At 38.0% G+C, this 107059-nt stretch overlaps 2 protein-coding genes across 4 annotated transcripts; one reads left to right on the top strand and one right to left on the bottom strand.

Annotated features, from left to right (window-relative positions):
- Positions 1-12203: 12203 nt before the first annotated feature.
- LOC100369664 (uncharacterized) lies at positions 12204-16369 on the bottom strand. Its single transcript, XM_006815952.3, has 2 exons — positions 14908-16369; positions 12204-14255 (listed from the first exon to the last, which is right to left on the bottom strand). The coding sequence occupies exons 1-2, from the start codon at positions 16367-16369 to the stop codon at positions 13666-13668; spliced, it is 2052 nt and encodes a 683-aa protein (XP_006816015.2). The 3' UTR covers positions 12204-13665.
- Positions 16370-24686: 8317 nt separating this feature from the next.
- On the top strand, positions 24687-105040 carry LOC102809995 (uncharacterized). Of its 3 annotated transcripts, XM_085495929.1 has the most exons (4): positions 24687-24840; positions 79389-79511; positions 102099-102221; positions 102327-105040. In XM_085495929.1, exons 1-4 carry the CDS (start codon positions 24777-24779, stop codon positions 102608-102610), a joined length of 594 nt encoding a protein of 197 aa, XP_085352055.1. In that variant the 5' UTR covers positions 24687-24776; the 3' UTR covers positions 102611-105040. The 3 variants fall into 3 exon arrangements, with proteins under 3 accessions (XP_085352055.1, XP_085352054.1, XP_006823065.1); XM_085495928.1 differs by lacking the exons at positions 102099-102221; positions 102327-105040 and adding an exon at positions 82738-85755; XM_006823002.3 differs by lacking the exons at positions 24687-24840; positions 79389-79511 and adding an exon at positions 87980-88277.
- The last annotated feature ends 2019 nt before the right edge of the window (positions 105041-107059 follow it).

Genomic DNA, 107059 nt, shown 5'->3' with positions numbered 1-107059 from the left:
ATGAATGCGATGTAGCGATTGATATCAGCAATGTTTCACTGAGAGCAAGTTCAATAATTCTCAATATTTACTGAGAGTTCGTTCATATTAAACTCACATTTTACATACACACTTCAACAGACTATCAAACACTAACCAGAAGAATAAAATGTAGATTAACAGTAATTATTCATAACATCGTAACTACACAACTTTGATAATACGCTGGATCGGCTGTACACAGTTTCCAAAGTATAAAATATACCATTACGGACGCCCGCATTCTACAAATATTCACAGCTATAATTATAGTAGCAATGGGATTATCTAACGCCGTAATTCATAACATTGTGACTACACGACGATTCATTTTTCCCGAGGTACCCGTCAAACCATCGAGGTCTATCTGCGTGAATATATTCAAGACGCTTTCGTTGACTTGGACGCACAGGCACTAAAACAAATTGGAATTCTCTAACAGGACAGGAATTTCGGCTTCCTGAACTTTGAATCAATTTATATTAATTTGTCAAACACAGACATTTGACAGTTACATTTTCTAGTTAAACCTGATGGTATTCGGACATTAAAAAAATCGTTTCCGGGTGACCTAATAACCTAAGCAAATTAGTGAAATCGGCGGAGCTCTTCTGACGATATAGTAGCCCCCCGGAGATAATTACACACAATGAATTATAGGACAATTGACAGTTTACGGTGTAATTGTGGACGAGGAAGCAAACCCAGGCACCTGCATAATTAAAAAAAAACACCTCTGAGTGGTCCTCTACTCAAAGGTAGCGGAACAATTTACCCTAATTGACGGCGTTATTGGGTCCATAAAAAGGAATATAAATCAAGCATCGCTGCTTAGACGCACTACTGCGGTTTTCTCTACGCAGCACTGTTTTTTAACAAGCTCATTGTGAAATGTGACCAAGTGTTCGCTGCCTGGCGATGGTGGAAGACTACGTTGAAGATTAACTTTCCGTGTTACAACTGAGTATATCGCAGCTAATACGTCTGCCTTAGTATTGTTAAGCGACTGTGAGGACTGGCGACAGTCAAACTATATTGAAGACTATCGTCACATCTATATGAAACGCCTGCCTTAGCGTGAAGCAACTGGTTAGTAACAGGTCCTTCAAACACATTACACTAAGCCGCATAGTTCTTCTACACATTTATTTTTTCGCATATTATGGATATGGTCCAAATGCTCGCAGTCTGTGCCAATTCTAAGTAGCTGAGTGATATAAAAGAGAGTCATGCCCTGGTATGTATCATTACCCCCCCCCCAATAAATGCGGTTAGTTTGACCATAACAAGTAAATTATCGTTTGTTTTATGCATTAACAGCACATACCAACTTGTTCTATAACTACGAGTTATTGTAATGGTATTCTACGTTCTTTTGTGTTCCGTAGACATCCATGCCCTGTCTGTTTATCAGATAGTCGTCGTTATGAATCTAGTTTATGTCTTGGTCCCAAGAACCCACGTGAGTTGGAATTATCTGCATTACTTGGCTTTAAATTATTCTTCTAGTCATATTATTTTATCCATCATTGTGGTTTGTAGTGTCCTATAATCTATACTGCATTTTTCACTGGAAGTCAATTCCGGCAGCACCACAAAACCCAGTTAACGTAAATGATCTTGTATATGGTTCCAGAGCTTTCAAATTCACGTTATTCACGAATGCATTAACGAATATATTGTTGGTTTCGAAAATAGTTTTCAATTATTTTATTCAAGTTAAACCTGTGACATCTTGACAATCATTATGCCGATTTTGTGTGTAAATTGTATAAGAACAATGACTACAGACTAAAATGCATTAACGCAGTGTGGTAATACACGGTATTGGACTTTTACAGCTTATATGGCGAAAGAAAAAAACATGGCTCCCTTTCCCATAGCAAATTTCGTGTAGAATTGTTGGCAGGAGCTAATAAATGCCTCACAAATATTAAAAATTTCCCAGGATACATGATACTGGGTTGTGATTTTTAGTCACCCCTTGCACCTGAAAGACCCCCACCACCACCATATTTCTAACTCGAATGACCTCAAATTAAGACTTCGCACGTATTGACACAAACGCCTATAAATGTATGAACAAAACAATAATTGATTGACCGTTATAACAAATAGGGTTAATCTTTATTACAAATAGGGATGTTATTACAAATAGAGTTAATTGCTATTGGAATAAAGTTGATTTATACATTTAAGGGTGACATATATGTAATTGTAAAATTAATTATTACAAATGTTCGCAATTCTTCTTGGAACAAATATTCTGATTGGTTGTTTTTCGCGTCAATGCGTGGCTTTGGCCAATCAAAAGCATCGTTACATAGTATCAGGGTGCACACAGTAAAATGAACTGTTTCCGGGTCATAGCTGTTTTCAACGAAGCAGACATCAACTTTATAGTTTGATCTATCAAAAATGTTATGACGCTGGACGCATCTCATACCTTGTCATTATAAATATTCACAAGTTGATTTTTCAATGTATTGTCGTCTATCCTAATAACTTTTTATGTAATGATATACGATACATTTACGATACATTCAGTCGATTTTTTTTATTGACCAGTACAAATTCCAATCGCGACCCTCCATCGCCATAACAACCTGGCCTATTTGGGTCAACTTAGTTATAAAACCAGCACTGATTGATCAATTTATTTCATGACCTTTACTCATGAATTATATAAACCATAACTCCTAAATACAAGCTCTGTTGTTATATTTTTGCGAGAGTGTTTAAGTAATATGGTGGGCGAGATTGGCAGCTTTGCGTCGTTCAATAACTTAATAAATAAACTCCTACGTCATCTTCGCTAATGTAAATTGAGCAGGATTGTTAATAGTTAGAATTGAAATACGGTTCATTCAATTAGTGTATGGTGAGTGACTCATCCATGCATAGAAAAATCATCTTGTATTGGTATGCTAATAAAACGTTTCTTCCAAGGGAAGACGGCCAACTGGTAGGAACTGTATGAAAAGTTTGAGCGGAGTACCAGCCAATCTTTCTAATTCATAATAAAACTAGATTTGACATCTTAGATTGCTGAACAGTAGACAAACACTAAGTAAAGAGGACTTGTGTGTTTGTGTTACCATTATCATATTCAGAACTATTAAAACATATTATTATATATCTGTCACCGTAACGCCATAAGTTACAGCGTGTCGTCATTTCGCGGTATTTTCATCTTAACACATTAGAAAAAATGCGAATTCCAAATTATGGAATGATTACCCGCGTAAGGAAAAGATGTAGACAGTAGTTCGCTACGCATCGACCTCCGCTGTTTCTATCATTTGTTTCACCATGTCTAATAACAGTATCTGCCATTGGTTCCAGTGAACATCGACGTGACCCTTTGCCTGAGCTGGATCATCATTACCACCCTTGAATAGAAACAATTTATCATAATCTAATCTGATTGTAACGAATTCTACTTAAAGATGGATCTACTCCAGTCTTGCGACCCGTCTATTGAGAAATTAACTCTTAGCTCAAGAAAAATACCACCATCAATAGCAAAATTCCATCACCTACGAGAACTTGTGTTGGCAAATAATCGGCTAAAGACTCTACCAAAAGTATTAGCTAAATTGCAAAACCTTAAGATATTGGATGTATCACACAATGCATTGACGAAGTTGCCGTCTGTTGTTTGTAACTGCCTAACATTACACGGTTTAAGCGTTGCAGACAATAAGCTGAAAACAATACCAGCAAATATTTCCAGATTGCAACAACTAAACCACATCGATGTTTCATACAACCGCATCAAGTCAATACCGTCAGAACTTTGGACATTAAGACAGCTTAAAGTGGTTAATATGAATAACAATTTAATCTCATCTATATCACCGAATATACGGAGACTATGTCAACTTTATTGGCTGGGACTAGCTAACAATGTCATCCAATCAATCCCTGATGAAATAGGTATGTTCACTATTTTATTGATAATTGTGAAATTATTTTAAAAAATCAGATCCGTGAATGAATGTTACATGCTTGGTTTCATACAAATCGCAGCACTAAATTCGGTAGTATATTGTCACTATACATATATACCATATAACATACATATATACTGTTTGTCTTCAAATGATTTAACTAGGAAACCTAGACAATCTTCGGTTTTTGAATCTGAGAAACAATCGTCTACATGGAGTACCACAAGGAATATACGATATTATAAGTTTGACAACGTTGTTTCTCGATGGAAACCCAATGTACACACAAACAAGACATTATCCAGGTAATATAAACATGATTAAATGTATAACAATAACAATTCCGTAAAATGTTTTACGGATTTGTCTCAATTATATTTTGGAATTTGAAGAGTTATGTACACTTTTAGCTATAATGAACATTTTCTTTCTGAAAGTGAAAAAGACCATAATCATTTTCATTTCAAATGAAATGCATCTCAACTCCTGGTCTTGCAAATGACAGCAAGATCACGGAATACCATATTAACAACGTTTTGAAAAACAAATTGCGATCACCTTATAATTTATCTTTATTGTCGAATTATTTAGAGAAAAAGACCGAGAAAGTAGTCATCGTGGAGTTAGACAATGAGGTAATGAGTAAATAGCTATATACACACGATATCAAGGTCTTTGAACGAAGTCATTCGATAGCACGTCTCTTGAAAATATATCATTTTAAATCGCCGGCCCCAAATACGTAATCGCCATTCATTCCTTTGATGCAAAAATATTCATCTTGTTTTACAGAAAACGGTGTCTTACAGTATCGGAAGAGGCTTTTCCCTTTCGGTTCCTCCTGGATCAGTTCAGAGTCCAATTCATCTGACTATTACAACATCACACGATAAGAGTTTGAAGAAAATATTGGGTGACTACGAAATGATTGAATCAGACATAATTGAAATATCACCTAATACATATGAGTTCATACAACCAGTAACACTAGGATTTAAATGTCAATCTATGAATTCGAAATCGCTCTGTATTAAGACAATCGATGGTAGGACGAAATGGAAAAATGTGTCTACAAAACAGGTGATTAGGATGCAATATTAGCGGATAGATAGAAATGTTGCTTCTACTTGTTCGTTGCAACGCAATATAGTAAAACAAAATTAATTCTATGTGTAAACATTTAACCTACAAAAATTGTCATGATGGCTTCTATTTCCGGCATATCACAATGTTATGAAACATTAGAGTGCCAGTGTTCCAGTTTGACGTATCACTACAATGTTCACAAGGTTTTATACTAAGAAGTATCCTAGACCCATTTATTTATTTATTATTTTTCAAATGGTTATTTTTTTAGACAACAGACGGTGTGTTAGCACAAATAAGTAAATGTGCCAAGTTTGTCGTGTTATCGACTCCCCGAGTGCAAAAGTGTAACGTTAATGATAGAGGTGGTAGAATTGTATCTGAAATTACAGAGGATGTAGTTATTGACTTTCCCCCAAATGCTGTAATGGATGACATGTGCCTGTCTATGACGGTAAGAAAGCATAGGGGAGTTTATATACTACATGTGAAGAATGTTACCCAACCAATCAATAGGCCAAACATAACTGAATTATTTGATCGTGTGCCTTCTACGTGATTTAAAACACAGATTTATTTTCGCAAACACGTGAAAAAACTCTTTATATTTACATTATCTCTTTCTATTTCCCCCCTCCATACACTGCTGTAGGTACATATTCCTGACCCAAGCTTAACGGTAACTCACGACTTATGTAAAGAAGACATTATATTCGGTCCAATTGTTCAAATAAATGAGAAGAATAAAGAAACGATACGCTTTGAGAAAGATGTAAAGTTCAGTCTTCCTGTGCCACCGTCAAAAAAACGTCAGTTCCAACCAAGAACTGTAATGGTGTTTTGTGATTCTGGTGATGGACATTGGAAATTGGTAACAAAACAAGACATGGTTTGCTCAGAGAAGACCACCGAATTCAACGTACGCCATTTTTCAGGGTAAGACATTAAGATTTTCAGTTAGCGCTGTCACACTCTGAGATTGAGATACAAGATGGAATGTACTAATACCAAATGAATTTACAACAGAATCTTAACAAAGGTTTCTGTAACATATTTTGACACATAAGCTTGAAAAGCATATTGAACCTGACATACTTTCAGAATGGATAAGGCTATGTAGTATGCCGCCTCATGTTATTGTGTCTGCTGAAAAAGTGGTTAATAATAATGTGTTTGTATGTAGGAGATAATATTATGAATTTTTATTCAAGAAACCTGGTTTCTCTGATGCATCTAGTAATTCTGTCCATGAACACGCTACATTCAGACATGATGAAAGTAAAGTAAAATAAATATTTGCTGAGAGAACGTCTTATATTGATATTCAAGCGTTTCCATGTCAGAAAAAATACGAAAAGTCATTGAGGCATATGTCTCTGGTTACTTTAACATCATTTGCCAAATCTACCTTCATGAATTTTCTACTTAGATATGCGTCAGGTGATAGTGGTAGGGCAGGATATGCTTAGTCTTGATATCAATTCCTGGTCTTACCTGTGAGATCCATATATCATTCATTTGTATATACCTTTATGTGAATTTTCAGAGACAGATAATTTCATTTCGTACAGCACATTAGTTTATGTAGCACTGTACACATTTTCCTGTGTATAACACTGCGATAAAAATTGTGAAATTCTTTCGTTTTTATGCAGAAAATACAATATTTTTAACAAGGGAAGTCATATTTATTAAAGTTATTGTTCATATATAGTTTGTAATTTTATTCAGCTTCTTTCAGTCATAACAAATAAAAAGCAAAAATATTGAGAATATGCAAATTATCTTTTTTTTGTAATATTCTTGTGTAACCGGTAATTGTGAAAATTATTTATGGGGCACAGGGAATACATTTCGTTATGAATTATTCTTGATATTTTCTTGTCAAAATATTGTTTTTTCATGTGTTGTTTTCTCACAAAAAAAGAAAGAATTTCACAAATTCAAAAACGGAAAGTCTTTATCGTAGTGTTGTTTGTGCATAAACATACTTTGTATGTTGTTGGTGGTATAGAAGGTATATAAAGTTATTACACTGAACTGCCATGATATATGGGTAATTATATATACCAGTATACTCAATATTGCACAATTCACTCCATGTATGCACTCGCCTGTGTCAATATATATCAATATATGTATACCCACCTTTGGCCGGGGGGTTATTGCTTGAATATATACAATAATTTACTATTCACAGATACACCTCGATATCAATGCCTCGGGGATCATCCATTCCGAAACGGCAAATAAGAAAAATAATAAACAAAATTTTAAGAATGTTAAACGTGTTTGAAGTACAGCTCATTCTTATGCAAAAGAAAGATAACCCGAGGATGTTAGTCCTCAGTATAGTGAAAGTAGATGAACTTGACAGGAAGCTCAACAAGTTAAAGGAACTTGGATATAATAACAGCGGACTACCATACAGCAAAGAGTTTGAGATGGTGAATGGAGATAAGATATTGGTTGACGTTGATGAGGGATTTAAGATTAAGTCAGCAGACACACTCACATTTACTGAAAATGGATTAAATGATTATGAACTAATAGTAAGTCATAGAAATAGCAGAGTTCAATGTAGCGTGATTGGTCAATTGGCATGTACATATGAAGGAAAGAAACAACAACAGGAAAGAACTGAATGTTGTGGCGTTAGTATTTCTATGGGCGAGACGCGGACTATGAAGTTATCATTCTGCCTTCCACAGGTTCGTCACATCATATCAATTATGGGTATTATAACGCCAATTATGTGCTGTAATATTACGAATTACATACGAATCATAGAATCAAGAATCAAACATTCCCCGACACTCACACTTTACTAATTAATTTCATTACGTTTGTTTATTCACTATAGAATGCATGGGTAGCATCGAGCACAAGTGATGGTGAGTTTTTTTGCAATGACGGTTCTCGTAACGGTTCAAAAGTGATCAATTGTGTATTATTTTTTGTAATCAAACAAACCATTACATTTTTCTGCATTTATTCTTAATTATTCTTACATCCACATATTAAGTGTACTAGATTAATTAAAAGTGTTCATACCTTGTAGGTTTCATTCAATATTCAATATTTCTGCACTTAATGAATAGTTTATGTTTTTCATGTTTCCATAAAAGTTGAACCAATGGTCCCTTTGTTGCACATGAATCCACGAGACACCGACACTGATGACAATGTATTCGGAGAGGCAGGTATGGTATATATTATTTATGTTCTGGACAATATCTTCTTTATCATTTGTCGCGAAGAAGAATACTTGGCTCCCTGGTTTGTTTTATCAATATCAACTTTTGTCTAATTTTGACAGGTGTGGAGCCAAGGAATACTGACGAATCAGGTTGGTTAAATACTCACATTTTTTTCTATGTTATTGCAAATACATATGTAATTAACGAGTTTTAATTTTATGTGTGAAAAGGGGGGCGATTTGTAAATTGCAATATCATTTATTTCATTTTGTAATGCATTATAGTTGTGCAGGGCAGATAAATTGGAAAATTGTTCGAATTGATTTTTTTGTCGGATGTGGGTTGTTCCCTTAATTATTTATAGCTTAATGTACGTTTCCCCTTTCAGCAGTGCCCAACATGTTTGATGATGTAGAACCAAGAAATAATATTAATGAATGTTTACAACCAGGTTTGTATTCATTACTTATATTTATTACTATTCTGTTTTAAAATACGTATGTGATTATGGTTTTATTGAATACATTGCATACTATTGAATATATTTTCTTCCGTTATTTGCAATTTATATCTGTTTTAACAGACCCACATTCGTCCCACGAATACCTGCATACCATAAATGGATTAATAATCGGCAGTCAAGAAGATCAGGATCTCACTGAGTCAGCTGGTATTGTTTTATATTATTCGTAATAGTATATATTTTATATATAGTATATTTAGTATATTATAGCCATTCACTTCCAAAGATAATTGTTAACCAATGCCATGTTATTTCTTGCAGTGTGTGCTCAGACAAACTGCATATATATATCACGACTAGTATTTTAACGTGGGAATGAGTTGTTTACTTATTTTAATAATCCCCCGACATTACGAAATCACCAGCAAAGTTGTGATCGGTATTCTGTTCACATATGTAATAGTACGCTTATTCAGAAAGATAACGTTAAGCTGCATCGGAAACGCGAACATCACACAAATAAACCGCATTGATGTTCATATATATTACTCTTATAATGGTTGATGATAAATAAATTGCTCTTTATATTTGGATTGACGTGATTATTTTAATAACATATCTTCATCCATCTTCACAAACAACGAACAACTAAAATAATTTACTTTGTATTTATTTATTCAAATTTCATTCCAATAAAGTTAAATAAATATGTTTACAATTGGCTAATGTTTCTATTTTTTCTCTAGGTTTGACAGCATCAACAGATTTAGTATCCAGAGAACTTCCTCTCCGTGAATGGAAGAGGTTCGGTCGTCTGAGACTTGGCTTGAATGACATAGAGTTGGATGATATTGCCCGTGATTACTGTGATAGTGTACAAGAGCAGAAATACCAAATGCTTTACCTTTGGACGCGACAGGTCGGAAAGGATGCGACCGTTTGTAGACTATATTCTTATCTACAAGAACATAAACTGCGCAGTGCTGCTGAAAAGTTGAAACAGTTTGCTACTGCAAAACACTAAAGAATTTAAAGTATGTTTACAGAGATAATTTGCCATAGTCTTGAGTTTGACTATTGTGGGCTTTTATAATAGCCAAAATAATTTCACAATTGCGATGTTTGTGTGCCTCATGGTCATATATTAAATCGGGGGAGTCTTCACCTGCGCATGCGTCAGATGGCAATAGCATTTCATTGTTTAAAACAAGCGCATACCCATTAGCTTTTGCGTTTTTAGCGTGTGTTGTTACCGTCGCTTAGAACTCAATTCCCGTGCGTGCGCAGGTGACGACCATCCCGCTTTAAAGAAAACGAAAATGCATTAAATAATTAATAACTGGCTCGCGATTAATAATTCGCCATAACCAGATTTATAAATTATGGTGAAATGTGATCACAGTATTCGCACAGGCAGTAGTGAATCACTGACTTCAAATTTTATCACTAATTTAAAAAAATGATTTACACAGATGACTTGTGATGTCACCAATTCAAATCAAACCACATAAGTGGCAGTGGCACTCCTAATTCAAATCCACAAGGTAGAGGTATCACTAATTCAAATCTAATCACACAGGTATAGAGTGATATCATTGATTCACATCAATTGACATTGGTGGTAGTGATAACACTATTTCAGTTCAATTCACATAGCTGGCAGTCGATCACCAAAATCAAATAGTGGCGACACGGGTTGACGTGATAACACTAATTTAAACCATTTCATAGTGGTGGTGGTGGTGGCGTTATCAGTAATTCAAATCAATTGACACAGGTGGTACTGACTTAAGATGATTATATATATTGCCAAATTATGGTTCGCATGAAATTTTGGTAAATATATCTAATAATAATTTAATCTATTTTGGGTTATTGTTATACTTTATTTACAAAAAAAATACATACAAAATTAAGTAATTAAATCCTACTGTGTATTTTTGTCATAACGAACTTAAAACTATGAACATTTGTTTTTTGAATGTATATTATATATAGAATAAAGGAAGTTGAGTGTAAGTGAATAAAAAAAAACTTTATGGAATTATTACTGTCCTGTAAAAAAAAATATCAGCCTGAAAGCTACAAAGCAAGGCAGAACAGGATGTGTCATCATCTTAAAAATAGGCGTCTGCATTGTCATTTGTAAGACAATTAAATAAACAACTTTTTAACCAGGAATATGTGAAATGTGTAATTGGTTCACACAGAATTATGAAAACAAATTATTGCTCAACACGAATTTGTGATACAAATAAAGCAGGATAATGTTGAAGTTATTAATATCATTGGTTTCACGTACTGAATAAATAAAACATATGCAACTACTGTTTTATTAGTGAAAAATATGTCTATAGATATTTAGAACAGTGAATTTTGCCACAATCACATTTCGAGCTGATAAAAAAAGCATGTTGCATTGTATTTACACGTAATGCCAATGAATGTGCACCAATGAAGCAATAATCTTGGCTGGCTGTGTACTAATGAAGCAATAACATTGACTGCACGTGCAATGATTGAGCAATAACCTTGGCTGGCTGTGCACTGATGGAGCAATAACATAGTCTAGCTATGTACTGATGGAGCGAAGAACTTGACTGGCTGTGCACTAAAAGGGCATTAATTCACAGGGCGTGTACTAATGGTGTAATAAGTTTGGCTGCATGTGCACCAATGAAACAATAACCTTGGCTAGCCGTGCACTAATGTGGCAATAACCTTGGCTAGCTGTGCACAGATCGAGCACTAACTTCGGCCGTCTGTGCACCAATGGAACAATAACGATGACTGTATGTGCACCAATGGAGCAATGACCTTGAATGGCTGTGCATTGATAAAGCAATAACTTTATCTGGCCGCTCACTGATGGGGCAATAACATTGACTACATGTGCACTAATAGAGCAATAACTTTGTCTGGCTGTGTCCCGAAAGAGCAATGACATTGACTTGGTGTGCACAGGTGGAGCAATAATCTTGGCTGGCTTAGCCGCTGATGGAGCAATAACCTTAGACGACTGTGCACTGATTACTCATAGTTAAGAGCTCCTCCCCAGATGTTGAAAAAGTTGGTTCGTCTACAACATTAAACTCACCAGGTTGAGACTCTAACAACTGGACTCTACTAAGGTTCTGGACTATAAAAGGTATCAGAAAGGTCATTTCAATGTAAAGTAGTTTTCATTGAATTATTCATGGAAAAGGCAAAAGCCGGTGGAATACATCATATGTATGTAGGTAGGTAAATTAACGCATGTTCAGCGCTGTGTACTGATGATGTAACTTATTGCCGAATCTTTCAATTTTTATCTTTTTTTGTGTCTGTGGGCTTACAGATATAAACCCACTCTTGTTTGTGGTGTTTTTAATACAAACTCGATGTGCTCTGATGGGAATGCAATGTACAAGTCTTCTGTACAAGATTTCTATAATGCGTGGAAGGATTTATCATTTGGTAATATACACAATAAAGCCAGGTAAGTTTTTACAAGTTTATATATTTGTAGTTTATTTCGGAAAAGGAGTTAATGCACATTGTTGAAGTGACATAAAATGAAATTACAAACAAAAACTTTTTTCAAATTCAGCTTACATACTGATAACACATTGCTCCTCGATTCCTGTGCCCTACACTGTTTACAGATACCTCAGAAATGGAAACAGTCATAATTACAGACTAGCTTCGGTATTATCAGTTTAGTAGTGACGTTAAGACACAATCCTGTGTTTATCTCTTCCCAATTCATTGATTCCAGTTTATAGTCCCATTGATAAAAGTAATCTAATCTTAGTGCTATATAAAATGATTTTTATTCCAATGACTTGTATAAAACATTATAATCTAATCTACAATTAAATGCGCCCATGTTCGCCGTAAAAGTAAAATTTGACAAAATTATTTGAAATTATATCATCAATTATATCATTCCATATCATGGGATAATATGAAATTTTGAGCACTTGTTTATTTCAATTCACTGTGGATTTGAATATTTGTTTGCATTTCAGAACAGTGTCTTTCTCTACTAATGTCAAAATTACGTATACGGGTTAAGGCAGTGACTTTCAAATCAACCAGTGTGTTGTAGGGTAGGGGTTCATCATCTGGAATATAGTAAAATCACTTAAAAAACTAATTTTAATTGTTTGACAACTACAAGTTGAACGTACTTATTATATGTTAATGCCATTTGAATACCGCTAAGCAAAGAGACCAAAATGAGATGGAAATTACGACAATTTGAATTGTTTCACTGCTTTCCATAAAGAAATAATTATTTCTTTATACCTAAAAATTTGTTTACGTAACATAGGATGAAAAAAGTCGTATAAAATTCTTCTAGTATTTTAAAAACATGTCTAAAAATAACATTTAGTTAAGTGAATTTTCAGTGTGGTAATAACAGAATGACATAATGCCATGGCCTCGTTCCGACGTTTGCGGGGTGTGAATTACGAGTGATATGGTGTATACTTGATCGTGGTTGGGTCAACAATATATTCAGTTTTTGTGAATTTTTGAAAGTCAGACTTGTACATGTACTCGCACGTTAAAACACGTATCCACAGCTATGGTAAGATCAGACCCGTAACAAATTGTAGCAGTCTTGATTCTGATTGGTTCATAGAGTTATGAGCTATGAGTAGGGAGTGGAAATCCTTAAAATGACGCCTGCTATCGTGATTTGTGATAGTTCACCTTGCGCTAAACATGTAATAAAGACGATTTAATTGAATAAAACACAATAGCATATTTGAAATTCAGGAACGAACTGAATCACAATTAAATAATATTGAATCAATAATAGGAATGAATATCACAGTTATAATTAGGGAAATCATAGTGGACTAGTCTCCTTCTCATCCAGAAACTTCCGTATTTTCTGTCACAGTGGTGTTCCACTACCTTTGACAATGTTGTACATACTTTGACATATCATGCATTATTTAAACCATACTTTGCTACGAAGAGTATAGGTGGGGGCAGGAACTGTAGTATAAATCATATCGACCACCATATTTGATACAGCCTCGTTAACTCTCGTCATCATGTCCAGTAAATGTTCCTCGTCACTATACTGTTCCATGACGTCAACCAGTTTGCTGATATAAAAGCTGCCGTTGTTTTCGTCACGGTAGGATACATATCCAGGTACGGTACTATAGCCTAATAGGAAGTCAGCCTCGCTCGGGATCAAAGATCTGATTTCATCGTCACCATCTGTCTCGACACCGGTCATGTTAGTCGTTCCCTGACACGCTTGAATGAAAAACAGTTTAGGTTTCCCCGCCAAAGTTGGACACCATGGCGATGTGAACAGTTTGGTCAGCTCTTTTATCTCGACATCCCGGTTATCTATACCATAGACTTTACCCAGTGCGCCATGGGATAGAATACAAACAACCAGACAGTCAAACCTCTTGTGGCTTTCTTTACTGAATGCCTTCAACACCAATGTCATTTCCTCTGCTCCTAAGTTTGTATATTCGTGAACGCGAAAATGTAGGTTCGTGAACAGATGATACAGCCGTTCTGAAAAAGTACCAAAACGTCAACATTTAAAAAAATGTTCAGTATTGTTAATGCATATGTTAAAACGAGGGAGTCGTCACTTGCGCATGCGTCAGATGGCCATAGCGTGTCATTGTTTACAAACAAGCGTCTACCCATGACCCTTTGCGTCTTGTGTGTGTGTGTTGTTATCGTCGCTTGGAACTGGATTCCCGCGCGTGTGCAGGTGACGACCCTTCCGCTTTAATTCTGCCACAACAATATCATATTGTTGGGAATGTGTCTTTTTGAGTTTTCTTAAATTCAAGATGGGGGCCAATCCACATGGGGAGACGTAAAACAATTATAAAACAATATTACACTTGGTACATACGTGCTGCAAGCCAAATTTAAGATCAAGGTGTTTAAAACGCGAGATTCGTCAGCTGCGCACGCCAGGGAATTGAGTCCTAAGCGACGATAACAACACACGCTAAAAACGCATTGGGTTCTATCAGTATACAAAATTTTAGATCAGGCCAAGGGGTGATAATAGGGCCCACCCCTATTGATATGTATAGCTTATTGCCAACGTTCTCGTCGTCACATAAACTGCATATGTCAAGATTATTACTCGTGATCATACATAATTGAATTCTGTAATTGAGATTATCATCTAAATAATGTAGCATACCTGCATCAACATCTGATCCTTTCCTTTCACGACCTGGTTCCATAAATTTCACATTATTGATGATTATTGCTTCACCACGTGGTCGACGGTTCATAACATAACTATCACCTTGACTTGTGCTTCTTTTAGTTCTGGTGGGTGGGTTAGTTACATCCTGCATGGTCGCTGTATTCAGCTCACGCTGATGTGCTTGGACTTCAGGCCTTTGTGGCTGGACTTCTTCTGTAGGTGGGTCCTCAAACGGGAACGCGTCAACATCTTGCTGTAGCTTTGGATCCCCATCAAGGTCTACCCGATGCCGTTCATGGTCCGATCCCTTGGCGTCCGACTGATGCTCATCCACTTTTAAATTTGACAAATCTTGCAAAGATCGTTGTTGTTTTTCATTCTGTGAGTAGTATCTTTGTACATCGCTGAGGCAGTTTTCTTTTTGACATATATTCTGTGGTGGTACCTTAAGTTGATTGTTTTGCAAAACCAGTTTTCGCAGTTTCCAAGTGCATAACTGGTGCGGGAATTGTTCAATGTTATTGTTGCTGGCACGTAAAATTACCAACTGTTCACAGTTACGTAACGATTCTGGCAAAGCAGAAAGTTGATTGTAGGACACATTTAATTCGGTCAGTGACTGTAACATTGACATATTTGCAGGTAAATGGGTCAGTTTATTGTTCTCCAGGTTCAGTACTTTCAGAGATGTGAATTTCAGGACAACTATCGGCAGCTCAGTGAACAAATTTCGCGCCAAATACAAATGCTTTACTTGTGTCAGTACTTTCATGTTGGTTGGGAACGTTGTCAAATAGTTTTGGTTCAGCAATACTGTCTCGACTTGTCTGTACTTGGGATTCATCCATATTTCATCCGGAACCTTTGTTATACGCTGGTTTTCTTTATCGTAGATACCTTCTGTTAGTTCTTCTTCTTCTTGGTGTTGGTATCGATATGACGAACTGATGTTTTCACAGTAAGACCTCGATGAAGTTGTCTGTTTGTCGGAGTAGGTATGGGTGGATGGCTCAAGAGGGAAACCGATATTCTCGCAGTATGATGTCGACGATGGTGTCTGTTTGTCGGAGTATGTGTGGATTGGTTCACGAGAAGAACTGAAACTGTCAGAATAACACTTCGGTAAAGTTGTTTGTTTGGCGGCGTTTGCTAACGTTGTTGGAGTCGTTGGATGAGGGTAGCTCAGACTGTCGGTTAATGAAGTTGGGTACTTGTAGTAAGGCGTCGAACAGAATGGACTTTTCGTATTACCGGCTGCGTTTGCATATGGGTTAGGATAACTTGACATATTGTTTGTATCCACGTGGTCGAGCTGAAGAAAAACAAACTTTGTATAATTAATTTTCTCAGTACAATTGACATTAGTACAAAATACAAAATAATATGTATTCATAGAAAACATCCATATCACGAGTTGGTCTGATAGCACCAGAAAAACGCGGAGTTTCAGCATTTCTGGGTTAATTATTGAGACATCCAATTTAGATCTATAACATGCACTTAAAAAGATTCCTAGTTTTGGATTCAATGCAAAGTTACTTGAGGGTTAACAATTTGAAATCAAAGAGGTTGGGTGATATATTTTTATTTTCCTGGTATGTGTTTTTTTTCAACATGATGTATATTGTAGTTGTAAAGTTTCACAGCAATCAGTAAGGGCATTGCAGCGTTTATGTCATTTGAATAGCTTTCATAATACAAAATGTCCGTTAGTCGGCTATTTTGATTCTGATCTGAAAACAATAATGACGTACAAGAAGGTCATGTTATGTTCAATGTATGTGCAACGTTTGAAAATCTGCTGTCAATGTATAACCAGAATTTGTGATTAAAATTGATTTTAGTGCATTTCTAAAATAAAAATGGCCGCTATTCGACCATCTTGAATTGGATTATTAAACAAATGCATGTACATATGTGTTTCGTGGTGTGTGATTTGTATATCAAGTTTGAGCAAAATCAGTCGAGGAAAATCAGGGCTATGTCCCTGGAATAGCATTCATCAGGGAAGAATGGCAACCAGACGGTCATTTTGAATTCAATCTGATAAACACAATCCTATAATTTAAGTTCCTATAATGTCCAATGTAAGTACACGTTTTGAATGAATTTCATCTATACATGACCGTGATTCAGTTACGGAACGGTTCCGGCAAAAATGCTTAATTTTCATAGTTTTTTAAACAATAAAATTACCATCATTTGGCTCACATGAATATGGACTTCAAACGAATACACCTAATGTTAAACTGCTCTATAAGATACACATGTGCAGGTGATATATAAAATGTTGTTTTCTATTTTAATGTTGTTTTTGTAATGCCCATGTATTACATCAGACGCATAATAAACTAGAAGGTATTGCCACCATGCTATCATGATGTCCTGTTAGTATCTATTCAAATGCTAAAGTGAAAAAAAAAATATTGTATATATCACTGAATTAGCATATATGCGGTTACATGGCGCCCTCTGATTTCCAAACTAGTATTTATTGTATGCGTGAAAAACTAAAACGTTATATAAATGTATATATTCTACTGACAGATTGTTAATTTAAATGTAAAGGCTGCAGTTGATGAATTGACACCACGCAAAATAACAATTTCTATATGAAACAATTTATTTTTTAAATAAAATCAATGACATCAATGCTTTGACAATCTATAGGCTACTCGAGGGGTGATCGAATGCTGTGACCGAGGGAACCAGTTCACCGGTAACTGGAGCGTGAAGCTCGCAACTCGAATGTATGATCAGTTGAAGTAAACAACTATTTAAGGGTTAATTTGTTTATGCACGATTCACTATTCATAGCTGTATTGAATGGAATGTCGGAAGCTCGAGGCGTCTTCAACAGTTTAAAGGGCGGCAATCGTCGTGCCGCGTCCTGTGCGATATGGGACTCATAGCGACGTATACAACGCGTGTGAAATACATTGTTTATTTACATGAAATTCGAACACGCGCTGCTCGACGACCACCGCGATTTAATGCCAGGCGCGCAATGCACTTTATAATAATTATTTTTCACCGCAGGTTTGAGTTGCCTTATGTAGACTGTCTCAGTCTGGTGAACATGCTCATACAAGTAAGTGCATCACCATGACATCTATTCGTGGTAATAGCGATGCTATTGAATGGGAAGACAAAGAAATCAGTATCTCTAGTGGACTTTGAAATAAAGAAGAAGAAAAAATGTGGAAAAAGAATTTTGTAAAATTCTGTTCTGGAGGATCTTGGAGTTTTTCGAACTAATAAAAACGATGACATATAGCCTCGTACAAGTACAATCTGCGTTTGCTTTTATCAACGAGTTAGGGTACACTATCCCGTGTTATAGGACTATTATGTTAATTTACAGTGACATGTGTTACGTCATAGAGGGCGCTATATGAGACATGAAATAGAGACGGCAGGGTTGAATTAGAGTTATGGGTGAGGGGCTCTAAGGAAGTCTTACCCAACGGCCATTGTTCATACCCAATGGTTTTGCTCCATTTCGAACTGGCAATTCTAATGCATGGAATTTTCTTACTAGTTACTAATACTACAGTATGACTTGTAGTCTGGTTCCCTGCCCCATTTCAACGCTGAGGGCGGTTTTAGAAAAGAGTCAGGTACGGGGTATTACATCCAAGGCGGTTATTGGTAGTTACGTACGGAACATCTGATTCGTCACTGAGACAATTCAACATGGCGGCTTTCTTTGAGCCCTCAGCGGTGAAAACTTGGGCAGGGAACCAGACTTCAGGGCTCATACCACTAATTGAATTTCCATAGACGACAATGTTAACATATGACGAGATTGCTATATGAAAATGACGAAGAAAGTTGAAAATATGGCTCAAAAATGGGAAATCAACATGCCAGTAATCAACCATATGAAAAAAACTAACATGTTGGCCAGCTCAAACTCTTGCAAATCTCAGGTAAACAAGACACACCTACTGTATTTGGATTGCACCAAGAGAAATCACTGGAAAAACACCAAGATTAGAACATCCATTAACACACAGAATAAACCCACAGGTACACAGCCGCTAAGTAGTAAACAAAAGACCACATGTTGGTCTCACCTCTGACCCAGGTGATTACGCCCTCAAACAGGGAGCACCTGAGAAAAATAATATTTAAAAAATTTCATTGGTTCTTGCTGGGCATTTAAATTGACTACGAGCAGCCATTGGTTAATTAGTGGCATGAGACCTATATGACTTGACGCAATGATCCCGGGACCCGCCGTAGGCGGCAGTATTTTCATGCGAGGTCAATTTTGGATCACCAGGTCATTCCTAAACGCGTAATTAGGACTGAGACGAGAATCAATTTTGGGTGCCAGAAATCAACCAAAGACGCTTATTTTGGTATAATTTGCGCTGTCAAGACAAAGTTCAGGTTAATAAAATAAGATTGGCGACGTTTTCCCAGGAGAAAAAAGTGAATTATTTGTTGAAAAAAGTGGAGAAAAATTGATACTCAAAAATCGTGACGTCGACTCTACGCACATGCAATGCAGCGTCATGGAAATTGTCTACAGTACACGTACACGCATCTTTCGATGACGTAGATTATTTTGCTAGTCAGCCCAGGACGCCGTAAAGACATTGTACTATAAATAGAAGGCAAGAGCTCTTGCCCTTTTCCACAAATTTTAATATATTCTTAACAATTTACCTATAAAACTCTGCACACCATGCTATGATCATTCAGTGTTTTGAACTAAACGGATTTATTGGCACATGATGTCATGAGTCAGGGAATCTAATGGCCAAAAATAAATCACCAAATTCTGCATCGTACATAAATGATGACAGCGATTTACTAGGCCTATGGCCTGTGAACTCGCATGATTTGTGTATTGTGCACATGCACGGTGCGACTAGTAAAAATTACCTAACCTACCGGTCCTTCACGGCCACAGTTGTCACGATGCATCTCAATAAAATAGCATCTAAAACCAAAATAAGGCCGATATGTGTAAATACTTGTACACAAATAGTCTGGTCTATGCAGCCAGCAATAATGAAATTGCAAGAATGGCATTGGCAAAATGATGACCTCCGATGTAGCCATGTCTAGGACATGGATATGATTTATAGTCTTTGCCCATTAATGTAATGTTATAGTGTCTATGAAGTATGTCATCATGATTAATCATGTGTGACCAAGCCATTGATTATTCGGCACGGGCTACCACACATTGTATAATATTGAGCAAAAAGTCATGCAAAAAATTGTATTTCATTCACCACATTGGCATGGCTGGCTGTACCCATTCTTACTTTTTCATGACCATTGTTTGGCTCACTACAATTTCTTGTGATTTAGGCGCATTTTTGTCACATGCAAGAAACAGCAAAAGCTGCAATGTGTACATCAAAAATGCTCTTATCATGCTTGTGATGTTGCTATTGTAGATAAATGGCCACAGCAGGAATGTACATAACTGTCATGTATTAGGCAGTAACTGATAGGGGCCAATTCCTTGTGCTGATGTCCACATACACATGTACATCAGTGAAAGTTTTGCTGTCACCAGCTGCAATTCTTGAAATGGTGCCATCGATCAACAGTTCATGCCACTCACCTCAACCTTAAACAATGACATGTGTTGTCATTTGTTAATAAGGCCAAATTTTATTTTTATGGAAATGAGTTACCTTTTTCTAAAATGTACACAAGTTGATATTAATATCATCATGTAAAAAACAATTGTTTAAAATGATTGTATTTGATATAGACTGAACATGTTGGGGAAAAAATAAATCTAAAATAATAAAATCCCTGCCTAACTACCCAATAGTTTTTACGCTAATACTGGAAACACCAAATTTGTTTTTCATTGGCCTCACAATGGTTTGAGATCTTTTTAACATGGTCCACATAAATAATGAGGGATAAACTGGGATTCTGTACAAACAGGTCCATGCATTTACATTCTATGTTTCTGGTTTGATGTTGACTCATTTACAGCCCTGTCATTGGTGATACCAGGATTTTACTCCTTATAGCATGTGTGTGGGCTGTCGTATGCAAACCAACAATGATGTCTTTGCACATGGTCAATTCACTTCGATTATATGTCAGATGGCACATTGCCATGCGATAAATTCATTATTTTTACGAATTCTATCAGTCTGATGGGATTGATATCATCAATGATATTTCTATGAAGTACAATTACATTTCATATAGTCTCTTTGGACCTACTTTAATTCCGATTCATTCTGAATGGACAGTTCCATGAACATACAATAGCCTAAAAGTAAGGGGGTATATTTGTACAACACCCTGTAACTTTGCATGATATGGGTCTATAATACTGTCTTGTAAACAGTTAACTACTGGTTTTGTACAGTTTATTGTTGCTTCATATATACAGACAACAAGATATAATATTTTCGGCAATATGACTACTACCAAATTGGTTGCGGTGGTGATACCTATCATTTTGGTCTTCCATCAACACTCGTGCGCTTTTGCACCATGAGTCGTTTCATGCACATCATACCAGATTTAATCATGACACTCTGTTGACAACACTAATTTACCTCATTATAATGTAAATGTGCATAACCTGTGTTTATTTTCAATGAGAGGATGCTTGAATGCACAGTAGTGCTTTCAGCCTCTACTCGCCAGTTATTTACAATGTGCCTCAAGATTTAATTATGGAAAGTCCAATCATTTCCAAAGCATTATCTATTTCAACAATGTTCTTCCTATTGAACATTTCTCTACTCAACACCTTACTCAAATCATTCATTACCTTTATATAATCCTCACCACTTACTTGTTTTTTATTTTCTTCCAGGCGAGATAATTCAACCAGCACCTGTACCTCCTACTGGTTAAACTTGACAATTATTTTTACTTTATTCTTACTCGAATGTTTTTTGTAAAATTGTTGTTTATTGTTGGTTAAAATAAAAACTTTATTATTTCCTTGTTCATTACAGACGATTATTTTATTCACACTATTTTTACCTGGTTGTCTTCCAACTAGTCTGCTAGTGATGATCGAGTGGTGGGTGGGTCACAGTCAAGTACAAATAAGCCATTCACTGCCAAAGAACAAATATAATCATTCTTTCCGATCAAGTACTTTAACCTCCCCCTCTTGATTCAAATGACGTAACCAAAAGACTTAAAAAATCACCTACTTCGTATAACACACAACACCATATTCACATAATTGTTCGTACACGTATACATTGTCACAGCAAAATCAATTCCATAAATTTACCAATGGCTCAAGCAAATCATTTGCCCATATTAACTATAGCCTCTTGTAAGCCATCTAATACTTGTGGCTTGTGTTTCAATTACATAAGGTTAGTCCAAAAATGTCAGCTTCTATTATTTGAACACTCTGGAAAAACACAATCCCATTATCAAGGTCACGTTTATATTGCGCTGGTCCCGCTAACTCTGGATCTCAAAATTATGACAGGCGTGTAAGTAAACAATTATTTTGTTTTTCAATTATATCATTATACATGTACTATCACTACATTGATATCACAGTATCAATTTACCGTGATGAAAATCCGCCTTGAATACTAGTATACACAGTGCACTTAATACGACGAAACTCACCTTGAATTGATCTTGAGACGCCCGCAAAGGTCACAGCAAACAGCACGCAATTTTATTCACGTCCAAGTAGGATATAAACTGAATGTTATACCGGATTTTACCACTTTACTTTCGTACTCAAAAATTACGTTCATTCATATATTTGCTAACGCAGACTGCAGAGATTTTTGGCTGAGAAAACAGGCAGCGCCCATCAAGATTTGTTGAAAAGTCGTATTTACATGTGAAAGAAATTCCACGTAGGTCATCTATTTTAGATCTTTCCCGCGAAACCGAACGCCGTAGGTGAACAGAAAATTGAAGGTTAATGAAGGGCGCCCCCAAACAAGCAGATAAAGAAATATTTGTTTACTTTTGGCATTTCCCCGACATGAACTTCGTCTTTGTTGGTATTTTGTTTTTTGTATAATTATGAAACAACAATTACCGAAGTGATACCAAATGAGTGAAAATGTGGTATGTAATGTGGTATAATGGCACTGATTTTTTGTTCGTACATCTAGACACAATATTTGCATATGCAAATTATGCCACTAATAACGTTATTCAGATGACAAATACAGCCATGCAATTATTCCATTTCCCCGAAGTTTGTTTTTCAACTCCATTCGCAAACACATTGTTTTGTTTTGTATTTTGTTTCTAAATTGCCATTCGTTTTGTGTTTTATTTTGAATGTTTAAGAACATATTATATTTTTCTAAAATTTTGACAACAAATCCTAAAAGCCTCTAGCGCCCATACTTTTATCTTTAAAGGACCGTGGTCGTCGCGCCGCGTCCTGTTCGATATGAGACTCATAGCGACGTATACAACGCGTGTAAAATACATTGTTTGTTTACATAAAATTCGAACACGCGCTGCGCGACGACCACTACCCTTTAAAATTATTTTTTGGTCATGTCTTATTAATGTATTCCAAAGTACACTTATTAGTTAAAATGTGTACATGGACGTTTCTCTCACCTTCTCTATCGTAGTTTTGTTAAACGTGATATATTTCCTATTCCAATGTTTGAAAATACGTGTTGTACGTGCTTGGGTTAACAACGTGCGCCCTCATCGCTGAGGTTAGAACTTCTTTTGTTCAACGAGGATATGACCCTGATACGGAGTGTCTGGGCTTTTATTTGCCCAAACATCTGATATCATACCCTGCGTGGAACGGGTAAATCAAAAACATATTTGTCCAAAAAAACGCTATAAATAATATAGTCATCGGCAATCATGCTTGCAATTCGTTCAGTTTTTCAGTTTATGATTTTCAAAAGCAGATGAGACATTTTCTAATTTTCTTTTAATCTATTATTTCCCAAATCAGTCTTTATTGCCCATAAACATCGCACATTTAAATTAAAATGTATTTTCCTGTGAAAAAAACTATCTATAATATATAGCTCTCCGGTACAACTATCATTGTACTCTTCAGTGCTACATAGAATTCATTTCTTGATTGTTAAATATCTTGTTTTTTCATCAGGTTTGTGATCAAGTCATGTTGATCATAGTATTTCTTACTTGATTACTCCTGCCTTAGAGTTCTAAGGATTTCATTACATCCTCAAACTGAGTACGTTTCACCAGAACAATTTATTTGGTTTAGATATCATTTGCCATGGCGTTTTGCACACACATCTGAATATCTCCAGTTTCAAATTATGACGTTACTCCGATATTTCACTGATTACGGAAGAGTTATTTGGGTTAGCTTAGATTAAATCTTATATCTTTGTTTTGGATGTCTGGGACGAGGTTGTAATTCACTACTTGAATCTGATTGGATTGTCGCTCCATTTTATTTTGAACAAACACCGAGGCAAATCGGTCAACAACAAGATCGCCACCATTATTTGAAAGTGGGATGTTTAACTCACGCCATCAGGGAATATTGAATAGTACTTACTACGTGGATGCATGTGTGTGAAATTATGAATCACAGTGCATCGCATTGTTTAAATTAAATCACGTTTTTGAAGCAAAAACATCATTATTATTATAAAAGTATTCCTATAAAAAGCTCCAATAATTTGAACCCGTGCTCATTGATCGTATAAGGCTCAAAGGAAAGCTCTTCAAATCTAGCGAAAGCGTCTTGTCACTGACGGATTCATTTTAACCACCTTAGAGGGTATAATATATATACCCCCTAAGTATCAGGTAATTCGATGGTGATTAAAGTGTACCTATGCGGTCAGTTTATATCAGTTTATTGTTTTTCAATATGAAAGTATGTATGTGTACATGACGGCGTCCTTACCATGGATGAATTACCTGCCAGTCTCATCGTCCTAGTCTTACTAGTGGTAACATTGAACGAAACAGGTGAGGAAACTAACTCTTCGATTAACTGATTTTATAATCATTTCTATCTTGACGCGAATGGTGTATTAAATAATATTATCGACGACTGTTGTATTCAAAGTTTGCATATGTGGTGAGCTGTACCGTGATATGGCTGGATGAATATCTCCGCGGGAGAGGGAAGGGTAGGTCACACATTGCAGGCAGATGATTTGTGTGTACATGATACCAACTAACAAACGCGCGATTATTTCTCAGAAAAATGTGTGCATACAACTTGAGCTTCCGCTTTTTTCTCTTCTCAGGATGTAACAATTACCCCCTCCCCAATACTGGTTCATCCCTTAGTTTTTAAATTATAAAGTGTATTATGTAAACCACCGAGTACTGTTTTGTATACCAAATAGTAGGTTATCGCTACTCGAGCTGAGCTGCAGTTAAAAAGCTGACTGAAGTGGTTTAGCTACAACTTCACGATAACAGCTCATCTCGCCAATAATGCCTTTCACTGAATTCTATTGGCAGTCTTTTACAGGCGAGTAATTCTAGTCTTCCCACGTACATACGTACCTTCACTTCTACAATTTGAAACAAGTCACAATGTGTTATCGCTACCAGCCTGATAACGTATGTAGATGTTTACTACTGCTTCCGTTGCGTCGTTTTAGCACCGCGTTAGTTTAATATTGATTAGCTTAGCGTAGTGTTTGTATCACATTGCATTAGCTTAGCGTCGTGTTTGTTTCACGTTGTATTAGCTTTGCGTCATGTTTGTTTCACGTTGTATTAGCTTAGCGTCGTGTTTGTTTCACGTTGTATTAGCTTAGCGTCGTGTTTGTTTCACGTTGCATTAGCTTTGCGTCGTGTTTGTTTCACGTTGCATTAGCTTAGCGTCGTGTTTGTTTCACGTTGCAATAGCTTAGCGTCGTGTTTGTTTCACGTTGCATTAGCTTAGCGTCGTGTTTGTTTCACGTTGCATTAGCTTAGCGTCGTGTTTGTTTCACGTTGTATTAGCTTAGCGTCGTGTTTGTTTCACGTTGCATTAGCTTTGCGTCATGTTTGTTTCACGTTGCATTAGCTTAGCGTCGTGTTTGTTTCACGTTGCATTAGCTTAGCGTCGTGTTTGTTTCACGTTGCATTAGCTTTGCGTCGTGTTTGTTTCACGTTGCATTAGCTTTGCGTCGTGTTTGTTTCACGTTGCATTAGCTTTGCGTCATGTTTGTTTCACGTTGCATTAGCTTAGCGTCGTGTTTGTTTCACGTTGCATTAGCTTAGCGTCGTGTTTGTTTCACGTTGCATTAGCTTTGCGTCGTGTTTGTTTCACGTTGCATTAGCTTAGCGTCGTGTTTGTTTCACGTTGAATTAGCTTAGCGTCATGTTTGTTTCACGTTGCAATAGCTTAGCGTCGTGTTTGTTTCACGTTGAATTAGCTTACCGTCGTGTTTGTTTCACGTTGCATTAGCTTAGCGTCGTGTTTGTTTCACGTTGTATTAGCTTAGCGTCGTGTTTGTTTCACGTTGCATTAGCTTAGCGTAGTGTTTGTATCACATTGCATTAGCTTAGCGTCGCGTTTGTTTCACGTTGTATTAGCTTAGCGTCGCGTTTGTATCACGTTGCATTAGCTTAGCGTCGTGTTTGTTTCACGTTGCATTAGCTTAGCGTCGTGTTTGTATCACATTGCATTAGCTTAGCGTCGTGTTTGTTTTACGTTGCATTAGCTTAGCGTCGTGTTTGTTTCACGTTGCATTAGCTTAGCGTCGTGTTTGTTTCACGTTGCATTAGCTTTGCGTCGTGTTTGTTTCGCGTTGTATTAGCTTAGCGTCGCGTTTGTTTCACGTTGCATTAGCTTAGCGTCGTGTTTGTTTCACGTTGCATTAGCTTAGCGTCGTGTTTGTTTCACGTTGCATTAGCTTAGCGTAGTGTTTGTATCACATTGCATTAGCTTAGCGTCGTGTTTGTTTTACGTTGCATTAGCTTAGCGTTATGTTTGTTTCACGTTGCATTAGCTTAGCGTCGTGTTTGTTTCACGTTGCATTAGCTTAGCGTCGTGTTTGTTTCACGTTGCATTAGCTTAGCGTCGTGTTTGTTTCACGTTGCATTAGCTTCGCGTCGTGTTTGTTTCACGTTGTATTAGCTTAGCGTCGTGTTTGTTTCACGTTGTATTAGCTTAGCGTCGTGTTTGTTTCACGTTGCATTAGCTTAGCGTCGTGTTTGTTTCACGTTGCATTAGCTTAGCGTCGTGTTTGTTTCACGTTGCATTAGCTTAGCGTCGCGTTTGTTTCACGTTGCAATAGCTTAGCGTCGTGTTTGTTTCACGTTGCATTAGCTTAGCGTCGTGTTTGTTTCACGTTGCATTAGCTTAGCGTCGTGTTTGTTTCACGTTGCATTAGCTTAGCGTCGCGTTTGTTTCACGTTGCATTAGCTTAGCGTCGTGTTTGTTTCACGTTGCATTAGCTTAGCGTCGTGTTTGTTTCACGTTGCATTAGCTTAGCGTCGCGTTTGTTTCACGTTGCATTAGCTTAGCATCATGTTTGTTTCACGTTGCATTAGCTTAGCGTCGTGTTTGTTTCACGTTGCAATAGCTTAGCGTCGTGTTTGTTTCACGTTGCATTAGCTTAGCGTCGTGTTTGTTTCACGTTGCATTAGCTTAGCGTCGCGTTTGTTTCACGTTGCATTAGCTTAGCGTCGTGTTTGTTTCACGTTGCATTAGCTTAGCGTCGTGTTTGTTTCACGTTGCATTAGCTTAGCGTCGCGTTTGTTTCACGTTGCATTAGCTTAGCATCATGTTTGTTTCACGTTGCATTAGCTTTGCGTCGTGTTTGTTTCACGTTGTATTAGCTTAGCGTCGTGTTTGTTTCACGTTGTATTAGCTTACCGTCGTGTTTGTTTCACGTTGCATTAGCTTAGCGTCGTGTTTGTTTCACGTTGCATTAGCTTAGCGTCGTGTTTGTTTCACGTTGCATTAGCTTAGCGTTATGTTTGTTTCACGTTGCATTAGCTTAGCGTCGTGTTTGTTTCACGTTGCATTAGCTTAGCGTCGTGTTTGTTTCACGTTGCATTACCTTAGCGTCGTGTTTGTTTCACGTTGCATTAGCTTAGCGTAGTGTTTGTATCACATTGCATTAGCTTAGCGTCGTGTTTGTTTTACGTTGCATTAGCTTAGCGTTATGTTTGTTTCACGTTGCATTAGCTTAGCGTCGTGTTTGTTTCACGTTGCATTAGCTTAGCGTCGTGTTTGTTTCACGTTGCATTAGCTTAGCGTCGTGTTTGTTTCACGTTGTATTAGCTTAGCGTCGCGTTTGTTTCACGTTGTATTAGCTTAGCGTCGTGTTTGTATCACATTGCATTAGCTTAGCGTCGCGTTTGTTTCACGTTGTATTAGCTTAGCGTCGCGTTTGTATCACGTTGCATTAGCTTAGCGTCGTGTTTGTTTCACGTTGCATTAGCTTAGCGTCGTGTTTGTTTCACATTGCATTAGCTTAGCGTCGTGTTTGTTTCACATTGCATTAGCTTTGCGTCATGTTTGTTTCACATTGCATTAGCTTAGCGTCGTGTTTGTTTCACGTTGCATTAGCTTCGCGTCGTGTTTGTTTCACGTTGCATTAGCTTTGCGTCATGTTTGTTTCACGTTGCATTAGCTTAGCGTCGTGTTTGTTTCACGTTGCATTAGCTTAGCGTCGTGTTTGTTTCACGTTGCAATAGCTTAGCGTCGTGTTTGTTTCACGTTGCATTAGCTTAGCGTCGTGTTTGTTTCACGTTGCATTAGCTTAGCGTCGTGTTTGTTTCACGTTGCATTAGCTTTGCGTCATGTTTGTTTCACGTTGCATTAGCTTTGCGTCGTGTTTGTTTCACGTTGCATTAGCTTAGCGTCGTGTTTGTTTCACGTTGCATTAGCTTAGCGTCGCGTTTGTTTCACGTTGCAATAGCTTAGCGTCGTGTTTGTTTCACGTTGCATTAGCTTAGCGTCGTGTTTGTTTCACGTTGCATTAGCTTAGCGTCGTGTTTGTTTCACGTTGCATTAGCTTAGCGTCGCGTTTGTTTCACGTTGCATTAGCTTAGCGTCGTGTTTGTTTCACGTTGCATTAGCTTAGCGTCGTGTTTGTTTCACGTTGCATTAGCTTAGCGTCGCGTTTGTTTCACGTTGCATTAGCTTAGCATCATGTTTGTTTCACGTTGCATTAGCTTAGCGTCGTGTTTGTTTCACGTTGCAATAGCTTAGCGTCGTGTTTGTTTCACGTTGCATTAGCTTAGCGTCGTGTTTGTTTCACGTTGCATTAGCTTAGCGTCGCGTTTGTTTCACGTTGCATTAGCTTAGCGTCGTGTTTGTTTCACGTTGCATTAGCTTAGCGTCGTGTTTGTTTCACGTTGCATTAGCTTAGCGTCGCGTTTGTTTCACGTTGCATTAGCTTAGCATCATGTTTGTTTCACGTTGCATTAGCTTTGCGTCGTGTTTGTTTCACGTTGTATTAGCTTAGCGTCGTGTTTGTTTCACGTTGTATTAGCTTACCGTCGTGTTTGTTTCACGTTGCATTAGCTTAGCGTCGTGTTTGTTTCACGTTGCATTAGCTTAGCGTCGTGTTTGTTTCACGTTGCATTAGCTTAGCGTTATGTTTGTTTCACGTTGCATTAGCTTAGCGTCGTGTTTGTTTCACGTTGCATTAGCTTAGCGTCGTGTTTGTTTCACGTTGCATTACCTTAGCGTCGTGTTTGTTTCACGTTGCATTAGCTTAGCGTAGTGTTTGTATCACATTGCATTAGCTTAGCGTCGTGTTTGTTTTACGTTGCATTAGCTTAGCGTTATGTTTGTTTCACGTTGCATTAGCTTAGCGTCGTGTTTGTTTCACGTTGCATTAGCTTAGCGTCGTGTTTGTTTCACGTTGCATTAGCTTAGCGTCGTGTTTGTTTCACGTTGTATTAGCTTAGCGTCGCGTTTGTTTCACGTTGTATTAGCTTAGCGTCGTGTTTGTATCACATTGCATTAGCTTAGCGTCGCGTTTGTTTCACGTTGTATTAGCTTAGCGTCGCGTTTGTATCACGTTGCATTAGCTTAGCGTCGTGTTTGTTTCACGTTGCATTAGCTTAGCGTCGTGTTTGTTTCACATTGCATTAGCTTAGCGTCGTGTTTGTTTCACATTGCATTAGCTTTGCGTCATGTTTGTTTCACATTGCATTAGCTTAGCGTCGTGTTTGTTTCACGTTGCATTAGCTTCGCGTCGTGTTTGTTTCACGTTGCATTAGCTTTGCGTCATGTTTGTTTCACGTTGCATTAGCTTAGCGTCGTGTTTGTTTCACGTTGCATTAGCTTAGCGTCGTGTTTGTTTCACGTTGCAATAGCTTAGCGTCGTGTTTGTTTCACGTTGCATTAGCTTAGCGTCGTGTTTGTTTCACGTTGCATTAGCTTAGCGTCGTGTTTGTTTCACGTTGCATTAGCTTTGCGTCATGTTTGTTTCACGTTGCATTAGCTTTGCGTCGTGTTTGTTTCACGTTGCATTAGCTTAGCGTCGTGTTTGTTTCACGTTGCATTAGCTTAGCGTCGTGTTTGTTTCACGTTGCATTAGCTTAGCGTCGTGTTTGTTTCACACCGTATTAGCTTAGCGTCGTGTTTGTTTCACGTTGCATTAGCTTAGCGTCGTGTTTGTTTCACGTTGCATTAGCTTAGCGTCGTGTTTGTTTCACGTTGCATTAGCTTAGCGTCGTGTTTGTTTCACGTTGCATTAGCTTAGCGTCGTGTTTGTTTCACGTTGTATTAGCTTTGCGTCATGTTTGTTTCACGTTGCATTAGCTTAGCGTCGTGTTTGTTTCACGTTGCATTAGCTTAGCGTCGTGTTTGTTTCACGTTGTATTAGCTTTGCGTCATGTTTGTTTCACGTTGCATTAGCTTAGCGTCGTGTTTGTTTCACGTTGCAATAGCTTAGCGTCGTGTTTGTTTCACGTTGCAATAGCTTAGCGTCGTGTTTGTTTCACGTTGCATTAGCTTAGCGTCGTGTTTGTTTCACGTTGCATTAGCTTAGCGTCGCGTTTGTTTCACGTTGTATTAGCTTAGCGTCGTGTTTGTTTCACGTTGCATTAGCTTAGCGTCGTGTTTGTTTCACGTTGCATTAGCTTAGCGTCGTGTTTGTTTCACGTTGCATTAGCTTAGCGTCGTGTGTGTTTCACGTTGCATTAGCTTAGCGTCGTGTTTGTTTCACGTTGCATTAGCTTAGCGTCGTGTTTGTTTCACGTTGCATTAGCTTAGCGTCGCGTTTGTTTCACGTTGCATTAGCTTAGCGTCGTGTTTGTTTCACGTTGCAATAGCTTAGCGTTATGTTTGTTTCACGTTGTATTAGCTTAGCGTCGTGTTTGTTTCACGTTGCATTAGCTTAGCCTCGTGTTTGTTTCACGTTGCATTAGCTTAGCGTCGTGTTTGTTTCACGTTGTATTAGCTTAGCGTTATGTTTGTTTCACGTTGCATTAGCTTAGCGTCGTGTTTGTTTCACGTTGCATTAGCTTAGCGTTATGTTTGTTTCACGTTGCATTAGCTTAGCGTCGTGTTTGTTTCACGTTGCATTAGCTTAGCGTCGTGTTTGTTTCACGTTGCATTAGCTTAGCGTCGTGTTTGTTTCACGTTGCATTAGCTTAGCGTCGCGTTTGTTTCACGTTGCAATAGCTTAGCGTCGTGTTTGTTTCACGTTGCATTAGCTTAGCGTTATGTTTGTTTCACGTTGCATTAGCTTAGCGTCGTGTTTGTTTCACGTTGCATTAGCTTAGCGTTATGTTTGTTTCACGTTGCATTAGCTTTGCGTCGTGTTTGTTTCACGTTGTATTAGCTTAGCGTCGCGTTTGTTTCACGTTGTATTAGCTTAGCGTCGTGTTTGTTTCACGTTGCATTAGCTTAGCGTCGTGTTTGTTTCACGTTGCATTAGCTTAGCGTTATGTTTGTTTCACGTTGCATTAGCTTAGCGTCGTGTTTGTTTCACGTTGCATTAGCTTAGCGTCGTGTTTGTTTTACGTTGCATTAGCTTAGCGTCGTGTGTGTTTCACGTTGCATTAGCTTAGCGTCGCGTTTGTTTCACGTTGCATTAGCTTAGCGTCGTGTTTGTTTCACGTTGCAATAGCTTAGCGTCGTGTTTGTTTCACGTTGCATTAGCTTAGCGTCGTGTTTGTTTCACGTTGCATTAGCTTAGCGTCGTGTTTGTTTCACGTTGTATTAGCTTAGCGTCGTGTTTGTTTCACGTTGCATTAGCTTAGCGTCGTGTTTGTTTCACGTTGCATTAGCTTAGCGTCGTGTTTGTTTCACGTTGCATTAGCTTAGCGTCGTGTTTGTTTCACGTTGCATTAGCTTTGCGTCATGTTTGTTTCACGTTGTATTAGCTTAGCGTCGTGTTTGTATCACGTTGCATTAGCTTAGCGTCGTGTTTGTTTCACGTTGCATTAGCTTAGCGTCGTGTTTGTTTCACGTTGCATTAGCTTAGCGTTATGTTTGTTTCACGTTGCATTAGCTTAGCGTCGTGTTTGTTTCACGTTGCATTAGCTTAGCGTCGTGTTTGTTTCACGTTGCATTAGCTTAGCGTCGTGTTTGTTTCACGTTGCATTAGCTTAGCGTCGTGTTTGTTTCACGTTGCATTAGCTTAGCGTCGTGTTTGTTTCACGTTGAATTAGCTTAGCGTCGTGTTTGTTTCACGTTGCATTAGCTTAGCGTCGTGTTTGTTTCACGTTGCATTAGCTTAGCGTCGTGTTTGTTTCACGTTGAATTAGCTTAGCGTCGTGTTTGTTTCACGTTGCATTAGCTTAGCGTCGTGTTTGTTTCACGTTGCATTAGCTTAGCTTCGTGTTTGTTTCACGTTGCATTAGCTTAGCGTCGTGTTTGTTTCACGTTGCATTAGCTTAGCGTTATGTTTGTTTCACGTTGCATTAGCTTAGCGTCGTGTTTGTTTCACGTTGCATTAGCTTAGCGTCGTGTTTGTTTCACGTTGCATTAGCTTAGCGTCGTGTTTGTTTCACGTTGCATTAGCTTAGCGTCGTGTTTGTTTCACGTTGCATTAGCTTAGCGTCGTGTTTGTTTCACGTTGAATTAGCTTAGCGTCGTGTTTGTTTCACGTTGCATTAGCTTAGCGTCGTGTTTGTTTCACGTTGAATTAGCTTAGCGTCGTGTTTGTTTCACGTTGCATTAGCTTAGCGTCGTGTTTGTTTCACGTTGCATTAGCTTAGCGTCGTGTTTGTTTCACGTTGAATTAGCTTAGCGTCGTGTTTGTTTCACGTTGCATTAGCTTAGCGTCGTGTTTGTTTCACGTTGCATTAGCTTAGCTTCGTATTTGTTTCACGTTGTATTAGCTTAGCGTTATGTTTGTTTCACGTTGCATTAGCTTAGCGTCGTGTTTGTTTCACGTTGAATTAGCTTAGCGTCGTGTTTGTTTCACGCTGTATTAACTGAGCGTCGTGTTTGTTTCACGCTGTATTAACTGAGCGTCGTGTTTGTTTACTTTCATTAGATTAGCGTCGTGTTTGTTTCACGTTGCATTGGCTTAGCGTCGTGTTTGTTTCACGTTGAATTAGCTTAGCGTCGTGTTTGTTTCACGCTGTATTAACTTAGCGTCGTGTTTGTTTACGTTCATTAGATTAGCGTCGTGTTTGTTTCACGCTGTATTAACTTAGCGTCGTGTTTGTTTCACGTTGAATTAGCTTAGCGTCGTGTTTGTTTCACGTTGCATTAGCTTAGCGTTATGTTTGTTTCACGCTGCATTAGCTTAGCGTCGTGTTTGTTTCACGTTGAATTAGCTTAGCGTCGTGTTTGTTGCACGTTGCATTAGCTTAGCCGTAGTGTTTGTTTTACGCTCCATTAGCTTAGCGTCGTGTTTGTTTCGCGTTGCATTAGCTTAGCGTCGTGTTTGTTTCGCGTTGCATTAGCTTAGCCTCGTGTTTGTTTCACATTGCATTAGCTTAGCGTCGTGTTTGTTTTACGTTGCATTAGCTTAGCGTCGTGTTTGTTTCACGTTGCATTAGCTTAGCGTCGTGTTTGTTTCACGTTGCATTAGCTTAGCGTCGTGTTTGTTTCACGTTGCATTAGCTTAGCGTCGTGTTTGTTTCACGTTGCATTAGCTTAGCGTCGTGTTTGTTTCACGTTGCATTAGCTTAGCGTCGTGTTTGTTTCACGTTGCATTAGCTTAGCGTCGTGTTTGTTTCACGTTGTATTAGCTTAGCGTTATGTTTGTTTCACGTTGCATTAGCTTAGCGTCGTGTTTGTTTCACGTTGTATTAGCTTAGCGTTATGTTTGTTTCACGTTGCATTAGCTTAGCGTCGTGTTTGTTTCACGTTGCATTAGCTTAGCGTCGTGTTTGTTTCACGTTGCATTAGCTTAGCGTCGTGTTTGTTTCACGTTGCATTAGCTTAGCGTCGTGTTTGTTTCACGTTGCATTAGCTTAGCGTCGTGTTTGTTTCACGTTGCATTAGCTTAGCGTTATGTTTGTTTCACGTTGCATTAGCTTAGCGTCGTGTTTGTTTCACGTTGCATTAGCTTAGCGTCGTGTTTGTTTCACGTTGCATTAGCTTAGCGTCGTGTGTGTTTCACGTTGCATTAGCTTAGCGTCGCGTTTGTTTCACGTTGCATTAGCTTTGCGTCGTGTTTGTTTCACGTTGCATTAGCTTTGCGTCGTGTTTGTTTCACGTTGCATTAGCTTAGCGTCGTGTTTGTTTCACGTTGCATTAGCTTAGCGTCGTGTGTGTTTCACGTTGCATTAGCTTAGCGTCGCGTTTGTTTCACGTTGCATTAGCTTTGCGTCGTGTTTGTTTCACGTTGCATTAGCTTAGCGTTATGTTTGTTTCACGTTGCATTAGCTTAGCGTCGTGTTTGTTTCACGTTGTATTAGCTTAGCGTCGTGTTTGTTTCACGTTGCATTAGCTTAGCGTTATGTTTGTTTCACGTTGCATTAGCTTAGCGTCGTGTTTGTTTCACGTTGCATTAGCTTAGCGTCGTGTTTGTTTCACGTTGCATTAGCTTAGCGTCGTGTTTGTTTCACGTTGCATTAGCTTAGCGTCGTGTTTGTTTCACGTTGCATTAGCTTAGCGTCGTGTTTGTATCACGTTGCATTAGCTTAGCGTTATGTTTGTTTCACGTTGCATTAGCTTAGCGTCGTGTTTGTTTCACGTTGCATTAGCTTAGCGTCGTGTTTGTTTCACGTTGCATTAGCTTAGCGTCGTGTTTGTTTCACGTTGCAATAGCTTAGCGTCGTGTTTGTTTCACGTTGCATTAGCTTAGCGTTATGTTTGTTTCACGTTGCATTAGCTTAGCGTCGTGTTTGTTTCACGTTGCATTAGCTTAGCGTCGTGTTTGTTTCACGTTGCATTAGCTAAACGTCATGTTTGTTTCACGTTGCATTAGCTTAGCGTCGTGTTTGTTTCACGTTGCATTAGCTTAGCGTTATGTTTGTTTCACGTTGCATTAGCTTAGCGTCGCGTTTGTTTCACGTTGCATTAGCTTAGCGTCGCGTTTGTTTCACGTTGCATTAGCTTAGCGTCGTGTTTGTTTCACGTTGCAATAGCTTTGCGTTATGTTTGTTTCACGTTGCATTAGCTTAGCGTCGTGTTTGTTTCACGTTGCAATAGCTTTGCGTTATGTTTGTTTCACGTTGCATTAGCTTAGCGTCGTGTTTGTTTCACGTTGCATTAGCTTAGCGTCGTGTTTGTTTCACGTTGCATTAGCTTAGCGTCGTGTTTGTTTCACGTTGCATTAGCTTAGCGTCGTGTTTGTTTCACGTTGCATTAGCTTAGCGTCGCGTTTGTTTCACGTTGCATTAGCTTAGCGTCGTGTTTGTTTTACGTTGCATTAGCTTAGCGTCGTGTTTGTTTCACGTTGCATTAGCTTAGCGTTATGTTTGTTTCACGTTGCATTAGCTTAGCGTCGTGTTTGTTTCACGTTGCATTAGCTTAGCGTCGTGTTTGTTTCACGTTGCATTAGCTTAGCGTTATGTTTGTTTCACGTTGCATTAGCTTAGCGTCGCGTTTGTTTCACGTTGCATTAGCTTAGCGTCGCGTTTGTTTCACGTTGCATTAGCTTAGCGTCGTGTTTGTTTCACGTTGCATTAGCTTAGCGTCGCGTTTGTTTCACGTTGCATTAGCTTAGTGTCGTGTTTGTTTCACGTTGCATTAGCTTAGCGTCGTGTTTGTTTCACGTTGCATTAGCTTAGCGTCATGTTTGTTTCACGTTGCATTAGCTTAGCGTCGCGTTTGTTTCACGTTGCATTAGCTTAGTGTCGTGTTTGTTTCACGTTGCATTAGCTTAGCGTCGTGTTTGTTTCACGTTGCATTAGCTTAGCATCATGTTTGTTTCACGTTGCATTAGCTTTGCGTCGTGTTTGTTTCACGTTGTATTAGCTTAGCGTCGTGTTTGTTTCACGTTGTATTAGCTTACCGTCGTGTTTGTTTCACGTTGCATTAGCTTAGCGTCGTGTTTGTTTCACGTTGCATTAGCTTAGCGTCGTGTTTGTTTCACGTTGCATTAGCTTAGCGTTATGTTTGTTTCACGTTGCATTAGCTTAGCGTCGTGTTTGTTTCACGTTGCATTAGCTTAGCGTCGTGTTTGTTTCACGTTGCATTACCTTAGCGTCGTGTTTGTTTCACGTTGCATTAGCTTAGCGTAGTGTTTGTATCACATTGCATTAGCTTAGCGTCGTGTTTGTTTTACGTTGCATTAGCTTAGCGTTATGTTTGTTTCACGTTGCATTAGCTTAGCGTCGTGTTTGTTTCACGTTGCATTAGCTTAGCGTCGTGTTTGTTTCACGTTGCATTAGCTTAGCGTCGTGTTTGTTTCACGTTGTATTAGCTTAGCGTCGCGTTTGTTTCACGTTGTATTAGCTTAGCGTCGTGTTTGTATCACATTGCATTAGCTTAGCGTCGCGTTTGTTTCACGTTGTATTAGCTTAGCGTCGCGTTTGTATCACGTTGCATTAGCTTAGCGTCGTGTTTGTTTCACGTTGCATTAGCTTAGCGTCGTGTTTGTTTCACGTTGCATTAGCTTAGCGTAGTGTTTGTATCACATTGCATTAGCTTAGCGTCGTGTTTGTTTCACGTTGCATTAGCTTCGCGTCATGTTTGTTTCACGTTGCATTAGCTTTGCGTCATGTTTGTTTCACGTTGCATTAGCTTAGCGTCGTGTTTGTTTCACGTTGCATTAGCTTAGCGTCGTGTTTGTTTCACGTTGCAATAGCTTAGCGTCGTGTTTGTTTCACGTTGCATTAGCTTAGCGTCGTGTTTGTTTCACGTTGCATTAGCTTAGCGTCGTGTTTGTTTCACGTTGCATTAGCTTTGCGTCATGTTTGTTTCACGTTGCATTAGCTTTGCGTCGTGTTTGTTTCACGTTGCATTAGCTTAGCGTCGTGTTTGTTTCACGTTGCATTAGCTTAGCGTCGTGTTTGTTTCACGTTGCATTAGCTTAGCGTCGTGTTTGTTTCACACCGTATTAGCTTAGCGTCGTGTTTGTTTCACGTTGCATTAGCTTAGCGTCGTGTTTGTTTCACGTTGCATTAGCTTAGCGTCGTGTTTGTTTCACGTTGCATTAGCTTAGCGTCGTGTTTGTTTCACGTTGCATTAGCTTAGCGTCGTGTTTGTTTCACGTTGTATTAGCTTTGCGTCATGTTTGTTTCACGTTGCATTAGCTTAGCGTCGTGTTTGTTTCACGTTGCATTAGCTTAGCGTCGTGTTTGTTTCACGTTGTATTAGCTTTGCGTCATGTTTGTTTCACGTTGCATTAGCTTAGCGTCGTGTTTGTTTCACGTTGCAATAGCTTAGCGTCGTGTTTGTTTCACGTTGCAATAGCTTAGCGTCGTGTTTGTTTCACGTTGCATTAGCTTAGCGTCGTGTTTGTTTCACGTTGCATTAGCTTAGCGTCGCGTTTGTTTCACGTTGTATTAGCTTAGCGTCGTGTTTGTTTCACGTTGCATTAGCTTAGCGTCGTGTTTGTTTCACGTTGCATTAGCTTAGCGTCGTGTTTGTTTCACGTTGCATTAGCTTAGCGTCGTGTGTGTTTCACGTTGCATTAGCTTAGCGTCGTGTTTGTTTCACGTTGCATTAGCTTAGCGTCGTGTTTGTTTCACGTTGCATTAGCTTAGCGTCGCGTTTGTTTCACGTTGCATTAGCTTAGCGTCGTGTTTGTTTCACGTTGCAATAGCTTAGCGTTATGTTTGTTTCACGTTGTATTAGCTTAGCGTCGTGTTTGTTTCACGTTGCATTAGCTTAGCGTCGTGTTTGTTTCACGTTGCATTAGCTTAGCGTCGTGTTTGTTTCACGTTGTATTAGCTTAGCGTTATGTTTGTTTCACGTTGCATTAGCTTAGCGTCGTGTTTGTTTCACGTTGCATTAGCTTAGCGTTATGTTTGTTTCACGTTGCATTAGCTTAGCGTCGTGTTTGTTTCACGTTGCATTAGCTTAGCGTCGTGTTTGTTTCACGTTGCATTAGCTTAGCGTCGTGTTTGTTTCACGTTGCATTAGCTTAGCGTCGCGTTTGTTTCACGTTGCAATAGCTTAGCGTCGTGTTTGTTTCACGTTGCATTAGCTTAGCGTTATGTTTGTTTCACGTTGCATTAGCTTAGCGTCGTGTTTGTTTCACGTTGCATTAGCTTAGCGTTATGTTTGTTTCACGTTGCATTAGCTTTGCGTCGTGTTTGTTTCACGTTGTATTAGCTTAGCGTCGCGTTTGTTTCACGTTGTATTAGCTTAGCGTCGTGTTTGTTTCACGTTGCATTAGCTTAGCGTCGTGTTTGTTTCACGTTGCATTAGCTTAGCGTTATGTTTGTTTCACGTTGCATTAGCTTAGCGTCGTGTTTGTTTCACGTTGCATTAGCTTAGCGTCGTGTTTGTTTTACGTTGCATTAGCTTAGCGTCGTGTGTGTTTCACGTTGCATTAGCTTAGCGTCGCGTTTGTTTCACGTTGCATTAGCTTAGCGTCGTGTTTGTTTCACGTTGCAATAGCTTAGCGTCGTGTTTGTTTCACGTTGCATTAGCTTAGCGTCGTGTTTGTTTCACGTTGCATTAGCTTAGCGTCGTGTTTGTTTCACGTTGTATTAGCTTAGCGTCGTGTTTGTTTCACGTTGCATTAGCTTAGCGTCGTGTTTGTTTCACGTTGCATTAGCTTAGCGTCGTGTTTGTTTCACGTTGCATTAGCTTAGCGTCGTGTTTGTTTCACGTTGCATTAGCTTTGCGTCATGTTTGTTTCACGTTGTATTAGCTTAGCGTCGTGTTTGTATCACGTTGCATTAGCTTAGCGTCGTGTTTGTTTCACGTTGCATTAGCTTAGCGTCGTGTTTGTTTCACGTTGCATTAGCTTAGCGTTATGTTTGTTTCACGTTGCATTAGCTTAGCGTCGTGTTTGTTTCACGTTGCATTAGCTTAGCGTCGTGTTTGTTTCACGTTGCATTAGCTTAGCGTCGTGTTTGTTTCACGTTGCATTAGCTTAGCGTCGTGTTTGTTTCACGTTGCATTAGCTTAGCGTCGTGTTTGTTTCACGTTGAATTAGCTTAGCGTCGTGTTTGTTTCACGTTGCATTAGCTTAGCGTCGTGTTTGTTTCACGTTGCATTAGCTTAGCGTCGTGTTTGTTTCACGTTGAATTAGCTTAGCGTCGTGTTTGTTTCACGTTGCATTAGCTTAGCGTCGTGTTTGTTTCACGTTGCATTGGCTTAGCGTCGTGTTTGTTTCACGTTGAATTAGCTTAGCGTCGTGTTTGTTTCACGCTGTATTAACTGAGCGTCGTGTTTGTTTCACGCTGTATTAACTGAGCGTCGTGTTTGTTTACGTTCATTAGATTAGCGTCGTGTTTGTTTCACGTTGCATTGGCTTAGCGTCGTGTTTGTTTCACGTTGAATTAGCTTAGCGTCGTGTTTGTTTCACGCTGTATTAACTTAGCGTCGTGTTTGTTTACGTTCATTAGATTAGCGTCGTGTTTGTTTCACGCTGTATTAACTTAGCGTCGTGTTTGTTTCACGTTGAATTAGCTTAGCGTCGTGTTTGTTTCACGTTGCATTAGCTTAGCGTTATGTTTGTTTCACGCTGCATTAGCTTAGCGTCGTGTTTGTTTCACGTTGAATTAGCTTAGCGTCGTGTTTGTTGCACGTTGCATTAGCTTAGCCGTAGTGTTTGTTTTACGCTCCATTAGCTTAGCGTCGTGTTTGTTTCGCGTTGCATTAGCTTAGCGTCGTGTTTGTTTCGCGTTGCATTAGCTTAGCCTCGTGTTTGTTTCACATTGCATTAGCTTAGCGTCGTGTTTGTTTTACGTTGCATTAGCTTAGCGTCGTGTTTGTTTCACGTTGCATTAGCTTAGCGTCGTGTTTGTTTCACGTTGCATTAGCTTAGCGTCGTGTTTGTTTCACGTTGCATTAGCTTAGCGTCGTGTTTGTTTCACGTTGCATTAGCTTAGCGTCGTGTTTGTTTCACGTTGCATTAGCTTAGCGTCGTGTTTGTTTCACGTTGCATTAGCTTAGCGTCGTGTTTGTTTCACGTTGTATTAGCTTAGCGTTATGTTTGTTTCACGTTGCATTAGCTTAGCGTCGTGTTTGTTTCACGTTGCATTAGCTTAGCGTCGTGTTTGTTTCACGTTGCATTAGCTTAGCGTCGTGTTTGTTTCACGTTGCATTAGCTTAGCGTCGTGTTTGTTTCACGTTGCATTAGCTTAGCGTCGTGTTTGTTTCACGTTGCATTAGCTTAGCGTTATGTTTGTTTCACGTTGCATTAGCTTAGCGTCGTGTTTGTTTCACGTTGCATTAGCTTAGCGTCGTGTTTGTTTCACGTTGCATTAGCTTAGCGTCGTGTGTGTTTCACGTTGCATTAGCTTAGCGTCGCGTTTGTTTCACGTTGCATTAGCTTTGCGTCGTGTTTGTTTCACGTTGCATTAGCTTTGCGTCGTGTTTGTTTCACGTTGCATTAGCTTAGCGTCGTGTTTGTTTCACGTTGCATTAGCTTAGCGTCGTGTGTGTTTCACGTTGCATTAGCTTAGCGTCGCGTTTGTTTCACGTTGCATTAGCTTTGCGTCGTGTTTGTTTCACGTTGCATTAGCTTAGCGTTATGTTTGTTTCACGTTGCATTAGCTTAGCGTCGTGTTTGTTTCACGTTGTATTAGCTTAGCGTCGTGTTTGTTTCACGTTGCATTAGCTTAGCGTTATGTTTGTTTCACGTTGCATTAGCTTAGCGTCGTGTTTGTTTCACGTTGCATTAGCTTAGCGTCGTGTTTGTTTCACGTTGCATTAGCTTAGCGTCGTGTTTGTTTCACGTTGCATTAGCTTAGCGTCGTGTTTGTTTCACGTTGCATTAGCTTAGCGTCGTGTTTGTATCACGTTGCATTAGCTTAGCGTTATGTTTGTTTCACGTTGCATTAGCTTAGCGTCGTGTTTGTTTCACGTTGCATTAGCTTAGCGTCGTGTTTGTTTCACGTTGCATTAGCTTAGCGTCGTGTTTGTTTCACGTTGCAATAGCTTAGCGTCGTGTTTGTTTCACGTTGCATTAGCTTAGCGTTATGTTTGTTTCACGTTGCATTAGCTTAGCGTCGTGTTTGTTTCACGTTGCATTAGCTTAGCGTCGTGTTTGTTTCACGTTGCATTAGCTTAGCGTCATGTTTGTTTCACGTTGCATTAGCTTAGCGTCGTGTTTGTTTCACGTTGCATTAGCTTAGCGTTATGTTTGTTTCACGTTGCATTAGCTTAGCGTCGCGTTTGTTTCACGTTGCATTAGCTTAGCGTCGCGTTTGTTTCACGTTGCATTAGCTTAGCGTCGTGTTTGTTTCACGTTGCAATAGCTTTGCGTTATGTTTGTTTCACGTTGCATTAGCTTAGCGTCGTGTTTGTTTCACGTTGCAATAGCTTTGCGTTATGTTTGTTTCACGTTGCATTAGCTTAGCGTCGTGTTTGTTTCACGTTGCATTAGCTTAGCGTCGTGTTTGTTTCACGTTGCATTAGCTTAGCGTCGTGTTTGTTTCACGTTGCATTAGCTTAGCGTCGTGTTTGTTTCACGTTGCATTAGCTTAGCGTCGCGTTTGTTTCACGTTGCATTAGCTTAGCGTCGTGTTTGTTTTACGTTGCATTAGCTTAGCGTCGTGTTCGTTTCACGTTGCATTAGCTTAGCGTTATGTTTGTTTCACGTTGCATTAGCTTAGCGTCGTGTTTGTTTCACGTTGCATTAGCTTAGCGTCGTGTTTGTTTCACGTTGCATTAGCTTAGCGTTATGTTTGTTTCACGTTGCATTAGCTTAGCGTCGCGTTTGTTTCACGTTGCATTAGCTTAGCGTCGCGTTTGTTTCACGTTGCATTAGCTTAGCGTCGTGTTTGTTTCACGTTGCATTAGCTTAGCGTCGCGTTTGTTTCACGTTGCATTAGCTTAGTGTCGTGTTTGTTTCACGTTGCATTAGCTTAGCGTCGTGTTTGTTTCACGTTGCATTAGCTTTGCGTCGTGTTTGTTTCACGTTGCATTAGCTTTGCGTCGTGTTTGTTTCACATTGCATTAGCTTAGCGTCATGTTTGTTTCACGTTGCATTAGCTTAGCGTCGTGTTTGTTTCACGTTGCATTAGCTTAGCGTCGTGTTTGTTTCACGTTGCATTAGCTTAGCGTTATGTTTGTTTCACGTTGCATTAGCTTTGCGTCGTGTTTGTTTCACATTGCATTAGCTTAGCGTCATGTTTGTTTCACGTTGCATTAGCTTAGCGTCGTGTTTGTTTCACGTTGCATTAGCTTAGCGTCGTGTTTGTTTCACGTTGCATTAGCTTTGCGTCGTGTTTGTTTCACATTGCATTAGCTTAGCGTCATGTTTGTTTCACGTTGCATTAGCTTAGCGTCGTGTTTGTTTCACGTTGCATTAGCTTAGCGTCGTGTTTGTTTCACGTTGCATTAGCTTAGCGTTATGTTTGTTTCACGTTGCATTAGCTTAGCGTCGTGTTTGTTTCACGTTGCATTAGCTTAGCGTCGTGTTTGTTTCACGTTGCATTAGCTTAGCGTCGTGTTTGTTTCACGTTGCATTAGCTTAGCGTCGTGTTTGTTTCACGTTGCATTAGCTTTGCGTCGTGTTTGTTTCACGTTGTATTAGCTTAGCGTCGTGTTTGTTTCACGTTGCATTAGCTTAGCGTCGTGTTTGTTTCACGTTGCATTAGCTTAGCGTCGTGTTTGTTTCACGTTGCATTAGCTTAGCGTCGTGTTTGTTTCACGTTGCATTAGCTTTGCGTCGTGTTTGTTTCACATTGCATTAGCTTAGCGTCGTGTTTGTTTCACGTTGCATTAGCTTAGCGTCGTGTTTGTTTCACGTTGCATTAGCTTAGCGTCGTGTTTGTTTCACGTTGCATTAGCTTAGCGTCGTGTTTGTTTCACGTTGTATTAGCTTAGCGTCGTGTTTGTTTCACGTTGCATTAGCTTAGCGTCGTGTTTGTTTCACGTTGCATTAGCTTTGCGTCGTGTTTGTTTCACGTTGCATTAGCTTAGCGTCGTGTTTGTTTCACGTTGTATTAGCTTAGCGTCATGTTTGTTTCACGTTGCATTAGCTTTGCGTCGTGTTTGTATCACGTTGCATTAGCTTAGCGTAGTGTTTGTTTCACATTGCATTAGCTTAGCTCCGTGTTTGTTTCACGTTGCAATAGCTTAGCGTCGTGTTTGTTTCACGTTGCATTAGCTTAGCGTCGTGTTTGTTTCACGTTGCATTAGCTTAGCGTCGTGTTTGTTTCACGTTGCATTAGCTTAGCGTAGTGTTTGTTTCACATTGCATTAGCTTAGCTCCGTGTTTGTTTCACGTTGCATTAGCTTTGCGTCGTGTTTGTTTCACGTTGCATTAGCTTAGCGTCGTGTTTGTTTCACGTTGCATTAGCTTAGCGTCGTGTTTGTTTCACGTTGAATTGGCTTAGCCTCGTATTTGTTTCATGTTGCATTAGCTTAGCGTCGCGTTTGTTTCACGTTGCATTAGCTTAGCTTCGTGTTTGTTTCACGTTGCATTAGCTTAGCGTCGTGTTTGTTTCACGTTGCATTAGCTTAGCGTCGTGTTTGTTTCACGTTGCATTAGCTTAGCGTCATGTTTGTTTCACGTTGCATTAGCTTAGCGTCGTGTTTGTTTCACGTTGCATTAGCTTAGCGTCGTGTTTGTTTCACGTTGCATTAGCTTAGCGTCGTGTTTGTTTCACGTTGCATTAGCTTAGCGTCGTGTTTGTTTCACGTTGCATTAGCTTAGCGTCGTGTTTGTTTCACGTTGCATTAGCTTTGCGTCGTGTTTGTTTCACGTTGCATTAGCTTAGCGTCGTGTTTGTTTCACGTTGCATTAGCTTAGCGTCGTGTTTGTTTCACGTTGCATTAGCTTTGCGTCGTGTTTGTTTCACGTTGCATTAGCTTAGCGTCGTGTTTGTTTCACGTTGCATTAGCTTAGCGTCGTGTTTGTTTCACGTTGCATTAGCTTAGCGTCGTGTTTGTTTCACGTTGCATTAGCTTAGCGTCGTGTTTGTTTCACGTTGCATTAGCTTAGCGTCGTGTTTGTTTCACGTTGCAATAGCTTAGCGTCGCGTTTGTTTCACGTTGCATTAGCTTAGCGTCGTGTTTGTTTCACGTTGCATTAGCTTAGCGTCGCGTTTGTTTCACATTGCATTAGCTTAGCGTCGTATTTGTTTCACGTTGCATTAGCTTAGCGTTATGTTTGTTTCACGTTGCATTAGCTTAGCGTTATGTTTGTTTCACGTTGCATTAGCTTAGCGTCGCGTTTGTTTCACATTGCATTAGCTTAGCGTCGTATTTGTTTCACGTTGCATTAGCTTAGCGTTATGTTTGTTTCACATTGCATTAGCTTAGCGTCGTGTTTGTTTCACGTTGTATTAGCTTAGCGTCGTGTTTGTTTCACGTTGCATTAGCTTAGCGTCGCGTTTGTTTCACATTGCATTAGCTTAGCGTCGTATTTGTTTCACGTTGCATTAGCTTAGCGTTATGTTTGTTTCACATTGCATTAGCTTAGCGTCGTGTTTGTTTTACGTTGCATTACCTTAGCGTCGTGTTTGTTTCACGTTGCATTAGCTTTGCGTCGTGTTTGTTTCACGTTGCATTAGCTTAGCGTCGTGTTTGTTTCACGTTGCATTAGCTTAGCGTTATGTTTGTTTCACGTTGCATTAGCTTAGCGTCGTGTTTGTTTCACGTTGCATTAGCTTAGCGTCGTGTTTGTTTCACGTTGCATTAGCTTAGCGTCGTGTTTGTTTCACGTTGCATTAGCTTAGCGTCGTGTTTGTTTCACGTTGCATTAGCTTAGCGTCGTGTTTGTTTCACGTTGCATTAGCTTAGCGTCGTGTTTGTTTCACGTTGCATTAGCTTAGCGTCGTGTTTGTTTCACGTTGCATTAGCTTAGCGTCGTGTTTGTTTCACGTTGCATTAGCTTAGCGTAGTGTTTGTTTCACATTGCATTAGCTTAGCGTCGTATTTGTTTTACGTTGTATTAGCTTACCGTCGTGTTTGTTTCACGTTGCATTAGCTTAGCGTCGTGTTTGTTTCACGTTGCATTAGCTTAGCGTAGTGTTTGTTTCACATTGCATTAGCTTAGCGTCGTATTTGTTTCACGTTGCATTAGCTTAGCGTCGTGTTTGTTTCACGTTGCATTAGCTTAGCGTCGTGTTTGTTTCACGTTGCATTAGCTTAGCGTCATGTTTGTTTCACGTTGCATTAGCTTAGCGTCGTGTTTGTTTCACGTTGCATTAGCTTAGCGTCGTGTTTGTTTCACGTTGCATTAGCTTAGCTTCGTGTTTGTTTCACGTTGCATTAGCTTAGCGTCGTGTTTGTTTCACGTTGCATTAGCTTAGCGTCGTGTTTGTTTCACGTTGCATTAGCTTAGCGTCGTGTTTGTTTCACGTTGCATTAGCTTAGCGTCGTGTTTGTTTCACGTTGCATTAGCTTAGCGTCGTGTTTGTTTCACGTTGCATTAGCTTAGCGTCGTGTTTGTTTCACGTTGCATTAGCTTAGCGTCGTGTTTGTTTCACGTTGCATTAGCTTAGCGTCGTGTTTGTTTCACGTTGCATTAGCTTAGCGTCGTGTTTGTTTCACGTTGTATTAGCTTAGCGTCGTGTTTGTTTCACGTTGTATTAGCTTAGCGTCGCGTTTGTTTCACGTTGCATTAGCTTAGCGTCGTGTTTGTTTCACGTTGCATTAGCTTAGCGTCGTGTTTGTTTCACGTTGCATTAGCTTAGCGTCGTGTTTGTTTCACGTTGCATTAGCTTAGCGTCGTGTTTGTTTCACGTTGCATTAGCTTTGCATCATGTTTGTTTCACGTTGCATTAGCTTAGCGTCGTGTTTGTTTCACGTTGTATTAGCTTAGCGTCGTGTTTGTTTCACACCGTATTAGCTTAGCGTCGTGTTTGTTTCACGTTGTATTAGCTTAGCGTCGTGTTTGTTTCACGTTGCATTAGCTTAGCGTCGTGTTTGTTTCACGTTGTATTAGCTTAGCGTTATGTTTGTTTCACGTTGCATTAGCTTAGCGTCGTGTTTGTTTCACGTTGCAATAGCTTTGCGTCATGTTTGTTTCACGTTGCATTAGCTTAGCGTCATGTTTGTTTCACGTTGCAATAGCTTAGCGTCGTGTTTGTTTCACGTTGCATTAGCTTAGCGTCGTGTTTGTTTCACGTTGCATTAGCTTAGCGTCGTGTTTGTTTCACGTTGCATTAGCTTAGCGTCGTGTTTGTTTCACGTTGCATTAGCTTAGCGTAGTGTTTGTTTCACGTTGCATTAGCTTAGCGTCGTGTTTGTTTCACGTTGCATTAGCTTTGCGTCATGTTTGTTTCACGTTGCATTAGCTTAGCGTCGTGTTTGTTTCACGTTGCATTAGCTTAGCGTTATGTTTGTTTCACGTTGCATTAGCTTACCGTCGTGTTTGTTTCACGTTGCATTAGCTTAGCGTCGTGTTTGTTTCACGTTGCATTAGCTTAGCGTCGTGTTTGTTTCACGTTGTATTAGCTTAGCGTTATGTTTGTTTCACGTTGCATTAGCTTACCGTCGTGTTTGTTTCACGTTGCATTAGCTTAGCGTCGTGTTTGTTTCACGTTGCATTAGCTTAGCGTCGCGTTTGTTTCACGTTGCATTAGCTTTGCGTCGTGTTTGTTTCACGTTGCATTAGCTTAGCGTCGTGTTTGTTTCACGTTGCATTAGCTTAGCTTCGTGTTTGTTTCACGTTGCATTAGCTTTGCGTCATGTTTGTTTCACGTTGCATTAGCTTAGCGTCGTGTTTGTTTCACGTTGCATTAGCTTAGCGTCGTGTTTGTTTCACGTTGCATTAGCTTTGCGTCGTGTTTGTTTCACGTTGCATTAGCTTAGCGTCGTGTTTGTTTCACGTTGCATTAGCTTAGCTTCGTGTTTGTTTCACGTTGCATTAGCTTTGCGTCATGTTTGTTTCACGTTGCATTAGCTTACCGTCGTGTTTGTTTCACGTTGCATTAGCTTAGCGTCGTGTTTGTTTCACGTTGCAATAGCTTAGCGTCGTGTTTGTTTCACGTTGCATTAGCTTAGCGTCGTGTTTGTTTCACGTTGCATTAGCTTAGCGTCGTGTTTGTTTCACGTTGCATTAGCTTAGCGTCGCGTTTGTTTCACGTTGCATTAGCTTAGCGTTATGTTTGTTTCACGTTGCATTAGCTTTGCGTCGTGTTTGTTTCACGTTGCATTAGCTTAGCGTCGTGTTTGTTTCACGTTGCATTAGCTTAGCGTCGTGTTTGTTTCACGTTGTATTAGCTTACCGTCGTGTTTGTTTCACGTTGTATTAGCTTAGCGTCGTGTTTGTTTCACGTTGCATTAGCTTAGCGTCGTGTTTGTTTCACGTTGTATTAGCTTACCGTCGTGTTTGTTTCACGTTGCATTAGCTTAGCGTCGTGTTTGTTTCACGTTGCATTAGCTTAGCGTCGTGTTTGTTTCACGTTGCATTAGCTTAGCGTCGCGTTTGTTTCACGTTGTATTAGCTTTGCGTCGTGTTTGTTTCACGTTGCATTAGCTTAGCGTCGTGTTTGTTTCACGCTGTATTAACTGAGCGTCGTGTTTGTTTCACGTTGTATTAGCTTAGCGTCGTGTTTGTTTCACGTTGCATTAGCTTAGCGTCGTGTTTGTTTCACGCTGTATTAACTGAGCGTCGTGTTTGTTTCACGTTGTATTAGCTTAGCGTCGTGTTTGTTTCACATTGCATTAGCTTTGCGTCGTGTTTGTTTCACGTTGCATTAGCTTAGCGTCGTGTTTGTTTCACGCTGTATTAACTGAGCGTCGTGTTTGTTTCACGTTGTATTAGCTTAGCGTCGTGTTTGTTTCACATTGCATTAGCTTTGCGTCATGTTTGTTTCACGTTGCATTAGCTTAGCGTCGTGTTTGTTTCACGTTGCATTAGCTTAGCGTCGTGTTTGTTTCACGTTGCATTAGCTTAGCGTCGTGTTTGTTTCACGTTGCATTACCTTAGCGTCGTGTTAGTCCCATTTGGTATTAGCTTAGCGTCGTGTTTGTTTCACGTTGCATTAGCTTTGCGTCGTGTTTGTTTCACGTTGCATTAGCTTAGCGTCGCGTTTGTTTCACGTTGCATTAGCTTAGCGTCGTGTTTGTTTCACGTTGCATTACCTTAGCGTCGTGTTAGTCCCATTTGGTATTAGCTTAGCGTCGTGTTTGTTTCACGTTGCATTAGCTTAGCGTCGTATTTGTTTCACACCGCATTAGCTTAGCGTTATGTTTGTTTCACGTTGCATTAGCTTAGCGTCGTGTTTGTTTCACGTTGCATTAGCTTAGCGTCGTGTTTGTTTCACATTGCATTAGCTTAGCTTCGTGTTTGTTTCACATTGCATTAGCTTAGCGTCGTGTTTGTTTCACGTTGCATTAGCTTAGCGTCGTGTTTGTTTCACGTTGCATTAGCTTACCGTCGTGTTTGTTTCACGTTGCATTAGCTTAGCGTCGTGTTTGTTTCACGTTGTATTAGCTTACCGTCGTGTTTGTTTCACGTTGTATTAGCTTAGCGTCGTGTTTGTTTCACGTTGCATTAGCTTAGCGTCGTGTTTGTTTCACGTTGTATTAGCTTACCGTCGTGTTTGTTTCACGTTGCATTAGCTTAGCGTCGTGTTTGTTTCACGTTGCATTAGCTTAGCGTCGTGTTTGTTTCACGTTGCATTGGCTTAGCGTCATGTTTGTTTCACGTTGCATTAGCTTAGCGTTATGTTTGTTTCACGTTGCATTAGCTTAGCGTCGTGTTTGTTTCACGTTGCATTAGCTTAGCGTCGTGTTTGTTTCACGTTGCATTAGCTTAGCGTCGCGTTTGTTTCACGTTGCATTAGCTTAGCGTCGTGTTTGTTTCACGTTGCATTAGCTTAGCGTTATGTTTGTTTCACGTTGCATTAGCTTAGCGTCGTGTTTGTTTCACGTTGCATTAGCTTAGCGTCGTGTTTGTTTCACGTTGCATTACCTTAGCGTCGTGTTAGTCCCATTTGGTATTAGCTTAGCGTCGTATTTGTTTCACACCGCATTAGCTTAGCGTCGTGTTTGTTGCACGTTGCATTAGCTTAGCGTCGTGTTTGTTTCACATTGCATTAGCTTAGCGTCGTGTTTGTTTCACGTTGCATTAGCTTAGCGTCGTGTTTGTTTCACGTTGCATTAGCTTAGCGTCGTGTTTGTTTCACGTTGCATTAGCTTAGCGTCGTATTTGTTTTACGTTGCATTAGCTTAGCGTCGTGTTTGTTTCACGTTGTATTAGCTTTGCGTCGTGTTTGTTTCACGTTGCATTAGCTTAGCGTCGTGTTTGTTTCACGTTGCATTAGCTTAGCGTCGTGTTTGTTTCACGTTGCAATAGCTTAGCGTCGTGTTTGTTTCACGTTGCATTAGCTTAGCGTCGCGTTTGTTTCACGTTGCATTAGCTTAGCGTTATGTTTGTTTCACGTTGCATTAGCTTAGCGTCGTGTTTGTTTCGCGTTGTATTAGCTTAGCGTCGTGTTTGTTTCACGTTGCATTAGCTTAGCGTCGTGTTTGTTTCACGTTGCAATAGCTTTGCGTCATGTTTGTTTCACGTTGCATTAGCTTAGCGTCGTGTTTGTTTCGCGTTGTATTAGCTTAGCGTCGTGTTTGTTTCACGTTGCATTAGCTTAGCGTCGTGTTTGTTTCACGTTGCATTAGCTTAGCGTCGTGTGTGTTTCACGTTGCATTAGCTTAGCGTAGTGTTTGTATCACATTGCATTAGCTTAGCGTCGTGTTTGTTTCACGTTGCATTAGCTTAGCGTCGTGTTTGTTTCACGTTGCATTAGCTTAGCGTCGTGTTTGTTTCACGTTGCATTAGCTTAGCGTCGTGTTTGTTTCACGTTGCATTAGCTTAGCGTCGTGTTTGTTTCACGTTGCATTAGCTTAGCGTCGTGTTTGTTTCACATTGCATTAGCTTAGCGTCGTGTTTGTTTCACGTTGCATTAGCTTAGCGTCGTGTTTGTTTTACATTGCATTACCTTAGCGTCGTGTTAGTCCCATTTGGTATTAGCTTAGCGTCGTATTTGTTTCACACCGCATTAGCTTTGCGTCGTGTTTGTTTCACGTTGCATTAGCTTAGCGTCGTATTTGTTTCACGTTGCATTAGCTTAGCGTCGTGTTTGTTTCACGTTGCATTAGCTTAGCGTCGTGTTTGTTTCACGTTGTATTAGCTTAGCGTCGTGTTTGTTTCACGTTGCATTAGCTTAGCGTCGTGTTTGTTTCACGTTGCATTAGCTTAGCGTCGTGTTTGTTTCACGTTGCAATAGCTTAGCGTCGTGTTTGTTTCACGTTGCATTAGCTTTGCGTCGTGTTTGTTTCACGTTGCATTAGCTTAGCGTCGTGTTTGTTTCACGTTGCATTAGCTTAGCGTCGTGTTTGTTTCACGTTGCATTAGCTTTGCGTCGTGTTTGTATCACATTGCATTAGCTTAGCGTCGTGTTTGTTTCACGTTGCAATAGCTTTGCGTCATGTTTGTTTCACGTTGTATTAGCTTACCGTCGTGTTTGTTTCACGTTGCATTAGCTTAGCGTCGTGTTTGTTTCACGTTGCAATAGCTTAGCGTCGTGTTTGTTTCACGTTGCATTAGCTTAGCGTCGTGTTTGTTTCACGTTGCATTAGCTTAGCGTCGTGTTTGTTTCACGTTGCAATAGCTTAGCGTCGCGTTTGTTTCACGTTGCATTAGCTTAGCGTCGTGTTTGTTTCACGTTGCATTAGCTTAGCGTCGTGTTTGTTTCACGTTGCATTAGCTTAGCGTTATGTTTGTTTCACGTTGCATTAGCTTAGCGTCGTGTTTGTTTCACGTTGCATTAGCTTAGCGTCGTGTTTGTTTCACGTTGCATTAGCTTAGCGTCGTGTTTGTTTCACGCTGTATTAACTGAGCGTCGTGTTTGTTTCACGTTGTATTAGCTTAGCGTCGCGTTTGTTTCACGTTGTATTAGCTTTGCGTCGTGTTTGTTTCACGTTGCATTAGCTTAGCGTCGTGTTTGTTTCACGCTGTATTAACTGAGCGTCGTGTTTGTTTCACGTTGTATTAGCTTAGCGTCGTGTTTGTTTCACGTTGCATTAGCTTAGCGTCGTGTTTGTTTCACGCTGTATTAACTGAGCGTCGTGTTTGTTTCACGTTGTATTAGCTTAGCGTCGTGTTTGTTTCACATTGCATTAGCTTTGCGTCGTGTTTGTTTCACGTTGCATTAGCTTAGCGTCGTGTTTGTTTCACGCTGTATTAACTGAGCGTCGTGTTTGTTTCACGTTGTATTAGCTTAGCGTCGTGTTTGTTTCACATTGCATTAGCTTTGCGTCATGTTTGTTTCACGTTGCATTAGCTTAGCGTCGTGTTTGTTTCACGTTGCATTAGCTTAGCGTCGTGTTTGTTTCACGTTGCATTAGCTTAGCGTCGTGTTTGTTTCACGTTGCATTACCTTAGCGTCGTGTTAGTCCCATTTGGTATTAGCTTAGCGTCGTGTTTGTTTCACGTTGCATTAGCTTTGCGTCGTGTTTGTTTCACGTTGCATTAGCTTAGCGTCGCGTTTGTTTCACGTTGCATTAGCTTAGCGTCGTGTTTGTTTCACGTTGCATTACCTTAGCGTCGTGTTAGTCCCATTTGGTATTAGCTTAGCGTCGTGTTTGTTTCACGTTGCATTAGCTTAGCGTCGTATTTGTTTCACACCGCATTAGCTTAGCGTTATGTTTGTTTCACGTTGCATTAGCTTAGCGTCGTGTTTGTTTCACGTTGCATTAGCTTAGCGTCGTGTTTGTTTCACATTGCATTAGCTTAGCTTCGTGTTTGTTTCACATTGCATTAGCTTAGCGTCGTGTTTGTTTCACGTTGCATTAGCTTAGCGTCGTGTTTGTTTCACGTTGCATTAGCTTACCGTCGTGTTTGTTTCACGTTGCATTAGCTTAGCGTCGTGTTTGTTTCACGTTGTATTAGCTTACCGTCGTGTTTGTTTCACGTTGTATTAGCTTAGCGTCGTGTTTGTTTCACGTTGCATTAGCTTAGCGTCGTGTTTGTTTCACGTTGTATTAGCTTACCGTCGTGTTTGTTTCACGTTGCATTAGCTTAGCGTCGTGTTTGTTTCACGTTGCATTAGCTTAGCGTCGTGTTTGTTTCACGTTGCATTGGCTTAGCGTCATGTTTGTTTCACGTTGCATTAGCTTAGCGTTATGTTTGTTTCACGTTGCATTAGCTTAGCGTCGTGTTTGTTTCACGTTGCATTAGCTTAGCGTCGTGTTTGTTTCACGTTGCATTAGCTTAGCGTCGCGTTTGTTTCACGTTGCATTAGCTTAGCGTCGTGTTTGTTTCACGTTGCATTAGCTTAGCGTTATGTTTGTTTCAAGTTGCATTAGCTTAGCGTCGTGTTTGTTTCACGTTGCATTAGCTTAGCGTCGTGTTTGTTTCACGTTGCATTACCTTAGCGTCGTGTTAGTCCCATTTGGTATTAGCTTAGCGTCGTATTTGTTTCACACCGCATTAGCTTAGCGTCGTGTTTGTTGCACGTTGCATTAGCTTAGCGTCGTGTTTGTTTCACATTGCATTAGCTTAGCGTCGTGTTTGTTTCACGTTGCATTAGCTTAGCGTCGTGTTTGTTTCACGTTGCATTAGCTTAGCGTCGTGTTTGTTTCACGTTGCATTAGCTTAGCGTCGTATTTGTTTTACGTTGCATTAGCTTAGCGTCGTGTTTGTTTCACGTTGTATTAGCTTTGCGTCGTGTTTGTTTCACGTTGCATTAGCTTAGCGTCGTGTTTGTTTCACGTTGCATTAGCTTAGCGTCGTGTTTGTTTCACGTTGCAATAGCTTAGCGTCGTGTTTGTTTCACGTTGCATTAGCTTAGCGTCGCGTTTGTTTCACGTTGCATTAGCTTAGCGTTATGTTTGTTTCACGTTGCATTAGCTTAGCGTCGTGTTTGTTTCGCGTTGTATTAGCTTAGCGTCGTGTTTGTTTCACGTTGCATTAGCTTAGCGTCGTGTTTGTTTCACGTTGCAATAGCTTTGCGTCATGTTTGTTTCACGTTGCATTAGCTTAGCGTCGTGTTTGTTTCGCGTTGTATTAGCTTAGCGTCGTGTTTGTTTCACGTTGCATTAGCTTAGCGTCGTGTTTGTTTCACGTTGCATTAGCTTAGCGTCGTGTGTGTTTCACGTTGCATTAGCTTAGCGTAGTGTTTGTATCACATTGCATTAGCTTAGCGTCGTGTTTGTTTCACGTTGCATTAGCTTAGCGTCGTGTTTGTTTCACGTTGCATTAGCTTAGCGTCGTGTTTGTTTCACGTTGCATTAGCTTAGCGTCGTGTTTGTTTCACGTTGCATTAGCTTAGCGTCGTGTTTGTTTCACGTTGCATTAGCTTAGCGTCGTGTTTGTTTCACATTGCATTAGCTTAGCGTCGTGTTTGTTTCACGTTGCATTAGCTTAGCGTCGTGTTTGTTTTACGTTGCATTACCTTAGCGTCGTGTTAGTCCCATTTGGTATTAGCTTAGCGTCGTATTTGTTTCACACCGCATTAGCTTTGCGTCGTGTTTGTTTCACGTTGCATTAGCTTAGCGTCGTATTTGTTTCACGTTGCATTAGCTTAGCGTCGTGTTTGTTTCACGTTGCATTAGCTTAGCGTCGTGTTTGTTTCACGTTGTATTAGCTTAGCGTCGTGTTTGTTTCACGTTGCATTAGCTTAGCGTCGTGTTTGTTTCACGTTGCATTAGCTTAGCGTCGTGTTTGTTTCACGTTGCAATAGCTTAGCGTCGTGTTTGTTTCACGTTGCATTAGCTTTGCGTCGTGTTTGTTTCACGTTGCATTAGCTTAGCGTCGTGTTTGTTTCACGTTGCATTAGCTTAGCGTCGTGTTTGTTTCACGTTGCATTAGCTTTGCGTCGTGTTTGTATCACATTGCATTAGCTTAGCGTCGTGTTTGTTTCACGTTGCAATAGCTTTGCGTCATGTTTGTTTCACGTTGTATTAGCTTACCGTCGTGTTTGTTTCACGTTGCATTAGCTTAGCGTCGTGTTTGTTTCACGTTGCAATAGCTTAGCGTCGTGTTTGTTTCACGTTGCATTAGCTTAGCGTCGTGTTTGTTTCACGTTGCATTAGCTTAGCGTCGTGTTTGTTTCACGTTGCAATAGCTTAGCGTCGCGTTTGTTTCACGTTGCATTAGCTTAGCGTCGTGTTTGTTTCACGTTGCATTAGCTTAGCGTCGTGTTTGTTTCACGTTGCATTAGCTTAGCGTTATGTTTGTTTCACGTTGCATTAGCTTAGCGTTATGTTTGTTTCACGTTGCATTAGCTTAGCGTCGTGTTTGTTTCACGTTGCATTAGCTTAGCGTCGTGTTTGTTTCACGTTGCATTAGCTTTGCGTCGTGTTTGTTTCACGTTGCATTAGCTTAGCGTCGTGTTTGTTTCACGTTGCATTAGCTTAGCGTTATGTTTGTTTCACGTTGCATTAGCTTTGCGTCGTGTTTGTTTCACGTTGCATTAGCTTAGCGTCGCGTTTGTTTCACGTTGCATTAGCTTTGCGTCGTGTTTGTTTCACGTTGCATTAGCTTAGCGTCGTGTTTGTTTCACGTTGCATTAGCTTTGCGTCGTGTTTGTTTCACGTTGCATTAGCTTAGCGTCGCGTTTGTTTCACGTTGCATTAGCTTTGCGTCGTGTTTGTTTCACGTTGCATTAGCTTAGCGTCGTGTTTGTTTCACGTTGTATTAGCTTAGCGTCATGTTTGTTTCACGTTGCATTAGCTTAGCGTCGTGTTTGTTTCACGTTGCATTGGCTTAGCGTTATGTTTGTTTCACGTTGCATTAGCTTAGCGTCGTGTGTGTTTCACGTTGCATTAGCTTAGCGTCGTGTTTGTTTCACGTTGCATTAGCTTAGCGTCGTGTTTGTTTCACGTTGCATTAGCTTAGCGTCGTGTTTGTTTCACGTTGTATTAGCTTAGCGTCGTGTTTGTTTCACGTTGCATTAGCTTAGCGTCGTGTTTGTTTCACGTTGCATTAGCTTAGCGTCGTGTTTGTTTCACGTTGCATTAGCTTAGCGTCGTGTTTGTTTCACGTTGCATTAGCTTAGCGTCGTGTTTGTTTCACGTTGCATTAGCTTAGCGTCGTGTTTGTTTCACGTTGCATTAGCTTCGCGTCGTGTTTGTTTCACGTTGCATTAGCTTAGCGTCGTGTTTGTTTCACGTTGCATTAGCTTAGCGTTATGTTTGTTTCACGTTGCATTAGCTTAGCGTCGTGTTTGTTTCACGTTGCATTAGCTTAGCGTCGTGTTTGTTTCACGTTGTATTAGCTTAGCGTCGTGTTTGTTTCACGTTGCATTAGCTTAGCGTCGTGTTTGTTTCACGTTGCATTAGCTTAGCGTCGTGTTTGTTTCACGTTGCATTAGCTTAGCGTCGTGTTTGTTTCACGTTGCATTAGCTTAGCGTCGTGTTTGTTTCACGTTGTATTAGCTTAGCGTCGTGTTTGTTTCACGTTGCATTAGCTTAGCGTCGTGTTTGTTTCACGTTGCATTAGCTTAGCGTCGTGTTTGTTTCACGTTGCATTAGCTTAGCGTCGTGTTTGTTTCACGTTGTATTAGCTTAGCGTCGTGTTTGTTTCACGTTGCATTAGCTTAGCGTCGTGTTTGTTTCACGTTGCATTAGCTTAGCGTCGTGTTTGTTTCACGTTGCATTACCTTAGCGTCGTGTTTGTTTCACGTTGCATTAGCTTAGCGCCGTGTTAGTCCCATTTGGTATTAGCTGAGTTGTATTAGCGACATGTATTTTTCATTTTCTATTAATAGCGGTGTGCTAGTTTCATCTTGTACTAACTTAGTGCCATGTAAGTCTATTAGATTAGTGATGTGATAGTTTTATGTTGTTATTAGCTTAGAACCGTGTCAATTTCACTTTGTATTAGCTTATTCGACTTGTAAGTTTCAGTTTGTATTAGATTAGCGGTGTGCTAGGTTTATGTTAGATTAGCTCAGCGCCGTGCAGGTTTCACTTTGTCTTAGCTTATTATTTTCACGTTGTATTAGATTAACGCCGGTTCCTTGTTGCGTGTGCTGAGCGCCGTGTTAGTTTCACATTGAGCAGATTTCGCTCGGTGATTGTCGTGAGTATTTTAAAAATATGGTGAGCACTATGATCTCAGGTCACAGTCCAGTGGGAAAACAAAGCGGTCTCGGGAAGTAGGCGTTTGTCAAACGTACAAGTACTATGTAACGCAAATAAGAGAGGGCAAACTGCCTTGCTGATTTCAAATGGTCTTTACAGAAAGTGAACAAAGTCAATCTTTGCAATCGGCAATGCGTTCTTACATCCCACTCAATCATATTCAACCTGTTTCAAATGACAGAATTTCAATTAATTCGATTTAGAAGGGCAATGCACGAAACGCGGTTCGTGTATATCATAAACAATGAGACTTAGTCAGCAAGGACGTTAACCCTTTTTTTATTCAGTTATTCCTTTTACTACGTCGAGTAGAAAGTGTCAATGCATTATTCAATTTATCTCAATCGCTGACTTTTAGGTAAAAATATTCGACGTAATAGACAGAAGCACTGGGATACAATTGTTTGCTTTGTTTTCCAACCAGCATTATTATATGTGCCAACAGCACATTCCCACGACCCCCTCTGACAAATATACCGAGAGGGGAAATATGACCGATCCCTCCGATCTTCTGTTGGTTCGTCTTTGTCTTCCTGGCTTAGATCATCGCTACAACGCATAAAAATACAAGTTTGGTTGGAAAATCGTACGCGCAAAAGTCTGCAATACGGTTTCAATTAATTAACAGTGGTGGAATGGCGATTCCTACTGATATTGATATGGATATTGATATGATTATAAAATTACTGCGCATAGTTAGATCAATAAATCTGAAATGACAAAATAAATGCGCGTTTAATGAATTACGTGTTGGTGCTGATAAAATTATACTCACAACATCTTTCATTATATAGAAATGTGAATATACTTCATATATAGATGAGTGTACAATGTCGTAACCACATTCCTTCTATCTCTATAGAGGGACTCACTGTGCTATAACTTTCGATCCGTACCTGTATTCACCATGCACCATGCCCATGGCATGTATAGCGTTTATTTGCAAGATATTCAATACCCACAATGCTAATCATCGACTTGTTACTCGATTACTTAGTAATGTATTGTTTCAACGAGACGATGATCGATGATCGCGTAACTAAAATAACAACTAAAGTATCGGATGTTATGGATACGGCCTGTGTGTAAGAATATTAAATCCTTTATTCGTGAATTGGAAGTAAAAAACATGGAATAAACAGCTATGGCCTAGAAACACATTTCGTAGTCACCCCCCTCAAATCGATGCGCGTGCACTTTCATTTTTTTCTCTATTTTTAAATAGTCATTCAACTTGTACTTTTATTTTTTTTTCTAAAATGTTGACTAAAACAATTTAGTGCTCCCACCTTCTTATTATACTTAGCGTGCCAGCGTAACCCTAATGTAAGTCAGTTATAAAACGCCCTATCTGCAATCACCCGATAAGGTCACAAAATTCTAATTTTCCTAGACGAACAATATTTCGAATTGAAGACAGGTCATATATATTGCCATAACACCGTTAAGTAGACAGGGAGGTTTATTTTATTTGCTGTAAGTAACAAAACGTGTTTGATGCAACGTAATGGAATAGAATCACCGCCCGAACTGATTAACATCTGAAAATGATGTCATGCACCTGCGTCCAAGCAATGGCATTGTGATGCAAAAACGTCACCAGTTAATTCAAGGGCATCTAATACGAGATCCGTCTTCCTGATACGACACAGTGCGTCGTACGTTATATATAATAACGTTTATGTACAGGAACACAATCTAAGTCGAATACAACTTCTGACCTATGACCCAGTTGTTCATCGGGACACCATGCTAGCAAATTTGTATTTGAGAAGGCACATAATGTTAAATCACATAAGACTGAAAAACAGTCAAATTATCTTTGAGTATATCTTTTTATAGCTATCTATGGAGTGAAACATCGTGGATGATTACTGTACCTGTTTATTAGTCCATTGAACAGAAAAATACAGTCAAAATTGGAACGAAAATAAGCTGTTTATCGATAGTATTTTACAAAGCTATTTAATTTTATTAACATTGCATTTCAGATTCTATTTTGTTCAATAATTGTTTTAATCTTACCATAAAAGCACATGTTTAGTGTATTATCACGTGCTCAGCTCTTAAACAGTAATACTTTGACAACATTAAGCCGACCGTCTAACAAAATGCGACCGAAGTTTTTTGTGTGAATAAAGCCCTTGCATACACATACCTAATTATCCAAAGGACATTTGCCCGGGGGGCAGTTGAAACAGAATTCGTCTTCCAAATCAGGAGCCAATTAGCGATGGACTTACAGTTTTGTTAACGGTTGGCTTAATCAATGATGGTGCGATCCGACCGGTTTATTTGGCTGTGAAAGATTGGTATTTGAAGCAAACTGAAAAACGCGTTTGTCAACTTGTCTCTTTACTAGTATTTAGTTTTAAGCCGTATTCAATATGGCTTCCACATATAGTAAATAAGGCTAAATTAATCGCATTTATTTTATTAATATTTGTACGCCAGCTGACTGTGGTCTGATTGAGATTTGTGTATTGTTTATCGTGTAATGTACAGTTGACGTGTAACATATGTTATACATACACAAACACATTATACGAGAACATATCAATATAAGATAGAGGAGTTGTGTAAGTATGTACATATGGTTTAGTGATTAATCTAGAAAGTTTTAAGTATGTCAATTGTGTGCAGCTTGGAAATAAAAAGACATGGAAATAAATGAATGGTGGGAAATCAATTCAACAGAGAAAATGCAGTATATTAGTATCTAGGCAAGTTTGCATAATTATTGGTATCTACGCAAATTTGCATAATTATTCCATGAATTCTTGCAATTGATTTTCCAAATTATCAGTTAATAGGTTACAAAATATAAAATACTGCTAGCATAAGCGTTACGTCGCGACCTGGCCACCAGAATGCCAACTGATGACACAATGTATCGATTTAGTACATACTAATTAATATTCAAATTACATAATTTGGAGGTTCTAGTATGCATGATTTTTGTTCAATTACGTCATCGAGATGCTCATTTAAATTTAAGGTTAGTTGGCAACACGCCAAAATCAACCACATACACGAATTTGCTTTAAATTAATCCACTGTATTTATTTCGCAATACGTCGAATCACAGATTTACCTGCCATTGGCGGATTTGAAAAACACATCATCACGTGACACTACAGGTAAATATAATCAGCACACACTGGGTGTGATAAAATAAAAGTTAACCCGACAATCATCAGGATATTTTTTCGACTCTTAATGAAATATACTATCTGTAGTTCTGTACAGCGATATACAGCTCGATACTTCCTAGTTAAAAACAAATCTGCATTTCGACATACAGTATTTGCGGTTTACGCTCGTGTGACCTCCTCCGACTCTCAGTACTCTGAGCTTGGCTCGATAATTTGCCAAGGTTGTGATAACAATCAAGCACACTCTCCAGAGGATTGAATACCATTTACAGACCGTATTCAGAAATTAATTGTAATGTAAAAACCTTGCCCACGATTGGGACGTTGGGAATTCTATCCAAACCAGATTTCTTTGTTTGAAAAGGTCTGTGACCGCAACTCATAAAAAATATATATTGCTACATGAAAGCAAGCTAGGTACCCCTTAGATGTGACACCGTAGGATATATTATATTATATTATATTATATCAATATCCGTATTAGGGCATTGTGTGACGTCATTTTTGTTGTAGGCGATTATAACCTTACTGCGTTACGTGTGCCTATATACGCGCTATATACGGATGTAATCGAACCAAGCCACTTCCGTAAGTCAATCATTCAACGTAGTGGAATCACAGGCATATGGCTTTTTTTCAAGTAAAGTCATTTGACAGTTTACGCTAAATCTCGTTAGTATACAAGACAGGCGACGTGTCTGTTCACGCATTCCTTGCATGGGTAGATTGGGAAGTGTTTATTGTGTATTATAAAGATAATATTGATCGATATTTAGGAAACTAACCGTGATGATAAGTTCCTTTTATATTTTTAAACCATAAATATGCAAATTATCTAGTGAGCCAAAATCCAAAATTATTTTACTGATAAATTTTCTGAATCTTGAATTCTTGTCACTTCTATCGAGCAATCAATGCTAGTTTGACGGCTGAAGTACTACCCCCGACTACAAGACGCCTTGTTTGTTCTACAAATGCTTCAATCCATCCAAGCCTTCAACACTCCATGCCGCTATTATCCTATCCCTGCATTCTATATACGACAGGGTGACATGGCCTTATTTGGAAGCTATGTTTTGAGTACTGTAAAATGGTTCATTAAGGCTGGTTTTTAATTTTGCATATTTCGCTGACTGGAAAATGCGCTAAATTAAAACCCAGTGAATATTTTAAATTGAGCATAGAACACATTATCTAAATGATAAAACCGTGAATTTAAAATCCAATGAATATGCCTGAAATAGTAAACCAGTGAAAATTAGTCATTTTACAGTATTTATAACTGCCCATTACGAACAATATGGCCGACTTACTTGCTCTTTCCTGTAGAACCACATCTCTACAATTTAAAAAACAAACATGTTATGTTTGTTTTATCGAAGCACTCTCAAGTCACATTTCTGTCTATTGAACTCTTGTCATCTTGTAGCCATAGCAGCTCCTTTATGGTATAACCCATTTGATTGGAGCAATGATAATGTACGATACATTTACGAACTTCTAATATTGATGCATATACAGGTCTTGGCACCACAAAAAGCGATGTTTTACGACGATGGGGCATTATTAATAAGTAGAAATAACCAACATATCCAATGGAATCACTAGTCCTGCAATGTATTACAATAAGATACAGTACTTCATATGTTATGTTACTTGCACATTAAGCGTAAATCGTTGTTCACGATTGTTAACTTAGCTAAGAGCGAAATACAATATAGAGTACTGTCATACATTATTCCATAATGCAATGCCTGGGTTGGTTGACACGTACTCTTTGCAATATAGGCCGAGTACGCCGAATACAATAGTTTTGTCAATATTGTGTATCTGTATCTGTGCTACTACAAGACACTACGCGACATAGTACATTAAATACAACATAAACACATACACTTGAACTTGATTCTACTGAAAGTTCAGAGAATACATTCGCCTGGAGCGATTTCGATAGTTATATTCTTAAATACTGACTAATTTACATTTAATAATGTCTTGCTTTCATTGCTTGGATAATGTAATGATCTAATTATGACTATGCGTGTTCTATATATCATACAGGTATATGTGCCAACTAAGATCACATGTTTACCCACATGCTTACTGCAATGAATGGGGCACACGGGGCTACTCAAGTCAAGTAGTTGAACGTAGCTAGTTTGTCAACACTTCAATATCTATTTTTTGACTTTATGAGGGATTTTACAGAACGGATATTACAACACAATAGTTCAGTTTTGTCAGGTGGTCAATATCAGATGAAATGTACTTAAATTTTCTATGTGTTGTATGCCACACACAAGGCGTTGACTGTTTGTCTTACTGGGTGTGAACGCAAAACACGTCGATGAACTATTATCCTGGAAACAATTCACTCGACAGTGAAATATGGGATTCCAAATTTGTAATTAGTTGTTTTTCGGTTGATCTGAGTAAGAAATAAAAAAATAAGCAACGGAATTTGTGAAATTGTGAAGAAGTTGTGTTTATTATAATTATATATAGACCAGTGAGGAGCGTGTGTACTTACAGTGGCGTATTCCCATGATCGTAAGTTCAAATCTCTTGTCAGTGTGTTTATTTATTCGTAATATAACAAAAACGATGTATGACTAATGTGTATTTTGCAGGCAATACTATTATAAGCCACGTGACAATGTATATAATTATGTCATTTGTTAAAATTAAATATATAAAATCTAATACTCGACTGTTAAATAAAACATGTATCTAATTTCTTCACTTGAGTGTTGATTGAAAAATACACAACTCTGTAATACACACTGCTTTCTGTATGCGTGATCAATTTGGTTTGTAGTCTATTGTTGTTTAATTGAGTTCGAATTTCACAATATATACTATGTATCTTTTTCAAATAATTGTAAACAAATGAAATTTTCATCTGCAACACAAATAATATTTTTAGCAATACTATATTCAAATATTCGTTCGTGGTATATGTTCAAGTCTGGCTCGTTTAATCACTACTTCATGCAAAGAACATCGAAGGGAGAACGTTAGACATTTTTCTTGCTGTGGGCATAGTCAAGAAAATCGCCATCATTAAAGTTTTAAAGATGGTTGAGTCGAAACCAAGTGTGAAAAACCTTGTCTTAATTTGTGTGTTGCTAAAAATAAAAAGTTAAAACAGGAGGATTTGAAGGTTTGGCTGACTAACTGGGAGACCTTAGAAGAGGAAACCTGGTGATTGTAACCGAACTGGGCATCACCATGGTGTGCCTCGGGTGAGATTGTCAAAGAATATCCCTTTAGTCAAACTTTGAAGCAAAACATCCCTTAGGCCACTAGTATGTTAGTTCCTTGAGCTAGTCCCCGAGCAAAGTCGGAGTAAGAATATGTTGGGTCAAATTCTTTGTTTTGCCATGAAGCTGTATTATATATAGACAGGGATATAATCTCAGTAATTGAACATTCAAGGCAATGGTGAGATGTCAATTTTCTAATTTCATTCAGCATTAACTATGAGAGCACCATGTGTTCTCATGGAAACGGGCCTCTGTAGTATGTCTGCATGGGTAATGTGGCATGACCAGAACAGAATAGCCGTTAAGTCCATTCAGTGCCTGTCAGTGTAACACAACTGAGTCTTGCCAACCGAACATGATTGGAGCAAGATGGCAATGAGTTGCAACATGAATACAGCATGGCTTTCATTAGACTGCTGACGTTAGGCAAGCAGATCTGTAGACAGCTAACCACTGATTGAACTGTAGGCTCACTATGAAATAAGGGAACCCATATAATCACTCCCAATGAGACTAATAAGGTGGTTGCTGATCGAAGTATACTGATGAAGGTGTCACTCTGGGATAGATCCAGAACATTAGCTACACTGAAAAGTCTTGCATAGAATATCAAAAATGGTCTTAGATAACGTGTTGTTAGAGCTGTATGCTTGACACTCGGTGCTTCTGCTGCATCTAATTCACAAGTCATGCAGTTACAGTTACTACAATGATGTTGCATGCCTTGGGCTGGGATGAGCTTTCTCGGTCGTTTTTTCTGTTTTGAAGATTTGAAATGTTCTAACACTTATATAGCGATAGCATTTCAATACACTCTGTTTTATTTTCTTAATTTGGAGCTGAATTAAATCCGGCGATAAATTCTGACATTAACTAGTTGCCTGAGCCATAGGCCCAGCCGTAATCCAAAATTTACTAGTATCGGGTCTCTCAAACTGAAATGCTGTCCAGGCTGTACGACTCAAAGTCAAAGTCATCGCCGATGACATGCCAAGTTAGCTTATATGAACTAAACGAAATGTTATGACAAAGCTGACAAATAACGCCAATGTTTATGTTTACAATAGTTACCAGTCGTGTTTTCAAGATTATTTGTGAAACAATAACAATTGGAATTTCTCTAAACAAAACTTACATGGGAAGGTAAATGTACACTTTAAGCGAGTTTACAATTACAAACCTTACTGTTGGGAGTATAATCTTGTAAAACGTCACGAGGCCGAAGATTTATTAATGTTAAAGCGGGAGGGGGGGGGGAGTCGGCACCTGCGCATTCGTCAGATGGCCATAGCGTGTCATTGTTTACGAACAAGCGTCTACCCATGAACCTTTCCGTCTTTAGCGTGTGTTGTTATCGTCGCTTGGGACTCAATTCCCGCGCGTGCTCAGGTGACGGCCCTCCCGCTTTAACACACGAGGAAGCGAGGTAAAGTGTAAATGTTGCTGCACGTTACGTCTCATTTAATTCACGGGAAAGGACGTACGACCTGAACAGTTGGTCATGTGACCAAGTGTGGATGTGTATGTTCAAATGCTAAAGGTGATTTAGTATTGATATTCACCACCAACAACAGCACCATCTCTATCTATCTCGCTATAACGTCAATCACGAAACCATTGAATGTATCAATGGCGTGCGTCACAATGACGTCATTTATCTCCGGTTCTCTAATTTACATGATTCTTAAAATTGTTATATTAACAACACAGTTTACTCTTTTTTCAATTTAATGTTATTAATTACGTAATATTTCATTCATCAAGCCAGAAAATATGTCCATTACATTAATAACAGTTCCTATAAGCATTGTTTAAACTGACACAATCGTCATATGTGAAATATAATCATGGATCAGCTTCTATTTCACTTAATAATTGCAGCATATGCAATTAATATATTTTCGATAGTTTTGCCCAAAAAATCATAGTTCTGTCAAACTAGCACCATGACAATGTGGTTGATTTAAAAATTCTGTCACAACTGTGATTTTCAAATCAATTAGAAAAAAACGGCCTGCTGAGCACGGACAGTTATAATGCTGAATTCGTCTGAAACATGATTGCATGGTATCATCAGGAAGTCACAATTTTATTTGTTTCTTAGCGAAGATATGACAGTTCGAGGCGAACAACCATATGCAATCTTTATACGGTTATTTTTAGGTTAAATAGTGTGCTTTGTTTCTAGCTTCCATTTTGCTGCATTATCTCACCGGTTATCATTGATCAGAATAGATGAACCGTTGATGCATTATAATGGTTTCAGAATTAGGACAATTTTACGGGCTGTTATTTCGGTAAATGGTTTATACAGAATAAAGCGATGCTATGAGTAATACTAAGTAGTTGACAGATTAAATACAACATGTAGACAGGGACTTCCTGCAGCGAACATGAACAACACTTAACATACTATAACTATCATATTTCCATGACAACCTGAAATGTAGTATTAGCTGGATCCGTTTCGAACAAATTATCATAATTACGCACTGGGAATTGTCACGTGATTAAATAATTCAATTTATACAGTTATATTTGACGTAAATATTTCTGTAATATATTCTTTTTTTTCCGTGAAATCTGCAGTTCACGTGGAGGATTTGATGATATGCTTTTTCCGCACATATATCAAATGTCTTCGAAGCAAGTATGTCGCATAGATCAACGCAATCATAGATGCCTTCTTTGGGGATGCTGGAGAGATATTCGATAATATAAATTCTTAGTCTGAATATATGACAATCGGTACTTATCTCCCGCCAAATATGTTAATATGGAGGTCTTATATCTGCAACCAATTACAGTCGCCTACCATTTATAGCCTCTGAGTATTCTGTGAATTAAAATCGTGTGTTTAAATTCTAATAAATCAAAACCCGATCTCTATTTGTGCTATTGTAATATTAAAATAGCTCAATGTTTTCAATCACCTCGTGTCATCTCGTATAGTTCATGAAAATCGGTAAAATAATCTATCTCCCGCATGTTTAAATGAACAATAAAAATAAATAATTGTGAACACGTGTTTTGTCAGTAATAATACATCAGCAGTGCTGAGTTATTGTGTGTACAGTGTATCTGTATTGATAATATTGGATTATCAGTATAACACATCGGCATACATTGGATCAGACATAATAATTAACGAGCACTACATCAATTCATTTTTTTTCTACAGATTTTGGTCACATCATTTATTCAGCTGTTACTTTCTGTACTTTATTCATTTACTCGTACGACTATTCAAATAAAGCCACGTTTAACAATATTTTAGTTGGCAAACAAGGAATGCTGAGTTGAAAGCCATTAAGTTCAATAAGAATGGCAGTGACACTAATGTTCTAATGAGCTTGGTATTGATTTATTCAAGGCTGAAATTTTAGCAATGTTGGTAAAAATTCAAAATGAAAAAAATAAATATTTATTTGGTAGAATCTAGACTAAATATAAACCAATTAAACTGTCACCTACCACTAATGACTGTGTACGCTTTGTAATGAATATACATTATTTGATGTATGGGGGAACATTTGAAAGACAGACAGCTGATATTAAATTTAATGTATACATTATTAACGATAATGACTTTCATATTCAGTTGAAACATATGTGTCATTTCATAAATAACCTAGGGTGACACATGAGGACAGGGGAGTATGAACATGTCTCAATTAGTACTGTCTATGTATGTTATAAATAATATTGAATGTGGTATACGTCTTCATTGATATATTCTTATATGAAGAATATCGAAAAAAATCGAATACTCAACCTAATTATATTGATAACAGCAGGAAATCATTACCCTAGTATTCAGGAGACGATAAATTACGTTGTCATTCGCGATGCCTCATGGTGTGGTATGTGTATTTATACAGAACCACTCATCAATCGTCGCATTACATACGTCTGACTTTTTGAAAAGTTTATGCAATATTAAAACACTTACCTTGTTAATCTCATTAAGGGAACAATGTTGTTTAGTCTATGTCCAGAGACTTAAATGCTTTCGGCTGTAGCGTAAAATCCTGCGATAAAAAAAGTTGATAGGTGCAGATGGATTAAATTAAACTAAAAATTTTTATATTTTTCCCTAACTGTGAAGTAACTAGACGCAATAGTTTTAAGAGTAACACTGAATCACGCAGTGGTCGAGTCGTTAACGTGATTACATTAATCAGTTCAGGACGCATAGAAGAGAAAAACAGTTTGCATTTGTTTGTCGAATGGTCTAGTACTAGATCAGATTTTACTGTAGGATCAAACGGGTTTATGGTATAATACATGGTGCACGAACAATAATATTGTAGCTATTTAAAAATTACACATTTTGTCACTATGTTGAGGTGTCGTAATCGTATTTTCCTAATGCAAAAATCCCCATCATACATCTCTCATATATGCATTTACACTACCGCTTCCCTGACTAGTCGAACGTTTTGAGAAATATGCACCATACTGCACCGAATAACACGATATTTCAATACTATAAAAAAAGTATACGAGAGAAATGTCGTTGTCATGGCGATCAATATCACGATTTTGCTAACGTGAACGTGACAGTTATTCTCTCAATTTAATTAATATGCATACATGTGAGGCTGGCACTGACATGTATTGATGTTCCCTATTGAATTGTCAATATAATTAACCGATAATACTTTCCCCCACAAGGGCATATTGGGTGGTATATCAGATATAACCACGGGGGAAAACAGTATCGAACATAGCATATTGGGTGAATCCAATACCACACCGTGGCCATTTATTTATAACAAACGCTATGCAATTGGTGAGGACCCTGGGCGTCATCACTGAATGCTGACTATATGACGTCATCACGCACGAGTATTTCACAACCACTTTAAACATTGGAATATACTCGATATATTCTTGACATACATATTTGTATTTAGCTCTTTCGTATTGAACAGTTTCACCCTCATTATTTTTACCATCAAGTTAAAATGAATTGTATTATTATAATACAAAGACGTATATTGTCGCGTCACGTTACGCTGCGCCGACGTCAATAATGCGATACCTGTGTTTGTCGCATTAACATTACAGCATAATATATCATTATACATCTGTCATCGTAAAGCCATAAGTTACAGCGTGCCGTAATTTTGCGGTATTTTACGAGGTATTTTCATCCTACCATATTAGGAAATTCGAATTCCAAATATGGAATGATTGCCCGCGTAAGCGTCCTCTAATAATAAAAACAAGCATGGCTGCCACCAGGGTTTGACCGGACTCCACACAAAGATGTTCGCTTATTCTCTTCTAAACTTTTTTGATTTCAGCATTCCCATGATGTATCCTTGGAAGGACAAAAATGTAAAATAATAAGGTTATTACGAGGATATCTCAAAGTATGCACGAAGACAGTATAACCTCATATTATTTCTACTACATTTCCGTGAACTACAATAAACTCAACGCACATTTTGTTCTCTATATTGTTCCCCTCGGTGTCTATCGCCAGTAGACAGGTCAGTTCTTTTGTCATTAGGCATCCACTGATGTTTAAAAGAAACCTACCTACGTGTCTCTAAAATCAGATGCTGATCAGAGTGTTCAATTCAATTACAGATCATGGAAATAAGAAGATATTCTAAATTGATTGTTCCAATCGTTTCCGTAATCTGACCCGTATATCGCACCACAATTTCCTTTGATTACGGCGTTATACGTCGAAACATCGTGGAGCCACCTTTATATGCTCACACTGATAGAGCCAATAAAGCCGTCTTCTCGTCCAATACGGAGATTATAATTGGTATAATTTAAATGTTATCGTTACTCTGACATACTTGTCCTAGTTTACGTGATATACATACTAAAAAATTGCGAAATAGAATATGTATTATCTTCGGCGATCAAGCTAAAAAAACATAAATCATGGCGATGTCAGGAGCGACATGGTTTATGAATTACTTGGTCATGTCGTGCTAATGGGTCTTGAACTCGTACGCAATGATGCGATGCTCGGTGCTTACAAATGTGTTAGTTGCCGATCATAAGCTATAACATGAATTGCAGGATCACTTTTTCTCGACTTGAAGAAAAAGCTAGATAATCCAGGTGAATTTCCAATTTATTTTACGAAAAGTTGTTTTTCTTCAATCTACGCTTTAGTGGACTCGTTTATACATAGATATTTGATATGAATCCAATGACTACTTCATCGGAAGTCACACCCTCTTTGAGGCAATTTTTCGTGAAACTGAATTATACGCGACACTTGAATACCATAGCCTAGTCGCGACACTTGTAAAGCATGGTCACTTTGCGGCACATTTCGTAAACCTTGTAACGTAACAATGCTCTCAATCATGAACCTTAATGTTACAAATTTTGTTGCCGGTTTTGTTTGGAAAGCTGATCAAAACATGGTGATAATTGTATCCAAAATGTATATGACATCATCTTACTAACTTGTACAGGTTATGTAATCGCGAGTGATATATTATTCTTTGTATTGTGTTGTCAATTACAAGGGAAGCCACTCACGTACTGTGAAAGAGTTAATTATTCACTGGGTTTTAGTTTTGTATATTTCGCTGACTGGAAAATTCGCTAAATTAAAACCCAGTGAATACGTGAAATGTAACATAGAACACATTATCTAAATGATAAAACCGTGAAATTGAAACACACTGAATATGCCTGAAATGCTAAATCAGTGAAATTTAAACCCAGTGAAAATTAGTCATTTTACAGTATTTACTGAGACCCGTGCAGTAACTTGTCCGTATATTTGTAAAGTTTTAAACTACATTTTTGAGTATGCATATTCCCTACCATGTTATCAAGCACTACACAGTGCAAATCGTGATACATCTGTGAGTTTATACTTAGCAAGTATTGAAAATAAACGCCGTGTAAACGAGGTGAATTCATACGACATAATATTATTATTGCCACCAGGGACAGCGAGTACGCATGAATGGACGTTTTATTTCTATTTTCTGTTTCCACGATAATCGCAGACACGCGTGGTACAACCCATTAAGGCGGCGTTCTTTATGGCAAAAAAAAAGGAGATGGGAATTATATAATGTACGGAAACAAGTTTACGGAATGTAATATAATAGCTTAAGTGTTTTTCCACACGTATATTTTATACTGCTATGGACTCACTACTATCACGTTATTCCTGCTGTTCACTTCAATGTATATCCCGTGAAATGAGTGAGGCGTTATTTCTTTCCTTCAGTTATTGCTGATTCAGATTACTATGAAAGCAATACGTTATGTTCTTAGATTTTATTGTAATCGCGACATAGGTATTTTAATAAATGAATTTTTAACCACATAAAAATCACCGAATCACACCGAATATAGCTCTAAACACAATTGAAATGACAAAGTGACCATACACAAGGCAATATCGCATAGAATGCAATGTGAAAACTAAGGGTCGAGTAATTCCCATTTTGTTCATCACGTGATGGGAGAGCGTAGAAAATTATTACACATAACGCACACTATTATGGGAATATAGCACATACATTCACCAGTGAAAAGCCGACAGAAAGAGAGAGACTTAGCCTCTCAAGCTGGCGATATATTTGATTTTTCCCAGGGCCCCTGGTAAGTTGTCATCTTGTACGATAATCCCTGAAGTTCGCGTGACAATAGATATCGCTTTCTGTGGACCTGGACTCAAAGCCCCGCGGCCATTTTTTTTCGCTTGCAAGTGATTTACGCTACAGTGTCGCTATATAGCGCTTATGCTATGCTTTCAGTGTCTACATTTCGGCGATGGCCATTACAAATTGACACTAATGACACAGAAGATGTTTATTAAAAATAAAAATCGCAGACAAAAATGAATAGTGAGAGCTATTACCCGTTAATGTATTATGATTTGGCTGGTATTATGATGTATCAACTAATTGACCAACGAAACGCACATATTACGAATTGTTTTGAGGACGACATTGAAACTGGTTATAATCATGTGGTAATCGCAGTACTTAGAATACACGTATCTATTGATTGCATCACAGTGACGTCATACACGAGAATTAGTGTACGGCGGATGGTACAATATTCTACAATACCGTTCATTTTCATCAAATTAAGAAGTGTTGATTGTAAATACTAGTACACGACATTCTGCTCGTATCGTACACAGTATATTTTGAATTCACATATATACAATTCTGGATTTCTGTAGACATATTTCAGATGACACCAACTTCGTATTAGTTATATTTCCAGTGAAAAGTTGCTGTAATAGTTATTCGAAACATGTACCATTTCATAGTCATGTTTCATGGGAGCAATAATGTTCGCCCAGTGTCACTTGTTATACTGTAAAATACTTTATTTTAGCTGGAATTATTTTTCGCTGAATATACTTTTTGGGCGTTTTGTTTGGAATTTAGTTTCACTAATTTTTGATGAGTTGAATGTAGGAATATTAAAATATAGGAAAAAGATATATTCGCTGGATTTTATTTCACTGAATCATTCCTCCAGCGAAAATCAATTCCATGCGGAAAATAAGTATTCTACAGTAGTTTTGAAAACTGCAGTTGTAGTATTGACATTTTTATCGAATCTAATTGATAGCCTTCTCTGTCATCTCGGTGTACTTATTACCAAACGCTTCAGCGTGGTATTAAGAGTTTGTTTTTACCAAACGCTTCAGCGTGGTATTAAGAGTTTGTTTTCAGGGGTGGGTGATACCAAGGTGGGAAATGGATGCACATATGGGGTTAATTCCTTGAATTGCAATATAGAGGGTTCAGGCTGAAATACAATATATAGTGTTTTCATGTTTCGTCTGATATTTCTGTGGTATTCTGCTGCTGTAAGTAATGCACGATTTGTTCCGAAATTCAGTATATTGTGTGTATTCCAGGGTTATTCGTTTTTTGCTGAAAACACCCCTATTTTTTAGTGGCAGAGTTTGAATAGTCTCACTCCCACTGGGAAATCTGCATTGTTGCTTGAATGTGAGTTAATTAAACACATTTTCCAGACCGGCGAAAGAGTATGCAACAGCCAATTTTAACAGCCTGTCACGTGATTTTAGTCTGAATGTCAACATGAACAGGCTAGTCCATTTTACGCAGGAGTAATTGGGAGTAGAATATGTGAGGGATAGTATCAACAGAGATGTGTATAGTGAAAAGTAATATCTATCCTTCATTTACATCTCTGAGCATTTCTGTTTTAGTATATTGGTTTGAAAATGTTGGACTTGCATGATTTGCAATGTGTTTTTTTAATGGGACTCCCCTATTGATCGAATCCCGGGTTTGAACGAGAACGGCACACCACGTGATTCGTTTGAATACAATGCTGATGGCAAACATGCCGTGTTACTGCGGTACTCCACTGACGGGATGACTTACTGCATGCTACAACTTCGCTTGTGATGTTGCTTGTTAGCCATGGATTACATGAATCTTGATTACCAGTCAAATGTTGCTCATTTGACGTTGGTAATCTTTATTTGGAACTGAGTAACTTCCTGGTACTTCGTACTATGATAAAAATCAGTCAACATACATCAAGTTCTCACAATCGTAGTATTCCATGTGATGTACACCTAATATGCCAAAAATGTTGCTGAACGATTTGAACTGAATAAAAATAGCAGACGAAAATTTGTTTACAAAATAAAAATACTTCGGTTGCCAATGAAAACCGGTAAAAAACAAGCAATATGTTTTCGGCTGTTATCATGGAAGGGACATGAACGTGAAGCTAACGTCTGTTTATAACTAAAACCGGGCACCTGATACGAGGTTTGCAAAATAACATGGCAGTCATTAGAAGTCACTTTATTTTATTGTTAGGACGTATTCAACCGTTAAATGTATAATTTCCAATCGTTTTGCGATAGTATTTTCTAGATTGGAAGCAGCATTTACATTTTATTCAAAGTTCAAAGCTGCGTTGGGATTCCGTTGACAGTGGTAACAATGTCGGCGCCGGTGATCTCTTACCAGTGCGCAACGTAGCCAAAATAAAAGGCATGATCATTTGGGCACTGCTATTACAAGACTTTGGCTGTTGCCATGGTAGCGGTGGGTCAGGATTGTTTTTCCAATTAGTGATGGTACGACCTGCCTGTCAAGTATGAACCGTGACAAAATCAGCCAAGCCAAAAAAAAATCACAGAAGAGTTAAAAAGCCATTCCTGCTGAACAGTTACTTTAACTTCGGGGTCAACTTTCTCATTAATGAAAAAAGATATCAAAAATTCAAATAGTAACTTTTTGCCCACACTCCAGCCGAGGACAATGAGCTATGTCTGAGGTGTTGTATCACAGGGAGTTGGACAAACTTGTGTATTTTAATAAATTATTGAATAATAAAATGTTATATAACTTTTCTTTGACCCCCCTCCCCTTCCTGGTATCTATTTCAAGTATTTTTGTCAGGTTCAAATCGTTCACCAGCATTTTTGGCATGTTAGATGTACATCACATAGAATACTAGGATTGGGAGAACTTAATGTTTGTTGACCACCTGGAATCTGAGTTTTATAAATCTTGAAGGGCTCTCGGAAGATCCACCCGCTGCCTGGACCCGCAGTAAAATCTCCGATTAATATGGAGCCGCAACCATCAACATCGATATACCATGAGGTTTCTGCTGGCGACGTTGCGGCGTTACTCAGTTCCAAATAAAGATTACCAACGCCAAATTAGCAAAATTTAACCGGTAACCAAGACTCAGTCTATCCACGACAAGCAAGCAACATCACAAACGAGGTTGTAGTGTGCAGCTCACGAGTCAGCGACGACCGATTTCAACGAAAGTCATTCCGTCAGTGGAGTACCGCAGTTGCACGGCATGTTTGCCAATGTACAGATCTGTGGAGGAACTTTTAACTTCAACATCAACCGTGTATCGTAGTCGCCCAGTTTAAGTTCTGGTTCTGTCGTGGTCCCAACTAAAGGGCGACAGTCGTCGTGTCGCGTCCTGTTCGATATGGGACTCACAGCGACGTATACAACGCGTGTAAAATACATTGTTTATTTACATGAAATTCGAACACACGCTGTGCTACGACCACCGCGCTTAAACATCCACGAGTTATTTATTCGGACAATGACTTAAATTAGACGTCTGATTATTTTATTTTCACACGTACAGCGACACGCGTTCTACACTGACAAGCGTTGCTAGGTCGCAGCACTGTCTTGGAGCATATTAATGGGCAATTGGGTTCCCCGATCTAAATTTCTATCCCGGTTTGTTGCACGTTCTTTTTTTAATATGAAATAATCAAATATGGGACATGTGTATAATAACAGAACCCCACACCCTCCCCGTGGCTTCGCTCGTGAAAGTACGGCAGCAGGATACACCGCATCACTCGTGAAAATAACTTCCATACGCAATGAAAGCCACGGGGAGGGTATCTGTCATAATACTTCATTATCACTGAAAACATTTTTCCCCTGAAATAAATTCCAGTGAATATGCCATTTCCCTCATACTATATTGAGACACAGCGCAGTGAAAAATAGATTCACATGTAATGCTTGAAAACATGTCAGCAAAAATAAATTAAGTGAAATTCTACGTGACTTCATAATAGTTGGAAATGAACACATTACACCCGACCCTACCACTCCATATACAATGTAAACTACACCCCAAAACATCCTTTCACCCACAGTTACTACCGTGTTTCACCAGTGTATTCTATTTGACGTCAGAAGAAATTGAAATAAACAAATTAATTATAATTTCAGCCTCTAGTTGACCACTGATTAAATAAACTACCTCGTCTTTATGTCAACTTGCAGTTATTCGTTGCCTACATCAGTGACTTCAAAATATATGTTTCAATCCCAGGAATTTCACTCGCTGTTAATTGCATGGGAGTGGCAGTCTTTAATGAATTTCTATTGTCATGTCAATTTCTTGCGATTACTCGGAAAATGAACCACATACCGCCTAGGTGCTGTGACCAAATCCTGGTATAAGCACCGGTTAGGCAGTCTTGAACTATGCATGTGAAGCCAGCTGTGGGGTATATCCAATCCTATCGATCTTTCATTGTTTGGTAACTATTTGCTGCAAATGCAACAAAAATCAATATAAAAATATTACCCACACAGCATTCTACAGGTTACTTGTCTTATACTAGTATTACTTTTACATTTTCAGTAAAACTGAAATAGCATGATACAAATTCAAAATCCAGAATCATTTTGATTTTGTGGAAAGGAAGTATGTTTTTCTGTTTATTTTGACCTTGAATTTGGCAGGGATGTTCGTAGTCTCTTGCAGTCGAAATAAATGAGACCGGCATGTCTACTGGTTTTTAACTTAGCCAGTCTAACATATGTGACTGTCAAATTGATTCCAACACTTTCAGTATATGAACACGCGTTGCATCATGGAAAGATGTCGACACAGTAGACATTTGCTAAAAAACACAAAACAGTTTATACAGGTCCAGCATATTTATGATTATGGATTTCAAGGCGAAACAAATATTATGTATTATGACCGCATGTCAATTGCCCTGCATCTTTGCAAATCCTTCCCCAAAAAACAAGGTCAATTTAATACTGCAGATCGCCACCGAATCAACATACTGCAGGACGTTTAACGCGATTCTTGAGGCAATACACGAGGCAACGCGATGACTTGAACGGCTACACGAGGCAACTGACTGTGGTGACGGGCGACCGACATGACGGTCATTCAGAAATGACGTTGACAGACCTGTCTTGGCGACAGTGTTATATCATACATAAGAGGAAGTTGGTTTGGTAAGACATGCGTTGCTTGGTGCATTGCTCATGAATCACCACTGTTAAACTTGTCTTTAAAAAACAAGATCGATCGATTTATTTGCCATGAGTGATCGATTCCATTATTAGTCATCGAAACCTTGGTTGACAGGATGTCAATGATCGTGGCAATGATAATGGAAAGTATTTTCTTCATTGCCATATTATGCGTGGTATCCATGGTAACGATCCAGTACGGGTGGTTAATACATATTATGTTCGTTTTTTTGAAATAATCCATGAATGATGGATAAAAAGTGTGTTTAAATCTAGCTCGGTGGGGGAACTACTCGCACCGGCCACAAAAGACGACATAAAAAAAATCTTGGCTATGAAAAAGAACAAATTTTAGGCACATTTTGTGATTATTTTTTTTTTTTGATGGGAAAGTGGTATTAACCATACACATATAATGAAACTGTGTTTAATATTTTAGCAATGAATGTATACACAATTGTGGATGAAAAGTAAATCGGCAACCTGATTCATCTGGTTTCGGTCTTAGTTCAAGAAATTTGTTTCAATTTGGAATACTAAGCGACTGTTTGATATTCTGATGACATTTGATTCTCGGGCAATAGAGAGTAATGTTATCACAAAGTTACAGAGTCCATTGACATCCGCCATGCTTCCGTGGATATGACGCTCGTAACTCAACACGTATTGTTTCTCGTTATTTTCTGTGTCTACATATTCAATAAACTACGTCGATCGTTGAGTGATACTTGATACACGATTACAGTGTTTATACCTAGACAACAGTTCCGGACACCAGGTCGATAAACTGCCCGTCGTGTACAATTTCTTAATAATGTATTTAACATTTAAACTGATGTTTTCGTTTGTTCAATACGGTCTTGTTTTAAAACACAGGAACAATACTTACCGACGTACGAAAACGTTGGATTCATTCCAATAACTACATAGTTTGAAATTGTATATATCCGAAAGTTGTTGGTGGACGTATATTATTACATCGTGATTCATTGGTTTGCTACACAATACAATACTCCATTCTTAAGTCATGCTGCATATTAACCATATACAAATAAATATGTTACATACGGGTATATTTAACCTTTGACCATTCATCAGAATATGTTTCAAGTGATATCTTCTTTACAGAAGATTATTTATGTTTGATTACCATCGCAATCTTTTTTAACCGAATTTCTATATTCGACGTCAATAATATTATATTTATAAATATAAAAAAAAATATATGTAAATACATCTGAAGTTGGCAGCGAAAAATATGGAATTATTATACTTTGTGTAAAATCATCGTCGAATCGCACGGTTTCGCAAGCTCGATGTAATCATACTCTCTGATGGCCGAATAAAATAACATTTGCTAGCGAAGATGGTGTAAAATGTGAGACATTGATTTATTTGTAATTCTACAATACACATTTAGTTTTGAATTATTCTGATTCATTGCCGAATCTTATATTCATTGGATTGAAAATAGTATCAGACTATTGTCTAGAACAATAACTATATAATTTAACAACGCAATACGATGGTCGGGTAGAAAATCCATGAATAAATGCAAAACAAATTACCTCCGGCGTGGTTCATCTCCGAACATCGGACGTGATTTCATTACAATTCGACAATAAAATGAATTGAAATAGGCCGCGAGATCAGAGCGTGCTTACAAATGCATGACATACGCCTCTCTCTCTCTCTCTCTCTCTCTCTCTATCTAAACACCCTCTACGCGTGCTCCTCAGGTCTCCTGTATCTGCAGTGTCGACACGGGTTGTCTTTGTTGTCATGGGAAGTGCATGCAGACATATCAATGGAAAATGGAATAACCGATGGCAAATTCGATGTCTGGCGACATGAGAAATTGATGCCGATAGAATCAATGACAATAGTTCAAAATGACATTTCTTAGAAACAAGAAATTTGTATTATCGTATTACTGCATTTTGTTTTTCTCGCTTTATCGTTCAACTGAAAAAAATAATCAAAATTTCTGAATAAATAATATACGAGCAATATATTTTAGTTGAAAATTGTTATCTCGCTGTTTGTGTTAGATCCGCTCTATTGATTTCAGGGTTAGTGCTTGGTCTGTTCTGGCAGTTACAAATTCCGCTGAGATTCATGAAGCCTTCAAGCACAGATACCCAGTACACTGAGTGTAGCAACCACTCAAACACAATTACCACATCCCTAGTATACGACCGTAGTAACCACTCAAACACAATTACCACATACCCAGTATACTGACCGTAGCAACCACTTAAACACAATTACCTCATACCCAGTATACTGACCGTAGCAACAACTCGAACACAAGTGCCACATCCCCAGTATACGACCGTAGCAACCACTCAAACACAATTACCACATCTCCAGTATACGACCGTAGCAACCACTCAAACACAATTACCACATCTCCAGTATACGACCGTCGTAGGAGATATTAATGTGCATGTGACCCAGAGTTAGTTGGGAACCAGAATTATGTATTTAATATGGGACTTTTTTGGCCTGAAATAAAGGATTAATAATAATAATTAATAATAATTGTATGACTTGGTAGAAGTGTGTACAAATCTTTTGCTGGGCATGCAGTCGCTGGGCTGGCGTGACTTGTTAGCTTGTGTATATATCTGGTAGCGTCACTTATGTGTTGGCTTCGAATACAAACACAACGTTCAGCACTATCAGTGAGGTTTGATTGACAAACCTCATTCACGGTGCTGAACGTCACCTACATAAAACGTAAATTGCAATTTACCGCACTGTGATGACGCATTTGTTGTTGAATACGGAAAAAGGGACCGAAGCATGCACACTGAGTACAAAATATTCTAATGACCTTTAACGAGGCCATGACGTAGACATAACTCATGAATATTATTTGAAAGTGCTATTATTAATAGAAAGCATTTATTATGAAACGCCGGAATCACATATATTCGGTCCTGACTCCCACTCTATTGTGGTTATTTGAAGACTGTAAACGCTTTCTGTCATACTAAAACGATCACCAAATTTACCAACTGTTTATGGCCTTTACACTCAAGTCTGAATGAGCGTAGGCAAGCCTAAATAGGTTTCGATTGTATACAGCGCCACCAGTGGCAGTTTCCGGCTCCTTGCGTCCAGTGTTGACATTGAGTGGTGAGCATGTCTGCTATAAAGGGAATGCGTTATGTCATCATTTGCTTCCAGTCCCTAAATATGTCATTTCGTGCTTGACATGTCTGTCATGACTAGTATATGAATGAAACTTGAAATTTCGTAGTACATGAAATAATGACCCTAAATGATTCAGTTTTTCATGTGTAATTGTAACGCATGTTAAGGTTATATGTCACATAAACTTGTTTCCCATAATACAGTTCGTCACTGTATGTCACTTTGTGGGATCGCGGTGACCAATATCAGCTGTTTTCTACGTGTAACACAATCCGATCATTGCATACGCCCTCAACGTTCAAGTACAACACTATCACCACATTGTCCCAAATGTCTAATATGATGTGTGTGGTAATTCGCAATTTGACGTGTCATTTGAATTCGACGAATAAGTAAGAAGCAAACTATATTGACGCCTGGCACAAAAAACAATCATTTTTGTATGTCTGAAATTTAATATCAGATAACTTAACTTGCCACATGTCTTTTTGGAAAAAGTATCCAGAAAGTGTGATATAAGTTAGTCATGCTCCTTATAAATTACGTGATCATGGTTACATCACAGGATACTCCTAAACAAACAACAGAAATCGTTATGCCGAACACTGGAGGGCGATGTGCATTACCTGGAGATATGACTGTTCTCTATTTTCTTCCACAGTGGCGGCTTTACAGTGTTATGCATGCCCGCCAACTGAAGACTATAACAACTGCAGTACTCCACAAAACATTGAAAGATGCCAAATTGGTGATGACAATTGTTTCACGCAAACACTGTATACTGGTAAGTTTCTATTTCTAAAAACAATGCCCTTACTGTCATATTTAAAGGACGGTGGTCGTCACGCCGCGTCCTGATCATAGCGACGTTCACAACGCGTGTAAAATACATAGTTTGTTTACATGAAATTCTAACACGCGCTGCGCGACGATCACCGGTCTTTGAAATGCAACTGACTTTCAGTGGGTTTAAAAGGCGGTGGTTCTCGCTCCGCGTCCTGTTCGATATGGGACTCATAGCGACCGTGACGTGCGCGTTTATTTAGATGAAATTCGAAGACGCGCTACGCCACCCTCAAAGCTCATTTATGCTTTATTTATGATATGCTTTTAAAACTTGTTTTTCATATTTTAAAAGATGTTATGCATATGGATGTTATTCAATACATCCATGCATTTCCGTGATGGCTAATTAATTATATGTAACATCACGGGACAAATGGATTTTGTGAGGGCGTAGCCCGAAAAAAACTCCCGGATGTCCCAGGATGTTACCCACTTATACGTTGGCTGCTTCAATTCAATTGAAAGCAGTAGACAAGGTCAACTTATTTCCCCCATCAGCAAATAATTCTATAATTTCCACACTGTTGATACTGACCACTCAGCAGTCAGGACCACACCTTCTTTACGACTCGAAAACAACTAATTTTTGGACCAGCAAATACTACCATGACTCGACTGACTCGACTCTCATTACTACATGAATTCGCCAGCTGTACGACTGTTGTTGATTGGCTACTGTTTGGCTCTTACAACTCGCCTCTATTATGTGGTGTTCCTAAACATAGCCTACCATGAGACATTATTTTCTGTTCAATTCTGTAAGTGTGTTAACTGTGTTTTATTCATGAACATACAACTCACATAAGTCAATGGTTGAATGAACTTCAAACGAATCGTAATTTCGGAAGTAAAATGCTCTTATATCGGTCTTATTTTATTCCGATTCTAATAATGTTTATAAATATTATTTAGAAAAATGTCAGTAAACACAACATAACTAGTTTTTATTTAATACTATTTTGTTCACAATTATTACCATTAAATACAAAACGCAATTTCCGCCGTGACATGCTTTGTGTTATGGTAATAACCACACTGAACCCGTCAAACAAATGAGCTTGAACAATTTCAAAAAAAAAAAAATAACCGAGCACATGAAGAAATACTCAAGAGGAAAGAGTTAGCTTCATGCCCCTTGGTGTGAACAAGACACAGTAAATATGATTAAGGGTGTCAGATATGCTAATAAACATTAATGATAGTCGATAGTAATCACAGATGGTAGATCATATTGGAAAAAGATAAAAGATAAAATGCTTATCCGGAATTTGAAAGCAATTATAAAATAGAGATGCGCAACACGTAAATATGATAAGGTGCTACCCTCACTCATCCATGAAAACTAGATGATTAAAAACAGATCTATCGGGGATAGTTTGCATCTCGAAGGGATTATGCAATATACCAAGATACTACTAATACTACTACTGCTAAAATAATTATCACGGTACATTAAAGCCGGACACAGACAGCGGCGTCCGACGATTATCCCTGCCCGGCGCTCTTCGTTCAGGAAACAGGCGATTCGTCCGAGACTATATAATCTCATACTGAACAGGCACATTTTCTAGATGTTTAAGTCACGTAACAGAACATACGGATAAGTTAATTATAAACGCAATATAAAGACGAGAAGACAGTGGTTATATTTTCAAGAAATATACAAACAAATAATTAATACTCTCGGGTAAGTACTAATTCCACAAATCTCCCTTATTCATAGTTACCGTTAACTGTTGGAGTTTGTCACTTTTTACAAATCATTTATTGGCTAATTGTAAAAGCTTTATGGGTCAAATAACTGTATAGTTGTAATGAATAATTAGTTAGTAATAATATTACAGTTATTTCAGTGCACTCCTCCAGGAAATAAACACCATATCTAAGGATGTGAATGTGACCTCGGTTAATAAGCGCAGGTAATATATGATTGGCTATCCAGAACGCATGGTACCCGTTGACGCATTCTCACGGTATCGCATAATTCAGTTTAGAATGACAAAAATCAATGAAAGGACGAAAAGTTTGAAGAGTAGTGTCAGGGGTAATTCAAATAAATAAAAATGGACTACACGGAATATTTATTGTAACATATTCAATACATATGTTGCTATTTAAAAGTTAGAAACGGCAAGTGAGGGTTATGAGAAGCATATATAAAACACTGTCTTTGGAAAATTAGCATATTTGTTGGGAGATAATTACCGAGCAAAGCCGTACTGGAGAACGAGGACCGAAGTGGCGAAAAGAAAATTTCAAGACACTTCTCCAGGCCGTTCCTATACGGGGATTACAAGGTCCGTTGAAAATAATACCGTCAAAACAACAACGCCATTTGTTACTGTACGTGTGTTGTAATAATAATCTGTTTTATCAATGACGTTATCGCATTCAAAGTAATAAAGTAGAAAACTACAGATATGAATTTAATCTTGGATAAAATCGAAATACATATCTCTGTACGAGACGCCATATTAAAGCACGCTGATTAGCCGATATTGTGCTTGCCAAAACTAATGTCTGACCCAATTACATAATTCTTTATACCTATTTACGACAGATAATCCGGATTACCCTGCTTTTGAATGAGGTTTTATTAAAACGGCATTGATTAAAAAGATTGTCCCACAATTACCTTTGGAGTTGCCATTTTGATAGAAAAAAAAACAACTATTTGAAATATATCGAGCAGCATAATAAACCTATTTACAAATATTTGTCTCAGAATAGCACTTCACTGAGACATGGCAACTGGTAGTCGATGATACTGGTTTCGTTTACTTTTTGAAAAGTGGCTTCCTTTTCATCCATTATGTTAGTTTGTTTTTACAGAACAAAACAGAACGACACTGACAGTCCAAATGCATGCACGTATGCACGATTTAATGTCTTGTCGTGCACGTGCATGTATCTTGCTATACGTACAGATTCTGTCTTTGATTGCAAATGATTTCCGCTTTTGCATAAAACATTAAGCGTTTGGTTAAAAAAGAAAAGTAAATCAACCCATATGACCACGAATACAATTATTCAAATTACAATTCTTGGTGTATGTTTCACCAAATTCTGGATAAACTGGGTCAGAGAGTGTCAACTTGGCTCTCCAAATATAGCGTTTTAGACTGAAATTCAAATGTAATCGTTTTTTGTTGTTTCTATTTCAGGTGGGTCTCAATACAAAGTCAAAATGGTCACGAAAAGTTGTGTTACAAGTACGTTTTGCCAGGAAGAAAAGTCTCTTTATAATCCGGACATATGCATCGCTAAGAATTCCGACTACGTGTGCGTGGCGTGTTGTAAAGGAGACAGGTGCAACGTTGGCGACGACGTTGCTATGGTGACAGCAAACGCGTCAACCATCTTGTTTTTGTTAACAGTAAATTTATATGCAACACACGTTGGAATATGGTCTTTATTTTTAAAAAATACGATAAGGACTGCGATGGGAACAGTAGTGAGAGTGTTTTATTTCATGACTTATGTGACTGCTAGGTTTCTGGTAAAGAGCACTATCAAAAATCACTTGATAATGGTCGCATTTGGCGGAGTATTCGCATGGCTTTGTTATGATCATCGCATATTAGCTACAGTAGTACGTTGCCCATGGTTACAAGATGAAACAGTGACATTTGAAAGAAGGATATATTGGAATTAGGTCGCCAAACTACACTCGATGCGCACACTGGCAGCCTTGTTCAAGAACAGTTGGATATACGTAACCCGTATGCAGCCTCGTTCCAGACATGTATTATTGGTTGAATGGAAATTACAGAAAATTCCTCTATAGAGTTCACTGAAAAGCAGGAGAAACCCTATTACATGAATGGCGCATTTCTGTTGTCAGAACTCTTTGTGAATACCGTAACATGATTGGAGGACACGTAATATGACGTATGCGCATACTGTTTATCAGTTGGTGTTCCACTGTGTGCCAAAATAATAATTAATAAATATAGTTAGATATTTGTGTATTAATTTTGATATAAAAAAGAGGTTGCAATATCATCAGCCTATGCTCTCAGAATTTCTGTACATGTGTTACATCATGTGATTTGTCTATGTTGCATTGCGTGCGGCGAGACTCATAACAAGATCAAGGATTGACAACAATCGCCTGACTTTGATTTACAGAGCATGACAATATCCTGCGCTTGATTCGTAGGTTCCGGAAATACTTTGACAAGAGTCAAGCCTGATAAGTCTCGAAACTATCACTTATGATACAGAAAATCTCCTGGTTTCGCTACAGTGGGATTATGAGCTTACAGCGAGTTGTGCGTCACAGACATGATCACTTTATAAGTTAGTATCATAGTCTAAATGAACACATATCTTTCCTTATGAGGATTTTTTTTATATATTATAAGTTTGTACATTTTCATAATAAATAAATACAGAGTCGCTAATTCGGCTTCTAAATTGACACAATAAATTACTACTAGAAAATTGAAACAATATGTTATGTTAGAGAAGTGTTTTGCAATCGTCAACTTCAGCTGGATTGTTATGCGACAAATTGTAAGATTACTGTATTACTTGGAGCGCAAATACATCACCCCATTGAGCTTATTATTACTGTGAATTCAAAGTGGATCCGTTGTTTATTATGTAGAATAATATTTACTTTTCAATAAAAATGCAATTATTTGTACGTAGCGCTTTCGGACATTATAACTACTCGTATGCATACTGAATATTCCTAGAATGAGAAGAGCGACATGTTTCTGCCTCTTTCCCTGGCTGAACACATCCATGATCGTTACTTCTTCCTATGCAGAATATTGAGTTGTTGGTGGGTAGTTTTAAACAGGGGTATTTGCTGCTTGCTTGTTTGAAAATGACTCCTTAAGTTGTTGGATATTTGCCAATGTCTTAGTTAGATATCGTGATACGATATGTTGAAAACAGTTGTATCCTGTAAACACATATTCCTTGGTGAGTTAAAGTTAGTGAAATATTAGTATTAATATCATCACGGAATTCTTCAAGGGAACGACAAAGTAAACAAGTCTAGTATTTGAATGACCTAATTGGCAACAGCTAATGTTCAATGGCAGGTTATGTCAACTTATTTACTTTTGAAATAACCTCTAATGTTTTACATAATTGGACGTTTTCGTGACTGATTATATCAAACATATTGGTACTAAAATCATGCAACTCTACTCTTGAAAACATTTAAATAAAAAAAGAAAATCACTCGAGAATGAAAAAACACGGAAATAACAAATTTCGGTTAAGCTAGGTGGTCGAGGGGAAACCTCCACACTACAGAGACACTATCAAATAACATTTACTCTTAATGTGTGTCACATGTGTATAATTTGAAATATTTCATCGCATTGATCGATCGTGTTTCCGAATAAATAGATTTAAACGTACCTTGAATCAATACAAAGATACACAAAGAAAATCTTTTTGCATTTGGTGGTGGATCAATATATCTGCGGGTTTGTACTAATGTATACGGGATCGTCGAACTAACAATATATCCATCAATTAATTCATCCATCAAGGTAACGCCATCATGTTTATCATGGCGTTAAAGTGAACAAGCAATTTTCGCGGTCGGCTCCCATACGGCAGTACTAAGGATCTGTTTCTGTACATAGTTTCGCCGATGAGCTTCATTTACCGTATTCTCGTGCTTGTGCACGCTGTACCTGTATAAGAGCCCTCTCATTTGCATTTTGAATAATATGTATTTTACCTTGAGCTAAACTAAGGTTTTGTATTTAGAAAATTGTGGCCATTTTGTCTTTTAAAGAACTATTTGTAATTTTGTACTATCTACTACTTGTGTACGACTGACATGTAATATTTTGTGATCAAAAAAAAACTTGATTTTCTATGTAAATATCCTAACACTTTCCAGAAATACAGTGTGTATCACAGCACTGTGGAATGGACATCCAAATAGGCAGTAATACGTCAATTTAAATATTACTTTAAATAAATTAGCAGCAATATTTTGAACACTATGAGAACTGCATAAGGTTATCTGTTTAATAAATACACATTCATCGCAATATACACACTATTCGTCTTGTTATTGCTACTACCACGGCTGACTGTGTTAGAGATATTACCCCCCCCCCCCATCATTCTGATCTACTTTGCGACTTTGTAAATTAATAACTACAACAATTCATTATTAAAATACAACAATAATATTATCAAAATGGCATCTTATCATGTTTTGTCACTTTCCTTTGATATTTCATCACATAATTCCGGCATGTTTTCAATCTCTTTTGTATCCATCGTCACACACCAACGCGGACAACTGCAAATGATCAGGAGTGTATTTATAATTGACGAAAATGTCCGCTATTAACCCAATATGACGTCATAAGTGTATTTATTCTGGTATTATTTGTGGTATATAGGCGCCTGTCACAACACGCGGAATGTATTGAGCAGTAACGCATGCGTTCTCTCGCAACAAGAACACACACTACGTGAAATGACCTAAATATCACAGTGACAGGTATGTACTGATGCAAACAGGATATATACGTAGCGAAAACATCGATACATTTGACGTATCAGGGTTAGCTGAAGTTAATTATCTACATATACTGAAATATATATCGTTTAATATGGTGAACAAATTAAAGTATATTTTATGTTTTGGCATGTGCGTTTAGTGAATGTGCATGAATGGATGGTTGGAATAGTCTATTTTTAGAACTGCTGGCAATCTGTATGTCATCTCAATTCACTTTTAATCTAGTATTGACATTCAATTTATATATTTATTGTTTTAAGTAAAACGAGTATAACTTTTATTTAATACTAGATCGTCTACATTTGCGGTGTTTGGGGGAAGTACAAAATAGTATATATTGTGCATGGTTTCATGCGTAATGAGATTTCCACAACACGCGGTAACATAACTTTACATACGTGAAAACAAGATACAGTTTCCTATTCGTTAACTGTTGGTTGTGTATGTATTAATCGTGATAGAAACTATGTTATAATATGTAGGTCATCGTAGAAGGAATCAAAGATAATATGCATATATTAATATCTCCGGCAATTAATTAGTGAAATGTAATATAAATTTAAATTTCACAACAATAATCGATATATCGAGAATTGGTAGTCTAACCTACCACGCTCAATACATACAATGATGGAGCCTGTGCTAGACGAATCTATTGAATTCTGCGGAGTATGGCCTGTTAAGTAGCCCTTAGTGTCACCACGAAGACGCCGGTCACTTCCACAGTGTGTACACACCAATGCAATACTAGTATTGTGTTTATATTTACATATTTGTCTCGTAAACTATTCATCCAATCAAAGTTATTGAATTCGTCACAATTCACGTTCAAGTACAGTTGATACGCTAGTGTGTATTCCTGAATAAGAGTTATAACGCAAACACTACTAATATAACTCTTTCTGTCCATGCCTGTCTATACGTAGGTGAGTTGTACGTTAAGTAGATAATGGCTCCAGTGAGCAAAATACGATATTAATTATCCAGAAGTCTTTGTATTAATTAAAACTAAGTGCGATCAATTTCTTTCTTGTCACCAAGGAGACGCAGGGGACTGAGACAATTTGCATAATGATATCATGTTAAATTGTTCAAATTAATTGTCCCGCGTAAATTTATTTGGGTTATGAAAAACTTCTTGTTTTGTAAAATAACATGTGATATTATTTAAATTATCACGTGAGAAACTCATGTGAGCTCATAAAGAGTATTTTTATTGTTGAAACTATTTTGTTTATTGTCTGCTATATGACGCAGTTGGAAATAATACTACTCAGTGGCGGCGGTACAGGGGTCCCCCTCGAAAAAAATTTTCGGGGACGTTGCCCCTTCAAAATCAAGCTGAAACCCTTTGTGTCAGTAAAATTTGCGCCTCAAATGCGGGAAGTAGCGCTTCAGAGGGTCTATATTTCAAAATTGTTAAGGGGAAGCATGCCCCGGACTCCTTAGTAAGGTCGCGCCTTCGGCGCAAGGTTGGTGAGCAGATCTCGCCCCGCCATGCAAAATGTTGTGCCGCCGCCTCTGATAGTACGTGTGATATCCTTCATCGCCAGCTTCTAGGTCAATAATGGTGATGCTAAATTCTCAAAGCGAAATAACTCCCTTATATACACTCGATGACACAATACATTACTTTATTTACCAATTCTTATAAATTCAGCTGATTTTTGAATTATTGAACGCAATGAGTTTTATGTAAAGCAATTTTAAATATTAAGATAAAATATCAAATGTCTTACTTTGCTTAACCTAGCAGTACTGGTTGTCGCATAGTTACTTACTAATCGTACTTAGGTCACTTCACAAATTCACATCCGGGTAATTGCCAGCCGGTCATATGGGGGCGTGGTTTCGTAATATTAATCTACAGGAGGCGCGCTGAGTAACTCAGTATAGCCTGTCCTGCGATCCGTGCATTTGGTTCAGTGTGCACTCACTGCGGTAACACCGTAAAGCGCAGCTGGCTGACCTGTCATGACATTTATATGACATCAGTTTCCTGAAGCAATTTTTCTAACATTGGAGTATATATCTTAATAATTATGTCGTGTCTACGTTGGACGTTGTTTTCACGAGTTAAGGATATTTAATTACCGCTGGGTTGTGAGCGTTGTAGAATGGCGGCGTTTTCAGGGACCTGGCTGCAACTCACAACATATATATGTGTCTATTATTTAACGTTCCTTTCACATGGTAAGTACTGTGTTGTTTGCTTAGAAACAAATACCAATATCGACCGTATTAATTGCTTCCGACGACATGCCTCGGTAAACCCGAGTCAAGTTTCGCGTAGGTCACTGCGAGCCAATTGTTGTGTTTTTATAGGGAAAATTCTGTTGGAATGTTAGTACACACGTTGAACTGTGTAACCCCGTTCCTAATATAAGTCTGTCTCAGGTGTGAGTAAATACAATGTCATTGGGTTGTCATTAGTAAACATCGAATGATTCTACGCTGATACATATCAGCACTCCGACCCGCACTAGTTAGGATACAGTTTTCATTTACAGACAGAATAATTTGACTTTAGAGAAAGTCTTGGCGTATCGTTATTTTTATTTCGTGTTAAACCCCGCGATTTTAGTTTCGAAATGGTTGTGGAGCCTATATCTCTTCTATAGTGTGCATGTGCGTGAATGATTTGAATGGGTTATTGGATGGATTAGAGCTATGACGTGTGAATATAGATGCTATAATCATAACACATTCATGCTGTATTTACGGAGTCACGCATACAGTCTAATTTCACGTCGGGTATTCCTAGCGTGTGATATGTGTGTATGTTTATTTCCAAATCGTCGATACCGTCAGAACATTGTCTCGGCTAGCACGCAGCTATTACTACCAACCAACGCGTAGTTCATCCAGAATATTTTAATATTTAATCAATAATGTGTATTCATGCCATGAAATATTATCTTTATGAGTGAAACGACGAATGAGTGTTGTGTAAAGCTGTTGAGTACGCGTGGACAAGTAATGCGTAAACGTTATTCGTTGTATATGCAGCTCTTCGTGTCCCCCTTTCTACCCCTTCTTACTCTACCCGATCAGATACATGCACCACTAATAGCTAATGTTGACTACATGTGAAGGAAATAGAGCATATTGATACGGTGTGTTTTATTGAATGGATTTACCTGGTTAACCATAGATCATATATCGCACGGTGAGACAGGTTTTGTACTGTAGGCATGTGTGATGTTTAAAAGAAGTCGGTCTTAAAATTGTTTTCAGTTTGAGGCGACTCAAATATTAGTGATTTAAAGAACGCAAACTTTTTATCTGGGATACTGTCGGAAATGTGGTCATCGGTGACATGGTATGGTTTGGTTTGGTTTCATTCTTGCCTTGTTTCAAAGCCGATATCGGACATCCATGCACATCATTGAATTTTGCAGTGATGAGCATTTGCATTTTGACATTTCCATAAAAAAGAAATATTTCGTTATTGTGTGTGTAATGCGCATTTTGCATTAGCCTTTTGCTTATTGGGTATTAAAGTATTTGGGTTTAAAATAGAAACCTGTCAAATTCTAAACAACCTGCCTTTAAACTTCTTTTCAGACATAAAAAACATGTAAGAAATTTGAAATTATGTTAATTTGATTCCAAATAAACAAAGAAATGATAGAAAAGTGTGTAACAAAAATGTATTTGGCATAAGACATTATGCATTCGAACGATTAGCAGCCGATGAAAACAATATCTTTAACGTCTCAAATGTTGATTGTATCGTGAATTCAGTTATATTATCTATTAAATCAAAAGTATGACAAAGAAATATATATTACAGTAAGGACACTGTGTATCTGGATCGATGTGTAATATCATTATTCATATCATTGTTGATTATATGTTAAGTGCACAATTACAAATACACTTTCTCAAAAATGGTTTTACAGTGTTTTCGTATTGGATTATTGGTATCAAAACTAATTATACAACTATAAATAATAACTGTAATTGAAGTGAAAAAAATATGTTTCGTAGAATAATACTATGACATAATGCGTCTCCCAACGTTGACAACAGTGTGTCATTAACATCGTATTCAACGTACGAGATCATGTACTAATATTATTTGCATATTACAGTAATCAACACTAAATATGGAAATGATGTAAGTATACTTATAAAAACGTTTTGTAATCCCGCGAGAAATAGAAATAGAAAAAATCGGTTAAAAATTATGTTGCATTGATCATATAGCTCCATCAGAGTGAGCCAGATTGCTAGCACTTTAATGCATGACAGAACAAACAAGTGCATTGATTTATTATGAATAATTCATGATTTGTCTTCTTGATATCCATTATCTGAGATTGGATGAGAAATCTATGATGACTCTAGTCAATGCATGCAATGAACACCATATATATTTGCTGAACAGTTAACATGGTAACGCTTTATTTAAAGAAGGCGCGTTCGTTATCGGTGTCTTTTAACTAAAATACGAATTCTTAGAATTGACCTATTTACACATTCATTTCATCTATGACGTGTTCAAGCAATATCTTTGATTGATTTTTGGTGCATAAATGATGGATAAAACTAACTTTAGTTATCAAAGTTTAAACATACATACATATATACACGTTTACAAATCTCTATGAAATGATATATGCTGCTCATTGCAATGTAATCAACTGGTACAACACTGCAAATCAGGATGATAACGATCATCAATTCGAACACGCGCTGTGCGTCGACAACAGCCCTTTAAAATCGAATTACAATAGTCCACGACTTCATTAGCATGCAAGTTCTAATTATTATTTCCCATTTGTTCTGAACGTGGTTAATAAAGCGAACAAAAATGACCCGATTGTTAATTGATCCTCGACTGATGGATAGATTGTGAGTTGGTTATCGACAGGTCAATGGAGGTATATCGAATTGCATCTTCCTAGGATCCATCTATACTTAACACTGCCACTTGCCAGCGTTTCATCAAATGAACCAATTAACGTTGGACACTGCCACCCGGAGATATTTTCCACGCAAACTACTTATAATTCATTCAGAGGTAAAATGTACTAACAAAAGAGGTTGTTTCCATGGAAACGGGTATTTTGCACACCCGCCCCATTATGGTATTTTGTGTATGAAGATGTCCACGTTTTTGCATGTATTCAATGATTAGACTGATTTGCTATATCGACAATTAAACCAGTGAATTGACGTCGACATAACTCAATTGGAGATAACATAATTGAAGTAATTGCCCCTATTGAAGCAAGTGGATCAATGTTGATGTAGTAATCGTGCATTCACCACTTCAAGCTTGATTAGACGGATTATTCTGCTGACATCTAAACCGTTTAGGCTGATTTCATAGGAAACGATGTGACATGATGTGATTTCACTTCCTGGTTTAAATAATAGTGAAATTCTTGCTATATGGATGTCTCCGACGGTTTGGCACATGCACGCTAAATCTTTTCATAGAGACGACAACGCATGTTCACATTTCGGCGATGACCGTTACAAATTGGCACTAATGACAAAAAAGATCAATAATAAAAAGTGACTAAAATACCCCAGTGTCGGTTTGCTAAAAAGCAATACCTATTTTTATTTGGGTTCATGTCTTGCAACAGTGTAAGTGTGTGCCATTAATACCACCTAGGCCATTTAAACTGTGCTATTTTTACCCTTGCCATTATTTCCTGTACCATTTTAACTGTGCCATTATTTTCTGTACCATTTTTAACTGTGCCATTATTTCCTGTACCATTTTAACTGTGCCATTATTTCCTGTACCTTTTTAACTGTGCCATTATTTCCTGTACCTTTTTAACTGTGCCATTATTTTCTGTACCATTTGTAACTGTGCCATTATTTCCTGTACCTTTTTTAACTGTGCCATTATTTCATGTATCTTTTTTAACTGTGCCATTATTTCCTGTACCATTTTAACTGTGCCATTATTTCCTGTGCCATTATTTCCTGTACCTTTTTTAACTGTGCCATTATTTCCTGTACTATTTTTACCCGTTCACATATTTCATGTGCCATTTAACCTGTGCCATTATTTCCTGTACCTTTTTTAACTGTGCCATTATTTCCTGTACCATTTTAACTGTGCCGTTATTTCCTGTACCATTTTAACTGTGCCATTATGTCTTGTACCATTTTAACTGTGCCATTATTTACTGTACCATTTTAACTGTGCCGTTATTTCCTGTACCATTTTAACTGTGCTATTATTTCCTATACCTTTTTAACTGTGCCATTATTTCCTGTACCATTTTAACTGTGCCATTATTTCCTGTACCATTTTAACTGTGCCATTATTTCCCGTACCTTTTTTAACTGTGCCATTATTTCCTGTACCTTTTTAACTGTGCCATTATTTCCTGTACCATTTTTAACTGTGCCATTATTTCCTGTACCATTTTTAACTGTGCCACTATTTCCTGTACCATTTTGCCCGTTCACATATTTCATGTGCCATTTAACCTGTGCCATTATTTCCCCTGTCTTTAACCCGTGTCGTTATTTGCCCTGTCATTTAACCTGTGCCATTATTTCCCCTGTCTTTTAACCTGTGTCATTATTTGCCCTGTCATTTAACCTGTGCCAGTTTTACATTTCCAATAGTTCTTGTGACATTTTCCAAAATTCTAATCCTTACAACAGAATTTGTTCACTATTTACACAAATCGTTCAAAAAATGTGTTTTTTTGTTCGTGTGACAAAAAACGTATGTCAACTCTAATGCATGCTATCAAATGTACATGATTTTCGTTGAATCAGAAAATCAGCCAGCTGCATTCAAACAACACCAATTATCACTGATATTTACACAATGAATTACAGCGTAAGTTGCTTCAAAAGATGCTGCAGCTGCATGTCCATCTTCTATACAATCTATGTCACAACCAAAGATAATCCTCTGCTCTTTGATATCTAAGCACATCATGTAAAATCCCACTTAGCGCATCGATGCATCACACTGCGAAGTGCTCAGTTCCTACAAGTAGAGATACTTACAAGAAGATGTCGGAAAGCAAATACCACTTGGGAGAATCTAGAAACGTAACGACTTATTCTTGCATACAAGCACCCTCGAAATGATTTTTACGTAGTTATAACCCCCTTGTCGGTCAATATTCGTCTAAGATAACCGAGATATGTCTGGGGACATTTATAGGAGGGAGGGAAGGAGGAAGTTGAGAGGGGGGACAGAAGGAAAGGAAAGAACGAGTGTAATAGGAAAAAAGACAAAATGTAGCCAAAAACAGAGTTCACTGCTGCATAAATGTATTATCCAACTTCTTTTGTGTAAATGATTAATGAACCGATAATCAGAAGAAACAACTTGGATATACACGGCACAGCACTCCCGATACATGCCGAATCAGCATGCATCAAAAACCTGCATAGACCTGTCTCTCTGTAGAGTAACTGCCTGGACTGATTTAAAAAGGGCAGAATTTGAGTCCCTAATCTTCCAGTCACGGAGGTTGAAATCGTAACTTCCTTCATAGCAGAACAATTTGGCTTAGTCTGGGTTGTTCTGCGACCACACGTCGGAATTGTCTGATAGCTCTGCCATAATAATTGAGGTTGATATACTGTAGAACACGTTGAAATAGCTGTATGGAATTTAGCTAAAGTGTCGACTATCTCATTGTAGTTCTATAAAAAAAAACATTCCTAGAGACACAAGTGTGCATCATATCTGCGATTTAAAAATTGTTTATGACCTATGACCTATGCTCAACTATATTTTAGAAACGATACAATAACATGAGATACTACAAACTCAATACAAAAATATCTATGTTGGATGAAATAAGGCATGTATATTTCATGAGAAATAAATAACCAAATGACAATGATTATAATTATAATTAGTTGTATCTATCTAGGTAACTAGAAACAATGGTCATTTTATTATATAAATGTATTGACTTAGTGAAACGAAATGAAATCGAAAAGAATACTTCTTTGCGTGACTGTATATGCGTCGATCTATCGTGTGGAATACCCCGAGCATAAATAAAATTTAACTGAACATGGATTGGTCATTACACTGTAAATCTCGTATTTAATTAAATCACTTGTTCTGATAATTGGACAATTTCGTTGGGAAATTTGTTTAGGGATTATAAATATTTGATTACCACTCACGTACTTTATCTGTACGTGTAAAACGTGCTCCAGGATATGATTAGATTGGAACATTTCCACCATATGTGCGTATTTTAATTAATATTTTGATTTTAATTGAAAAACCTTGATTGACAATTTCATAAATTGTTCACTGACAGTGATGAAACAAACACTTAAACACTGGTTACTGTTATTAACGTTTTTTTTTTTTTTTTCATACAAGTCGTTTCTAGTTACGGCTTCTATATGCTAGATGAAGGTTACTAAGTAAAAAGTACAACAGTCTACATTATTGAAAAGGTTAATACGTAATACAATTACCGGCTTGCTCGGATGATGATGATGTTGAATTGTGTCGTTAAGGAAAATTAATGCTCAAGGACATATGTTGAATTCGAGTTCCCTTGTTGCTACTTTACCGTATGCGCATGCGCAACAGTGAAGAATTCGTTTTCTAACCAGTTGGATATGCTTCCATTACCAATGTTCTTCAGAGAAAACATCATACAGACACCTGAATGTAGTAACTACATTTTGCATTTGTTCAACGTTCAATGGTCTATATTAAAAGAAACTGTTCTGTACCAAACTGAAGTCAACAAATTAAAATGCATATTCCTCGTGGGCTGTATTGATCAATTTCCATTTCACGTGAAATATGACTAAGCAAGTGGAGAGGTCAAAGATTAACCAACGAACACTATGTGTTGTATCAAGTGATCTGTCATCTTCTCATTGAGTTCAATAATGGTTATCATCAAAACAGTACTTGTTAATATTTGGTATACTTCAGTCACTGTGAATATCGGTTTTAAAGCGGGGGAGTCGTCACCTGCGTATGCGTCAGATGGCCATAGCGTGTAATTGTTTACAATCAAACGTCTACCCATGAGCCTTTGTGTTTTTAGCGTGTGTTGTTATCATCGCTTGGAACTCCCGCTTTAAATACAATCAATAACAAATTAGCATGGGAGGCATGTTCATTGCCGGGTCATGTGGTGTGTACATTGATATTGCTTAACAACTATTCTATACCCAGCTTGATGTGGAGTCATGTGTTATATGTTAAATCGTGATTAATCGTTGTTATGAATGAAGTTGTTTAGTAGCAAACTGTAATTTCTATACAGTATAAAAAGTTCAGAAAACTTTTCGAAATAGTGTTATGATAAATAACATTAATGAAATAATATCAGTTTATATCTCTGATTATATATGATATTTCTTTTGAATATTATTATTGATGTTCTCAAAGCGACAACAGATTCCCATATTTCTTACCTCTCCCGTGTAATAGTATTGTACAGAATATTTAATTGTGTTTTCAAATGTCTGTGATCATTTTATTTTATTTTAACTTTTGTTTTAGAATTCTCTATTCAGTCAATTATGTTTAGTTTTTAAGCGACTTATTCACGTCAAAGTAAAACAATTAAAATTAACCCAGACGTGTACGAAGTCATGTCATAAATCAACACAGATCGCTATTTGATTAATGGAATACTTATTTGTCTACACAATCTGCGCTAAACATTAATCACTGTATAATTGAGAGAAAACTCTTCAGAAATTACATGTGGTAAAAGCATTTAGTTTTGAAGTGTGATGATGGGCACATTTGCATAAATGTTTATTGATTATAATTAAACGTTACCTAGATTTTAATTGTGCATGGTTACTGTGCATATTTATCACTGAAACAGCTCACCTACCAAGTAAATTTCAATTAATTTGAATAAATCTGCATAATTTGCCGACACAGTTTTATAACTCCATCATATAATTTCAACAGTTTCAATCTTACAGTTTCTTACAGTTTCAATCAATCTGAGTTATTATAAAAAATCATGAATTCGACTAAACCACAATTTTTTTTTCTGAATCGCAATTAATTAGCATATTTATGTTAATTACAGCGTTACCTTCTTCAATAACACCGCGTGCGATTGTGCCTATATATGTTCATTTCCAAACCTAGTAATTATTAATTTGTCTCGAATGATTGATACCCGTGACAATAATGTGTTAAGCACGTACATGGATCAATCGATCTATTTGATATATGGATCACTTCACACTACTTGACACTGTATATACGAGTAATGAGTTCCATTCATTATATTCACTGGGCTCATCTACATATGTCAACATTAATGCATGTCAAATGCATATTGCACATTCTAATCGATTTTTATAAAAAAAACATAAGGCCACAAAATCCTGAGGCAAGATATATATTTCTTATCAACTGACTAAAACATCACCATTAGTATTACCAATATACCATGATCGTTAATAACCCTTTCTTGTATGTCCTCTTAATGCCTTGCACTATTCAAATGTAACATTGGGTAATTAGATATTCTTGAATATTCATTGTTTCGTTTGCATACATTATATTTGATTTCCCGCGTTTTCTAAATAACTCTTGCTCATTCTTTAATCCCAATAAGTACTTACACTAGTCCTGTCGAGCTGGTATCTTTGGCACCAAATGAAATTTATAGAAGTAAAACATTTTGTTTTGCGTGAATAAATCGCTTAATCAATTGATTTACCGTTTACTTGGAACTTTTTTTAAGAAGTTACCTTCACTGTTCATTTATTTTATGAATAGCACCTATGTAAACCACGGGAAACACATATATCATGTTTTATTGCCCACTTTTCTTGACATTTCTCTTATTATATTTGTTTTCTCAAGATAAACAATTGTTGCATGTTTATGGGTTGTGTGTACGTGTTAGCGGGTATGAATATAATGAATGTGAATGCAACTGATTCGTGTATGCCGACGGTTTGAGCATGTATTTACTTGTAATTAGTGTGATACCATTTCAATTTAAAATATGTCACATTTTGGCGATTTTTTCAAATTTGGGACGGTGAAATTATCCAAAATAGGCCCGTAAATAATCTGTAGGACAAAGGCAATTTTCTTTAAGTTAACTAACGTTCTGCCAGTTTGTTCCCCCCAACTAGACTGTTCCCCATACGAAGCAATTCTTTATGTGAAGGTATTCCCCTGCGAGGTTGTTCCCTCTATCTGCCAGGGTGTACTTCCTGCTAGACTGATCGCCTTTGAAGTTGTTCCCTGTTCCGCCGTTCAAATTTTAACAAATTGTCAACCCTGTACATAAACTCTTCCCTTAATTCCAATCGTACAATATATATTCTAATTAGCATAAAATGAACCCACGACTTCGCAATCAACGAATCGTACGGCGAATCTAGTTATGTGATTTGAATTGTATATTTTCTAAATCGAAATTAAGTCTGAATCCAATTGTAAAACAAGTTTTTGCTGAAATATTCGTCAAAAAAAGTTTTTTCTGAGATCTATTTGTTCTTCTATAATACTAAGTTCTATGAGATGAGAACATCCCACACAAAAAGTCAAGAAACGGAAGCAACAATATATCTCAATTAATTCATCGCACTTTCCATGAAGCCATTTGTTTGGCTGTATTTCAAATAATGGTCAAGTACATTTTAAGTACACTTTATAGGAAAACCGTGAGAAGAATACAGTGTCATTTAAATATGTGGCGTTCTATTTATGTCACGGCGATCGTTCATCAAGGTGTGTCACCAGAAGGAGGTCACTTATACACCGAATACATATATACATCACTATGTACATGGCTCATAGGCACATACACCAGAGGCCGGAAACCTCACTAAGCCTAGTAAGCATATAAAAAGGCCTGCAGCTATTAAGTACTGGTTAGCTACTAAGTTAGTGCGGTTTCATGAATATGGTCCTAAGTTTCGTATTTTGTTTTTATTATTTCGTCCAGTATTTTATTAAATTCACCAAACGCTAGGGTTAACATAATTCTATAAAAGCATGTGTTGACAAAGTTTAAAGCGCAGTAGTCGTCGCGCTGCTCATGTGCGAGATATATGGGTCTCATATAAACAAAGATGGCGACTTTGACTGTTGCGCAGATCAACGAGTAAGAACTGACAAACCTCATACTTGTGATTTTCATTTGAAGAGCGCATTGGATTGTGGGAAAATCAATGTTTATCATCACAAATGTGGCACATGCGCAGCGCGACGACTACCGCGCTTTAACCTGTTTTCATTTTTAGACTGAGTTGAGACAAGATCGATCTTGATAGTCCATTGACTTGAATTGGCCACTATTCCATCCAAACCATTGAGACATACATATAGTGGGATACAAGTTTATGTTGTAAGAATTGTGTAGTAATATTATATTCACATGACTGATAACTGTAGAACCACGTGCACTGCATTTATTATTTATCAAGTTGTTTCGGTTAATTGTAGGTTGTATGCCGCTTTGCGTTTTGGGATTTGTAACTTCCATTCACGAATATGAGTTAGATGACGTTATTTTGACGCCATTAGCAAATTTGACATGATAACATATGGAAATCATATGATGGTCTATTACGTAGTCCCCGGTTGTAAAATATATTGGTTAGAACTAAACGGCATTAGCAGGCCAAATTCCCGGTTGTCATGACAGCATTCACTCCAGCAATGCAATATGTCAACTCTAGGTTCCTCACATTGTGTATTCTGGTCCATTCATTTATATCACGTTTATCCCAAGTGTCGTTGTATTACGTTATTTCGGCTATCCACTTAATTAATTATTCAACTCAGTAACTTACCCAAATGCAATTACGTTATACTCCCTCTGGAAAAGATAGTAAACGTGATTGACATTGTTATTGAAATAACAAACATAATGAAAGGAAGCGGAATGGACTCATATGTTTTGAGAATTTTCATCAATTTTAATAATATTAATTAAGCAATATTTCGACTTGCTGACGTTTTTACGTTTTCAGTTATTGTGTCTGTAGAGGTAGAACTTTGTGATGCAGGTGACAGTGAGTCAGAAGATATGCATTCAATTCTTTATGGTTGTTATTACATTGCTACCACAAGTACTTAAAGCGGGGGAGTCGTCACCTACGCATGCGTCAGAAGGTCATAGCGTGTCATTGTTTACAAACAAGCGTCTACCCATGAGTCTTTGCGTTTTTAGCGTATGTTGTTATCGGGACTCAATTCCCGCGCGTGTGCAGGTGACGACCCTCCCGCTTTAAAGTACTGTAGAACATATGGAGTGTTTAGTCCTAAGCTCATTTGCTATGACAGGGTATGTATTGCTTATGATAAGTGCTTAAAGCGACATTGTCTTCTACTAAATAAATTGTTAAAGCGGGGGAGTCGTCACCTGCGCATGCGTCAGACGGCCACATCGTGTCATTGTTTACAAACAAACGTCTACCCATAAGCCTTTGCGTTTTTAGCGTGTGTTGTTATCGTCGCTTGGGACTCATTTCCCGCGCGTGCGCAGGTGACGACCCTCCCGCTTTAAGTGACTTCTTGGGATCGTTTGCCTCAACATCCAATAAGCTTGTCAGCAGACAGAATAGGCCGATTGGTGGATATTTTGACTTGTCTTTCCGTGTATCACAGTGAGGGACTGTTTATTGATGTCAAATTATTACGTGCAGACGACACACAGACTGTTTGTTGTACAAGATGCAGTTTACTGACAGGTATTTTAATTAGTTAATTCGGAAACCAAGATGACCTCCCTTGTCCACAAAACTATATATTTTCGGAAAGCTTATTGTATGAATTTTAAAGTTTTGTTTTTTATTTTATTTTTATGGACACTGTAGTTTGAAATATGCACAAAAATGTGCTTTTTGGGTCAAAAGTGATTTAAAAAAAATTAGCCTCTAAACTATGCTTCTGTTTCTTGTCAAAATTGGTTTATGGGTACATCTGTTTACTATGAAGAAAGCGCCGTCTTGAAAATTGTCTACCAGTTGTCAATTTTGTAGGGCAGCAGCTCAATTTGAATACAAGTTTGACATGGAGCTCGTTTCTAGAGTGGTATATGCTAATTTTCATTATCGAACATCGCTACATTACACATGTTCAGGGCCAAGTGAGTAACATTTATGCTAACTTGATAACAATTGGTGATCTTTCAGACTGACGTCACACAAGGATCAGTTGTGGACGGAATGTCACAAGTGTATATTATAAATTGCATGGATTAAAGTAGTGTGAATCATATTTGTGACTTAATTTTAAATTATTCAAAGTTTTTAAATGAAAATTGTCATTATACTTTGCTCTTTACTTCGAACTTTTAGCGTTCAAGGCGTTATAAATGGTCACCACACACGCATGCGCAGTCAAGGTGTCAGCGTCGCAAGTGTCGCTACAGAAGCCTATAACCATGCATTGCGACCACCGTTGCACTCTGCTTGGGTTCAATGACCGCTGACCGCACACTCAGACACAGTGTATGGTGTACATACTTCAATATACATTTGTTAATAAAAAAAATTATGCTAGATCGTGCACTATGTCTCCCGCATCGTAGTTTTACAAAGCTATCCAGTGAGACGAAAATCATCATCAAGCTAAGTACGTTCACATTCAACGTGTACCTGTCTGAATATCGATTTGGATCCGATAACGACGTCAATATGACGTCACAGAGGTCAATTAGGATTAAATTGGGTCTGTGAGTATGTATAATAAGTATGGGTATTACGCATATTATATAGGTTATGGCAATGTGTACGTTGTTCGACATCGGAGTTAGGATTAGTTAGGCGTCAGGTTAGCTGCGACTGAGAAAGAAGTACTTAATTTCCAGATGTCACGCACATACAGTAGCGGGTGCATAATACATAAAGGAATATTTTGATTCATGTCAGATTTTTAATATTTCTATTTTGAAATGTCGGAACGTCGAAAATATAATATTTATTATATTTGGATGCTCATGTGCACAAATATTTTGGGAAGCAGTTAATTTTTCTATGAACCAGAAGATTCCATTAGAATTCCCAATCATTTTATTTGGTATAGACAGAATCAGAAACACTGAATCTAATAATTACTGTAGCGGCCTTTGCTGTCTATAAGTCAACTTGAAAAATTATTAATCAGAAAAATGCAAGGAATATTTTAGTAAAAGAATTATAGCATATCACATATAGAAAGAAAAAAAAAGTAAACTTATTCAAGAATTTCTTCGTGTCATATAACATTAATATTATTTTCATTATTAATAGTATTGCACTTTCTTCTATTATAACTTTTTATAAATTTTATACTTTAGTAATTTGCAGAAATGTCATAGCTTCCTTTATGGTGTTAATAAAGGATTATCTGTTAAAAAGAAAAAAAAATATTTATTCAAAGAAGTTACGGTGAACGAGATAATGTTATGTTTTTAGCAATTCTACAAACCGTGCTGAGACGGTGCATGTAGGTTAGATTTACGTGCGTGTGACTTTTGTTGTGTAGTGTAATAGTGTATTGACATATGACACACGGTGCTTGGTACACGTAAATGTCTACAACTGATTACCGCATTAATCCACTGCCGTCTGAGACACGGTACGACACGAGACTACGTTGTCTGGAGATAAATAGATGGACGCTAAATCAGTTGTACTATCTTGTCTGATGACGTCATGTCGTCTGGGTTTTTTTCAGAAGAATTCACTCTGCTCATTCGTTGTCTTAAAATGTTAGTATTTATAGATTCAGCAAAAAATTAACATTTTGATAGATAAAGTTTTGCGATGTACATGTATTTTGCGAATATGTGTTATTTAAATCATGTCGTCTGCTCATACTCAAGGCTCGTGACGCCCTTTGTGGTCATCGCACCCCAACATGCAATTGGCGCAGATAATCACGTGATATAAAAGCACTATTTGGCAGAGGCGCGGATTGTTTCACTGTCCGTCGCTGTCACGTTGGTTAAAATAATAAGTTCAATAAGTGTATAGGTAAAATAATAAGTTCCTTCAAGTTCACTGTAAATGATAGTGGCTAACACTGAGTATATTTTCCATTTTCAGTTACCTGTTTGGACTGTTACAAATGCGCTCTGTCAGATTCAGTTGAATATTGTTCTACGAATTCAGATGTTCAGACGTGTCCGTTTGGATACGACACGTGCTTTACACAAATACTGTATGAAGGTAAGGATAATTGGACGCGAGCTACTTATATACATGCGGTAAAGATTTCACTCGGCTCCGCCTTGGTCGCGATTGTGATAATTTCTTATATGCTAATTTTTACAGGTGGTAGTGAATATGAACCAATCCAAATGACCAAAGGTTGTATAACAGGTGCATCATGCGAGGATGAGAAAATAAGGCATAGCAACGAAGAGTGCAGCAAATCAGATGGCGATTTCATTTGTACCACTTGCTGCACGGGACAGAATTGTAACAAAAGTGCTACATCCAATGTAACTATGGTTACTAGTGACGTCACCGTCATTGCACTGGCCGCTGTGGCGCTTGTTGCCCTGACAACTCCTTACATAGGGATGATTTCAAAGTGTTGGTTTCGAATAAGGTGACTGGTCGGACTTTAGAAAGAAGATCACGATTTTATCAGCAACTATGATTAATATGACTGATGGATGACGTACGAGTCACGTGATGTCAATTATCTTGATTTTATGTGCTTGTTACAATTTCAACTATTATAGGCCGTCCTTGTGCAGCACCTGGACTTTTATGATTAATTGAAGTAATCTGTCAGATTCAGGTGAATCACGAAACATACATTGGGGAAAATTATTTGACACTCGTTAATACAAAATGTTCACAGTTTAATTATTCAAACGCGGCTTTTGCTAAATGGTTTTATACGTCAGACATTCCACTTTCACAGTATCTCAATATAATTATACAAAACTGAACGACGAATTCGCCGTCATAGAGGGCGACATATTACTTGGACTCGGACAATGGTGTGCCCTTGGTACTTCTGTTTATACATCATATCAATAACAATGAAGCGTGACGTCAGTATGTGTATTCCAAACAATAAAACCATAGGGAGGTCGTGAATTTTTTAGGTTTTGTGACAATAAAATAGGTGAATTTAAGATAGTAAGGCACTTTTAATTTCTTCAGTATATGAAGTAACATGGACCATTAACTAAATGTTTCACATTAAATTTTGGTCATCTGCGAGTTATTTGAAAGATGGCCATTTGGCCGATACTGATCTAATGTTCGGATATTTGCAACTTTTATATTTTTAATATTTTTGATATTTAAATGATTGCCTCCGTATCTGAAAGGGAAAACGTTGCCATGGCAATATTCGTTTGATAAAATTACGAACAAATTAAAAGAGCATGTATCCTATACACGTTCATTTAAAAGCGCATGCTATGATACTGCTGTGTTTTCTGCCAATACAACGGTTTTATTTCAGGGTATGTCAAACCATATTTTCCATACAAAATTAATCTGATATATACGCGAAAACACACAGTACACTAGTGTCGCATAAGTACCGTCAGTAGAGAACATAATACACGGAATATATACTGCGTCACTATGTCATATGTCTTCAGATGGCTCGAATGAAAAGCACTATACGTGATGTAAGCGCTCGAATGATAAGAACAGAAGAAGACACGTCACCAATAATTCATTAGTTCACTAATCGTCGACAATCAAGCCGTAACAAAAGAATCACATATCATTACTGGAAAACATCTGGAACAGCTACTTGCAAAATAGAGCATTCTCCTATCACATTTAATTGTATTTGACCTAGTTTCCGGGCAGCGTTTATATTTCCAATGCCTTCAAGTTGCAATTATGCGAATAGTGGCGTTCGTAAACTTGACAGTATTAATAACAATAATTGATATTGAACCTCAGGTAGTTGTCGCTGAGATGGGAAAGGCAAGCCGTTTCACAATAGTTTATTTTATATTTACTGCCTGGAAATTAAAATACTTAAAGGGCGGCAATCGTCGCGCCGCGCATGTGCGACATTTGTGCTGATAAACATAGATTTCCCCCACAATCCAGTGCTCTTTTCTAATGAAATAACAAGTACAAGTTTTGTCCTGGGCCCAACTTGCACTAACTACCGCCTCGATATCTTCCATTCACCAAAAAAAAAACAAAACTCTCAGCTTGTACTTGCTGCTGTGCGCAACAGTCAAAATCGCCATCTTTGTTTATATGAGACATATATCTCGCGCATGCGTGGCGCGATGATCACGCCCTTTAAATTTAAAGCGTGTTTATCAAGACGGCTAAAATATCACAGTTCGAGCGGAAGGAATTGATATATTAAAAACAGCAACGAGAATACAATTGATATTTAATCATTATTCTGTCTATGTGACCTGCCCTAGTATGTATCGGATATACTGATCACCCGTCACCTTGGCAACAAGGCAGCAGGAATTGGACGAATGTTTTTTCTACTATTCACAAGCTGTTATGATTGTTATATCACTAATGTATTGAAACAAATTAAGGTCACTTCAATATTTTGCAAGGAATTATATGTCACGTGACAAACCTGTCATTTATTTCACTGTTACATAAAACAAAAACATTCCATAAAGTCAGAGTAACACAGACTTTGATATTTCCAGGAATTACCTAAAGTTGTATTTTGTCTAATATATACGTATATAAGTCGAAATGACGTCATTCCTCCTTTGATATAAACGACTTGAATCTATGTAAATCATGTTCTCAATGTTTCACAATAGCGGATATGATGTCATAATTCACCCACAATCCTTTGTTGGAGAATCAAAATGGTGGACTACTTAATAATGATGAAAAGTTGAACATTTAGAGAATGAAAAGTTTAAAAAAAACCTGTAAATTGCAGTCTCATATACGGACCTCTTTAATCTGGAAGCATTATGTTGTTTGCCCGGACTTCCCCCTTCAATGTCATGAATACATATATGACGAAACTGTGTTGTTAAATGAAGGCAGTTATTGCATTTTAATTAAAATATGTTCTTTGTGTGAATTTTTGAACAACCATCTAATTGCACACATTACAATAGTTATTCACAGCGCAATACAGATTACACACTTAAACACAGACATTTCGAATGTCTAGCTACATCATTTGCAACATTTGGCTGTGCGTTATGCAACAATATTAAAGCGGGGGAGACTTCACCTGCGCATGCGTCAGATGGCCATAGCGTGTCGTTGGTTACAAACAAGCGTCTACCCATGAGTCTTTGCATTTTAGCATGCGTTGTTATTGTCGCTTGGGTCTAAATTCCCCCACTCGTGCAGATTGACATACTGTAGAATACTTTACTTTCGCTTGGAATTAATTTTCGCTGAAGGAATAATTCAGTGAAAATAAAATCCAGCGAATATATCATTTTTCCTATATTTTACATTCAACTCATCAAAAATCAGTGAAAATAAATTCCATACAAAACACCCAAAAATTCTATTCAGCGAAAATGAATTCCAGCTAAAATAAAGTATTTTACAGTAATCCAATATCATAGCATTAATGTGAATATCAATAAAGATATTATAATACATGTAAATGATTCGGGTGTAAAATTTGCACTGCAGATAACGTTATGAGGAGAAGGTCCATCCCAATATTTCCTGGTGTTCTTGACGGCTTTGGTCCACTGATGTCGTAAATTCGAATTATTGTTGTTTTCCCCAAAGGAGAAGACAAACCGAAGGACAATGAAGCCAAATAGAACTCCCACGCATGGACTGAGTGAAATAAAATATTAAATAAAGGCTAAAATAAAACCTAATATTACACGTCTTTGTGTATTTGTCAATTGTGCACATATTTGGTATATATTTGTTCGTAAATATCTAGAAAAACCTCATCTTTCGTTGATAATTTCATTTGTTTGAAAGATCCATCGACTGTGTCCCAATAATTTGCTTGGAATATCGATCTCCGTTGGTTTCTTCAAACGGTCCCGACGTCCGTCATTCAACACAATCAGCATTTATTTATAGCAATTCACCGGATCATGTCCCGTAATTTGCGGGCTGTAAAACCAAATAATGAACAAGTACTATTTATTATATATTTTTTTACCTCGCGAAACCACAACAGTGCGTAGAGTTATCTTGGTGGAACAGTCGCCTTGAAATCGATGGAATTTCAACTATCCATTTCTCACCTTGAAATAAAAAAAAATCGAAGAGCATCGGGGGAATATATTATTTACCAGTTTTACCACTCGCTAGCTTTATTTTATTCGAATCTATAAAATTCACGAGTTTTTCGACATTTGTTGGCAACTTCCGCGCTAAAAATGGATGAAAATGTGGGTGTGGTTCTCTCGCAAAGTTCTGTTGGAACTTTGGTTCTGTGTGGTTCTGTAACCCAGGTCGTGCCCCGATCAAGTGACTCTCAGCCAATCAATGATGTTGTAACAAAGCATATTTGATGCAAATTGAGGGTCGTCGTACCATCCAATCTCCGGCGTCGATTAACTTAGTTTTTTGTGCTGTGACAGGCTTCACAATTATTCACTGAAAAACATCGGCATATTTTGACAAACGGATGGGATTTGACCTCAGTTCAAAAAAAAAAAAAAGAAAAAAAACAGAGCTGAGATACAAATCAGTTTTGCAAGTTGGTAAATAAGGTAAACCAGACTGAGGTTGACGATTTTCAGTATCGAAGGACTTCCGTGTGAATCATGATTTTCAAATTGTTCATCGGCTGGTCACCAAATATTTACGGCTACAACTAAATGGACACGTTTTTTTCTGAAGACCAATAAATTATTTCTGCATGTCAAGCGCTATTCGATTTTTTTTACAGGGCATGTGGTTTTTATTTGAAAATATTTTTTGTGAGAATACTTTTAAAGTACGTATAGATCGAGCCGAGTCAGGTCACTGATCGTGACTTAATTTTGAAAATTGGATGTCAAATTTTACGAGACCGACGCCATCACAACCATCCAATCATAGTTGGAAATGTACGCACTTGTTTTGGAACTTTGTATCAAGATGACTGGCGA

The sequence above is a fragment of the Saccoglossus kowalevskii genome, chromosome 22 (assembly GCF_978046115.1).
Source record: "Saccoglossus kowalevskii chromosome 22, keSacKowa6.1, whole genome shotgun sequence".
NCBI classification, from domain to species: Eukaryota; Metazoa; Hemichordata; class Enteropneusta; family Harrimaniidae; genus Saccoglossus; species Saccoglossus kowalevskii.
This window is presented reverse-complemented; position numbering and strand designations above follow the sequence as displayed.

Bases quoted from the DNA above. Each gene is read 5' to 3' on its own strand.
- LOC102809995 (XM_085495928.1), top strand. From the start codon at position 24,777: ATGGATGAATTACCTGCCAGTCTCATCGTCCTAGTCTTACTAGTGGTA. The intron at 24,841-79,388 runs GTGAGGAAACTA...TTTCTTCCACAG, and splicing joins GGTAACATTGAACGAAACAG to TGGCGGCTTTACAGTGTTAT. The intron at 79,512-82,737 runs GTAAGTTTCTAT...TTTCTATTTCAG, and splicing joins CACGCAAACACTGTATACTG to GTGGGTCTCAATACAAAGTC.
- LOC100369664 (XM_006815952.3), bottom strand. From the start codon at position 16,369: ATGCTGAAACTCCGCGTTTTTCTGGTGCTATCAGACCAACTCGTGATA. The intron at 14,256-14,907 runs GTATGCTACATT...GTACTTTTTCAG, and splicing joins AGGATCAGATGTTGATGCAG to AACGGCTGTATCATCTGTTC.